Below are 134,112 nucleotides of genomic sequence, written 5' to 3' on the forward strand. Positions count from 1 at the left end.
ATTTGAATGTGGCTTTGCCACATACTAACTATGTAGCCTTATAAGTTATTCAACCTTTCTGAGCTCGTGTTCTCATGTGTATGTGGGTAAAAAATATCCCTCTCTCCCAAGGCAGTTACAAAGACTAGAAGGGACATGACATGTAAAGCATTTAATGCATTTGAGGCATGCAATAAACAGCAGTAATAGGGCATCAGTGATGATGAGCGATGCTATTGTTACTAGGCCTTGGACAGAGGCATGTGATGGTTGAATAGGCGGCTGTATTTGGAAGGCACTGAAGGCAAGTCAGGTTTCTTGGGAATGGACCCTTTAAAAGAAAAATACATAGACTTTGCCTATAAATATTTGGAGGTGCCGTGTAGTTCTACTGGAAGCTTGCCTCTTTGGTACCTGATTTGATAATCAAAAAGGTACATGTTGATCATATTAAAAGATGCTTGAAACTCATGACATAGGGAGTTTCCAAATTAACACATAGCTTGACCTCTCTGGCACAACCCCATCTCTCCCCAAATCTAACCTAAGCCCCAACCGGGGACATGGGTACTGCATAGCCCATGAGCCCAGGACTAGAATGTGTGAACCCTTGGTCAGACGTGGTGGCCCATGCTCCAGCTGATGGTCCCTCTGTGTCAAAATCTTCTCCAGACAGTGATATGCTAAGAGGACATGAGCCATTCCTGGTCCTGGAGTGTTCCCTCAAACTCAGTCCTGGGCTTTGCCTCTACCCCTGACTGTGCTTATAAATCTTTACTTCACTCTTTCTGAACGTCAACATCCTCACCTGTAAGATAGAAACAAAAATAATGCCTACTTCTTATTGACTACAAATATTGAATAAACTAATTAGTGTGCTCAGCATAGTTCCAGGACACCGTAAAAGGCCCTACACATATTTATGTCTGACCACCTTTCAGACACTCATGCAAATTAAATGAAGCCATGCTTGGCGGCTTGCCCACCACGTCCCAATAAGCTCACACACCCCCTTCCGCGCCTTCCCACTTCTGCCGTAATTTGGTCCTTCTTCCTCTGATAACCTCAGCGAGGACTTTGCTGGGGAGTGCAGGGTGCCTGAACTGAGCTTTCTAATGGTTTCCTCCATCAGCACAGGGGAGCCAGACCCTGTACTCTCTCCTTGCTGGGAACAGAAGAGGCACGGCAGACGGAGACTCCCCATGGCCCCAGCCTGCATGTATGCGGGCACTGAGCACCAAGAAGTCACTTTGTGAGGGAGGTCTCAGTATTGGGAGCCCCTCTTCACTGATGGGAGATCCGACCCCACTCGGACACGAGGCAGGATGAAAAGAACATATTGTTTTAACAGCAGGGTCAACTTAGGCAGCAGGAACCACAGGACTGGCACCCAGGGCCAGGATACTTTTTAGGGACCCATGAACAAGTTTTATTTCTCTTCAGATCAGATTTTTTTTTTAATTAATAGAACCCAGCTGGAATTATATTTTTCTTATACCAATGCGGTCATAAATAAAACCTTTTATATATTTATATTTATATTTATATTTATATTTATATTTATATTTATATTTATGTTTATGTTTATTTATGGAGGAAGTGGCCCAGGAAGATAAAGTGCACGGGGCCCACCAAAGTCATGATGTGACCCTGCCCAACAGCTATGCGGTGTGTGGGTCTTTGGAAGGGAACTGCTGTTGGGGCAAACAGGAAGATGCTCTTCGGGGAAGAACATGGGACCCTGAGGTCAGGTGCCTGAGGAACAAAATGGGAGGTAAGCTTTCCTTCAAGAGCAGCTGAATTAGTCTCTTTGGGCTCTGTGGGGGAGGGGCAGGGGATGCCGAGGAACAGAAGGCAGAGAGAGAGACAGGGAGAGGAGTGTGCGTAGGGAGAGTAGTCAGTGGGTGGCATGGGGCTGCCCCAAGTGAAAGGCAAACGTGAGGAGTCTCTGAGAATGGTGGCTGTGGTGAGAGCAGGGAAGGTTGTTCATTTTGGAGCTGTGTGTATCTTCCCTCCCTTATCTCCCCCAACTCAGCTTCTCAGTCAAGTCGCTTCTACTAGTAAATTTTGTGCAAATGGAGCTTAAGCAGCAACAAAAGTCAAAGAGGAGGCAAGTTCTATGTCGATGCAAACGGTATGCAATCTGCACGCCCAGAAGCAGGAGCCTCGTCACAGGGGTGGCAACCTGGGGACCCTGAACCCATCAGTGATTTCCCTTTTTGTGGGAAAGGCTTTGAATCGGGGGGATTCAATGACAATCTTGCATAGACCACAGGGGGTGGCAATGTCCCAGTCATCGGGGGAGCCCACAGGTCACAGCCACTCCGTCGCCTTCCACCTCTTGGAAGGTGTCACTTCTGTTTTAAACCTGGGGCAGCCAGGGCCCCGATGCCGGCTGCAGAGTCTGGTGGGCACAGAGCACGGGGAGTGACGGCTAGTGAGTTTCTTTTCGGGACGGCGAACACTTTCTGGAATTGGTGGCAATGGTTATGCAACCTTGCAATGATCTTTGAAAACAAAAGTGAAGTAAAAAACAAAAACAAGAGTGAGAAGAATCCAGCACAGGCCTTGGGGGTGGCTGGATGCAGGGCCTCACAGATCATCTGGCCCATCTCTCTCCACCTGCAGTTCTGCCTGGCTTTGGGTGGCCCCAGCCTCCAGTCGCCTCCTGCGGCTCTCCGCTTACCTCCTCCCGGCTTTGGGGAGCGCAGAGGGAAGTTCTCCTTTCTTAACATTGCATGGAAGTTTCCAGTTTGACTGTCCGTGGTCATCCCTGAACCGGACATGTGGTCAGGGGAGTGGAATGTGCTGATTGGCCTAGGCCCGAGTCCCTTGGTGGGGGGATGGGGCACAGGGAGTTAGCAAACCTCGAGCAAATCGTGGGCTCGAGAGTGGGGGGATGGGGAGGTGGCTCCCCAAGGATAAATGGAGTCCTGTGGCCAGAAGCAGGTGTGGGTATTGACTGGGCAAAAATAACAGAGGTTGAGTAACTGACTCTGTTTCTTTCTTTAAGTCTCTGTGCCTTAGTTTCCTCATCTGTAAAAATGAGAATGATGGTAATACCTGTCTACCCAGGTGGTTGATTAAATGATTAAATGAGTTAATCATTTCTATCATTTCAACTTCTATTTCATCTAATCATTTCAACTTCTACCATCAGGTTGTGTACTTCCTCAATAGACTGGGTCTTTCTTTAGTTATCAGCGATCTTTGAATGTGCTTTAGCAACACTCAGTCTGTTCTTCTTTTTCTGCATAAAATAACTATAAACAGTTGGCAAATTTCTACCGAAGATTGCAGTAATAATAATAACAGCCCCAGGAATCGCAGTAAGATTAGTAGGGGAGAGCTCTAATCCTGGCCAGCCTTTCTCCTAAATCTCCACTCCAGACATTCTTCGTTTTCAAGCGGCCCTACAATCAGAATCCAGAACCACACCGAAAAGAATGTTCTAGATCAGGAATCTAAGTGTCTCGACAAAGAGAATGCACAGCCTGGCCATTCCTGCAGTTCCCTGGAGAGTCACGCAGTCTGTCTGAGAAAAGTGGCCCTTCGTGATTCTCAGTGATACCAGAGCCTCTCTCCCCCACTGGGTGCTCATGCCAGAGGGACGAGGCAGAGCTCCAGGGCTGTACGTGTCACATCGCATTAGTGCTTATTTCTGGAGACAAACGGCTCCCTTAAAGACTAGGAAAGCCTTCTTATACTTGGACAACCAGCTGAAAACATAGAAATTGAATGCCACACTCACAGCACACATCCATCTTTATAATACAGTCCCCAAAAGTACTTCAAATGACTTTGTGCGAAGAGTTTCTGAGATATGATTATAAGATATGATTGCTTTGGGGGAGGGGGAAGGAGGGAGGATAATTTCATTAGCTTTGTCAGCTTTGGCACAAGGTGACGTTATGAAGGGAATTAGCAACCCTGGAGACTATTAAGGGAATAAATAAATATTTTAATATAATTTGTAAGCCACTGCAATAAGGCCCAGCATGGACAAGCCACTACTGTCATTGTGGTGTGCTTATGGTTGAAAGTCAAATATCTAAAAAAATAGTAATAGTCCCAGGGCGCCTGGGTGGCTCAGTCGGTTAAGCGTCCGACTTTGGCTCAAGTCATCATCTCGCAGTCTGTAAGTTCGAGCCCCGCGTGGGGCTCTGTGCTGCCAGCTCAGAGCCTGGAGCCTGCTTCAGATTCTATGTCTCCCTCTCTGTCTCTGCCCCTCCCCCGGCCATGCTCTGTCTCTGTCTCTCTCTGTGTGTCTCTCTCTGTCTCTCTCTCTGAAAAAAAAATGTCCTGGTTATTATCAAAGACAAAAAAAATACATATAACTTTCCAAACTGTGGTTTGTGTAGGTGCTGCTGACCTCAAGGCCCAGGCAATGTGGTGGGCTTGGTTAGAGTCGTCTCAGGCCGATTCCGTGGTCTAGGGCTGATGGTAGCTTCCAGATTCCTGGGCAAGGGATGAGGAAATCTGAGTATTTATCTCCTGGACAAGCCTGCTGTCTTTCCTGGTGGGGCAGGTAGGAAAGACAGGGGGCAATTACTCCTAATCTGTAAATGTCCTCCAGAGATAAAGTAGGGATCTCTCCCAGGGGTGGCAGAAAGGAGTCTGTTTTCGCCACATCGGGGCCGAGAAGATTCTCAGTCAGCTCCATCCATTCCCACACTTTACACACAGCGGGGTCCACAGAGAGGGTCTCTAACCTGGTGTCTGCCAGCGAGCACTATCCCTTCCCCACTGGGAGACCTTAGGCAAGTTACCTTGTTTTACTGATCCTCACTTCCCTCATCTGTAAAATGGGGGGGCCTAGGCATGGTGTGTGTGCTCTGAAGATCCAATGACACGAGGCACCTGAAGCACGGAGAACAGTGCATGCCTCCTGACAGTTGTCCCCCGGCCCTCTCCTGCCTTCTAACATAGACGAAGGAGGGAATTCTCAATTCCTTTTTAAACAGCACCAACAATCTACCGCACGCTGTTGCGGGTTTATGAGAAGCTGAGAAGTATGATTCTTTTGAAGAGAACCACACTCAATGCTTCTTGCCTCTGATTTTCTCTGTGACTTTCGAGAAGGCTCCTGGTTGGTCTGACCCCTGGTTACCCGGACGACTTCGTCCTCACAGCGACTTCCAGCTCTGTTGTTGGAAGATTCCGATCCTCTTAGGTGGCTGGGTCCCTGTAGAGTGGTGGACCTTTCAGGGATTTTTGATGGAATGCCTTCTATTTCCAGAAATGCATCCCAGGGGTGCCTGGGTGGCTCAGTAGGTTGAGTGTCCAACTCTCGGTTCCGGCTCAAGTCATGATCTCGTGGTCGTGGGATCGAGCCCCGTGTTGGGCTTGGCACTGAGCATGGAGCCCGCTTGATTCTCGCTCTCCCTCGCCCTCTCCCTCTGCCCTTTCCCTGCTTGCTCTCTTTATTTCAAAATAAATAAACTTTTTTTAAAAAAAATGTGCCCTCCTCTACACAGCTATACAGCATTTTTTGTTATTACGCGGCCTAGCTTCCCTGGGCCCGAAGTAGCTCTAACAGGCACCTGACCAAAGTGGGTGAATCAGTGTTCTTCTCCATGAGTTGTTCTGGAATTGGGGAAGAGCAATGAGAAGCAATGAAATACAGCTCAAAATCTGTTGACAGCCATCTCGTCAGCCATTTGGCGGAAAACAGGCCACAATGAGAGAAAAAAGCCAACACACAGAGAGTACAGAGACCCAGGGAGAGCCCAGTCTAGTCAGTACCTGACTTTCTTATTCCAATGTCATAGATGCCCCCTGCACCCCTCTCCTTCCTACCATTTGGATATTTCCTTCCTTGGATTCTTTCAGCCAAAGAATTCTCTTGTTGTCACTTACAACTAAAAACCCTCACTTGGAGCATTTGTTTTATTTGATCCAAATACTCTTCATGCTTATTTGGGATGGCATGGTCATCTTTATTTTGCTTGATTTAATTATTGTAAGAACATCTAACATGAGATCTACCTTGTTAGAAAATCTTCACGCATGCAGTACAGTATTGTTAACTACGGGCACAGTGTTGTACAGAAGAACTTTTGAACTGTTCATCTTGTACAACTAAAATGTATGCCCATTGACCGGTAGCTCCCCATTTCCCCATACTGAGGCCCCAGCAACCACCATTTTATTCTTTGACTACCTTGGTTTGACTACTTTAGATACTTCGTATAAGTGGACTCATGAAGGATTTGTCCTCCTGTGGATTTTATAGTTGCTGGATACAAAAGCAACACATAAAAATTACTTCTGTTTCTCTATAGTAATAATGAACCACCTGAAAAGGAAATTAGGAAAATATTTCTGTTTAAAATAGCACCAAAAAGAATACAATACTCAGGAATAAATTTAACTGAAGACATGAAAGGTGTGTATACTGCAGACTACAAAACATTTGCTGAAAGAAATTAAAGGCACAAACAAAGGGAAAGGCATCCTCTGTTCGTGGATGGGGAGAATTAATATCGTTGAAATGTCCATACCACTCAAAGTGATTTATAGACTCAGTGCAATCCATTTTAAAATCCCTATGGCTTTTTTTTTTCAGAAATAGAAATTCTAAAATCCATATGAAACCACAAAAGACCCCGAAAAGCCAAATCTGTCTCGAGAAAGAAGAACAAAGTTGGAGGTATCACCTTTCCTGATTTCAAAGTATATTACAAATCTACAGTAAGTAAAAACAGTATGATGCTGGCATAAAGGCAGACACATCTGCCAGTGGAACAGAACAAAGAGCCCAGAAATCAATCCATGCATAAATGACCAACCGATCTTTGACGAGGGTGCTAAGCATACACAACGGGGAAAAGAGTCTCTTCAATAAATAGTTTCGGGGAAACTGGATATTCTCTTGCAAAGAATGAAGCTGGACACTTATCCTACTCCATACATAAAACTCAATTCAAAATTGGTTAAAGACTTGAGACAACAGGAAGGGGCTAAGATGGCAGAACAGCATGGAAGTTTTTTTGCGTCTCTCGTCCCCAAAATGCAGCCAGATCAACACCAAACCATCTTGCACACCAAAATTCATTAAAGACTTAAACATAAGGCCTGAAACCATAAAATTCCTAGAAGAAAACAGGGTATCATCTTCATGACACTGGTCTTGTCAACGATCTCATGGATATGACACCAAAGCAAAAATAGTCTCACTTGGGACTACATTGAACTACAAAGCTTCTGCACAGCAAAGGAAACAACCAACAGAGTGGAAAGTCTACCAACAGGATGGTAGGAAATATTTGTAAACCAACTATCTGGTAAGTGTTTAGTTCCCAAAATATGAAGAACTCCTACAACTCAGTAACAACAACAACAAAAAACCCTAATAACTCAATTTTTAAAATGGGCTAAGGACTTGAACAGACATGTCTCCAAACAGGACTTAGAAATGGCCAGCAAGTACATGAAAAGATGCTCAATGTCACTAATCATCAGGGAATTTCAAATCAAAACCACAATGAGTTATCATTCTCCCACTTGTTACGACGGCTATTCTCAAAAGAAAAAAAAAGACAGCAAATATTGGTGAAAATGTAGAGAATTAGAATCCTTGTACACTGTTGGATGGCATGGTTTTTAGCATTTTATTAAACCTACTGTTATGTTACCCTTGGGATTCACTTTTGTTGCAATATTTTCGGTTACCCTCAGAAAAAACTGGGAGTCCCTCAGGGGTACATAATCCTAACATCTCTGGGTGAAAAGGCACCCTCTCTGTGCGGGTCTGAAAGAGAAGAATATTAGAGAGAAAGTCACCAACAGCCCAGCAGGCGGAGAGTCCCAACTGTCTGGAATTTCTCAGAATTTGCTGCTTTCAGTTATTGTCTGTAAGTGCAGAATTTATTACAAAGTGGACCTAACTTTGTAAGAAAAGAGTATGAATTTCTCCTTCAGCTAGTTTGAAAACATTTGGGCAGAGTTCAAAGTCAACAATGACTCTTGGCTCTGGAGTTCTGCATTCTAGCATGGGTGGGCAGGGTTTCCCTGGTTGCTCAGCTCTTAGATTAGATTAAGTTGAGTGTTTTGTGAAGCATCAAAGACCCAACGTTTCTCAAAAAATGCCAAGAAGACTCTTGTTTCCCAGGCAACAGCTATTGCTGTCCTTTAGCTGGCTCCCCACAAATTAATCATGAATATAAATGAAAGTGTTTCTCAAGGTAAGTGACTGCCACCCAGCTCTGCCTGTTGAGATAGCACTGGAAAAAGAAAAAAATAGAACAAGGTCTTAAAAAATATCAATGGTGCAACTCAAAGCTAAGTGTCCACGGTATAGCCGAGTGGCTATAACACTGGTCAGAAGAGGGTCTGCCAAACCCAAATACTATAGAAGCACGCACTGCCTTCACAGGAGCCGGATGCTTCCAGGTAGGAGGCAGTGTGCTTTCTGCATTTCATGCCATTCTAGCAGAGAGTGTGGACTGCTCATTGGCTCTTTTCAAAGAATGCTTTCAGAAGTTGCTTGTACCAGTATTTTATGCTATAGTTTAACTTTTGAAGTGTGTCTTCTTTCCAAGGTCAAAACATGTCAATTTGAGTGCATTAGGCTGCAGTAACAGAAAATCAACTCAAACTGGATTAAACTAGAGATCTATTGTTTACGTGAGAGGAAATCCAAAGACGGGTGGGCTTTGGGTGGGTTGACGTAATCAGGCTCATAATATAATTGAGACCCAGGCTCTCTCTGTGATTCTGCTCTGTTGTTTATAGTCAACTGCGTGCTAAAGCTGGCTTTCCTCCTCATGATAAGGTGGCTTCTAGCAACAACCAGGCTATGTTCTCCCTGTTCATATCCACAGGACAAAGAGAGAGCAGCTTCTGGAAGCCTTTCAGAGGAGCTCCTTTCAGAGGAGCAAAGAAGAATGTTACCAGAAATTTCCAGCAAAAAAATTATCATATTTCATTAACCAGAAGCATATCACATGCTCCTTCGTAACTACCTCCTGGTGAGGAGGAAGGAACCCACTTGGACCAATCAGGCACATGCCTAGACCCAAAGGTGGTAAAGGCAGTTTATCCTGACTTATTAGGATTATTTGGGAAGGGGTAGATAGCTGAATCAAGTCTGAGTGCTATTAGAAAAGAACACAGGAAAAATACATAGCTAGGCAGTCATATATTTAGCTGATGATAACCAGCCAGAAGTTCGAATAACTCATTTTCCTTTCTAGGTTGGCATTTCAGTACAAATATCTTTCTCTTTCAATTCTTCAAGTCCCACCTCTCTGTCTGTTGTGGATGGAATGTTTGTGCTTCTCCAAAATTCTTATATTGAAATCTTAACCTTCAGTGTGATGGTATTAGGGGGTGGAACCTTTGGGAGGTGCTTAGGTCATGAGGGTGGAATGCTCTAGAAGACACATGGGAGAGTTTGCCCTTTCCCTCTCATATTACTTCTAAAGATTTTTTTTTCATACAGGCATCAGAAAGTATGCAGGATAATACAACAAGCACTCACATACCACCATTTAGAATTTTCTAAGTACTAGTTCAGATCTTTTCCTTTGATCAGAAAAATAAATGGTGATGATGGATAACATTGAGGCTTCCTTTCCCATTCCTTCTTCCCAGACTGAGTACAACTGTGAATTTGGTGAGTATAATTCCAGGCCATTGCTTGGGATCCATATACAGAGTTGGGTTTTGTTTTTTTTTTAATCATTTTTTGAAGCCCACTTAAGTTTGTGTCTTGTTTCCTCAGCCAGGCTTTAAGGCCTTTGAGCAGTGGGAAAACAACATTTATTGAAAGCTTACAACATGCCCAACACCATCATAAATACTTCACATACATCATCCCCTTTAATCTTCATGGTAGCCCTATTCTTTGGGCACTATCATTATTTCATTTCTATAGATGAGGAATCAGAGGCGCAGATGGGCCCAAGGTCACGTACCTAATCAGTGACTGAGGAAGCCCATGCGCATGCTCACTGTGTGGACTGCCTCCCCTCCCTTTTACTTCCTGCCTGTTGACACAGCTGTAACAAAATACCAGAGACCAGGTGGCTTATAAACAACAGGATTTATTCCTCCAGTTCTGGGTGGGAACTCTGAGGTCAGGGTGCCAGCTTGGTGAGGTGAGTTGAAGGCCTTCTTCTGAGTTGTAGATTTCTTGCTGTGTGTTCAACATGGCAGAGGGGGGGAGCTAGCTCTCTGAGGTCTTTTTCATAAGGTACAATCCCACTGATGAAGCGTCCACCCTCATGACCAGATCACCTCCCAAGGGACCCACCTACTACTAATACCATCACATTGGGGGTTAAGTTTCCAACATATGAATGAGGGGGGCACATACGCAAACAGACCATAGCACTGCCCCTCACCTTGAGCCCTTGCACCAGTATCCTGTCATGCTAACCTCAGGCTGTAATGTTATCCCGGCTCATCCTCTCGGCCTCAGAGGTCTTGACACACTAGGTTGATTCTTTTTTCCTCAGACGGAGTGAACTAGAAAAGAAAATCTGAAGGGGATGCTTGTTACTTAGAGCGTCCTTTGTGGAATCTTCCTCATCAACAAGGACCACACAGTGGGGATCCCATGCTAGGCTTTGAGGGTGAGGGGTCCTAGAGGCGCTATAGGTCCTCCTGACTCCTGGCTCCACACCAGGCTGGCCGTCATTGGGTGCTTCTATCTACGTGTCAAAATGCGCAAGGCAGAAAATGGATTAATTTTAGGTATATCCCATGAGAGTAACATCAATTAACATGTCATTTTGATAATGTTGAAACCGTATTATAATTAATATATACAGTATGTATAATAAGTAGAACATCTAACACTTTTATGGAGCTTTCCATATGCCACATGTTCTAAGCAGGTATGAACCCATTCAGTCTTCACAACAATCTTAAGAGGAAGCTGATCCCTATTTACAGATAAGAGAACTGAAGTGCAGGGCAATTAAGAAATATATGTTTATAAAGGTACTCACGTAATGAGTTCAACAAATCATGGGTGCCCACTGGAGGCTGAAGATCGAAAGATGCATAAGGCTGGTTTCTGTCCTTACAATTTTATTCATTCATCCACCCGCAAAGAGTTATGCATTATGTCTGTCACTGATCTAGTCCTTGAATAAATTAAGAGATAGATTCCCTTACAACTGGGTGGGAAGGCACTCGATAAAGATAGGAACAATAAAAACGATGAATATGCGCTATGGTGTCAGTAGTGATGGGAGCTCTGGAGGGAACATGGCAGGTAGAGGAGTCAAACATGAAGGGCTCATCTTCTCGGTGCTGGGAGGGGCCTCTGAGGAGCAGAACTTTCTAGGTAGCTAGAGCAGACTGTCAAACCTAGGTCTTCCAGGCTCTAAAACCCACATCCTTAACCGCTCCACCATATTCCTGTTTACAGCAAAGTATAAAACATATTGCATTAAATCTTCCACATCTCATATTCTCTCCCGCCACCCCCCCCCTCCTACACTACTGTGGAAGTGTTTAGTTATGCCCTATGCCCAGGCTTTGTTGGTCAGCATTATGAGGGGCCATAGTGATTTACTAGGCACAGCCTTTACGTAAAAGATGCTCAGAAGTTATCTCTGAGGGACTGAGAGTTGGTGTCAGTGCAGGTAGAGGGGGGTTGAATTATGTCGAATTTTCTGAAAGCTGACTTGAATTTTGTGGGCTGTGCTTACCATATGCTGCAAATGAGCACCATGAGGTCGGCAGTGTCCTCCAACCAGGCTGGTAGAAACAATTCTATTTTAGACTCAGAGTGTCTTAGATCATGCCGGGAAGACCTGGACCAAGAGCAAACTTGACAGGTGCCCTCCGCCTTATATTCCTAGTTGTTCTGAACTGTGCAAATATTAGTCAAGAAATAACTGAGTGGTACACATTTGAACAACTTTGTGTGTCTGCCACTTGCTGGTTTGGGTTGAGGTTTTAGGGTAGAGATTATACACATCTCTTTGGGAAGGAAGGCTCTTTTCAAGAACTAGGGATCGTGTTCATAAAACCCTAGTATAAGGGCCCCTGCCTGTGACTGCAGCTCAGCAGAAACCCCGTGTGCTTTCTCTTCTTCCTGAGCCCCAGGCTTTGCAACTTGCTACTCTGTTTTGCCCTGTGGAATCTCCAAAACCTGGGGACAGCCCACATCTCCTCCCTCTGGGAAAAAACTCTTTTCTTGGAGTCAGGCTACTTCTTAAACGTCTGTTCAGCCCTGGAAGGGATCTGAGATGTTGGGCAACCTATGGGCCTCGGACTAGGTCACTGTTGGGTCTCCAGCACAGCTCAACATCGGCCTCATCCTGCTTCTGCTCACCCCTTTACACAGGTGTTGATCTCTGATAAATATCTCATTGGCCAAACTCTGTCACGGCGTCTGCTTTAGGAAGACCCGATGTGCAACAGACATCAATGAAGGCTTCCAAGAGAAGTGTCTCTTCTGGTTAAGTGCGGAAGGACTGATAGAACTAGGCAGAAGAATGAGGGAAGGAGGCAACAGCATGTGAGAGTTCATACAAGTTCAGTTCTGGTATCATCTAGGCCTCCTCTTGCTCTGTGTTGAAGGCTGTATTGCTAGCATATGGGAGAAAATGCAGTTGATTCAATCAGTTAATGAATATTGAGATGGCGTCACAGGAGTATTGGGGAGAGATATATGGATAGACATCTACAACTGGGCCCGGAATATGAGAATATTTGTGCCTCATCAAAAGTTACCCTCTGTGACAGAGGCTCTTGGAGGTAGAGGAAGCTAATGGGGAAAGGGCCCTAAGGATGTCAGCTGACTTCCTTCCTCAGCCAGCCCAGAGCCTGCTCGTGAAGCAGAGGCTCTGTTTGGGCTCAATAATGTGAACTTCCTCTCTCTGGTGTTGACCGTGACACCGCTGGTGCCGCCGGCACAGTCTGATATCAGCAGTAACCAAACCTAAAAAGCCACTAGGGGATAACAAGCCGGCAGTAGGTTAACTACACCAGGTTCGCTCCATCATGGAAGAGCAGAGCTTTTCCCTCCCTGGAACAGGCCTCTTGCTGAACTTGGAGTTGCTCTCCTGGCCCAGCAGGCTTCTGCCAGGGCCAAACTCCATGTCTTACCAGATGCATTTTGCCAGCCCACGCGGCATAACTTGTGTTCAAGGAGCTTCCTTCTTGGTGAGAGAAGTGCCCTTGGGAGATACCAGTCTTAGGGGCCATTGTCCCATCTGCAACCCAGGGTTCTGCTAGTTTGGAGAAACGGGAGCTGAGTATAATGTCAGTGTGAACCACAAGAAAATGATCAGATGCGACCATTTGTTGATCAAGAAGAATGGCACTTTCATATGATTCAGTCCAGAAACTGGTGGGATTTGGATGAACCCTCCCTGTGGGTGGGCACTGTTCTCCTTGGAGTTATGACAGGGAGTGGACCTACTTGCCAGGAGCCATTATTTGTAAGCATAAGTAGAGGAGGAAGTGTGCATGGGCACCCAGCATAACCGAGCAGGGTGCGTCAGTCAGAGAATGTTCTTCGTGGTGGTTGCTGTGGACCAGAGTCCACCGTGCGGAGAGAGTCTTGTGGCAGAGAGAGAGATGTCTAGAGCTGGTGGCACCAGCAGTGGCGTGGGACCAGCTGGGGAGCAGTGCAGTCCTGGGCAGATTGCTGGCATGCCTTGGGGTAAGCTGCTCCTCCTTCACATTCCTAGTCAAACCTGGTTTTCCTGTTTCCTAGCGAGTGTACTAGTTTTCCGATACTCTTGGAACAGTCTTTTTTCTGCTAAGCCACGCGGTCGGTTTTGTTCCTTGCAAGTCAACATGTTAACAAATCTACGTCTTGGGCCATATGTTTTACAAATGGCTTCTAGATAATGGATTTTATCAATGTCTTGACAGTATAAGAACTCACCTGTCAAGTAGCCCAGGTCAGCAGTGGGCTCTAAAGAAGAGGCCTCACTTCTTTGATTCATTTCTTCTTATTTATCTTTTCTGATCTAGAAAAGAAATTTACTATGGTATCAATGTGTGTTTTTCAGAACTATCCATTTAATTTAGCCTTTCAAGTTATATATACATATATATATGGTACTTAAAATTTTTTTTAATATTTCCATACCTACAATTCAGTCCTGTTCTTCTATTATTTGTGTTTTTTCTTCACTGTTTTGTCTTCAAGATTTGCTAAAGAGTAATCCATATACTTTTTTTTCAAAAGAATATTGCTTTGATTTATTAATTATACTCTTTTTCTACTCTATTTCTCTTTTGTCTTTATTATATCCTTCTGTTTGGTGGAAAGAGTTTATGTTTCTTTCCTAATGCCCCAAATAGAATGCTTAATTTGCTCATTTCTCTCTCTCTCTCTCTCTCTCTCTCTCTCTCTCTTTGTAGCAATAAGAGGTGAATGAATCTGGATCCACTCAATAAGCATGTATTGAGAGCTGCTATGTGACGGGCAGAGAGCTAGGTAGAAAAAGGCATAATATGAATAAGACATGAATATGTGTCCCCAAGAGGTCAGGGGAAGGGAACAGGCATATTAAAAGAAACTTTTAAAATGATATGAATATTATCATTAGATGCGATTAATAGAAACTTTTGTCTCTTGTATACGTGTTTGTATTTACCAATATTTCAATGATACATTTTAAAAATTTACCAATATTTCACTCATGAACACATGCTACTTATATAATGAGAAGAACATAGGAAATACCCTTTTTTAAAAGAAAAAATACGGCAGCGTGAAAATGGTGAATCTGAAGATTCCAGAAAGACCTCCCCGAGAGGAAGATACCAGATCTGATTTCTCAAGAGAGGAGGAAGAGCCAGTCAAAGAAAGACGACTCGGTGTCTCAGACAGAAGGAACAGGGTAAGCAAAGACCCAGCAGTGGGAGACAAGAGACATGACCTTGGTTGACAGTGAGGTCCACGAAGCACCTCAATGCTGTAGCCCCAGCAATGATGGACAAGTAAAATGGCCACCAGCTGGCCCCGTAGCACCAGCCCTGGCAAATGCTTTGCGAACACGTGTGACATTGAATGAGGATGGATGAGGGAGGAAAGGGGGAGAAGGGCAGTGGTCAAGGGAGAGCATTGCCCTGGAGGATAGACTTGATGGAGGTGAGCATCGGGATACAGTTTTCAGAGCGTAAGGGAAATGTTTTACACTACCTGAAACACTGTTTTAGAAGAAAAGGTACTGTTCAGGGATGGAGAATTTCCCCTACAGTTTAAAATCTGATGTTGTGTTATTATCACTTCCTTGAATCATTAAATTTCATAGTAAAGCACCTACTACCTCCTGTTGTAGATTAATGAGCCCTAATGCAAATTCTGCAATGGCACTATAACCCCGACACGAACATATTACCATGTAAAGACTGTTCTTATGGGCTAACTAAAGCAGGGAAGCGATGGATTCCTCAATCATAGACACCATAAACGTCTTCGATAATGGTTGCTCTATTCACCCTCTCTGTTCGGGCTCTCAGCAGTAACTCACATCCCCCACTTCCAGAGCCCCCAGAGAGCGCTCAGCTAGGAAAGGCAAGACTTAAAATGAGAACATTTTAATATCACTGCCATTTACCACATGGCAAGTTATGGTCGGAGCGAAAACATTTTATATATATATTTTATATTTGTGATTTTATACATACACATATATATATATATAACATATCTAATCAGAAGCACGAATTTCCATTTACCAAACTGCTTCTCAATAAACCGCATTATTTAGCTCATCAAGCTTTATAGAATGCTCCTTTCTACAATTATCCAAGGATCCTAGTGGTTCTCCCTTTTTAAAATGTTTTAAGTGAAGTTTCAGCCTGATCCTGCAGAGAATTGACTTTTATAACTGCTACATTCTGCCATGAGAAGATTAATGACCGTCTTCCTTCTCTACTGTCTGTTGAAACCCTTCATGCAAATGAGACAGATGTGACACATAGCGAAGTCAGATGTGACTTTCCTTGGCTGGAAACCCCTGAGCATTAACTTGGCCCTCAAGAGAGCATCCTTCAGAGGAAGGGGCCAAGTTGTCATTAATTGGCTTGTTTGGCAAGCACCCAGCTAGGTGCGTCTTGAGGCAGATGCGTGGGTCTGGTGGCCATCCCTGGCTACCTGAACCAGTCTCCCAGCTGTGGGGCTGAATGACTGACATCTAGGTGAGGCTGTGAAGCCCAGGCTCCCTGCAGGGTCCGTGTAGACAGTGAGTGCAGACTCTGGGATTCAGCTCCTACTATACCAAAGCCCTCTTGGGAACTTGAGCAGACCACTGAGAGAAGCAGGGTGAGAGGGGAGGAGGGCTGGCACCTCCCAGGGCTGGCACCTGGCTCATCACCTGAGGACTTCAAAAATGGCTCCTTTTCATTAGCTTCTGTGACTGACATCAGGCCTAGACGCAGCGATGCCGAGACCGATCTAGAACACCGCGTTGTCAAATGGAAATGGGGCAGTCAAGCAATGAAAGACATGCTTTTATCTTATGAGAAGGGCATACAGTGGGCAGTGCGTTCTATTCCGTTAAAAACTGTTAAATTTCTGTATTACAAAAAAAATCACAAAATAAAGGGCAGATTAAATTAGGAAAATATTTGCAAATGATCGTATCTGGTTACTGAGGGGAAAATATTTACAAATGATTGTATCTGGTTATTGAGTGGGAAAGAGAAGAGTAAAAATATCACCTATAGTATGATCTCAATTTTCTGAAAAATAAAACGTATGCATTTTAAAAGGAAGACATAGTCACTTACAAGAAGCTAATCCTACCAGTGACCATATACTTAATTTTTTTTGTCTTTATGCTTTTCTGAAACTTCCATGCTTTCTACAATAAGCATTTATTTGTTTTATGATTTAGAAATGTTTAGTAAAACAAAGATAGTTATACTCACTCCTGCGAATGATAGAATTAAAACCAACTATTAGCATAAAGATATTTACTGTAGTTTTTTATCTTCATTATTTAAAAAGTTGGAAATAGGGGGCTCAGTCAGTGGAGCATCCGACTTCGGCTCAGGTCATGATCTCGCAGTTCATGAGTTCGAGCCCCGCGTTGGGCTCTGTGCTGTCGGTGCAGAGCCTGCTTCAGATTCTCTGTCCCCCTCTCTCTCTGCCCCTCCCTCCTCTCAAAAATAAACATTTAACAAAATGGAAATAACTTATGTATCAGGCAAGGAAGGGTAGACTAGCTAAATAAATCCACTTTACCAAATATTGTGAAATCATTCAAATGATAATGATGACTACATAAATATTATAAATATAATTTTGATAGAATGTTCAAAGGAAAAGATTGACAAGATGTATGTGTATTACACAACTATGTAAAATATATCTTCATTTGAACAACTGGGAGAAAATGTGTAAATAAAAATAAAAACATTAGCAAATGAAAGTTACAGATACATTTCTAAAAATTATATTGTTCTTCATATTTCAAAAGAGTAAAGCAAGATAGTTCTGAACAAACACTTTTGGTACAGGTCTGAGTTCTGTGAGCCCCCTTGGTTTTCTGCTGTCATCTCAGCCTCTTGATTCAGCCTGTCCACACTCAAGCTTCACTACAGGGTAGATTTGAATTGTAAGTCGTTCATCTGCCCTGGGCAGAAACACAAGTATAACACTCAGAGATTCAAAGTTCACAGAAGAAAACTGGCATTTATTTTTAATTGCAACAATTAGTAGATTCTGTGAAAGACCAGACGACATCAAAAAGTCCTTAAACCTGTCAGAGCATCTCACACTCCACTTCCGCCAAAGTTCAAGCTCGTTAAGAGAAGAAATCAATAGAATCATTTCTCCCCCCAGAAATCATGGTCATATACCAGATACAATCTTGTTAGGTTAATCTAGTTTATGAAATGCTGTTCTATGACCACGTTGTTAAAGGCACTGTTTACTTGGACTAATAAAATTGATGAAGAAATCAAATAAGAAAGCCCTCTCGAGTTTATTCTTCCTTTCAAAAAACAGCCAATAACTGGATGAACACACACTGACAGAACCCAAGCGGCCTCAGAATGAGATATGCTGGCAGGTCAATTATGGAGACCAGCTGGAAAGAGATAAAGGGCCAGAATGGGCCACTGAGAGGCAAAGGGCGACATGGGTCCTCATCCTTAATAGCCAGGACAGCCATTATTACATTGGAGAATCTTACATGCAGTATTTTTATGCCCTAAAATCACCCACAGTCACAGGGCTCAGGGTGGCAGGGCCAGACCAGAGCTCTCGCCTGCCTGACTGTCTAACTGTAAAGCACTCCTGATCTGAGCATCCAACCACCCCTCCTGTGCTGACCGTGTAAGAGAAGCACATCCCTCACATGACCTACCTGGAAGAAATCCATTTCATCAGGACTGCGCTTCTCAGAAACATCCTTTAGTCAGGTAAACCTCAAATAAACTGTCAGCGTGGAGCCCGGCGTGGGGCTTGAACTCAGGAACCGTGAGATCATGACCTGAGCTGAAACCAAGAGTCAGAAGCTTAACCAACTGAGCCACCCAAGCTCCCCGTACCTGTAGTATGTATACATGAAAGGAGATCAGTAAGGACAGTAGCCAAATAATCAGATTGATGATCCTTCTCAACAAAGTAAGGGGTGGGCAGAAGGTGTTTAAGGAAAAATCCGAGGAAAGTTGAGTAGATACCAAGTCTAGGCTATCAGCCCGGAATTCCCTCCCATTTGGCCAGTCACCCACTCCCCTTCTGACTTTGCCCACATCACTGGGTGCCTTTCTTTTCAAATGTTTTGACTGTGCTAAGTGTGCACTCCCAGGCCTCATTCCATCCCTTGGAGAATTTCACAACCACCCCTACATTTGATGTGGAGCAGCTCTGTATCCTGGAAGATGCCGGGGTTTGGAGTGAGAAGACCTGGTGGAGGTTCCCCTATGCCACTGGCCGGAAGTGTGATCTTGGGTAAGTCACTGATCCTGTTTGAGGCCAAGTTCCTTCATCTAGAACATGGGGTTGGTGATACCCACCACTAACAAAACAGGTTTAGTTTGGAATTCAAGTGCTTTTGTTTAAATAATAAAGAAATGATCAAGTTAGAATATCAATGTTCTAGGGGCACCTGGGTGGCTCTGTTGGTTAAGCATCCAACTTTGGCTCAGGTAATGATCTCATGGTCCATGAGTTTGAGCCCCACATCGAGCTTTGTGTTGACAGTGTGGAACCTGCTTGGAATTCTCTCTCTCTCTCTCTCTCGCTCTCTCTCGCTCTCTCTCGCTCTCTCACTCTCGCTTTCTCTCTCGCTCTTGCTCTCTGCCCCTCCCCCAACTCTCTGTCTCTCAAAATAAATACACTTTAAAATACCAATGTTATAAGGAAAATAACAAGTGCAGTAAAAGTCTTGGCACATATTGGTGCCATAGTTGGTGGGGGCTGAGCAACCAATGTCCAGAGAAGGTTTTGAGTGAGGACACAGCCTGAGAACGGCACTCAAGGGATCTAGGCCTGGAAGAGACACTAGGTAACATCATTCTGAAAGGCATTCAAGCTGTTGACCCCCCTCATTTAGAAGCCAATCCCTGGTGGGGCGGGGGGCTGGGTGGTTCAGTGGGCTAAGTGTCTGACTCTTGATTTTGGCTCAGGTCATGATCTCACAGTTCATGGATCCAAGTCCTGCATCAGGCTCTGCACTGACAGCTCAGAGCCTGCTTGGGATTCTGTCTCCCTCTCTCTCTGCCCCTCCCCTGCTCTCTCTCTCTCTCTCTCTCTCAAAATAAGTAAATAGGTGTTAAGAAAAAATAAATAATAAAGCCAATACCTGTGACCCCCAGAGGTGAGACCCAAGCAGCATTTGGTGCAGTAGGCAGGATGTGGTTTACAGGACTGCTGTCCCTACCTATGGCTCCTGGTGGGGAGCACAGGTCAGGGCTTGCCTGACAGCTCAAACAGCCTATGTCTTTGGCTGTGTCAGGACACCCTCACCTTTTAGAAAGTGTTGATTTGGCCCCTGTAGCCAACTTCAGCATGGTCTGTCCAGAGCTGTGATTTCCAAACACTGTCTGATGTATTCACTGTGGGGACCCGGTAAGGCTTTGTTTAAAGCTGGCCACTGTGGTTTTGGTGTCCTGATGACTGACAGCAAATTCAACTCCACTTTCATCCAAATTCTTATTGCTACTTCTCTTAACTTAAAGAGGGAAGAGCTTTATTCAAATGCAAGGTGTTACAGCTTCGATGGGCCAGTGCCGTCAATGAAAACAGGAGGCCTAGATTTCTTCCCCAAACTCTGTGACATGCTTAGGAATCTAAGTGTTATGTTGGGCTTTTAAAATATGTTGTCTAAGGTAATGCTTTTAATCATCTAAGAACAGTTACTCCTCTCCCTGTAAATAATAGAAGAAAAAAAAAGGAAGTTTAACGAGGTCAAGTAATCTGTCCAGGGTCACAACAAAGGCCCTTCTATCACTGATGATAACTGTCCATGACTCTCCCAGGAGAGGAGGGCCAGGAGAAGAAAATCCAGCATGAGAATTAAAGACTGGAAAAGGCTTAGCTAACATGGAAAGTCCTTAGCTCACTGTCTAACACGTGGTTCAAACCTCAACAAATGGGACCCGGTATTAGTAATAGAAAGGCATTAAAAAAGATCTGCAAAGGATTACATACAGGGCATGGTTTCCACAGACTTGTGCACACAGAAGTGCTAGAAGACATTTGGTCAAGTGTGAAGGTCAGGAATTGAGCAGGACTGCCAACAGTGTTCCTGAAGTTGTCCATTATCCTGCCATTTTGAGTGGAATAAGTAAAAACAAAAACACAAGTTAAAGCTGCACAAATGGTGAAATATAAAAGGGAAAAAAAGGAAATAAAAAACGATCCACAAATTTTCCCTTCAGTTAATTTCATTATTCCTGGAAGTGTATCGTGTTCTTATACACTTTGTTTTAGCACCGAAATTATGTTCCTTTCCCTTTCCACAATTACGCCAGAACCAGGCCACCACTATCTTTCTTAGTTTTGGAAGTAAGATCTTGGCGACAGTCCTTAAACTTATTGGCAATATTTGCTCAACCAAGTGGCTCAGAGTCTATGTTGTCACCTACAGAACAGGAGAATTTTTTTCAAGTCTAATAAGAGACTGTGTCTAGTGTATATAAGAACTTTTATAACTCAGTAGTAAAAAGACAAATAACCAAATTTAAAACTGAGCAAAGGATGGGAATAGGCATTTCTCCAAAGACCATGCATAAACAGCCAATAAGCACATAAAAAGATGCTCAACAGCATTAACCATTAGGGAAATACAAATCAAAACCACTTCACATCTACTAGAATGACTATAATAATTAAAAAAAAAAGACAGAGATAACTAATGTTGGTAAAGATGATGAGAAATTGGAATTTTTATACTGCTGATGAGAATGTTTCCTCTTTGGGAAACAGTCATTCAGTTCCTCAAGAAGTTAAACGTAGAGTTACGACATGAGTCAGCAACTCCACTCCTCAGTATACACACGAGAGAAATGAAGACACGTTCACACAAAAAAGCGTACAGGAATGTTCATAGCAGCTGGAAAGTGGAAACAACACAACTGGTCACAACAGATGAATGGATAAATAAAAAGTGGTACATTGGAACTACGAAATGTTTTTCAACATGCAAAGGAATAAAGTACTGACACGTGCTTCAACCTAAACAAATCCTGGAAACATGATGCCAAGAGGAAGAAGTCAGGTACAAATGGCCACGTGGTATATGATCCCATTTATATGAAATGTCCAGAAGAGACATGTTTATGGAGACATGTGGTGGCCTAGGGATGGGAAGGGGGGCAGGCAGGTTGGGGAAATATGGGGAGTGACTGTTAGTGGGTACAAGTTTCCTTTATGAGGCGATGAAAACATCCTGAAACTAATTGTGGTGATGGTTGCAAAGCTCTGGGAACGTCGGCAAATTGTGCAAGTTAAAGAAATGAATTGTAGGGTATATGCATTCTATCTGTATAAATCTGTGTTGTTGTTGCTTAATCCGGTGCTTCCCCGGCAGCTAGAATTCATTGCACCTGGGCTGTGGAGTGGGTTGTGGCATGGGGGTGGAGGGGGGGGCAGCATGGTACCACCAGTAGTCAGAAGCATGAGTTTTGGAATCAGACTCACCTGGGTTCCAATGCTGGCTCTGCTTTCTGTTGGCCGTGTAACTTCAAATAACTCTATGAGTCTTAATTTTGTCATCCATAGGACGCTGGTGATCATAATCTTGTGACTTTGAGATGATTAAGTGAGATGATACAGGTAAAAGGTAGATCATCGTATCTGACACGTTATGAGTGTCAGCAGTAAGGTATTGGCTTCAACTTCATCGTCAACATCTCCATCCGTGCTCAGATCTATTTACCCAGTGCTCTTTCTTTTTCTTTTTTCAAAAAAGTTACTTTAAAAGTTTATTTATTTATTTTGAAAGGGGGGCAGAGGGAGGAGAGAGAGAGAGAATCCCAAGCAGGCCCCTCACTGTTAGCGCGGAGCCCGATGCGGGGCTTGAACTCGCGAACCGTGAGATCATGGCCTGAGCCGAAGTCACAAGTTGGATGCTTACCTGACTGAGGCACCCAGGTGCCACTGCAGTGCTCTTTCTGATGTGACTTTGGAAAGTTTATGAGGTAAGTGTTCAGTTATCTATGATTTCCATCTTCATCACTTTTCTCTGCTTCCCCCGACCTGAGCGGAATAGCTATCAGAGATATCAGCAATATACACTTGACCCTTGAACGATGAGGGGCTTGGGGGCCAACCCCCTATGCAGTTGAAAAGCTGCATATAAGTTTTGTATCCCCCAAACTTCACTGCTAATTGCCCACTGTTGACCAGAAGCCTTACCAATAACATAACAGTTAATTAATATAAATGTGTGTATTTGTATGAATTCTATACTGTATTCTTACAATAAAGTAAGCCAGAGAAAAGAAAATAATTAAAAAATAATAGTTTATTATTATTATTATTATTATTGTTATTATTTTGAGAGCAAGAGAGCAAGAGAGCATAAGCAGGGGAGAGCGGCAGAGGGAGAGAGAGACAATCTTTTTTTAAATTTTTTTTTGACATTTCATGTATTTTTGAGAGAGAGAGAGAGACACAGAGCACAAGTGGGGGAGGGGCAGAAAAAGAGGGAGACACAGAATCCGAAGCAGGCTCCAGGCTCTGAGCAGTCAGCACAGAGCCCGATGCAGGGCTCGAATCCACGAACCATGAGATCATGACCTGAGCCAAAGTCAGTTGTTAACCGACTGAGCCACTTAGGTGCCCTGAGAGAGACAATCTTAAGCAGGCTCCATGCTCAGCCTGGAGCCTGACATGGGGCTCGATCCCAGGACCTGAGCTGAAATCAAGAGTAGGACACTCAACCGACTGAACCACTCAGGTGCCCCAAGAAAAGAAAATATTAAGAAAATCATGAGGAAGAGAAAATACATTTATAGTACTATATCTGCTGGAAAAAAAAATCTGCATCAAACTTGTGTTGTTCAAGGGTCATCTGTACTCTTATCTGCACCAGCTTTAAAAGAAAGAGAGAAAAATTGTTCTAGTTCAGGGCTGCAAATGATATAGCAGTGGAAGGATGCTCTGGGCCCTATTACCACGCTTTGGAGCTGATGTCTTCTGGCCTGGGCATGGGGTGAAATAAGTAGTTTTTCAGGCATGGGAGAGGAGCACAGGTTCTGTCCTATTGAAGAGATCAATAGTCCAGTGTGTCCAATATTCTGTCGCCACACTGGCCAAGACAGATGCTTCAGAGAAGGCCATAGAAACCCATTAACATATTTAATTCACACTTTGTACCATGGGAGATGTATTGCTATCCCAGCCCCGGCCGGTCATCCATCCTTGCCCTGAATATTCAACATTCATGTCCTCAAGGTAGCTTACAGATTTAAACTAGTGAATCCCTCTTCCTCCAAGAGGGTCACTTGCTGCACCTCTCTGTCTGTGAGTGCCATCACTGACTCCTCATTGTCACCTGAAACCTGATTGGCCTTATGCTTATGGCCATTTAAAGCTCCTGCTCCCTTAGTCATTTATTGAGGACCAACTGCATGTCTGAGAAGTGTTTGGCATTGGAGAGAAAGAAGGATTGGAATTTGGTCCCTTTCTCAAAGGAGTTGTAAGTCTACGAGGACGAATTTATTCCCCTGTATTACAGTTGCCTAAAAACGTGTTACTTTCCCTGCTAGACAGAAGTGTACAGGGATAAAAATCACGTGGAGTATATATATTGAAATAACACAGAAGAGTGGTTTCTCAGAGGTCACTACACAATACGTCGACTTACATCACATTGGCCAGAATTTAGCCTCATGGCTGGATCTAGTTGTCAGGGAAGCTGGGATATATATTCATTGAATGGAGTGAAAATGTGCTCAGATGCAAATTGTGGTTCTGTTTCTATGAAAGAACAGGAGAATGAATTTTGGGAGCCAAGTAGCAATCTCTGTCATAGGAAACATCAAAGATGTGCAATAAGGGGGTGATAAATGTAGACCTATGGGTATTGGCACCTCTGGATGCCCCCAAAAGCATCAGTAGGGAAGGATGTGGGGCGGGAAGGGAAGCAGCAACACTTGCCAGAAAGCAACTAGAAGGAAAAAGGAGTTCATTGGCTTTAACAGCTGAGATGGTATTGGAGGTGATCTTTGAGAACATTGTTTTCTAAGAGCGATAAGATGGACGCAAAAATTACCAATGGTTTTGTACCTTGTGTTGAATGCATTGGGGAAAAAAGAGACATCTACAAAAATTATTCCTGGAAAGAAATCATGTCGAATCTTACAGTAAAGGGCACGGCAAAGACTCAAAATAAAGTCAGGGCTGTTAAGAGAGTCGCTCTGAACAGAGTGGAAAAGGTTATGGAATGGAAGTGGGAAGACCTGGGCACCTCTTCTGTTTGAATCCTCAGAATACCAGGAACTTTTGACTTTTGTCAGTCGCAACTTCACCACCTCCGGGAATACATCCTTCTATTTTGAGCCAAAATAAAAAGAATGCAACACTTGTTAGCTACATAGCCGATCGTGTATCAGATGATCAGCGTAAACTCTGCCAGCACCAAGTTTAATTCTTTCAAAACAAGCTATGGAACCTTGCTGTTTTCCCCTTTATAAGAGTGCACTCCGGCTCCCTGGCAATTTAGAGCATATTTTTGATTTGAGTGGATCCTATGTCCCATGGATTACAATCCCTAAAACCCCAAGTAAATGCTTTAGTTGCTTTACAAACCTCTTCTTGCTGATCAACAGTGCAGATGATGTGCTGAGCACAGAGGAGAGAGAGAGAGAGAGAAAGAGATGGAGTTTGATTTAAAGGAGAGCCGCAGAGGAAAAACTGCACAATGAAAGCCACCCCAACAAGCCCGCAAATTGACAGGTGGCCTCAGGGGTAATGTATTGTTTCAAATATTTTCAAGACCAGACACGCAGTGTTCTCCATATTTAGAAATTGTGTATATTAGAGCCATTCATCTCATCCATGCTTTTTTTATTTTTATTAAAAAAAATTTTTTTTAACGTTTATTCATTTTTGAGAGACAGAAGGAGACAGAGCATGACTAGGGAAGGGGCAGAGAGAGAAGGAGACACAGAAACTGAAGCAGGCTCCAGGCTCTGTCAGCACAGAGCCGGACGCGGGGCTCGAACTCACAAACCGCGAGATCATGACCTGAGCCGACTGAGCCACCTAGGCGCCCCTCATCTCACCCATTCTATCCATTTTATATTCCTATATCCCAGTCCTATTCCTATGTTTGTCCTATAAACTTCTTGAGAGCGGGGACGGTTTCTTCTTGGCTACACTGCAGATGCCTAGGACAGGGCTTGGCATTTGGTAGCTGTCCTAAACAGATCAAAGTCAGAAAGGCTAAGTGGGGCTTTCAGCCCTTGCTTTTCACGATTTCCAGCAGGGCACAGAGGCCAATGCTGCCCCCACGGCAAAGCAAACAGACGTCATGGAAAGCAGCCCCGCCCCCACAGGGATAGGCAGCCCGGACCTGGGCGGCCGGACCCTGAAGGAGGCTGAACCGCGGAATCCAAGGTGGTGGGACCTTGCATCCGACGGAACCAAACGGCGGCGCTCAAGGAGCCACCCGGACTCTGCTTGGAACGGAAGCGCAGCGGCCGCCGCTTCCGGGTTGCCGGTGGGCGCCGAGGGCCGGGGTTTCGCCGAGGCGATGTTGCCCTTCACGGTGAACTTCAAGGTGTCTGCGCGCACCCTCACCGGGGCCCTCAATGCTCACAACAAGGCGGCGGTGGACTGGTGAGGGCGCCGCGCTCCGAGGCGGCCGGGCTCGGCCAGGAGTGTGTAGGGGAAGGGGAAAGAACGAGAGATTTCACCCCCCTGGTTAATTTTGGCCTCGCCAAGCCGGGGGGGCTGCCTTCACGCTAGAGACTTTCTTTTCATGCTGGGTTTTTGTTGTTCCTATAAAAGGAGTAACTTCCCCACGGGCGAACCCTCCCTGTGCAAACAGAGTTGCCCCGTTTCTCCCAAATTCTTGCTTTTTGCTCTTTCGCCCCGCACCTTCGCCCCCATCCCCTTCTCGTTTCTTTGCCTCGCCTCTGACCTCCAGCTTGTCTCCCTCCGCCATCAATTCCCCTGCCCACTTTCTCTTCCCCAATTTGTGCCTTCCTTCTGTGTCTTATACCTGTTTCTTACCTGTAACTATTCAACAGCTTTGCCAGACGAGGCGCCTGTTTCCTGACCTGTCATCTCACCTTTACCTTTTCACTGTAAACCAGCACCGCAACTCCGACCGTGAACCCTGAGGCACAAAGCAAAATTCTGTACGGCACGTTAGCCAGAGGACTGAAACCTCCTGTCTGTCCAGTGTTGCCTTATACATGCTTACGGCTGTATACGCATGTCTCTTAGAAACTTTTTTTTTATCCAAGTGAAAAACAAATGTCAACATTTTCAAGTTAGCTAGACGTTTTATTTAAATGAGATAAGGTAAAATACTGACCTTTATGCTTAAATAATAATTTTGTTAATGGTAGTATATATTAGATTTGCGATTTATCTTAGCATGTCTTGGCAAGAGAGAACTTAAGTCTTTGTTTTGTACTTAAGTTTTCATGTCACTGTTTTGTTAGGGGCTGGCAAGGTTTAATTGCTTATGGATGTCACTCGCTTGTAGTAGTGATCGATTCCAATACTGCGCAAACTCTTCAAGTTTTAGAAAAACATAAAGCTGATGTGGTCAAGGTAAGTCAAATTCCGCTTTCACCCTATAACGTATTGTCTATTCAGAAGTTTTAAATACCACTAGATTCTCATCAAGTCATATGTGTAAATGTTGAATAGCTTTTAGATATGATAATTTATCGGGGTATCCTGGTGTAGGCTAGGGTATGTATGATTTAATGGCAATCCAAGATGAGCTTTTAGATACTAGCTCTTAGGTGATTTTGAAGCTAATAGTCAACACCAATTCTACCATTTACCAGAATACTTAGTATATGCCAAGATTTGAGCACTTAGCATATGCTAAGCATTTACAGATGAAAGCCCTCAAGCAATTCATTGTCTAATGAGGAACAATGAAAACACAAATACAGTTTGATAAGTGAACTCTGGAAAGACAAAGGAGCTACCTATCACCTAGTTTTGGGATCTGGGGAGAGTCACAGAAGTCTTTCCAGCTTAGGGACTGGTCAGCCGTGGTTAGCAAGTGAGGAATTGGGGAAGAGCACCCCAGGAAAAAGGAAGGATAGGCATAAAGGTAAGTAGGGTGTAAAGATGGCTAAAAGTGGGGATATGCTTAAAGGGGTGATCGAAGAGGAGGCAGCCAGAGAAATTCATCCTTCCTGCAAGTGTTTCAAGGTTCTCAAGGAATTAGGATTTTTAAGTAGGCAGTTGATAAGGTCCTGTTGGCATCTTGGGAAAACTTACTCTGGCAGCAGTGCAGGATTTCTTGGAGAAAAGGCAAGATGGGGCAGGGAGATCGTTTAGGAGAGTTTTGCCATAATTTTAGCAGGAAATTCGAAGGGCCTAAAATTAAGCCAAGGCACGAAGGAGTCCTATTCAGGAGCTGCTTAAGAAGTAAACTTGATAGGGGTGCCTGGGTGGCTCAGTCGGTTTAAGTGTCTGACTCTTGATTTCAGCTCAGGTTATGATCTCGGGGTCATGGGATTGAGCCCCGCATGGGACTCTGCATGAACGTGGAGCCTGCTTGGGATTTTCTTCCCCCCCCCCCCCCAAAAAAAAACAACTTGATAGCCTTTTTAGTAGTCAGTTTAAGGAGAGTCGAAGCTATAGAATGATTCCAAGTTCTCTTTGAATAAGTGAATGATGTTGCTATGACAAGGTGAGTAGGTATGAAATCAGTGAATTAAATTTTCAACATGCAAAGTCTCAGATGCCTGGTGCACTTGACTTTTGAATTCTAGTGACCTGAAATTTTGGGGGAGAGGATTAGAGCTAGAGGTTTGGGGTTTTGGTTTGTTTGTTTTTGGTAATAGCTTTATTGAGATACTCCTACCATAAAATTCACCCACTTATGGTGTACAATATCCATGGTCTTTAATATGTTCATAGAATTGTGTAGCCATCGCTGCAGTTTCATCACTGAATAGAAACCCAGTACCTATTAGTAGCTGCCTCTAATCTTTCGTTTCCTCATCCCTAGGCATCCAGTAAAATAGTTTCTGTAGATTTGCCTATTCTAGACATTTCATATAAATGAAGTAATAACAATATGTGGACTTTTGTGCCTAGCTTCTTTCACCTCGTACTCAAGGTTCATCCATGTTTTAGCACGTTTCAGTACTCCGTTCCTTTTTATTGCTAAAGAATATTCCACTCTGAGTATACCACATGTACTGATGGACATAGGGGTATTTCCCACTTTTTAGGTATTAGGAATAATGCTGCTATGAACATGTATGTACAAGTTTTCATGCAAACATGTGTTTTCATTTCTCTTGGGTGCATACTGGGGAGTGGAATTGCTGACTCGTATGGTAGCTCTGTGTTTCACTTGTTTAGGAACTTCCAGACTATTTCCAAAGAGGCTGCACCATTTTACATTCCTATTAGCAGTATATGAGGATTCCAGTTTCTCTACATCCTCAGCGATGTTGGTTTTTCTCTGTCCTTTTGATTGTAGCCATCCTCCTGGGTATGAAGTGGTTCTCATTGTGGTTTTGGCGTGCATTTCCCTAGTGACTAATGATGTTGGACAACTTTTCATCTTTTCGTGTGTTAATTGGCCATTTGTATATCTTCTTTGAGAAGTGTCTATTTTAGTCCTTTGCCCATTTTAAAATTGTATTATCTTCTTATGGAGTTATTAGAATTCTTTATATATTCTACAGGTGTGTTCATCAACTGATGTCTCTTAGGAGACATATGGTTAGTAAATATTTTCTCTCGTTCTGTAAGTTGTCTTTCACTCTCTTGATGGTGTCCCATAAAACATAAAAGTTTTTTTTTATTATTATTATTTTAACGTTTATTCATTTTTGAGAGACAGAGAATGAGCAGGAAAGGGGCAGAGAGAGGGAGACACAGAATCTGAAGCAGGCTCCAGGCTCTAAGCTGTCAGCACAGAGCCCAGTGCAGGGCTTGAACTCACAAACAAACTGGATCACGACCTGAACCGAAGTTGGACACTCAACCGATTGAGCCACCCAGGCGCCCCAAACATGAAAGTTTTTAATTTTGATGTCCAATATGTCCATTTTTTCTTGTTTTTTCTGTTGTTAAAATTTACACCTTTGTTTTCCTCTAAGAAATTCTAAAGTTTTAGCTCTTAGATTTAGATTCATAATCCATTTTGAATTAATTTTTATATATAATGTGAAGTAGGGAAAATTCAGATGCCTTGTATCCTGCGATCTTGTTATTAAACTCATTAGACCTAGTAGCTCTGGGGACACTTTTTACATAGTCATGTTATCTGCAGATAACAGTTTAGTTTTTTCATTGATAATCTATTATGTCTTCTATTTTTTTTCTTGTCATATTCATATTGCATTGGCTAGGACCTCTACTATAATGAATAGGAATGGTGAGAAAATACTCTTGTTCCTGAGTCCAGGGAGAGGGCATTCAGTCTTTCACTGTTAAGTCTGAGGTTAGGTACAGGGTTTTATTTTGAGAAAAATAGGTTCTCTCTCTCTCACCTACTCCCCAATCTTTTTGGCATTTCTGGAGTTTTCACTTCTTTGTGTGGATCCGTGTTTCAGTCTGGTATTATACTCCCTTTGCTTGAAGAAATTCCTTCAAGTTCTTGAGGTATATGTCTAATATAGGATGATTCTCTTGGCTTTTATTTGTCTATAAAGGTATTTCATCAGTTTTTTTCTCTTATAATGCTTTAAAGATATTCCACTGTATGTGCAAATTCAAACACACAGCATTACGTAACTTCTGAGAGAAATTCTTATCTTTATTTCACTACATGCAATGTATGTTTTCTCATTTGGCTGCCTTCAAGATTTTCTCCTTATCCTTAGTTTTAGCAGTTAGATTAGGATATATCTAGGTGATTTTAAACACACACACACACACACACACACACACACACACACTGCTTGGCATTTACATAAATGGAATTCAAGCACTTAAATACATGCATACGGTCAATTCTTTGATAGTTTTATTCTGTAAAGTTGATGCAAACGCTGAAATTGGTGAATACTGAAATGTTGATTACTTCTAGAGGAAATACAGGTTAGGTTCCTGTGAGCCTCCTGTCATAACATTTTCATCAACTGATCAGTATTGTTTCATATGTGTTTTTGTTGATTCATTAACATTGAGCTCACAGCCAGCAGCACTAAAGCTCATGCCTGAACAGAGCTTATCTCGTGTTTTTTCCAGAAGGCACATCACAGCTTCTTGGGCTTGGGACCACTAGATAGCACTTGGGCACTGTGCTTGGGGACCATTTTGAATTTGAACAATGAAATCCTCAAGGAAAAGCACAAAACGTAAAAGACTCTTACCTATAGAGAACAAACAGAGGGTTGAAGGAGGGGTGGTGGGAGGGGGGATGGGCTAAATGGGTAAGGGGCATTAGGGAAGACACTTGTTGGGATGAGCACTGGGTGTTATACAGAGGGGATGAATCCCTGGAATCTACTCCTGAAATCATTATATCACATATGCTAACTAACTTGGATGTAAATTAAAAAGTAAATAAATTTAAAAAAAAAACCGCTTGTTTGCGTTATGAGAGCTGAAACAAGCACATTTTGTTTTATGTGGGAATTTTCACCCCTGTGCATGTGTCTGTGAATGACAGTGAAAGCCCTGCAAATACTGATTTTTTTAAATAAAAGCATCAATTTCAGTGAGGAGGCAAACTCACACAGCATCTGCAAATAATGAGTCCTGACTGTATACACACAAAAATATACACATAAATGCACATTCGAACATGTATGCTCGTACACATTTATACAGATATGTTTTATTAAAAAAAATTCTGGCCTGAGGAAAAGATGTATTACAATAGAATTTTAAGCCTTTTCAACACTAAAGTTCAGGAAATGTTTTGTTACTATCTTTTTCGTGAATGCTGTAGGAATTGGTTTCATACTTCCCTGCCTTAGCATTAGGCATAAACGTGTGTTTACGTATATATACGCACAAGTATCTATATGCATATGTTTATGTATGTATATATTGGAAGATTCTGTGGCATTTGGGTTCATTTATTAAACACATACTTGCTGAGCACTAGCTTTGGCACTGTGTTAAGGTCTGGGGATAGCAATATGACTGAGCCCTGTGTGATCCTGCCCCGTGGAGCTTACAATTCATGGGTTGGTGATATAGGTCAGAACAGGGTAAATAAAGCAATTACCAATTGTTGTTTGGAAAATCCTTTGAAGAAAACAAGCTGGATGCTGAGCTAGGACAGTGGAGAGATCGTGGCCTTGGAAGGCCATGGCTTTGGGCAAAATGAAGACCATATGTTTTATTCCTATCTCTAACCATCGGTATTTAATGCTCAGGATTAACCTGATTTGTGCCAGAATTCTTGTGGTTTTTATTTTAAAAATTCCTCTCTTAAGATGTTGCTTGAGGTATGAAGCATTTCTTTTTTTTTTTTTTTTTAAAGAGGAAAAATTAACATTTTTTTCCCCAATTTTAGGAAAAGGACAGTTAGAGGTTTTTTGCTTGCTTTTATTTTTTCCTACTTTTTTCTCTGCAAGGCTTTGGTCTTTCTAAGTTTTCTCCTTTTAATTAGGAGAGGAGAATATGGAAAACCATTCTGCTTAGCAGTTTAGGATTTTAGATGTCTTGTCATGATTAGATCTTATGATTGCAATGCAACTTAAAAAACATCACAAATAATAAGTCTGATTTTTGAGACAGAAACCAGTTTCCTGTTTATTCTTTCTAAATATTTTTGTAACATAGTGCAGACTGTAGTTGGGGTTCTGGTTGATGTTCTATGAAAATTGTGTTTAGTTTCATCCAGTACAAGTATTTACTTGATTTGATTTCTTCTTGATACTAGGTTAAATGGGCCAGGGAAAACTATCACCATAACATTGGCTCACCATATTCCTTGCGCTTAGCTTCTGCTGATGTCAATGGAAAGATCATCGTTTGGGATGTAGCAGCGGGAGTAGCTCAGTGTGAGATCCAAGAGCATGCCAAACCTATTCAGGGTGAGGAAAGTCTGTGCTCCCCTGTGTTTGTGTTAATATACTTACTCTTAGAATGGTTTTTCCCCCTTTAATTTCATCACTTCCCAGTTAACGCTTGATTGTGTTTAGCCTCTTCTATTGACCTGAATCTAGCTTTCTTTTCCTTATCAGTGTATTTCTGTACGTTTCCTCAAATCTCAGCTGATCTGTGCTTCTGTAAATTGTGCTGATTTTAACATTGACTTCAGTCAAGCATGATGAGAAAAATGAAGCTGCTATAAACAATATTGTAATCTAAGCTTGGCTGAACTGCTATTTTGAATTAGCCCTCAGTGCTTACTTTCTATTAATAGAGATGATCCACATTTTATTTTCATTTGCCTATAGATCATTTGTTTATTTATGTTACTGACTTAAAACCAATATCGTATTCTTTAGATTCCAGGCTTTGACTGAGTGGCTTTCCTGACTGAATGAATTTTTTAAAAATTCATTTAAAAATGTTTTGTCGAGTGTTTTGTACTAGGTGCCGAACTAGATGTTTATTTATTATTGTGAGAATAAACCTGAAACTCTGCAAAGTTCTATTAAGTAATTCCACAAAAATGTTAGGAGAATATGACCTTGATCATGGCCAGCACAGTCTAAGACACAAAGTTTTAAGCAATGACTAGTGAAAACTGTCTTGTATTTTCTTTGAAGTAATTTGAAAATGTTGACCTTGAGGTTCTACTGTCCAGACAGCTCATTTTTATATAAAATTGCACTTTTTCTGTTCATTCTTCGCATAAATACCCATATATGCAACATAGAAGGGAAGTTGGGATTTTAAGGATTATGAAAAACAAAACAAAACAAAGTAAATGTCAAGAATACATTAGCCAAGAGTTCTGAAGTGATTTCTGAATTTTGCCTTTATCCGGTCTTTACAGATGTTCAGTGGTTGTGGAATCAAGATGCTTCCCGAGATTTACTACTTGCTATCCATCCACCAAATTATATTGTGCTTTGGAACGCAGATACCGGCACCAAACTGTGGAAGAAGAGCTATGCAGATAACATTCTTTCTTTTTCTTTTGACCCTTTTGATCCCTCACATTTAACTTGTGAGTAGTAGTCTCTGGTGGAAAATGAGTTCTTCATAATATAGTTAATACTATATACATAAAATATGCACAACCCGCATCGTACATCTATAAAGTGAAAACAACTGAGCAAAGTGGAGAAGTCCATATATCTGCAGCTCCTAATACAGACACTAAATCATAATCCCGTATCATTTGCAAGTATTTTGATGGTTAGAAATTTAAATCAGCAAGCTGTACCTTCACTGTGTTGAATTCGTAAATAGAATTAGATTAGCCAGGGAGAGGGAGTTGCTGGGCTATGCTAATTCAGGCTTAATTAAATTTGTTTTTCTAGGAACATTTAAAGAACCTGAGTCAAGAGTTTCATTTAGTATGTGGCCAAATTCAGTTCCTCTTTTAAAAAAACCGTTTAAATTCATGCCATGTGTCTTGAGTGCCGTAAACAGACGCATGTGAGGAACAGAATAAGCCCAAGGGGATTTTTTCTTGCAGGGGTTGTTTTTGCCAGTGCGCTTTTGATAATTCACTGAGCTGCTGATCTAAAAACTAGAGTTGTTGTCAGACATGTATTTTTGTAACTAAATGATTTAGGAGAGATTCCTTATTCAGTATCTGACAGGTATTTCTTGAGCTATCACTACATGCCAGGCATAAAGGAAATGAAGGGGAAGGGGGGGTGGGATGGGCAGGTTGTCAGATTAGACAAAGTGGTCAGAATAGACTTCATTTTGATATTTGATCAAAAACTGGAGAGGTAAGGGAATTAGCTGCGGTAAAGAATGTTTTCCCTGAATTTGAATGACTCGGAGTTCTGACTTTTATCTACCGGCGTGTGTTCTTACTGAGTATATATTTGTGTGTTGGAGAAGGAAGAGAAGGGTATACAAACAGAAACTAAAATGGGCAGTGTGGCCATGGAGCTCCAGTAGTGTGTGGTTAGGCTTTGCATGTTTCTATCTGTGTATACGATCATGTGCCTACACGAACTCTCTGCCTAGTTTGTGTGGTGCTGTGGGGACGAAGGGGAGGGCTGCGTTAGCTGATCGACTCAGGGAGGGAGGGCATCATAAAAATGGGGAATGAATGAGACCTTGGAAAGTGAGTTCTGTCATCTGAAAAGGAGATAAGGCCTCAGGCTAACTTACTGCATCTCTGTAATTTGGTTGATAAAAGCACTGTATATTTCAAAGCTTCAGTTCACCCAACATCTTTGATTTACTCCTATTGAATGTGCTAAGGCTGTCATAACTCTTGAATACTTCTTTGCTCTCTGTGCTTAAGGCAGCCTCACTGTCTGCAGGAAGCCAGGGTAGACAAGATTTCTCTGTTCAGATATCCTTGTAACAGCCCCAGTTTTGGAGGGAGATTATTTTTCAGCATAAAAAGGCATAATTTGTGTTGGTAAATGTGGTGCTGCCTTCTTGAATACTTCTGTTTCCCGTACATTCATTTAGTAAGCCATTGTTGGCACTCTATTTTTACTCTAGATATAAGGAGAAAAAGAATACTCTTTCATATTTCCTGAGGTTCAGTCCGATGCTCCAGAAGAAAAAGGAAATATATTTAGATTGAGTAGCTCATGATAATCATAAAAAATTAATAACACATCAAATATTTGAACTTAGCTACGTGTGATATGTAGAGTCTCTTATATATGGGATTTTTTTTTTCGTCTGTGAATTTTATATTCTGAAAAGTCTTTGGATTTTGAAGTTAACGGATATAATGAAGAAAGGTTTTTAATGAAAGTCCGTGCACTGAATTTATTTGGAAGAACAAACATTTGTTCTTTCTGCCGGCAACCGTCTGGTATCGTTTTAATATAAAACATTAATTTAAAACACTGAGCTTGGAGGCCTCCGATGAATTGTAATGGACCACCTGTTTGACTTCAACTTGGAGAACATTCCAGTTATGTTATGACTACATTACACTGCCAGTTCTATATTACTAAAATTATCATTACCTTGCTTTCAGGCTTGTATTGGAATAAAACTCTGCGCTAAACTTGATTAAACTTTAATCAGAGTTTTGCTTCTCTCAATATAGTACTCACCAGCGAGGGTATTGTATTCATCTCAGACTTCTCTCCAGCCAAGCCTCCCTCGGGCCCTGGGAAAAAAGTTTACATATCCAGCCCACACTCCAGTCCAGCTCATAACAAGCTGGCTGCAGCCACAGGGGCCAAGAAGGCTCTTAATAAAGTAAAAATCTTAATTACTCAAGAGAAACCTAGGTAAGTTACAAGTGTAAAACTAATAACCTTCATCTGTTCACCGTTTATCTGCCATGCATTCATGCAGCATCATTTTTGAAGATGTACTTATACTGGTTTTCTTCTTTACCTCCCCCTTTCTTATTTCTGGTTTTGAATTTACAGGAGGAGAATGTTCTGTCTCTTCCCCAAAGAGGAGATTCTGCATTAAACACGGTTCCTTCATTTCTATTCATTGTGCTAACCTCTCCCCCACTAATTTTTACAGATCACAGTTTTTGACTTCAGTTTTTTTTTTTATCTCTGAAAGTATAAGATGAAGATTTTAAAGTTGGCTGTTAAGTACATTAAAAATTTGGGGGAAAAAGCTGGATTTTCATTTTAAATATATTTTCCTGACTTAAATGCCATGCAGTCTCATTAGCTGCTAAAATACGTGTGTTTCTCTTACACATGTGAAGATGTTTCCTATACTGGTAAAGGGCCAGGATTCTAGGGAACAGTATAGCTGTGTGACTCAGAAAATTCTTTAATGTTGCTCAGATTTCAGTCTCCCAATCTCTAAAACAGTGTTCTAAAGGATTTTGGATGGTCGTTGTAAGGATTAATAGATACAGTAACTTAAGTACTTAATGTAGTGGCTGATACTTAGCAAGCATTTATTTGGTAAATGCTACCTGTTGTTTATCTCAGAAATTGGAACGGAATAAAATTTTATTTTAAGTAGCTAATTTTATGCATTAGAAATAGATTTTAGTCCTTTTTTTCCCTAGAGAGCTATGATTGTTCTTATATTTTTATTGCTTTGGCAGTTTTTTGGCATTCATTTTAAAAAGGCTCTTATTTTTAATGTGCTAAAATTATTCTCTCTAGATTTTATGGTTAATTACCTGAAAAATATATGCTAAAATACAAATAGCTCTACAAATATATTCTGAATTTATATATAAGTATCCTTTTTATGTATTCAGCCATAGGCTGATTACATTCACTAATTTATCCCCCACCCTGTGCCGAAATAATTTAAGATTGTTCCTTAAATGCCTTAAGAGAATTTTCTATTTTTTTTTTTTGTTTGATTCTGTGTTATAAATACATGTTTTGAAGTCTGAATTATTTTATGTTATGATTTGGGGAAATGAATTCCTAGTGCCTTCGAATAGAACCACTCCAGGTGCATTCACATCCATCATTACATATCCAACTACAGTTCTGGGCAGCATTACGGTGCCTATTTTATAAGTGAGGAAATTGAGTTCCACATTGTTTGAAATATGTTCCTCAAGCTTGCCCAACTAGGAAATGGCAGAGCCAGGATTTTAATGCAAGCTGTGTCCCTCTTCTAGTCCTCTAGTCTAACTTTGTTTTAATTTGAAATGTTTTAATCATTATAGAAAAGGAAAACAGCACATAATTTTATGTTTATTCCTATTTAAATATGTTTAATATGAAAAGTTGTGATTAAATATATGCAAGTCACAAACGACTAAAATGATTCTTGAGTCTCTTGAACAGTCTCCTGCAATCATTATATATACACAGAAGAAAATGCTGTGATAAGTGAATATGATGCCCTACTTTGTTTCAAAAAAGATTTAAGACCACTTAAAAGTGAATGAAGGCAGAGGGGAAGTGACTTGCCCAAGGCCATACAGATAGTTCATTGACTCCTGATCCAGGGGCCCTAATTGGCAGAATTATTTTTGTTTTGATGCTGAGTCTTGATTTCAGCAGTCTGTCTGGTACCTTTTTTTTTTTTTTTTTTTTTTTTTCAATATTTGAGAGAGAACACACGAGCTGGGGAGAGAGGAGAAAATCCCAAGCGGGCTTCACTCAGCGCGGGGCCCGATGTGGGGCCCTAGCCCACGGACCGTGAGATCATGACCTGAGCCGAAGTCAAGAGTCGGATGCTTAACTGACTGAGCCACCCAGGTGCCCCTGTTTGGTGCTTCTAATTGCAAAATAAAAATAAAACTACTGGGGCGGCTGGGTGGCTCAGTCGGTTGAGCATCTGACTCGGTTTCAGCTCAGGTTGTGATCCCAGAGTCGTGGGATCGAGCCCTGCGTTGTGCTCCACACTGAGCATGGAGCCTGCTTGGGATTCTCTTCCCCTTCTCTGCCCCTCTCCCCTCACGCTCTCTTTCTCTCTAAAGTAAACAAAATTTAAAACTTTTAAATAAGTGAATAAAACTCTCTTATGAATGCCAGTACAGTTTTGTCACCTACCGTCTTACAGACTTCGTACTTTAAATTTCTCAGAAATTTAGAATGTCTCTAATCTATGCAATATTGTTGTCATAAATTTGGACTTTGGCATGTAGTAGAGAAATAATTTTAGATGCTAGTCCCTGTTGGTCATTTCAGGAAACAATTGTACATTCACATTGACAGTTCTGTGGCAAGGACAAAAATCAGTATTTTATTAGCTTTTTCTGATATGAATAAAGTCTTTGACTCATTTCTTGATGCCTAAAATACATTTACTTTTTTCAGTGCTGAATTTATAACTCTCAATGACTGCCTTCAGTTGGCATATCTGCCTTCCAAAAGAAATCACATGTTGTTACTCTATCCTCGAGAGATTTTAATCCTTGACCTTGAGGTGAATCAAACAGTGGGTGTGATTGCAATAGAACGAACGGGAGTTCCATTTCTGCAGGTATCTGTGATTTATAAATTACATCCCCAAAAGTTGATTATGAATGTTATAGAAAGAAAAAACGTAATCGTAGAAATGTCCTTAGTTCCACCTTCTCTTTTCTGTTTATTTAGAAATTAACAATGTTGTCGTATATTCCGATTTTTCTACACTTTCAATTGGTTTGATTTACCCTAGAAATTCTTCTGACTGGTCTGGAGATAAGTATTGAACTATTTAAGTTACCTAGACAAAGACAAATTTTTTATGTATATAAGTGGAGTTTTTGAATGTTCATTTAGTTTAAAGCTTGGAGATTATGTGTGTATTTTTGTTTTCCTTTTATTTTTCTTTTGCCCATATTCTCTAAATATGAGTTCTGAGCTTCCCACTATATACTCTTTAATCTATTGTGTTTTTTAAAATGATTATATTATCTTTTTAAAGGTAATACCCTGCTTTCAACGAGATGGTTTATTTTGCCTACATGAAAATGGTTGCATAACTTTACGTGTTCGAAGATCTTATAACAGCATTTTTACCACTTCAAATGAGGAGCCAGGTGAGTTTATATCTCAGAATAATATTAATGTATTTTTCTTTAGAATTTCATAAACCTTCATGTGGCAGATACCAGCCAAAGCATAGAGTTAATGGTAATCCTGGCCTTGAGAAGGTAGTATATGGTTGTGCCCTGGATCGGGCTCCACACTGACAACACAGAACCTGCTTGGGATTCTCTGTCTCTGTCTCTGTCTCTCTCTCTGTCTCTCTGTCTCTCTCCCCCTCTCCCATTCATGCTGTCTCTGTCTCGAAATAAATAAACTTAAAAAAAAAAAAAGTAGAATATGGTCATAATATGGGGCATAAAAAAGCACGAGCCCAAGATTCATCTCTTGGTGTTACAATAGTGTTCGTCCTACACAGCAAAGAAAGTAATGATTTGTAATTCCTTCTCAGTTGTATCCATGAGCCAAGTAGGTATTATCTTTGTGAATTTTTCTTCAGCACAAGTAGACCCAGTAAAATACCTTTGTTATTACACTCCCTGACTTCACCTCTGCTTTAGGCATTTCCATTGTAAAATGACATGGGTTAAAAAGTCACCAGGGTACTCAGTTGTCATTTTCAGTCTTCTCCTGGAGAATGAAAGTGGTGTTTTGTAAAGTGATGTACTACTTAAAGGCAAAGGTGACTTTCACATCTTTTGTAGAGAGCCATTATTTTCGGGCTCATTATATAGACCACTGTAAATTATGATGCTCTATAGTGTACTGTACATTACTTAATCATATCACTGTTGATCCTTTTTCAAAGTTATTTTCTTCTTTAAAAATATTAAAAAACAAGCCATATTGATTATAGTTTTTATTTTGGAAATTAAACTTGGCGTAGACCGTCGTTAAATGAATTATATTTGTATTCTGAAATTAGTAGTAATTGTAAAGAGAGAAGGCATGTGTGACAGACTCTGCACTAGTGAAGGAATGATGTTCTTTTTAGTTGAGGTTTGATTTGAACTAAATAGTAGTGATACTGCTGTGGTTGTTTTCTGCCATTTAAAAGAAAACAATACTGTGTTAAGATCCAGATCCTGTCCAGGAACTTACCTATGATTTACGAAGCCAATGCGATGCCATCAGGGTGACAAAAACCGTGCGTCCCTTCAGTATGGTGTGTTGTCCTATCAATGAGAATGCAGCTGCCCTCGTTGTGAGTGACGGCAGGGTCATGATATGGGAGCTGAAGTCTGCTGTTTGTAACCGAAGCTCACGGAACAGGTAAATGAATCAACAGGATCATTTTCTGGTTTGTTTCCTCTTTTTAAAAGATTACTAGAATCATATGAAAATAGCAGGGACTTTTATTCCTACAGAAAATATTTTTAAAGTGAGAATTCAGACTTCAGATTATCAGGGAATTGTGTAAATCTGCCAGGGAAATTTGCCTATGGGTAAGATTAATAAGTACTGTAAAAGTGGGTAGAATGCCATGATCCGAAAATGGTAATTTGAGTTACTGAAATGTGACGTCGGTTTTAAATATGTGAAATCATGTAATTGTTATGTCTTTGCAGTAGTTCTGGTGTGTCACCTTTATATTCACCAGTGTCTTTCTGTGGAATTCCTGTAGGAGTGCTACAGAATAAACTCCCAGACCTCTCCTTAGACAACATGATTGGTAAGCTATTTTCTTTCCTCTAACGTTTAGGTTAGGTATTCTTCTTGAAGGGCAAAATTAATAGTCTCTGGTTTGCAATTATTATAAAGTCAAAGTTAATACTTGAGAAAACTAAAATGTGGAATCATTCTTCCCTCAATAAATCCGAGAGTATGAAATATTTAAGCATAAAAGCCTAGATGAGCATTACAGTTATTAGAATTAGAAAATGTTCATTCATGAGAGATTCTGATTTAAATGAAGGGGATGACATTAGGCCTCCGAATGCCAGATGTAGTCTGTGCTGAGTCCTGCCCTACCTCCCCATGGCCTTCATGCTGGCTGGTCCCTTCACTCTGAACACATACTTTCTTTCTCTCCCTTTCTGCTACTCCTAATTCAAGATTCAGCTCGAGTGTTGCTTTCTTTAGTCTCCCTAGCCTGACCTAAATGGTCTTCATTTGTGGTCCCTAACAGTGGTCGGTTGATTGTAGTGATTTTGTTTCCTCCAGTAAATTATAAACCCTGTAAGTTTGGGTCAGTGTTTGATTCCACTTTGTATCCTGAGCACTCAGCAAAGAGCCTTGTACATTCAAGATGTGCAGTGTACATTTGTTGAAGGAACAAAGTGAGCAGTTTTAGAAAAAGGTTATTTTAAACATTTTGATGTACATTTTAAAATTTTCATGTTGGGGATTCTTTCAATAAATATTTAATTACAGATAACATATTGTTTCAGAGTTATTTAAGTATTATAGGGTCAGTATATACTAGAGGAAGAATGAGGATTTATGATTTCAAATATTGTACAACTAGAAATTATAAATATGCCAAGGAGTTTTGATGTCTAATTCTTTGAAAATTGTGGCTCTGGCTTATAAAGGATTTTCTGTACCGTTATTTGTAAAATTCATATTATTTAGTAGGTTTTTTTTTTAATGCTGATGATGATTATACTAGAAAGAACATTACCATATTAATCTTTAAAAAAATTTTTTTTAACATTTATTTATTTTTGAGAGAGAGAGAGAGAGGGACAGAGCGCGAGCAGGGGAACCCACGGACCATCAGATCATGACCTGAGCTGGGTGTCAGATGCTTAACCAACTGAGCTACCCAGGCACTCCTCCTTTATTAATCTTTTTAATCAGAGATGACATTTGGGGCACCTGAGTGGCTCAGTTGGTTAAGCATCTGACACCCAGCTCAGGTCATGATCTCACGGTCTGTGGGTTCGAGCCCCACGTTGGGCTCTGTGCTGACAGCTGGGAGCCTGGAGCCTGCTTCGGATTTTGTGTCTCACTCTCTCTCTGCCCCTCCCCCACTTGTGCTCTGTCTCTCAAAAATGAATAAAAGTTTAAAAAAATTTTTTTTTTTAAATCAGAGATGACATTTATTGGTGCTGTGCTAAATGCCCTGCATGTTACCTTAATAACCCTGCAAGGTGGGTAATACTATTATTATTTCTATTTTATGTAAGTGGGAACTGAGACCCAGAGAGATTTAAAAAACTTGTCCCAAACCACACAGCCAGTAAGTGGAAGAGCCCCCATGTGAGCCCAGTCACCTGGTTTGGAATCTGCTCCTTGGCCATGACCTCCAGTTCTGGCTGCTCTACTGTGATCTTAGGCAAGACCTGACTTCTCCAGGCCTTGCTTTTCTCACGATTCTTCCCACTTGCAAAATCCTTTTGCTCAATGACACTAACTTGTATATTTAAAATTCTTTCTCCTCATCTTCCAAACATAATCCATATGAAGAAGTTTAGACACATACTTGTTTTGCAGAATTCATTTTGTCAGTAACACAGTTTGCTGAGTTAATTGACCTTGTCTTCACTTAATATAAAATATTAAAGTGAAAAGAATTATAAACACTCATGCATAGAACTAATCAGTAATATGAAGCCCACAGGAGGCTGAAATTTCATGCTGTTTAGGTATCTAAGTGATATAAATTACATTTTTTAAGAGACAAAAGGATACGGATTGTATACAATTCCTGACAATGTAGTTGATTTAAAAGCATTAAATAAATAAAGCTTTGTTACTTGAAAACATTTTAATTAAAACTTTTAATTAAACTTTTAATTTGAAATTCACTATGTCCTTAGTGATAATTGAAAGCAATTCATTTAAATACAGAGGCCTGATTTATATTCATTGGGTAAAGCCTGCTGCTTTTTAAGACCTAATCTGCCCTACCTTGTGAATTGCCTCTATGGGAGAAGTTTGAAGAAAAATATGGCCATTCTCAGAAGTCAACTCCAAGCTACAGAGGGTTGGTAAACATGGTACCTATGTGTTGAACTTCACATTCCTTTAGACTCTGTTTTTTGTTACCAAAGGCTGATATCAATTGTATCACTGATCTTAAGGGATCATTTTATTTGGATTAAATTGATGGCCATTTTTCCTGTACGTCTTAGAATTTTAAAGTGTCACTTTATTAAAACGACTTTATAACTTCAGAAAGTTATAGTCAATATTCAGAGTCCCATCATCCACTTACAGTAATTATTTACATTTTCCCCTTTCACAGTGTATGTGTGGTGTGTGCATACATATGTATATGTATGTGTCTACACACACCCACACTCATGTATCCTTTATTATGTGTTCTTGACGACTATGTCCCGGTATTCAGTAGTGGTTTATAGGAAGAAAATTTGTATATTATACTCTTTTTAGTGAGTGGTCTTGATTTTGTTGTACTCTTCATATTCACGTTTTGTTAAAATGGTTCTACCAAATCTTTTTAGTTTGAGACTTAATAACCTAAGTATAAATGCTATATCTGAAAACAATGCCCATCTAACTGTCAACTGTGACAGTTTATACTTATTTATACCATATATTAACATATATTCTCATGTTTGTATGTAACATATATCTTATTTATATATGTTATTTTATATGTTTATATATGAAGTATTTAATTATAAGGCTTAAATTTTATAATTACATTGACACACTAAGATTTCCCATTAGAAATCTAGATGGGTTCTTTGAACCTGCAGTTGGCGATTACTATTTTATGTATACTTGAGCAAGTGCATCAGTTTGAAAAGCAACCCTTTAAAAAGGCAGGAGGTAAGGTGGGAATGTACTGCAATATCCCACTCCGTAGAAGCTGCTCTCTAACCCAGGTCCCCTCATTGGCTTTGTTTGGTGTCCTCGTACCCGGCACTCAGGCTGAAATCATGCTTCTTAGATGACAGGTCCCTGAGGTCCGGACAGCAGTACTCCGGAGTGGTCTGTCCTCTGAGATGGTAGACGGTGCGGTTTAAGTCCCATAGCCAAGTACAGAGCCACTGTTCAGCTGTAGCCCCTCGGGTGCTGCGTGATACCCTGTAGGTCTGAAGAGTATTTCCACTGAAAAGTTTCTTTACCTTTCAGCATACGTTGTAATGAATATGTTTGTATTTTTGATTACTGATCAGGACAAAGTGCCATTGCTGGGGAGGAGCATCCTAAAAGCCCCGTTCTGCAGGAAGTGCACCTCAGGTTCCTGCTGACGGGACTGCTTTCAGGGCTGCCCTCACCTCAGTTCGCCATCCGCATGTGCCCGCCGCTGACCACAAAAAACATCAAGGTGTATCAGCCACTGCTTGCTGTTGGTGCGTATTGGACCTGTCCTTTTTTTAGTCCTTCATGCCTCCTTTCGTTTATAAGACATTTAAGTTTGCTGGTTACTGGAAAATCCTTTCTTTGAGGATAAGGACGAAGAGGCCCAGTGAAATCACATATATACACATCTTAAAGTATTTTGCTTCTTGGGGCGCCTGGGTGGCTCGGTCACTTAAGAGTCCAACTCTTGACTTCGACTCAGGTCATGATCTCTCACTGTGTGAGTCTGAGCCCCGCATCAGGCTCTGCTGACAGCGTGGGGTCTGCTTGGGATTCTGTCTCCCTCTCTCTGTGCCCCTTCCCTGCTTGCTCTCTATCTCTTCTCAAAATAAAAATAAACTTAACATTTTTTTTTCTTTTTTCTGTCCTTTTAAGCCACCCTTTTTAGTCATTTAATTTAATTTAAAAATTTTTTAAGTGTATTTATTTTGAGAGAGAGAGTGTGAGCACAGGGTAGGGGCAGAGAGAGAGAATCCCGAGAAGGCCCTGCGCTGTTAGTGTGGAGCCCAATGTAGGGCTAGAACTCATGAATTGTGAGATCGTGACCTGAGCCCAAACCAAGAACCTACCAAGCCATCCAGGCGCCCCTATTCATTCATTTTGATCGCAGTGTTCACTCCTCCACCTGACCCTGGGTGATAGAGCCCCTGACACAATGGGTATCTTTCTGAAATGTTAAGAGGATAATCTGTGTGATGCTGAATCCAGATTCCTTGTCTTCTTTTGGACTACCCAAGGCTTATTCTGTGCATGTCATTTTGTTTTGGGTTTTTGTTAATGAATAACATAATCACAGCTAGTATTTTAATGATAGCAGTGCTCTTCATCTGGTATGAATTGTGTATGAAATGTTGTTTAAAGTGACTGTGGTCTCTCTAAAATAAGATTTGCCTTTTGGGTTGAAATTGCAAAGTTTTGTAGTATAGATAGAAAATTGGTCTGGGTTTCAACTTGCTGTCACGTTAACTTATAGTAATGTGAGTAACCTAACTTCCTTTATAGAGGAAAGCAAATTTTAATTTGCTATTAAGTATATAAGGTTAAAGTCCATTTCTCTATAATTTCAAAAAGTATATTCATTTGAAATTGTCAACATTTTTTCTTAAGAGGCTGTTGGTTGGCTTCTGGCTTTCACTCTGGGCCTGTAACACGATTTGTGATTTTTTTTTTTTTTTTTTATCCTAAAATGAAAACCTGACCCACAGTTATTTTGTTGCTAGGATGTCTCAGCGTCTCAGCTAACAGTTGACTTGTGAGTACTGAAGGCTCACTGGAGTAATTCTATTTGTCAGTGTTCTGATTTTCCCATTTTTCCTATCACTGTCTTCCAAAAGTGGTTTGCGTTTTAAGGTTTGGTAGTCTGTGTGTACATGTGTCCACATTTATGTAAATCAAATATTTAGTTTTTGCTTCAGAAACTATTAAGCCTCTTATAGAAATTTTAATTGGAATTTGTCAGTGTACATTATATGGACGTGCATGTACAGTGTCAGTATACCTAATTTGTGAAATAGGATTTGGTCAATTTCTTGGAGAAAATTACTTCTTGGCACAGCTAAATAATAAGAGCTGAGTCGGGATCTGAGATTTCTCTCTTTTTTAAAAATTTTTTTTACAACTTCTTTTAAGTTTATTTTTATTTATTTTGGGAGAGTGAGTGAGCAAGGGGGTGGGGGGGAGAGGGCGAGGGCAGAGAGAGAGGGAGACAGAATCTCAAGCAGACGCTACACTGTCACCACAGAGCCTGATGTGGGGCTCGAACTCACAAACCCGTGAGATCATGACCTGGGCTGAGATCAAGATTTGGATGCTTAACCGACTGAGACACCCAGGCGCCCCAGGATCTGAGATTTCTGTTGTAGAAGAAGCTCTATTGTACTGGTGTGTCGTGACAGTCAAGTCATTTATTGAGTTTAATACACACAAAGTAAAAGGAAAAAACATAAATAAGTGCCTAAGCTTTTGTAGAGTCACTAGGGGAAAAGAGGCAGAGTTCCACTGTGGAATTCTTCCTCCTATAGTACCCCTAGAAGATTAGATCATAGGTTCAGCGTCATCAAAACTTGCAGAATATAGAAATCATTTGATTATTATGAAGATCTGTTAATTGAAAGATTTTAGTAATTTTTTAGATATTGTCTCAGCGCTAGAAGTGACTAATTATTGTGGAATAGATGATAAATGCACCCAAGTATGATAGTGTATTTTCCTAAAATAGTTTTATAAAATATTTAATGAAGCTTTATTCAGCAGGTGAGCTAAAATTGGAGCTTACCTAGCATTTTTACTTCTTTTATTATTATTATTCTGTTATTTCTACATTCGATTACTTTGCGTGAATCCATTCATTTTTTTAAGTCATGTGCTGTGAGAAAGTGATTGGCCAACAAGTTATACTGTTGACTTTTCTGGCTTCATTTATAAAAACATTTTAAGGACTGAAACTTTACTTTTTTAAGTATGGCCATATCCCTTCAAATTAAGTTTTAGACACACACACTACCTGAGACCATGAAAAGCATTAGGCATAATAATAACTATAAACCAAAATTACACTGATAACAGAAATAGTACTTAGTTTGTGCTAGGTACTATACTAAGTGTTTAAAATATGTCTTCTAATTTACTCTCCAACACATAGATTTTCTATGGGAATAAGAACACAGATTAGTATAGGTAGGTGATTTGTAAGACTGTAAGACAGAGCCAGAGCTTGACCTCAGGCTTGTAATCCACAGCGAACCGCCATACTTGACCATCTCTATGATTTATGTAATGTAAAAGACAAAACAAAACAAATCTTTGTAAAGAAGAATGCAAAAGTCCTGCTTAATGAGTTCTGCTAGGTTGCCTTTTTGAGGACCAGCTATATAGTAAACCAAATCTCAGAAAGTATGAGTTCTCATGTATAAAAAAGCTCAGCAAAATGCTTCTTCAAATCCTGTGTGTATTGAGTTAGAGTTTTGAAGTCTTTCTGTAAAAACCTATCCCTGGATTTAGGTAAGATTCAGACCACGTAAGATTTTTTGAGAAGAGAGAAGACAGAGAAATTAACTCTTTCTTCACTCATCGCTTGGGTTCCTTTTAGAAAAGGTAAATTTACAAAATGATGAAAATCTTGAGAAAAGACTTGTTGGAAAGATCTGGAACTCCCATTAGATTAATACCCTTCTTTTACATCATTTCGATAGGTACAGGTAATGGTTCTGTCCTGGTGTACCATCTCACCAGTGGGCTGCTGCACAAAGAGTTAAGCGTCCACTCATGTGAAGTCAAGTGAGTATGTCGTTGTGACATTGACATCACAAATATAAGAATACTGGAAAAAAGTTCTGGTAGAATTTTCTACTTTGAATCCTCTGCAGAGGTGGTTATTTGCCTGGAAACTTTGAACAGTGATTATTCAGGTTTAGAGTAATGGTTATGTTAATCAAGGCTGAGCACTAATTGTTTGCTTTGTGAAAGGGTATTATGCAGTGGGAAGTTTTCTTTCTACCTTTTATGGCTGCATCTTATTTCTACAGTCTAGGGTATCTTCTCACTAGATATCACTGCGTTTCCTTGTTCATATTTCTATTATTTGTTTTTCATGTCTATAGAGATCCATCAGTAAGACTATTCCTGAAAAATTTGAATCAAGTTGTTTTAACTATTAACAAATCTGATTTGTTTTTTGTTTCAACACCATGAGGAAAGGACCAAACTGTATGGCATTTCTTCTTTCATTTTGAGAGGTGATGTGCTTTATGAGTTCTGTGCATTCAGAGATGTCTGAGGGAAGAAGGTTGCTTCCTGTTTTAATGTGCGCGCATTATCTGCTCCGTAGCTTTTTTTTTTTTATTTTTTTGGAAATGTTTATTTCTGAGACAGAGACAGACAGAGACAGACAGAGTGGGGGAGGGGCAGAGAGAGAGGAAGACACAGAATCTGAAGCAGGCTTCAGGCTCTGAGCTGTCAGCACAGACCCCGATGCAGGGCTCGAACTCACGAACCGTGAGATTGTCACTCAACCGACTGAGCCACCCAGGCGCCCAGATAGCTTCTTTTGTTGATGGCATGACTGCTTTTCTTTGCCCCAGCAAAGATGGATTGTGAAGTTATGCATGTATAATATAAATTTATCACATTTCTACCATTTTTGATCTTTTAACATAAGAAAGGCTATTTTCTGTCCTTTGTACTTTATATAATTATAGGTCTCACGCGTATGTTAAAATTCGTATGATCCCTTAGTGAACACGTTATTCTGACTAATTGTGTTTTCCAAATGGGGAAGGGTTAACCCTTTAAGTATCACAACTTCTGATTATGATGGAAGTTCCAGAAAAGCTTACATTGCCTTCAAGTGTTGTTTGTGGTGCAGCCCAAATGACTGTTGGTTGCCACCTTATGCTGTGCCCTCCAGCAGCCCCTTAAATACCTAATGTATTTAGAAATCACTTTCCTAATTTCCGTGGAGTCCTAATGTCTTTAGAAATCACTAGGGTGTCGGATGCAGTGACACAGGTCTGAGTTTGGCCCATTTCAGGCTCTTGTTCGTCTTTTCTTCTGGTAGACCTTTCTGCCTCTGCTAATACCTGCTCTCTCCCTTTCTTGTCTGCATTTCTTCTCTTGACATTCCCTTTCACCCTTGCCTTTGTGTAGTGTTTCCTTCTGTGGGTGACACCAGCCAGCCAGTCAGACTCTCCATTTAATCACAGTGTGTTCTGAGGATTGTGTTAAGTGCTAATATTTTGCATGACCATTTCATTGTATCCCCACTACAACTTTATATGGTAGGCACTATTTTTATTCCCATTTTACAGAAAAAACAGTATTGTAATGTGTGAAACAGTAGATGGAATTTAACCTGGGCGTTTCAGGCTTCAGAACTGACCTTTATTTATAGTACATGGGCTACATCTCCAGCTAAAAAAATGCATGTAGCACACATTTTGGCAACAAGATAAAAATGTTGACTGATCTGGGATTCATATACCTGCTTCTGGAAAATCAGGTCATTTTCATTTTTTTCTGAACACTGAAATCTTTAATAAAGACTCAATAGCTAGTTTATCAGCAAGCTATTAGTTTTTTTTTTTTTTATAAAGCCATGGCAAACTAATTTTCTCTCATTTTATTTATTTATTTATTTATTTATTTATTTATTTATTTATTTATTTATTTTAATGTTTATTTTCTTTTTTTTAATATGAAATTTATTGTCAAATTGGTTTCCATACAACACCCAGTGCTCATCCCAACAGGTGCCCTCCTCAATACCCATCACCCACCCTCCCCTCCCTCCCACCCCCCATCAACCCTCAGTTCATTCTCAGTTTTTTTTTTTTTTTAAATTTTTTTTTTTCAACTTTTATTTATTTTTGGGACAGAGAGAGACAGAGCATGAACGGGGGAGGGGCAGAGAGAGAGGGAGACACAGAATCGGAAACAGGCTCCAGGCTCTGAGCCATCAGCCCAGAGCCTGACACGGGGCTCGAACCCACGGACCGCGAGATCATGACCTGGCTGAAGTCGGACGCTTAACCGACTGCGCCACCCAGGCGCCCCCATTCTCAGTTTTTAAGAGTCTCTTATGGTTTGGCTCCCTCCCTCTCTAACATTATTTTCCCTTCCCCGCCCCCATGGTCTTCTGTTAAGTTTCTCAGGATCCACATAAGAGTGAAAGCATATGGTATCTGTCTTTCTCTGTATGACTTATTTCACTGAGCATAACACTCTCCAGTTCCATCCGTGTTGCTACAAAAGGCCATATTTCATTCTTTCTCACTGCCACGTAGTATTCCATTGTGTATATAAACCACAATTTCTTTATCCATTCATCAGTTGATGGACATTTAGGTTCTTTCCATAATTTGACTATTGTTGAGAGTGCTGCTATAAATATTGGGGTACAAGTGCCCCTATGCATCAGCACTCCTGTATCTCTTGGGTAAATTCCTAGCAGTGCTACTGCTGGGTCATAGAGCAGGTCTATTTTTAATTTTTTGAGGAACCCCACACTGTTTTCCAGAGTGGCTACACCAGTTTGCATTCCCACCAACAGTGCAAGAGGGTTCCCGTTTCTCCACATCCTTCCAGCATCTATAGTCTCCTGATTTGTTCATTTTAGCCACTCTGACTGGCGTGAGGTGGTATTGCAGTGTGGTTTTGATTTGTATTTCCCTGATGAGGAGCGATGTTGAGCATCTTTTCATGTGCCTGTTGGCCATCCAGATGTCTTCTTTAGAGAAGTGTCTATTCATGTTTTCTGCCCATTTCTTCACTGGATTATTTGTTTTTCAGGTGTGGAGTTTGGTGGGCTCTTTGTAGATTTTGGATACTAGCCCTTTGTCCAATAACTCATTTGCAAATATCTTTTCCCATTCCACTGGCTGCCTTTTAGTTTTGTTGATTGTTTCCTTTGCTGTGCAGAAGCTTTTTATCTTCATGAGGTCCCAATAGTTCATTTTTGCTTTTAATTCCCTTGCTTTTGGGGATGTGTCAAGTAAGAAATTGCTGTGGCTGAGGTCAGAGAGGTTTTTTGCTGCTTTCTCCTCTAGGGTTTTGATGGTTTCCTGTCTCACATTCAGGTCCTTTATCCATTTTGAGTTTGTTTTGTGAATGGTGTAAGAAAGTGGTCTCGTTTCATCCTTCTGCATGTTGCTGTCCATTTCTCCCAGCACGATTTGTTAAAGAGACTATCTTTTTTCCATTGGATATTCTTTCCTGCTTTGTCAAAGATTAGTTGGCCATACTTTTGTGGGTCTAGTTCTGGGGTTTCTATTCTGTTCCATTGGTCTATGTGTCTGTTTTTTGTGCTAATACCATGCTGTCTTGATGATTACAGCTTTGTAGTAGAGGCTAAAGTCTGGGATTGTGATGCCTCCTGCTTTGGTCTTCTTCAAAATTACTTTGGCTATTTGGGGCCTTTTGTGGTTCCATACAAATTTTAGGATTGCTTGTTCTAGCTTGGAGAAAAATGCTGGTGCAAGTTTGATTGGGATTGCATTGAATGTGTAGATAGCTTTGGGTAGTATTGACATTTTAGCGATATTTATTCTTCCAATCCATGAGCATGGAATGTTTTTCCATTTCTTTATATCTTCTTCAATTTCCTTCATGAGCTTTCTGTAGTTTTCAGCATACAGATCTTTTACATCTTTGGTTAGGTTTATTCCTAGGTATTTTATGCTTCTTGGTGCAATTGTGAATGGGATCAGTTTCTTTATTTGTCTTTCTGTTGCTTCATTATTAGTGTATGAGAATGCAACTGATTTCTGTACATTGATTTTGTATCCTGCGACTTTGCTGAATTCATGTATCAGTTCTAGCAGACTTTTGGTGGAGTCTATCGGATTTTCCATGTATAATATCATGTCTTCTGCAAAAAGTGACAGCTTAACTTCATCTTTGCCAATTTTGATGCCTTTGATTTCCTTTTGTTGTCTGATTGCTGATGTTAGAACTTCCAACACTATGTTAAACAACAGCAGTGAGAGTGGACATCCCTGTCGTGTTCCTGATCTCAGGGAGAAAGCTCTCAGTTTTTCCCTATTGAGGATGATATTAGCTGTGGGCTTTTCTTAAATGACTTTTATGATGTGTTAAGTATGTTCCTTCTACCCTGACTTTCTTGAGGGTTTTTATTAAGAAAGGATGCTGAATTTTGTCAAATGCTTTTTCTGCATCGATTGACAGGATCATATGGTTCTTATCTTTTCTTTTATTAACGTGATGTAGTGCACTGATTGATTTGCGAATGTTGAACCAGCCCTGCAGTGCAGGAATGAATCCCACTTGATCATGGTGAATAATTCTTTCTATATGCTGTTGAATTCGATTTGCTAGTATCTTGAGAATTTTTGCATCCGTATTCATCAGGGATATTGGCCTGTAGTTCTCTTTTTTTGCTGGGTCTCTGTCTGGTTTAGGAATTAGAGTAATACTGGCTTCATAGAATGAGTCTGGAAGTTTTCCTTCCCTTTCTATTTTTTGGAACAGCTTGAGAAGGATAGGTATTATCTCTGCTTTAAATGTCTGGTAGAATTCCCCTGGGAAGCCATCTGGTCCTGGACTCTTACTTGTTGGGAGATATTTGATAACTGATTCAATTTCTTCGCTGGTTATGGGTCTGTTTAAGCTTTCTATTTCTTCCTGTGTGAGTTTTGGAAGTGTGTGGGTGTTTAGGAATTTGTCCATTTCTTCCAGGTTGTCTAGTTTGTTGGCATATAGTTTTTCATAGTATTCCCAGATAATTGCTTGTATTTCTGAGGGATTGGTTGTAATAATTCCATTTTCATTCATGATTTTATCTTTTTGGGTCATCTCCCTTTTCTTTTTGAGAAGCCTGGCTAGAGGTTTATCAATTTTATTTATTTTTTCAAAAAACCAACTCTTGGTTTCATTGATCTGTTCTACAGTTTTTTTAGATTCTATATTGTTTATTTCTGCTCTGATCTTTATTATTTCTCTTCTTCTGCTGGGTTTGGGGTGTCTCTGCTGTTCTGCTTCTATTTCCTTTAGGTGTGCTGTTAGATTTTGTATTTGGGATTTTTCTTGTTTCTTGAGATAGGCCTGGATTGCAATGTATTTTCCTCTCAGGACTGCCTTTGCTGCCTCCCAAAGCGTTTGGATTGTTGTATCTTCATTTTCATTTGTTTCCATATATTTTTTAATTTCTTCTCTAATTGCCTGGTTGACCCATTCATTCTTTAGTAGGGTGTTCTTTAACCTCCATGCTTTTGGAGGTTTTCCAGACTTTTTCCTGTGGTTGATTTCAAGCTTCATAGCATTGTGGTCTGAAAGTATGCATGGTATGATCTCAATTCTTGTATACTTATGAAGGGCTGTTTCGTGACCCAGTATGTGATGTATCTTGGAGAATGTTCCATGTGCACTCGAGAATAAAGTATATTCTGTTGCTTTGGGATGCAGAGTTCTAAATAATCTGTCAAGTCCATCTGATCCAATGTCTCATTAAGGGCCCTTGTTTCTTTATTGATCCTGTGTCTAGATGATCTATTCATTGTTGTAAGTGGAGTATTAAAGTCTCCTGCAATTACCACATTCTTATCAATAAGGTTGCTTATGTTTGTGATTAACTGTTTTATGTATTTGGGGGCTCCCGTATTCGGCGCATAGACATTTGTAATTGTTAGCTCTTCCTGATGGATAGACCCTGTAATTATTATATAATGCCCTTCTTCATCTCTTGTTACAGCCTTTAATTGAAACTCTAGTTTGTCTGATATAAGTATCTGATATAAGCTACTCCAGCTTTCTTTTGACTTCCAGTAGGATGATACATAGTTCTCCATCCCCTCACTTTCAATCTTAAGGTGCCCTCAGGTCTAAAATGAGTCTCTTGTAGACAGCAAATAGATGGGTCTTGTTTTTTTTATCCATTCTGATACCCTATGTCTTTTGGTTGGAGCATTTAGTCTGTTTACATTCAGTGTCATTATAGAAAGATACGGATTTAGAGTCATTGTGATGTCTGTAGGTTTCATGCTTGTAGTGATGTCTCTGGTACTTTGTCTCACAGGATCCCCCTTAGGATCTCTTATAGGGCTGGTTTAGTGGTGATGAATTCCTTCAGTTTTTGTTTGTTTGGGAAGACCTTTATCTCTCCTTCTATTCTAAATGACAGACTTGCTGGGTAAAGGATTCTTGGCTGCATATTTTTTCTGTTCATCACATTGAAGATTTCTTGCCATTCCTTTCTGGCATGCCAAGTTTCAGTAGATAGATCCATCACTAGTCTCATTGGTCTCCCTTTATATGTTAGAGCCTGTTTATCCCTAGCTGCTTTCAGAATTTTCTCTTTATCCTTGTATTTTGCCATTTTCACTATGATATGTCGTGCAGAAGATCTATTCAAGTCACGTCTGAAGGGAGTTCTCTGTGCCTCTTGAATTTCAGTGCCTTTTTTCTTCCCAGATTAGGGAAGTTCTCAGCTATGATTTCTTCAAGTACACCTTCAGCACCTTTCTCTCTCTCTTCCTCCTCTGGAATCCCAATTATGCGTATATTATTGCATTTTATCACATCATTTAGTTCTCTAATTCTCCCCTCATACTCCTGGATTTTTTTATCTCTCTTTTTCTCACCTTCCTCTTTTTCCATAATTTTATCTTCTAATTCACCTGTTCTCTCCTCTGTCTCTTCAATCCGAGCTGTGGTCGCCTCCATTTTATTTTGCAGCTCATTTATAGCATTTTTAGCTCCTCCTTTCTGTTTCTTAGTCCCTTGATCTCTGTAGCAATAGATTCTCTGCTGTCCTCTATACTTTTTTCAAGCCCAGCGATTAATTTTATGACTATTATTTTAAATTCATTTTCTGTTACATTGCTTAAATCGTTTTTGATCAGTTCGTTAGCTGTTGCTACTTCCTGGAGTTTCTTTTGAGGAGAATTCTTCTGTTTCGTCATTTTGGATAGTCCCTGGAGTGGCACGGAACTGCAGGACTGACTCTTCCTCTATGTTGTCTGGAGTTACTTGTGTTGGTGGGCGGGGCCGCAATCAGACCTGATGTCTGTCCCCAGCCCACTGCTGGGGCCACAGTCCGACTGGTGTGTACCTTAGCTTCCCCTCTCCCAGAGACAGGACTCACTGTGGAGTGGTGTGGCCCCTGTCTGGGCTACTTGCACACTGCCAGGCTTGTGGTGCTGCTTGGATGGGATCTGGCGTATTAGCCGGGGTGGATCTGCAAGGTGCACAGGGGCGGGAGGGGCAGGCTCAGCTCGCTTTGCCTTTGGTGGTCCGCTGCGGGAGGGGCCCTGCGGCACCAGGAGGGAGGCAGACCCGTCGGAGGGATCAAGCTATTAGTTTTAAACGAGATTTGTTATCCTGGATTAGTCATGTGGTATATGTCACTAAGTACATGACTTACACATGCTGTGATAATGTTTGTTATTGAGTGATGCTGAATTATAAAGTGTTACTTGGAATACCAAATAATGGATGTGCTACTCAGGCTGATTTGTGAATGATCACACAAATGTGCTCCATTTTTTTTAAGTTTATTTATTTTGAGAGAGAGAGCTCGAGCCTGGGAGGGGCAGAGAGAGAGGGAGAGAGAAAATCCCGAGTAGGCTCCATGCTGTCAGTGCAGAGCCCCCATGTGGGGCTCAGTCCCACAAACCGTAACATCATAATCTCAGCCGAAATCAAGAGTCGGTCGCTTAACTGACTGAGCCACCCAGACACCCCTCCATTTTTTAATATGAATTTTCCTTTTTAATTGCCATTTTGAAAATAACTCACATTTTATATCCGGAGATCACGTGCAGGAGGATGCTAAAATCCTTCCATCTTTGTGTTTCTGTTAATGCAATTACAGTATTACAGTTAAAAACCATTATGAAAATTTCACACATGTGTTATAAAAATTGCTGAACTTATTAGCAATAAACCTAATAATTCTAGATATTCATATGCACATTTGGGCCAACTTTTAGAAAGTTGTTTTTACTTTGTACTAAATGTGTTTTAAAAACCACTTGCTCTTACAAAACTTGAATCTTATGCACACACACGGGCAGGGAGGGACTGCCTAACTGCAGGTAGTTGTTTGTGTGCTGTTTTAAAGCCATGATGTTTGGGGCGCCTGGGTGGCTCCATCGGTTAAGCATCCGACTTCAGCTCAGGTCATGATCTCACGGTTCGTGAGTTCAAACCCCGCATCAGGCTCTGTGTTGACAGCTTGAAGCCTGGAGCCTGCTTCAGATTCTGTGTCCCCCTCTCTCTCTCTGCCCCACCCCTGCTTGTGTTCTCTCTCTGTCTTTCAAAAATGAATAAACATAAAAAAAAATTAAAGCCATGATGTTTTAGCCAGTTATGCTTTACTGATAGGTACTGAGCATCGTCTGTATTCCTGTAAACAAAACCTTGATGCTTATGTCCAGGGGAGGAAACCTAGGAGTAAATAAGTATCTACATGCAGGTTTTTTTAGATTACTGGTTTGTGCCTTTGTCCAGTAGGCTACATTTATAATAATAAAGCACAATACCATTTACTGCTTATTACAACAGCAGTTTATATGACTTTCAGAACGTTGACTGACTATTACTTTGAGCAAATTGAGTGATTTTTGGAAAGTAAAATAATAATCTCTGTTTTGTCTGTAATTTTGCACAAGTTAGTTTCTTGGCATTGTAGAAGTTCAAGGCCTTCCCGAGGTGGGTGTCCCCCACCCCCATGACTGCCAGTCACCTAAATGTCAAGAAGTAGCCTCTGCAGCAGGCCCGGGAGAACCCCAGATACCTAGTGACAGAGTCTACAGTTACAGTTGTTCGCTGGTTAATCCCAGCAGAACCATCCTAGATTGAGTCAGAAAGTGAACTGCTCTTCTTAGGAGTTTTTAATGGAGCTCAGTGTGTAATTAAACCCAGACAGCAGCTTTCTAATCCTGAGAGCAGTGTGGTGCTCGCTATTGTTTGACAAGAGTTTTCATTCTTTTCTGTTGAGAAATAATCCCGCCCTTATCTAGTTTTCTTTGAAGTCCAACTTGATTTTTATTTTCTTCAGTTGATCAGTAGGAATCAGGTAGAAAAGCTGCTGCTGGACTCTGCTCAAAGGCAACAAGCTCACAGTGCTTGATTACGAGTAAGCAGCCACTCCGTGTTCTCTTCTACGCTCAGCACTGGGATGTCTTGTAAACAGTGGGGAGAACAGGCCGAATGCGTGTGGTACAGTCATAAGGAGGAACGCTGGCTTTCCTCGGATATCCTTCATTTAATCCGACAGAACGGACTGAGTGCCTGTCACATGGAGAGGCATGGTGTGGTGCCTCCCTTCAAAGAGTACAACCCAGGGCAGTGTCTCTCAGCCAGTGGCACTATTTCCTCAAGTTGTTTAGACTTTCAGGCAGCACCCTGTTTGCGCTCTGGGTCTCTGCAGGCCCCAGAGACCAGATTCTGTGTGATTCTTACAAGCTTCTGTGGAACTCCGTCCCACTGTCTTTTGTAATAAGGAATCGAGAACACACTTATGTAATGTCTTTTTTCCCGCTAGATCATAAGCTCCAGAAGGCCCGACTCATGTCACAGCGGTACTCTCAGCACCTAGCACAGTCACGGGTACACACTGGGTACTTCACAGGTACCTCTGTAAAAATAATGAATGAAGAAGGGGGACCGGGATTCTTGGTATCCAGAGGTCGTGGCATCACTGCTGGAGCATAGGTGTTCAGATAGCCAGCAACGAGCCTTGGAGAGTGTGTCTTAGGTTTGTCGGTGAACAGATCTGCTCAAAGCTGCCAGACTTACAAAGCACCGTAAGTCCAAGATGATTTCTCACTTCTTTTGTTCGCTCTAAGTAGAAACTTAATGAGTACTGTGACATGTTAGAGAAGGGAAAGAGAAGCATGAGACAATGAGGCTTTTCAGTGAATGGTTAACCAAATTTATATTGTATTCAGTATAGGTGTGGTTTGAGTTTAGTAAATGAGGAGGATTCACGAAGAAAATAGGGCTTGACTTAGATCTGGAAATAAGAATAGTAATGATAATAATGGTAATTGCTAATACATGCAGTGCTTACTGTGTGCCAGGCATTCTTTATGTACACAGTGTTATTATTCCTGCAGTAATAACAGGTAAGGTGTAGAGAGAGCACAGAGCTGGAAGTGCTGAAGCCAGGATTTGAACTCAAGTAGTATTTGAAGAGGGAAGGAGAGAGGTCTTTTCAGGCCAAGCATGAACATTTTTTTAATTTTAATTTTAATTTTTTTTTAACATTTACTTATTTTTGAGAGACAGAAATAAGAGAGAGACAGAGCATGAATGGGGGAGGGTCAGAGAGAGGAAGACACAGAATCCAAAGCAGGCTCCAGTCTCCGAGCTGTCAGCACAGAGCCCGATGTAGGGCTCGAATTCATGAACTGTGACATCATGACCTGAGCCAAAATCTGACGCTTAACCGACTGAGCCACCCAGGTGCCCCATTTTTTTTTTTTTAATGTTTATTTTTGAGAGAGAGGGAAAAGCGTGTGCATGAGAGGGGGAGGAGCAGAGAGAGTAGGGGACAGAGGATCCAAAGCAGACTTTGTGCTGACAGCCTGACTGGGGCTCGAACTCAGAAATTGAAATCATGACCTGAGCCGAAGTTGGACTTTTAACCGACTGAGCCACCCAGGCGCCCTCAAGGCACGGAAGTTCTTAAGGGCACTCAGTTTTAAGCGCCTGATTTGAGTGTTTCAGCACAATTGTACACTTAAAGAGTTACAATCTTTGATAACTATGGCAGTTCCTTGGTTTAACAAATACTATTTTCAGCTCCTTTGGGACCATCTTTGCCCCTCTGAGGAGGGCAAATCGGTGGATACACAGGGGTCAGTGAGGAAAGTTACTGTAGTTAAAGTAGCAGACAAGATTCAGAGGATTGAGAGATAAATTTGGTAGGATGAGCAAATGGCTGGATGGCCTCGGAAGTTACATAGGAGTTTGGATATGATGCAGGAAGCCATCATATCTTCATGCGCAAATGAGAGACCTGTTCAAGACAGCATGTAATGCTAAATCTAACAATAGCTTTTGAATTGGAGTAGATATGGATAAACTTGATCGGGGTTAGCATGCATTTTTTCTGAAGGACCAGATAGTAAATATTTTAGGCTTTGCAGGCCATAAAATTTCTATCACAGCTAGTCAATTCTGTCGTATCAGGAAAGCAGTCATAGATGATACGTTGTTAAACAACAATTGTCCCATAAATGCTGATGAGCAGTTGCATATAGGACAAAGGTTAGACGTCCCTCCCAGCCAGCCTCTATGACCTTGTAACCAAGGTAGGGCAGTAGTGCAAAATTTCTCCTTCTCCTTCTTATGATTCTGACCGTGCACTTGTCCTGTGGCTCCCCACCTGCCCCCACCTCCATTCTCTATAAGCCATGGTGGTAGCACTCTGCAGATGATGTCAGTAGGAGAAACTGTGGATACACCTCCTGTCAGTCCCCATAAAGGAGACTTCCAGGCCTCTGGTTGACAGGTTGCTGTCTTCTCGTTTCTTTGAGATTTTTCTTTTGTGCTTTTCTCTAATTAATAAACCATTTGGAACTGCAAGCCGCTTCCAAATCGAACAGCTAAGTTCAAATTGTTTGCTTCAGGAATTTCTGCCTCCTAGCCAGCTAGGAAATTTGATGAAATTCTTCAGTGTACCCAACTTTAAAAGCAGTCTGGCTCAGAATATTTGTTTTTTTTACAATTTTTTACAATTTTTTAAAATTTAAATCCAAGTTAGTTGACATATAGTGTAGTAATGATTTTAGGAATAGAATTTAGTGATTCATCACTTACATATAACACCCAGTGCTTGTCCCAACAAGTGTCCTCCTTAATGCCGCCTGCCCATTTAGCCCATCCCCCCACCCATCACCCCGCCAGCAACCTTCAGTTTGTTCTCTGTATTTAAGAGTCTCTTATGGTTTGTCTCCCTCTCTGTTTTTATATTATTTTTGCTTCCCTTTCCTTATGTTCATCTGTTTTGTATCTTAAACTCCACATATGAGTGAAATCGTAACGATCTTTTTATTTATTTTATTTTATTTTATTTTATTTTATTTTATTTTATTTTATTTTATTGTCTTATTTTATTTAGCATAATACACGCTGTTCCATCCACATAGTTGCAAATGGCAAGGTTTCATTCTCTTTGATCGCCGAGTAATATTCCATTGTGTATATATACCACATCTTCTTTATCCATTCATCAGTTGACGGATATTTGGGCTCTTTCCATACTTTGGCTATTGTCGATAGTGCTGCTATAAACATGGGGGTGCATGTGCCCCTGTGAATCAGCACACCTGTATCCTTTGGATAAATACCTAGTAGTGCAATTGCTGGGTCGTAGGGTAGTTCTATTTTTAATTTTTTGAGGAACCTCCATACTGTTTTCCAGAGTGGCTGCACCAGTTTGCATTCCCACCAGTAGTGCAAAAGGGTTCCTTTTTCTCTGCATCCTTGCCAACACCTGTTTTTTTCCTGAATTGTTAATTTTAGCCATTCTGACGGGTGTGAGGTGGTATCTCATTGTGGTTTTGATTTGTATTTCCCTGATGGTGAGTGATGTTGAGCATTTTTTCATGTGTCTGTTAGCCATCTGGATGTCTTCTTTGGAAAACTGTCTATTCATGTGTTTTGCCCATTTCTTCACTAGATTATTTGTTTTTTAGGTATTGAGTTTGATAAGTTCTTTATAGATTTTTAGATACTAACCCATTTGCAAATATATTCTCCCCTTCTGTCAATTGCGTCTTAGCTTTGCTGATTGTTTCCTTTGCTGTGCAGAAGCTTTTTATCTTGGGGTCCCAGTAGTTCATTTTTGCTTTTATTTCTCTTACCTCTGGAGACATGCCAAGTAAGAAATTGCTGCAGCCGAGGTCAGAGAGGTTGTTGCCTGTTTTCTCCTCTAGGATGTTGATGGCTTCCTGTCTTATGTTTAGGTCTTTCATCCATTTTGAGTTTATTTTTGTGTATGGTGTAAAAAAGTGGTCCAGTTTCATTCTTCTGCATGTCGCCGTCCAGTTTTCGCAACACCATTTACGGAAGACGCTGTCCTTTTTTCCATTGGATATTCTTCCCTGCTTTGTCAGAGATTAGTTGGCCATATGTTTGTGGATCCATTTCTGGGTTCTCTGTTCTGTTCCATTGATCTATGTGTCTGTTTTTGTACCAGTACCATGCTGTCTTGATTACAGTGTTGTAATACAGCTTGAAGTCCGAAGTTGTGATGCCTTAGGTTTTGGTTTTCTTTTTCAGGATTTCTTTGGCTATTTGGGGTCTTTCTGATTCCATACAAATCTTAGGATTGTTTGTTCTAGCCCTGTGAAAGAATGTTGGTGTTAACTTTGATAGAGATTGCTCAGAATATTTCCGTACCACTCTTTCTTAAGCAGTGGAATTCTTGCAAATTACTGTGATAAGTGACTCTCTCCTTTGCCACATTAATAGTCATTTTAATGCTGCTATGAATCCTAGTAACTGAACTATCTTATCATTTCATTTGGAGATAAAGTTTTAATTGGAAATAATTTCACATATATTGGAAATGTATGGTAATTAGGCTCAAATGAAAGGTCATGTTAATATTATTCCTTTTTATTTTTTAACGTTTATTTATTTTTGAGAGAGAGAGCGAAAGCAGGGCGGGGGGCTGGGGGAACAGGCAGAGAGAGAGGGAGACACAAAATCCGAAGCAGGCTCCAGGCTCTGAGCTGTTAGCACAGACAGAGCCTGACCTGGGGCTCAGGCTCACGAACCGTGAGGTGAACCAACTGACCTGAGATGAACCAAGTGACCCACCCAGGCGCCCCTAATATTATTATTTTTTAATTAACTTGAAAATTTAGGTCTTAGGAACAAAAAAGGTTATTTCACTAAACTTTATTTAATTTCTCACTTTAGGGGTATCGAATGGACAAGTTTGACTGGTTTTCTTTCCTTTGCTACGTCAACACCGAACAATATGGGATTAGTGAGAAATGAACTTCAGCTGGTTGATCTTCCAACAGGTTTGTGTATTTAGTCTATTAAAAGATTGAAAATGGTTTTTCATACTGATCAAAGATGTTGCTATTTATAAAACATGTTCCAAAAAGTTCCTTTCAACTTGGAGTTTTTTTCTTGTATTCTGTATTTGTATATTCATTTTGTTATTGTTTTGTCTGTAGTAATTGCCCTAGAAAGACTTGTTTGTATGCAAATTATGTTAACATAAATGCATGGTAAATGGCATACCATTAGCCTGAACAAATTCATAATTAAATACGGTATCAGTTATACTTTTAAGTACATTGTTATAGATAACCAGAAATACAGTTTTATTTTTTTTTTAATTTTTTTAATGTTTTATTTATTTTTGAAGGAGAGAGAGACAGAGTATGAGTGGGGGAGGGGCAGAGAGAGAGACAGAGAGACAGAGACAGAGATAGACAGACAGACAGAATCTGAAGCAGGCTCCAGGCTCTGAGCTGTCAGCACAGAGCCCAACGTGGGGCTTGAACTCACAGACTGCAAGATCGTGACCTGAGCCAAAGTCGGACGCTCAACCGACTGAGCCACCCACGTGCCCCCAGAAGTACAGTTTTAAAATAAATCTTTGTATTAGGCTTTATTAGATTCTCTTTTATAACTTTTGGCCTTTGTAGGAAAACCTTTATAAATTTGTAGGTAAGGATTGTTGTTAAGTGCTCATATTTAAAACTTTTGGTAGTCTCTGGCTGACTGAATAGGGAAATTTGGGAGTTTAAAGACTACAATAGGAAACATTCCAGTAAAGTAACTTGTTCAGAATTGTTTAAAAACCTACAACCCAGTGAATCTCAAAATGAAGAACTTGAAGAAAGAATAAGGTGAGAGTTTCAAATTATGTTATGGCACATGCATGATTTCAAATAGAATTCTTAACAAAATAGTCCTGAGTTTCTTTAAAATGGTGTGGCAATGAGAATATATACGTAGATGGTTTAACCCTAAGATACGTATGTGTGTACATATGTGTGCGGTAAATCAAGTATATGGTTGTTTCCTTGTATTCTCCGTATGTATCTCCAGGGTATGGTTGTTCTTACTTATCAGAGTATGTTACTAAACCTCAGGGAATTAGCCCCACTGGAATCAGTTCAGTGTTCTGGTCTCATTGGAAGTGGCCTGCCTAGTAAACCCTGCCCCCAGATTGGGGTTTCTCTAATTACATGGTAGCCTGGGGGTGAAATGCTGTTTTCTAGTGTCATTCATTTTTTCCCATTTTTCCCCCAGTCAGCTCAAGTTCAAGACTGTTAGTTAACTTAAAATCTTTCTTTCACGTATTTATTTTTCACGAACAAATTTCTAAGTCATAGTTACTGACTTGCTTAAGTGGGATATTTGACTTCATAGATGATTGACTTTTTTAGTCTTGTCTTCTAAAGGAGGGCAGCAGACCAGCAGAGCCAGGAAAGGATGTGGGGTGTTTGGCAAATAAGAAGAGGGAGATCTCATTTGATGGCACTGGGGAGGAGGGAGGCATGCAGGCGTTCACTTGTCTTTGATTACTTTCTCTGTTTTGTTTAATGTAAATACAAATGTGAGAAAGTTATTAAAATATATTTGTTCCAACATGAAGTAGAATTTGCATTTTTTAATTACAGAAAACCACTTAGCTTCTTTGGCAGTTAACTAATTCTTATCATTCTCCAATTTCAGTGCGTAGAGAGCTTTTGACAGGAACATGTCAAAGTCTTTCAGTTGAGCTTTGTTCATGGGACAAGGAATCTTAAGTACCAATTTAGAGAGTGTTTTCCCCACTAGTTAGTTTTGTGAGCATGAAAATATTTATATTACTTTAAATATACCAGTAGTTTTTATAGTAGACAATTCCTTTACCATAAATGCGTTGAAACTTTAGAAATTGATTTCTTAATTTCCAAAATATAACTGTAAGAAACCACCAAAGGTATTCAAAAAACTCTACAACAAAGGAAAATATATTTGTATAAAATAGATATTTGAATACAAGTAATATATTAATTTGTCTTTAACTTGTAATACTTCTAAGAATATGTTTTAAATTTAGAGTAATTGAAACAACTTAGAAGCAAATGGAAGAATGAATGGGAGAGTAGAGGCAGCCCAGATCAGATTCCATTGGTGTGGATAAGTTCTTGTGTCTTACATGTTTTATCTGGTTTTTTACATTTTCTTTAATATTTGCAATAAAGGTAGGAGCATTGCTTTTCGCGGTGAACGAGGCAATGATGAGTCACCCATCGAAATGATTAAAGTATCTCATTTGAAGTAAGTATGAACCAAAAAAAATCTAGTGTTATCACAATGGAATCTTAAAAATTTCTTTTAATCTTGAAGAAAGTGTACGTATAGAATTTCTTAATGATAATAAATGGTGCTGTGCAGCTCTATCCAAGAAAATATTTTGATCACAAAATTAAGTTGCTATTTCTTTTAATTTCTTTTTTTTTTTTAATGTTTACTTATTTATTTTGAGAGACTGATAGAGAATCCTAAGCAGGCTCTGTGCTGTCAATGTAGAGCCCGACGCGTGTCTCTATCCCATGAACTGTGAGATCATGACCTGTGCTGAAATCAAGAGTTGGACACTCAACCAACTGAGCCACTCAGGCACCCCTATTGCTTTTAATTTCTACTTAAAAAGATGAGATAACATTTCATTAGATTGGTAAAACCAATAATCTGTTTTTTCTGCTATAGCTCTATTGTAAATACCTATCACCCACTAAGAAAATGTTATTTGTTACCTAATGAAATTCTTATGCATTTCTATCTCAGCATGGGTTTGTTGAGTGAAAGAACTGATTTTCTTTCCTTATAATTTTAATTTTAGTAAGTTTTGAGTTTTTCATTCCAAGAGAAAATACATGTTAAGCAAGATTATTAAACATAGAGACTGAATGAAAACCAATCAGAAGAACAAAAAAAGAAAGAGTAAGCTGTCCACAATAGTTTTCAAAATTGCTTTAGCTTGGGGCGCCTGGGTGGCTCGGTTGGTTGGGCATCCGACTTCAGCTCAGGTCACGATCTCGCGGTCCGTGAGTTCGAGCCCTGCGTCGGGCTCTGGGCTGATGGCTCAGAGCCTGGAGCCTGCTTCTGATTCTGTCTCTCCCTCTCTCTCTGCCCCTCCCCCGTTCATGCTGTCTCTCTCTGTCTCAAAAATAAATAAACGTTAAAAAAAATTTAAAAACAAAACAAAAAACAAATTGCTTTAGCTTTATGAGGATCTTTGCATTTCCATATAAATTTTAGAATTAGCTTATCAATTTTACCCAAAAAAGCTTCCTGGGATTTTGATTGGGATTGCATTGAATCCATAGATCAATGTGGGGAAGAATCGACATCTTAACAGGTTTTGGGATTCATGAACATGGTGTCTCTCTCCACTTATTTACAGCTTTAATATCTTTCAGTAATATTTCTAGTAGCATTTTTGTTGATTCCGTACTATTTTCTATATAGACATACTTCACTGTCGTTTGCCAGTAAGGACACTTCTGTATCTCTATTTTCTGGAGTATGGGCCTTTTTCCCCCACTTGCTTTGCTGTACTGAGTAGGACCTCCAGTACAATGTTGAATAGAAATGATGAGAACTGACATCTTTGTTCTGTTTCTGGATTTTACAGAGAAAGTGTTCAGTCTTTCAACATTAAGTAAAATGTTAGTTGTAGATGTTTTGTAGGTGCCCTTTATTAGATTGAGGAAGTTTTCTATTCCCAGTCTGCTGAAACTTTGTATTGAGTAGGTGATGGATTTTGTCAGATGCTTTTTCTGCATTTATGGACATCACCATGATGGTGGTTTTTGTTTTAGGTCAGCTAATATGGTGAATTACATGGACCTCTATTTCATGTTAAACCAACTTTACATCCCTAGGATAAATTTTTCTTGGTCATGATATATTATTGCATTTGATTTGCTAATATTCTGGTATATTCCTGGGTTTGATTTGCTAATGTTTTATTAAGGATTTTTTGCATCTGTGCTCATGAAAGATACTGACCTAGTTTTCATGTAATATCCTTGTCTGGTTTTAGAATCAGGGTGATGTTGACCTTGTAAAACAAGTTGTGAAATATTTCTTCCTCTTCTTTTTTTCTGGATGAATTTGTGTAGAATTGGTATTATTCCTTACTTAAGTAGGAAGATTTCACCAGGGAACCCACCTGGGCCTAGAACTTTCTTTGTGGAAAAGCTTTTAAATACATATTCAGTTCTTTCATCAATATATAGCTATTTAGGGTTTGTTTTTTTGTTTTTCCCCAATGAACTCTGGTAGTGGCTTTCAAGAAATCTGTCCATTTCAATGAAATTGTTGAATTTATTGATTAAAACTTGTTCATGATATTCTTTTAATGTCTGTTTCACCTGAATGATGGCTCTTTCATTTCTGATATTAGTGAATTACAGTGATCAGTTTTGTTGATATTTTCAAAAAAACTCGTTTAGTTTCTTTAATTTTTCTCTATGGTTTTCTAGTTTTTGTTTCATCGAATGCCATAGGTATCTTTTTTTTGCCTGCTTACTTTGGGCTTAATATGGTCTCTCTAGTTTCTTAGGAGAGAACTGTATACTCTGGTTTCTCTTCAGATCGTGTAAATCTTTCGCCCTTTTAAGATAGAACTGTAGATGATTGAATTAAGGTTTTTCTTTCAAATTTAATATAAGCACTTGATGTTACATAAGCACTACTTTTTCTGTTTTCTGTACCTTACACTTTTTGATGTGATGAGTTTTCTTTTAATTCACTGTATAATAATTTTTTTAATGTCTATTTTTGAGAGACAGATTGAGCGGGGGGAGGGGCAGAGAGAGAAGGAGACACAGAATCTAAAGCAGGCCCTGAGCTGTCATGTCAGCACAGAGCCCGATGCAGGGCTGCAACTCACAAACTGCGAGATCATGACCTGAGCTGAAGTTGGACGCTTAACCGACTGAGCCACCCAGACGCCCTTACACTTTAACATTCTGTGGGTATTTAGAGATACATTGTTTAATTTCAAAATATTTAGGGGTTTGCCAGATATCTTTCTGTTAATTTCTGATTTTGATTAGAGTCAGAGAGCATATTTTATATTATTTTAGTCCTTATAAATTTAATGTGATTATTATGTGGCCCAGAATGTGGTCTGTCTTAGTGAATGTTCCATATGCACTTGAAAAGATTGGTTTGTAGTTATTCAAGTCTCACATTCATACAGATTTTCTGCCAGCTTTTCTCTCTGTTACTGAGAGATGAGTGTTGAAATGAACTTTGTTCTGGATGTATTCTTCTTTTGAAGAACTTGAGTTCATGCTTTAGATATTTTAAAGCTCTGCTCTTGGGTACATGCATATTTGGTATTGCTATTATGTCCTATTGATTAATTGACTTCTTTATCATTATGAAATATCCTCTTTATTTTGGTCCTATTCTTTATTCAGAATCGGATTTGTCTGATTAGTATAGCCACTCCTGCTTCCTTTTGACTAAAGTTTGCATGGTGTATCTTTTTCTTCCTTTTACTTGTGTGTTACCTATGTCTTTACATTTAAAGTTGATTTCTTCTAGAAAGCATGTAGTCCGGGCTTGTTTTTCTATTTGGTAATTTGTGTTTCAAATGACAGTGTTTAAATTATTCCTATTTAATGTAATCATCAATGTGACTTATGTTGAAATCTACCACCTTGCTATTTTCTATTTTTTTACTTTAAAATGAGTTAATAAGGATAGTTTTTAATTTCTTAGATTTCATTTCTAATATGCAAAATGTCAATTGTTATAAACCACATAAAAGTTCTTTGTGGGAGGTCCTCAATAACTTTTAAAAGTGTAAAGGAGTCCTGAGACTGAAAGTTTTCAGAATTGTTCAGTTAAACTATTTAGACTCCAGCCTCTCCTGTTTCCAGCCAGTCTTGACTCTATATACACCTGCTAAGTTAATACACCTAAAACAACTGATCACTTTATCCCTCCTATCCTAAAGCCTTCAGTGATCAACTATTCTCTGCAAGATAAATCTCTTTATAACCTAGTCTGACATATTCAAGTGTTTTAAGTCTTTTGTAATGTGATCCAAAATTCACACTTTAGTCTTTCTCACCATGATTGCTGTCGCACATTCTGCATCTCAGGTAGCATGTTCCCCTGCTCTGTGTCCTTTCTTGTCTTGGCCATTTGTCACATTTGTAGCTCTGCCTGGAATGCCATTTCCTGATTGTCAAAGTAAATCTCTTCTTTCGTAGTGAATCTTTGTAGCATTCACCAGATTTTGTCTTATATTAGTTATTTACATACAAGCCATTAGATGCCTTTATGTTAGACATAGTAAAAAGTGTAACATATTTCATTTGTATAGTCCATCATGGTTTATAAAATTCATGTGCGCTCTCCCCTCCCCTCCCCCTTTTTATTCTTAGAGCATTCAGTGAGGGAGGTAAGACAGGTGTTATTAACACCATTACAAAGATAAGTAGACTAAAACTCCAAAAGATTACATGGTTTGTCTGAGGCCACATAATTATCAAGTGGCAAACTTTGTCCTGAGCAAGAGAACATAAGTGTTTGGATGCACTGAATGTAGGGATCTTTCTACTCTCACATTTCCTCAGTGTCAGCATGATAGAAACTTTATGAAAACCTTTACTTTTTCATTTAATTTTTACCATAATCCTCATACCAATTCATTGGGTTAGGTAGGGGTATTCTCATGTCATGTGCCAGAAAATTAAATCTTGGGAGGGTTACCATATTACCATAAACTGTTTCACCAGGATATGAACTTGTGCTTTTTTTTATTCTGTCTTCTGAGCTGGGCTCCTTACGTAAGTTTGGCTGTATGGCTCTCAAAGGTCATCTTAGGGTTTTACCTTCTTATGACTATTAACCATGAGAACTAAATGTTAATTTATATTGTCTGTATTTAGAATGTGTCATGTGAGTTTTCTGATTTACTCAACTTTTTATATGTATTATGGTGAAAATCTTGCAATAAGGGGCTTATTTAGTAATTTTGTTTATTTTAGGCAGTATTTGGCAGTTGTATTCAAAGATAAACCCCTGGAGTTATGGGATGTTAGGACTTGTACCATTCTGAGAGAGATGTCCAAAAACTTCCCTGCAGTGACTGCTTTGGTAAGTTCCAGCTGAAGAACTAAATGTTCTTCATGCGTGAAGGACATAGGCGTGTGTGTGTGTGGTGGGTATTTTTCTTTAGTTCGAATTGAAGTCATCACTGCCATGTATTTTCTTGTTAAAAATGTGTGTTCAAGAGAAGATGATCTAAATACCTGGAGATAACTCTTATTTTCTTGGTTCGGTTAAGATAATATTACGTTGGTGGAATTCCAATTACAATTTTACTTAGATGTTTTGAGGAACATGATAAACATACTCCAAAAGATTTATGAAAGGATAAAAATCATAACAGCTAACTCAGCCTTGAAAAAAGTGGAGGACAGTATTGGGAAAGTGCTCTCACTTTATGGAGAAAAATACCAGTATTCTCTACCTAATACTCTATTCAGAAGTGGGCTCTCCAGGATTAAAGACCTAAATGTAAAAATGTAAAGCTGTAAGATTAATATAGTCAAACAAAGAAGAATATTTTTGTGTCCTGGAAGCAGGAAAGGACAAGAGAAGCTCAAACCAAAAGGCAAAAAAAGAAAAATTCATGCATTTAATTATGTCAAGGTTGATGCTTTCTATTCAATGAAGGACACTAATGTCAAAGTTAAATGTAGAAGACCAGTTGGAAAAAGAAATTTACCGGTGTCTGCAACCAACAAAGGACCAACTAATCCCTGTAGGGGGTTGGGATTGTGGGAAGTCCTGCACTTATACAGTGACAGGACAGGAACCCCCGTGGAAAGATGGCCGCAGGACAGGAGCGGTTGGTGGAGAAACCTAAAAGGCCAAGAAGCATATGAAGAAAGATTCAAACTCATCTGTTTTTAAAGATGGGCAAAATAAAATAACCATGGTATAACTCTTAGACTAACAAAAACTGGGAAACCAGATGCGGGTGTGGTATGGGACACAGGAATCCTTATGCAACTATTGGTGGGAAAGCAGATCAGTGAGGCGCTCTGCAGAGCAGACCGACTGCGCCTGGGCAGACAGACATCCCCTGTGTGCCAGCTCTTCAGCCCCTGATCACAAAGGAGCTTCTGTGAGGGTACTGACTGCAGTGTTATTTGTCGTGAGAGTTTGGAGGCGGTCTGGGTATCCTTTGCTGAGAGAACAGAGAGACTAAAAGTCGGCGGATGCACTCGTGGAGTATTGGATAGCATGCAGAAGACACAGAGGTGGGACTTAGATTGTGCTAAATGAGAAGAGTTAGGAACAGGGCAGGATAGGACGCGGTCCTATTTATCTAAGGTACAAATACATGCATGGAAAATGACTACCATGAAGAATCTGTGCACATGAGAGGATATTAGATTGAATGCATTAGAATAGGTGGGAATGCAAAAGAATAAGTAAATAAAATCAGAGATTTGAGGTAGATCTGTGGATGACAGTGGGCCACGATTGGAGGAACACGAATCTCGCCCTGTGCACCTGCAGGGGAGAGGTAGAAGTAGGGAAGAGGAAATCCCATAATTATATTTATTATTTTCATTTTGTAAGAAAAAGAAAGCACCAAAAAGTTAGACCTTTCGGAAGTTTGCCATTAAGCTCTTCAACCTTAAGCTCTCATTAAAGATTAGAGGTAGAAGGAGGTAAGAGGTGGACTATTAAAATCTGCCTTAAGCACTAATTAAAATGCATTCATTCAACCTTTGTGTAAACAGATAAAACCTCAGAACAAATTGTGAATTCATGTGCAGTAATAAGAAGTGATGCCAGGCAGTGGCGAGCATGCCCAGCTGTTCTGGAAGGATTCTTTGACTGAAGTAAACTGAACATTTCTACGTGTGCCTGTCTTTGCTTCCCAGGAGTGGTCACCATCTCACAACTTGAAGAGCCTGAGAAAGAAACAGTTGGCCACCCGAGAGGCCATGGCCCGCCAGACTGTGGTCTCAGACACAGAGCTGAGTGTCGTCGAATCATCCGTGATCAGGTGCGGTGTGCTCTTTCCTGCCTTGGTCATTTGGGATACCAGTGTCATGCTCGGGAACTTGACAAGTGTCACCCAAAGGCATCTCTAGCAGCAAGGTGCAGTCCGCTTTTGAACATACTTTGTTGTGCTTCAGTGCATACCTGGAAGACTGAGTGAATTCTATTATTTCATTTCTTAGTGCGGTCAATAACATAGCCAGTAATATCCACGTGTCAGCATCCATTAGCGAATGTGTTCCATAAACTTCAGCTGCTGAAATTGAAATGAGTGTAGCATGAACATCTAGATACATCATATTTTCATTTTATGTACACCAAAGAAAATACAGAGAGAATTCTAGATTTATGGACTGTCCCCATCCCCATTCCCATCAATTTTACAAATAAAAAACTTCAGAAAGAATGATGGGTCGAGGTAAGGCCTCTCTTCTGCTGAGTGTTCTGCAGCAGAAATGGTGAAGAAGTTCCTTGTGTGAGGTCTGGATGACCGCATGCCTCTGGTGGGGGGAGGGGGGGGGGTAAGTGTTCTCTCATAGTGTGACCAGTTGGGAGTCATTTGTGTTTTGTTGTTGTTCTGGGTTTCTTTTTTTTTTTTTTTTCTTTTTTTTTAAAGAGAGAGTAAGCCTGTGAGTGTGGGGGAGGGGCAGAGGGAGAGGGAGAGAGAGAATCTTAGGCAGAGATCCCAAAGCAGGGCTCAGTCCCACAACCCTGGGATCATGACCTGAGCTGAAATCAGGAGCTACCCAGGCGCCCCTAATTTGTGTTTTCTATATTATTAGCTGGGCAAAGATCCGTTTCAGCCTTTTGTTTTGTTTTTTTGTTTCTTGTGGTTTGTTGGTTTGTTTGTTTCTTTGAAATCATTTTGGACCTCTTGTTAATGCATCTATATTTTGGGCAAGTTAATTAACTGTCACTCTAGGGAAAAGAAATAGCTTTATCTTACTTCTCTCTATTCCAAAGCTTGTTGCAGGAGGCAGAAAGTAAATCTGAACTCAGCCAGAACATCTCTGCCCGAGAACATTTTGTGTTTACTGATAATGACGGCCAAGTTTATCATCTCACGGTTGAAGGAAACTCCGTGAAAGATAGTGCTCGGATTCCACCGGATGTGAGTCCAACTCCTGGTTAAATCTTCATTGAGAGTTCTGATCAAAGATTCTGTTGATTCCATATCCAGGGAAGCCATAGTTAACTTGTGAAACTATTTCAGAAAAGTTTAATGTAAATAATAAACTTCACTATTTAAGGAGATAGTATCATTGATAATAAACTTGTCCCATACTGCTAGAGAATAACATTGTAACTACTTAGCATAAATACTTACTACGTGTTACTTACTTTTTATCCCTTTAACAATCCATGAGGAATTATTTCCATTTTATCTGTGACAAAACTGAGGGAGAATAAGTAACTTTCCCAACATTACCCAGCTTAGCGACATGGCAGTTCTAAACTCAGGTCTGTCGTCTGACTCCAGTATCTCTCCTCTTTCCATTTCAGGCATTACCCTGAAGGATTTGACTTACAGTCTAGCATTATTTTGGGGTAATAGTAATCAGGTTGTAAGTGCAATAGTATTATTAATATTTACTAATTTATGTATATCCTTCTATGACCTTGTGAGACCCTCAGAGCTTCTGTAGTTCACAGTTTATGTCCGCATGCATCTCATAGGTTGTTCTTAATGAATAGATTAAGAAAATGTTTTTGTTAACTAATACTATTATAATGGTTAAGTGGAGGGATGAGATGATGGCATAAAATACATCTATTCATTTAAAGTTGTTGTCTAAAAATGTAATGTTTTAGTTGAATGCCAACCCTCATATTTTGCAGGTGACTCAGAGTCTCATGGGTTGTAGTCAGGATGGCGGCCAGGGTGGAAGGTCCATTTCCAGATGGCTAACTCACAGGGCCATTGCAAAATAATGCAGGCTGTTGACGAGTGGCCTCTGTTCTTCCTCACGTGGACCTCTCCGTAGGGTTGAGTGCCTTCCTCCAGAGCGAGTGATCCAAGAGAGAACACAGAGAAAGCTGCAGTGTTTAGGACCTTGGGCGATCACACTCCATCATTTCCTCAGTGTGCTGTTGGTTCACGGGTCTGTCCTGTTCATCATGGGAGGTGACTGCCAAGGGACATGAGTCCTCAAGGCAGGGTTAGTGGGACCTCTTAGAGGCTGCTGCCACATCTTCCTTGTAAACAGCAGAAGAGTTGAAGCCAAACAACCTTCTCTCCTAGAAATGGAAACTAACATGTGAAAGTACTTTTCAAACCAGTTTTATTTTTACTGTTATATAGAACAGGTCATACCTGAGACTTAGTAATGCCTATTTTGAACTTTTTCCAATTGTCACTAGTTTGAAAGGATGGAAGTGGTAATGAGAGTGTGAAAGATCGATATTTGGTAGTCATAACAGAAAGGTAACTTACTTTAAGCGTATAGAATGAAAGACCACTAAGGAGTGCAGATGGAAGACTTGCAGTGTCATGTAGCTGTCCTGTGGAATCTGTTTGCTGTCTTAGAAAATAGGAGGTTCCTCCTCCAGAAGCTCAGAGAAGGCCCCATCTCAGCGCTTCTATTGCCACTCGGGCAGTTCCATCTGCTGCTAATCTGCTCCACGCTTGCGATGAGGATATAGAAACGATCCAGTAATTGAGATGCCAGTTCCTCCTTACCCCAGAAAAAGTTTAAAACTTTTGGACATTAGACCCAAGTTTCCCTCTTAAAAGTATTCCTTTCAGGATGATAATTGTGCCTCAGGACTTGTAAGATTCTGTCTCCTTTTGTGGAGGTCTAAAGTAAGGGTATAGCAAGTCTCCATCTGCCTGCCAGAGCCTTCTATTCCATGGCTAGAAGCCACTTTCTCATGGAATGACCAGCCTCCGGTGAAATGAGTATGTAGTTTAGAGCAGTTTAGAGCAGTTAGGGAAAGGGATTTGAGCATCTTCTCAATAATACACGAGGAATTGGCTCATCATTTTTATTCTCTGGAATTTAAATATTTTCTAGGGACTAATATAGAATTTAGGCAGGGTTTTGTTTGCTTGTCTTAATCCAATATTTATTACCTTCCTTCTAAATGTGAAGTATTAAACATTTGCTTTGAGTTGGCCCCAGAACTATAGTGTATATACAGACGGTAAAAAGAAAAGGAAAGTTTGGCGTATTTTAAATTCTGGAGTGTCTGTAGTTGATTGCCTTTATTCACAAAACTGGAACAGTGGGAGAGAATGAGTGTCCCTGCTTTGTGGCCAGCCTTGCTTCTGATCTTTGGAACATCGTATTTTATATTCAGGAACGTAACAGTGTCAGCTAATAATAGTCTATTGAGTTTTAATCTTACATTTAGTTCTCTCAGGATTATTTGGAGCCACAAAGCAGCTTTATGCCACATCCTCTGAAAGCACCTTGGTATTCCATATGGCTCGTATCCCACCAACAAACTCTTAGGTAGAAAGATCTGGATTGTTTAATTATATGGTTGTATTAATATCTTCACTTAAATTCTAATTTGATTCCTGAGCTTAAATTTTAAACTTTTACGTTTTAATTTTTAGAGTTTAGGAAGTAAAGTTATAAAATGTGAAAGTTTTTAAAACTAAATAGTAAAGGCAAATTCTTTTTTTTTTTTTTAAGTTATTTATTTTTGAGAGACAGCATGGGGAAGAGGCAGAGAGAGAGAGAGAGAGAGAGAGAGAGAATCCCAAGCAGGCTCTACACTGCTAGCGTGGAGCCCGATGTGGTGTTCAAATTCATGAACCGTGAGATCACGACCTCAGCTGAAATCAGGAGTTAGACACTTCATCAACTAAGACACCCAGGTGCCCCTAAAGGCAAATTCTTAATTAAAAATTGTTTAATAAGACCTTGCAGTGTTGCTTCATACTATATAGAATTCTGTTTATTTAACATAACTTTCTAAGTTTTTTATTATTGAATTCTTTGAAATACTTTTTTTTTTTTTTTAAAGTACGCTCCATGCCCAGTATGGAGCCTAATGCAGGGCTTGAACTCACGACCCTGAGATCAAGACCTGAGCTGAGATCAAGAGCTGGATGCCTAACCGACTGATTCACCCAGGCGCCCCTAAAATAATTCATTTTTAATCCAGTCTTTTTCTTTTATTTCTTGACTACCACTAGGATTTATGCAGTATTTGACGTGTGGGCCAGTCTATTAATAGTCAATTTGGCAAACCTTGAGCTTTCTACTTCCTACTATGGATAGCATGAGAACTAAGCATGTGGATTTTTATTTTTATTTTGTTTTATAGCTGTAAAAGCAGATTTAATAAGTGGAGAAATAAATAAGCAATAATATGGTTTAATAGTAGCATGTATTGACTGCTATGTAGCAGGCATTGTTTTGAGCCCTTTCCTGTAGAAATTCATTAATAGTAACAGGAACTCCTCAAGTTTCATGAGCTTAACCTACTTGATCCATAATAAATTCAAGAGGCAGGAAGATTAAGTGAATGCGCCCCAAAGCACACAACAGATTTGAGTGATAAAGCTCAGATCCAAGCCCAGGCAGCTGACTCGAGCCCGGACTCCTAGGGTCTCTGTCACACTGCCTCTTTGCGTCTGTTAGAGCAGTAGGCTCCTTTCTCCTCCGCCTGGGAGTTACTACAATAGTGTTACCTTCTTATATTTGAGTTTCCACGTGTACCTTCTTTGCAAAGCTTTCTGTGAATTCAGATTGTGCAGACGCCTTTAATCTACAGTGTCTTTTTACCTTCATTATTCCTGAAGGTATCCGTGAAGCTCTGGGTCCCCTTTTCAGTAGAAAAACTGCACAATCCGTTATGAAACAGCTTTGAGTAGTTTCCTCTGGAATAGATTGGTTTATCCTTTTGCAGTGAATGATAAGTTGGAGACAGGAGCTCTCTGGAAAAGGTTTTCTTCTTTCTCTTTATTTCTTTTAATTTGCTTTCTATGAGGAATTTCTTCCTTAAAAGATATCTTTTCTCTATAAATTTAGTTCGGATAACTTAATGTCTGTCAAATTGAAATCTCCTGTTTCTTCGTAGTTGAAATTGATGAACTAGGTGGGTGGCACTTTTAGTGTCCGAAGTCTGTTAGCATTTGATGGCATTCATACTAAAGCAAAACCGTTTATAGTGAAGTTTTAATTCAAATACCTGTATTATTTTATCACATTAGGTAAAAACATTTCTCTGTTTTGATGGCTCTTAAGTAGTGAAAACCATGTGTATTTGTTGCTGTTGTTTTCTAGGGAAGTATGGGTAGTATTACCTGCATCGCTTGGAAAGGTGACACATTAGTTCTTGGAGATATGGATGGAAATTTAAATTTTTGGGACTTGAAAGGCAGAGTGTCCAGGTATGATTCAAGAATGCATTATTTGATTAAAAAAAAAAGTAGCTTCTTGTTACGTTTCCTTTGGAGGCTTGTGACATAGTTAAGTAGGATCATTAAACATGACCCAGTGTCGCTTGCACCCTTGGGTCTCTTGTCACTGAACTTGGGAGGAAGGGCCTTGAGCCAAGCTCTGGGTCATTCATTGGAGACATTTAGTATGCAGGCAGAAGTGTTTGCTGAGACATTATTCGAGTTGTTGTGAAAAGGCAGACCCTTTCCGTCGGATGGGACCCCTGTCCCAGAAAGCAAAGTGGCTCTCGTGTCACCAGACCTTGTCAAAAACAGACCTAGAAAGAGTCATTGGACATAGTTTCTGGTGACGAGATCTTACCCTGCTTCATACTGGCATTTTGTTTTTGTGTGTCCTCAGAGGAATACCTACACACCGCAGCTGGGTGAGGAAGATTCGTTTTGCCCCTGGTAAAGGAAACCAAAAACTAATAGCAATGTACAGCGACGGTGCGGAAGTGTGGGACACGAAAGAGGTGGGCTCAGCCCCGGGAGGGGCCCCCCAACCAAGCTGCTGGCCACAGGAGCTGTATTCTTCTCCCTCCTTCTGATGTAGAAATGAAGCCTGTGTAATGGGTTTAGCAAGCTTCTCAAAACCATTGTCTCGCTTTTAACGGTATCACTGTCTTTGGAATCTTTAAAACGCAACCTGCATGTGGAAAGGAGGTTGCCAAAGACTGTTCGGTTTTAACTCGCGCTGGTCTTTGCCACAGGCACCGTCTGTGATAAACATCTTCCTTTTCTTTCTGAAAATGACAACCAAATTCACTCTTGTAGGTTCAGATGGTGAGCAGTTTAAGAAGCGGAAGAAACGTGACCTTTCGGATATTGGATGTGGACTGGTGTACTTCAGATAAAGTGATCTTGGCATCAGATGATGGGTGTATCCGAGTCCTGGAGATGTCTATGAAGTCCACGTGTTTCAGAATGGATGAACAAGAGCTAACCGGTATGGAACGCCTTTATTTCGCCCAGGCTGCTCTCTTCCAAAGACAGAGCTGCCTGTGTTTCTTTTCGGTCTTGCTTTCTAACCATCTGAGTTTAAGGAAATATATTAACTTCAAGCTTGAGTGCGCTGGACTCTGTAACTGCAGATGCCAGTCATTCTCCGCCTCTGGTTTGACAAGTGCCCCTTCTTTGACCCTTTGCAGAGTGCTTTGTCAAAAGATCAAAGATGTTTACATAAAAATGATACACTTAGAATTCAGGAGAACTCATCAGAGGAAGTGAATCTAGTGGTAAGGTGCTGCTGGCTTTTTCCTAATGAGCTTGATATCTTTTGCAAGCCTATATCACTGGGGGCACCTGGCTGGCTCAGTAGGTAGAACATGTGACTCTTAATCTCACAAGTTGGAGCCCATGTTGGGCAGAGAGAGACAGAGAGAGGGAGGGAGGGAGGGAGAGAGAGAGAGAGAGAGAGAGAGAGAGAGAAAGAAAGAAAAAGAAAAAGAGAGAGAGAGAGGGAGGGAGGGAGGGAGGGAGGAAGGAAGGAAGGAAGGAAGGAAGGAAGGAAGGAAGGAAGGAAGGAAGGAAGGAAGGAAGGAAGGAAGGAAGGAAGAAAACCATGTTAGAAAAGAAAGGGGCGAGCATGTATCATAGAAAAGGTACTTTGGTAAGGACAGACAGTGTTCTGTCATGAATTTTGATACCTATCTTAAGATAGGTTAAATGGCCAGTCAAAATAAAATTAGATGATTGCTCTATCATACCTATTTTTAGATTGTTTTTATCAGAATGAAGAATATTTTAGTAACTATAACCTCTGTGACTTTGAAAAAAGAATGGGATTGTCGTTTTGAAAGGCAGCTTGAGTCCAATGAAATACAGCGTTCATCCTTGGAATGTGCTTTTGGAGGGAGACAGACCTTCTGATCCTAATTGGAGTGAAGCAGGAAACTTCCTGCATTAAGTATTCTCCAGGCATCCCTGCGGTGTGCACTCCAGGCTGCTGATCTGTAGAGCATTTCCTAAGAGACTTGTTTGGTCACTTGCTGAGTTTCAGCCTAGAACTGGCAGCTCTGGGAACTGTCTGTACCTCTGGAAGGTCGGTCTTTGGCACATTCAGAGACAGTGTTTTGAAACCTGCCCTTGGACCTTGTGTTCCTGCTTGAGGTGCTCCCAGCGTGCTGCGGATGCTGGCCGGGCTCCCTCGAAGTTCTGTTAGGTGTACTTTGTTTTTGTCACTTCCCCACCCCTGCCGGTGGATTCGGTACCGCCGCTTCCTCCTGTGTGACTGTGATGGCCACCTGCTGAAGCCAGGGGTTGAGGACTGCATGCCTGCATCTGTCCTTGAGACGTTTGCCAGCTCCGAAGAGGGGCGGCCATCCCCTCCTTCCTTCCGTAACACACCTCAAGTTCTTGCAGAAATCGAGGGAACTTCGAGATGGTTTTCTTTCTAATTTAGTTACTAGTTGTAGGTTAAAGAGGTGCGCCAGTATAATCCAAATGTTTGAAAACTTTTCAGTCACAATTAATTGAAAATTCGAGTCTACCAAAGCCAAGGTAGCTCTTTCTTAAATTAAAGTGACTACAGAATCGGAGCCCATCGTTAAATCATTCCTATCCAATCTCTAGTGATGTACCCTCAGCCAGAAAGGGAAAGTCTTTAAAACAGTAATGGGGAAAGGTCAATATTGACCTTTAAACAACATTCGATACACATTAAAGAATCAAAACTGGTTGCAGTGTAAATACGGAGTTAGCAAGAAGAGGTCTCTGTGTTTACCTCCAGATACATGCTGGTATGGTCTGGGAAAATTATGTTTAATATATTCTTATTCTGGGGAATTAGAAAGACAGTTTGGGCTTCTTAATATGGGATGAAAAATCATTTTAGGTCATATGCAGTGATATACTTAATAAATTTTCTTTAATTCTCCTTAATAACAAGTAGAGAATATCCTACTGGTTCAGGTTTGTCGGTTTTCTTAGAACAGCTTAGAAAGTCCTCTCCCCCTGTCCCCCCGTTTACATTTGTCTCAGCCCTCCCCACCTCAATAAGCGAGAAGGTCTGACAAACATAGAAGACGGGGGGCCCTGTTTTTGAGTTGGAGAACCTTTGCTGCCTTATTTATCAGGGTCATAAAATGGCATTAAAAAAAAAATCGTAAGACATTTTTTTAGCGGCGTCGAGAAGGAATCCAAGAGTGTGGGACTTGTTTAATGACATTCCAGCTGGATGCAGTTTCCACACACCCTGAAAGGCATCGGTGTGGTGTTAGAGACCGCAGTCCGGTTCCTCCCGGCTGCTCGGGCCACTGCTGGACGACACGCTTTTCTGCGAGGGAGCACACATAGAAGGAGGCTTTCTGCAGTCAGATTTGTGCCCAAACCCTGCCTCTTCGTCTGCCTCTGCTTTCCAGTCATTTCCAGTGGTTTTCTTTTGGGGTATTTGGAAATGTGTCACGACTTGCGGGGGCAGGGAGGAGGTCTGGGGTTACCGAACAGCATGCAGTGCCTGGAACAGTCTGGACGATGAAGAATGGTCCCGCCCAAAATGTCAGTAGTGTTTCTTGTGTCCCTTCTTCCCCCCCTCATTGCGTCGTAGTGAAAAAGTCACCAGGGCAGGGTCCTCTCCGTCCCAGACCGCCTGCGCGCCTTGCCATTTGCCACCTCCGCTTGGCGGGGAGCGATCTTCCTCCTGCTTTTCTCCTCAGCTCTTCAGTGTTTTCTGCACCGCTGTCACACAGGCAGCCAAGAGTCTGGGCGTGCTTCTGTTTGACACCCCGATAGCTGTAGCCCAGACCAAGCGGGACGTGTGAGGGAGAGTATCCGTGCCGCGAGCCGCCTTTTCATTCTACGCTGTCATTTCTAGACGTGAACGAGCTCTTGTAGCTGACTTTCTCCAGCTGCGAGATGGTCACCTGTTGTGTTCTCATGGCTGATCTTTGCCCTTGAGAAGAAAGGTAGGAGGGAGTGGAGTTCACTTGCAATTTGTTCACCCCCATTGGGATGCCATCAGCAATGTTTCGTTTCGGAGAAATGACGCATTTGTTTTTAAAAATCAGACGTTTCCCTCCGTTTGCCCTGGCTTGGTAAAGGTTGTCTTGCTCGCGTTACGTAAAAACTGTGGAGTGCTGCTTTTTAAGAATATTCTCTTGTGTCTTTTCATTGTCCATTGATTAAGAAACTACCACTTAACCTGGAAACTTCCTCTGTTTCCAAGCTTAATTTGTACCGTTAAGTCTTTGTGTCCTCACATGGACTATTTCCAAACATTTTGTAACCTAATGCCAGCAGCCACTACCGTCTGAAAGTGACGGGGGCCGACTTGAGAGCTGGAGGATTACGTGGTTGTCTAGTAAGGATGAGTAGAGACAGAGTGTGCTAATAAGTAAACCCACGCTCGTCTCTTCCGGTGCTGGTTTTAATGGTTCTGTAGGTATGTAGGTGAGTCTCACTCTTACCAGGTACATTCCTCCCTTAAAAACCTGGGTGTACAAGATAAATTTTACCGAATGGAAAAATTTTAAAAACTTCATAGCAACAGAAACCATCAGCAAAGCAAAATACAAATGATAACCTGGGAGAAGGTATTTCTAGAAGTTATTTCCAAGTCCTTAATAGACTATCCACAGAGAAGAAAAAATATGTATACCAATGGCCCTTTAATATATGAAAATATGCTCAACTTTATTCCTAATAAGAAACATACAAATTAAAATTACACTAAGAATCTGCTTCCCAACTGTCAGATCAATAAAAATTGAGAGCTTGAAAACATGCTCTTGCAGATCTGAGGAAACCAGGAACTCGTGCAGTACTCACGGAGCACTCCCTGGAGGAGGGGATTGGGCAGTAGTTCACAAAAGTGCACGTATATTTACCTTTTTACTCAGCAGTTCCACTACTAACGATTTACCTGGACGTGTCCATCCATACCTGTGACCATAGCAAAATTCTGGAGAGAATAAATTTGGGAATATGTGCACAGTGGGATAGTCTAGCAGTAAACTAGAATGAGGGCTGTCTCTGTGAACGGATGTGGAGTGATAGGGGATGGGTAGGTGAACAATGCCAGGGTAAAGGTGTGTGCGGTCTGCTTCTGCACTTATTTTACAGAAACAACAGCAACGCAGAATAATCCAAGATCTAAAGAACATGATTAGTAAAAGGAGTAATAGGAGGTAGATGGAAAGATGGAGAGAATCGGGATGGGTGAGACCTCAGTGAATATACTAATATTATATAGTTTCAAGTTCGGAATCACGTAAATGTTGTGCGTACTCAGAAAATACAAGTGACCCTTGAACAGCATGGGGCTTAGGGCTGTCGGCCCCTCATGCAGTTGAAAATCCAAGTATAATTTTTCACTCCCCAGAAACTTTCCTGATAGCCTGCTGTTGCCAGAATCCTCACCAATGACCTAAACAGTTGATTAACACATACTTTGTATGTTATATGTATTATATGTGTATTCTTATAATAAAGTAAGCTAGAGAAAGGAAAATGTTATTAAGAAAATCATAGGAGATTTTCATGAAATCATAATTTTGTCAACTCATGAGAGAAAATACATTTGCAGTATGGTGCTGTATTTATTGAAAAAAATTCACCTGTAAGTGGACCCGTGTGGTTCAAACCCATGCTGTTCAAAGGTCAACCATAAAATGAAAACAAGGGTGAAAGAAAAAGCAAACTCTAGAATTGAACACAAATCATTCAACCAAACCATATGACAAATTGGTAAGAATAGTTCAAATAACTGAAAGCCAGAACTCTCCCGGTGCACCTTAGTGGTTCATACTGGGGACAAAGAGCCGCAAAGGAATTTGCCCTGGGTGGTGGCACCAGTCCACTTGTTGACAGTGGCACTAGTCATTCTGAAACTGTTTTGTGCATATTATCAGCTGGAACAGGCCAGTAAATGCAATTTAGGGGAGCCAGGGTTCCTATTGAGGGAAAAGGGAGATACAGACATGGAATGGGGGGTGAGGAGGAAGAACCCTCCAGGAGTGGATCTGCATTGGAGATACCAGTATAAATTTGTGACTTTTTTATTTTTTTAATGTGATTTCCTTAATTTTAATGTTATTTCCTTATTTCCTCGTATCCTGGTTCTGTATACTGATCTCACACCTAGAAGCAATGACATTTAGATGGCAGTGAGTGTTCCTGGCACCCAGATTTGGTTTATAAATTCCATTTCCCAACTAAAAAGAACCAGGGCTCCTTGGACAGTTTATTCCAGGACAGAGGCAAGAAAGTTACAAGATAAGTCTGGAACATTGTGTGTTGCCAGAAACTAAGGAAGGAATTGAAAGACTAATGAGAACCTGTCATAAAGATATAAAAACTAGCATTTAGGGGCTTCCACTACCAAATCTGGGGCTGTTATTGCAAAGAATAACAGTTGTATTGGTTTTTTTTTTAATCCGTTATTTCCTAGTAATATTCAAAGAGAAAGAGGAACGGGTGTGGGCAAGAAGAGAAGGCTTCTATTTGTAGAAGAATGCTGGTTGATAAATGTAAACAGAATGATGGAACTAGAAAGTCACCAATTCCCCTTCCTAATGTATAGTTGGTTCAAGCCAGGGTCATCAGTGGGTGTCAGACCACCGGGTGGAAGGGAATGGGAAATTCGGTCTCACAGTATCTCCCCATGCTGCACCCCACCTGCCATGTTACCTACTAATTGTAAAGAAGAAACTGTGCCTTGACTATGACAGAGCCCATGAGTTCCCCTTAACTAGATGATCAGATTCATTGTTAACAGGAGGCCAGCCGACATGCTCCCTCCAATGGAATGTGGTGGGAAGTATACAACATCCCTTGTATCCCGTTCTTGCTGAAAATGTTTGACCAGAGTTTGAGGCTCAGAAAACACACAAATCACAATGGAGACCAGTTCCTAAGACAATGAATGGGCCAGGACTTTTCCAAAATGAAAACATTGTGTAAGACCAAAAACAAAAAGGTGAGAAGACTGTTCTAGATTAGGGGAGACTCAGGAGACATGAGAAGCCAGTGCAGGCAGGAGCCTTGGATGGATGCTGGGCTTCCGACAAGGAATATACCTGTCAGGATAAGGAAGTAACAGAGGTCCTCTGAATATGGACTGCAGTTTAAGTGATTTTAATGAGTCAATATTAAAACTCTTGGGTTTGAAAAAAAGTAGTATTACAAATATTTCTGACCAGAGGCTCCTGGGTGGCTCAGTTGGTTAAGTGTCCGACTCATGACTTCGGCTCAAGTCATGATCTCACAGTTGTGAATCTGAGCCCCGCGTGGGGCTCTACGCTAACAGCATGGAGCCTGCTTGGGATCCTGTCTCCCTCTCCCGTTTGCTCTTTATCTCTCTCTCAAAATAAATAAAAATAAACTTAAAAAAATTTTTATAAAGAAATATTTCTGACCATGTTCTGACTTTGAAAAGTCCACACAAGGCATTTTATCTTTAATTCTTAGCTAACAACATAGAATGAAGTTTTCTAAAGCAGTACTAGTAGAAATGTAATGTGAGCCACATATGTTAGTTTACATTTTCTGGTACCCACTTTAACGAAAGTAAAAAGAAACAGATAAAATTAATTTTAATAAAAATTTTATTTAACCTAGCATATCCAAAATTTTTTCAGCATATAGTCAGTATTAAAAATTACTGATGAGGGGCGCCTGGGTGGCTCGGTCGGTTAAGCGTCCGACTTCGGCTCAGGTCATGATCTCGCAGTCCGTGAGTTCTAGCCCCGCGTCGGGCTCTGTGCTGACCGCTCAGAGCCTGGAGCCTGTTTCAGATTCTGTGTCTCCCTCTCTCTCTGCCCCTCCCCTGTTCATGCTCTGTCTCTCTCTGTCTCAAAAATAAATAAATGTTAAAAAAAAAAAATTAAAAAAAAAATTACTGATGAGATATTTCACATTTTTGAGTGCTCAGTTTTCAAAATCCTGTATGTATTTTACATTAGAACTTATCTTAATTCAGAGGACAAATTTTCAGCAGAAATACTTAAGCTGTTTTTAGATTCTATAAAATTTACAACTGAAAAAGTGGCCACGAAGCTATTCATCTTCTTCCTAATAGATTTAAAAGTTATCTGATGACCGAATCAAGTATTAGTTTTTAAGTTTAAGTTAGTTGAAATTAATTAAGGTTAATTCATTAAAGTTGAAATGAAGTCCCGAAGAACTGTATTCGCTCGAGTGTCCGACCCAGCAGGCTGTGTAAGTTAGCTGCCGCACAGCTGCGTAGACACCGGGCCCTGGGGCTTCTGCTTCTTTAGGCTAGAACGTGCTGAACAACAGGCAAATCTCTGTTGTGTCCGAAGTAAGCCAGCTGTTGCCCGTAGGGGATGCTAGGGCCCGTGGTCTAGGAAGGTGATCCTTCTGTTCAAGGGCTGCTCTTACAAGTGAGACCTGAAAATGCCTTTGATCAGAGGTGGCTTTTAGTGACAGGCTCAAGGTTGATGGGCCATGTTGTCTAATAGTCTCAGAAGAGCAAAGATGGCAAATGGTATCAGATGACACAGGTAAGTACTGTTTTTAGTATTTCAAAATAATGAGCTTTCTTAATGTCGGTTGAGTTTTGTTATATTGAATCTTTTATTCACTTAAGATCAGTGTTTGTTACATTTTAAAAAGGGGAAAAAGAGATATTAATCATTTGAATGAAGAGAATCTCCCCACTCCTAGCCTGCTTGTCTTTAAGCAGTGATTACACTGAATACCCTCTCTCAGCTGCCACCACATTTCTACTTTGTTCTCTGTTGACTTCTCTGTAAACTGCTGTAGCTGAAGTTTCGTAGCAGAACTACAAAATTTTATTGAAAGAAATTTTATTATTTTATTATTATTTAATTTTAATTTTTTTTTTTTTTTTTTTTTTTTTTTTTTTTTTTGTCTAGAGCCTGTGTGGTGCCCCTATCTCCTTATTCCAAGGGCCTCTCTTGCCTTGAAAGCTTTCTTATTACACCAGCCGTGGAACGGACAGTATTCTCTGGACATTTCTCATGTGTAAGCTTTTACCACTTGCTGTTTTCCTTTCTTAATTTCCTTGGGGTTGAAGGGCACCCTGAAAATCAGTACAGTGGGAGCCTGTAAAGACAAGCTGAGGCAGACACATTGGAACAATCCCTGATGTGCCTCTCGTCCCCACCCTCCGGGAGCGTGGGGGGGTGGGGGGGGGGCTAGGTACACGAGCAGCTCTCTGGTTGTGGTCCAAATGTGGAGTGTGGGATGTATGATGAGTGTGAAGATGGCCAATTAGGCCAAGAGGAATTTGAAGCCAGGCTTCAAATCCACTTTAAAAGCAGCAAGAATGGGCTTACTGCAGAGGTATTGTATGTTTGTTTTATGAATGTCCCCGCCTGCCTCACTCCAAAAACATACGGTAACTAGTAGTATGGTTATTAGTTAAATCTGCGAGTGTTATTGGACTTCTGTCATGTCGAGTGCACAGGTAGGCAGGGGTTAGGGGAATAAAAAAAAATAATAATAATGTGATGGGTATCTATTCTCCAAGAAGTATCTCCTCGGAGAAATGAATGTCCATTTTGCAGAGCAGAAAGAACAAATTCCTTTAGTCATTGCTAGGTTCCTTATTAACATGAATCTAAAATGATTGTTTTTAGAGCCAACTGATAAATTTTCTGGTTTCTTGAAAGCCAATGAGACTTTCTTTACTCATTTTTTTTTGTTTGTTTGTTTGTTCTGTTTTAACTAAAACTAAAAGCAGTCACGAAAGGTGGCTGATAGGTTCTTGAGTAGTTGCGGTTTGGTCTGAAACCAGCTTTTTAAACCAGCTACTGCAAAGGGTATTTATTGGCACAACTTTTTTTCTGGTGAAGAAATACATGGTTGTATTACATGTGTAACAGCATGAGCTGACTCACAATCTTTTCTGTACAGTGATTATCCAGAAAATGAAGAAATAAAGAATCTCCTTCAAGAACAGCTGAATTCATTGTCAAAGTAAGCACTCCGGCTACGTTTTATGAAAAGATAAGACTAGGAGAAGGAAAATATTATAATTTAGGCTTTTTGAAGTTAAAGTAAGTTGTGTTTAGAAAATAGTAGCCCCAAGGCAAGACCGTTCTGTTCACAGAGGTTTACTCCCTTGAGGATCTTTGTTTTGCAGAACCATAGTTAGTCAATAGTTACAGGGATAACATCTACCTTCGCCAAGTCTATAAGCATCAGGTTGCTGTGGTCTCAGGTCAGGGCAGGGTGGAGGCTGCGGCTTGAGCACCTCTGTGGCTCCGCCCACCTCCACCTGCAGTGCCCTGCGAAGCCTCGTGCTAGAGGCCACGCACAGGGTGGTTCTTGTGTGGCAGCTGCCTTTTCTAAAATAAGTTCTCTGTGTCCAGTGCTGCGCGTGTACAATTCTGAGAAACTAATGTGCTCCCTGGAGGGAGGGCATTTAGAAGTACCCTCTAATTGGCATTGGGAATAACATTGCAAAGGAAGTGCAAAAGTATGGGTCCACCAGGAGTTCTTGGTAAAACATGATACATTTTTGCAATCTTAGAATCTATCACATGTAATAAATTTACCATGTTTTATTGACGCCAGATTCAAAGTAATTACTGTTTTCTGCATCCAAAAGTTAACATTTGTGTTTCAGTGGAAAAGAAAAGATTTAAAGAACCTCTTTTCCTCCCCTGATTTATGAATATTCTATATATGGCTATTTTAGAAAAACCAACTTACAAAAACCTGGCTTTTTTTCCTTATGTATTTTTTGGGAACAGTTTCTGAATGTATCTTTCCTAAAGTGTATACTGTTTCTGATGATTAGCAAACCATTTTATCAACAGTGACCTCGTTCCTATTGTTAGACATCTGTTCTTGTTTTCAAAACCATGAGTTGACCTGTTGCCAGGGTGTAAGCCAGAGTCAGAGATCACGCCCTTGTGGTTGACAGGTTCTAGTTCTCTAAGCCCGGACACACTCTGTGCCTTCTAAAGCATCTGTAACTTCAGTGTCCTGGCAAAGCAACTTCCTTCTAGGCATACAACCTAGTTCAAAAAGAACAAAAAATTTAAGGAATAACAAAACTTTAAGTAGATTAACAGTACTGAGTGTATTTCCCCTTTCAAGAGTATAGTGATTTATCTCCTTTATTGTTTGATTCAAAAATTTTACCTTGCCTTTGTCTGGATTTTTGTTTGCAGTGACATAAAGAAACTCTTGCTCGATCCGGAATTCACTCTATTGCAGAGATGCCTGCTTGTTTCAAGGTAACACTGAAACGCTCTGTGTAAGAGACAAGAGTATTTCAGATTAACTCATTTCTCTTATTAAGGGTTTTTATTTCAGACCAAACCTTTTCAGACTATAAAACGGCATATCAGTTCATCCTTTAGATTTGATTTACAATTAACTTTGAAACAAGTAATACAAATAGGAAAAACAATTACATTTTTAACATGAGATCTAGGCCTTCTCTACTGAAAAGATTGCCTCCTATGGACAGCTTTTTAAAATACATGTTTTAGGGGCGCCTGGGTGGCTCGCTCGGTTAAGCGTCCGGCTTTGGCTCAGGTCATGATCTTGTGGTTCACGAGTTCGAGCCCCGTGTCCGGCTCTGTGCTGACAGCTCAGAGCCTGGAGCCTGCTTTCAGATTCTGTGTCTCCCTCTCTCTCTGCCCCTCCCCTGCTCACGTGCTGTCTCTCTTTCTCAAAAATAAATAAAAAACATGAAAAAATTTTTAAAAAATACATGTTTTAAAGTATCAGGCACAAAGGGTATGTCCTCAAATACGCTGATAAATTGTATTTAGAAGCAGTAACCTGTAACTTCCTTACTGTACCAGAGTTGTCACTTGCACAAAAATACCCTTCCGTCCATTCCCCAGAGAATAAATTGCAACTATTTCCATACCTTATTTAGCCAGTTTTCCCAGAGGAATTTCTTTAATTTCTTTAATGTGAAGCTCTGGTCCAGATTAAAACGTGTGCTAATGGCAAACTGGGTGAACCATTGCCCAGGCTTCGGAACCATGGCGCCGATCTTCCCGCGGCACAGCGGGAGGTTGGGGCACGGAGGGGCCGTGTGCGCAGGCACCTGCGTTGTGGGAGGCCCAGTGACGGGGCTGGACACGGCGCCGCTCCCTCTTTCTCCCCGCCCGGCCCAGGCCGGTGTCCCAGATGGTTTTCCACGTGACGGCGCCAGGCTCCTGGCTCCTCAGGCTACTGGGGGAGCCCCTGGCCACACCCACGTCTGCCGTGTGGGCTCAGCGTGGCTTCGGTGTCCCCCTTCTCAGGCTGTACGGCGACGAGTCGGAGCTGCACTTCTGGACCGTCGCCGCACACTACCTGCACAGCTCGTCCCCGCGCAGCCCAGCCGTTGGAGAGGCCTCCCCTCGGGACAAAGTGAACAACCCGCTGGATATATGTTATGACATACTCTGTGAAAATGCCTATTTCCAGGTATTCTGTTTCGTATGGTAAACTCTCTGACGCTCTCATCTTGTTCACTTATGTCTTTGCGAGTATCTTGAACTCGAGAAACGTGCCAGCTAAGTTGAAATCGTGTAACAGAAATGCGTCCGTTGGCACCCCTGCCTAAAAAAGGCCTGACTCCGGCCTGGAAAAACTCATAAATGCTTACTGAGTCTTTAAATACACATTAGAATTTTATTATTAAGCCTTTGTTTTCTTAAAATTGTTCACTTAGAAGACTCTTTTTAATTTCTCTCATTTTATTTTCTATAAATAACAAATATTTCTTTCGCTTGACTTGAATTTGCCGTGTTGTGTATAAAAAGGTGGTTTCATGATGTTTTCACTGCAGTAGAGTACTTTGGTACTCAGTACTTCAGTACTCAGTACTTCAGAGGGCTTTCACCCAGCTCCACCCGACGCCCGGTTTCTGTAAATGGGCAAACTTGCACACAAATGAGAATTCATGTCAACAATTTTCCTAATCAAATTCTTATTAAATGGTTGGATTTCTATGAAGTTGATTATCTAATAACGTCAGAAGTCAAAATAGGGTGTATAAAATGATTTTTTTAAGTATGGTAAAATTTAATTCAAGTCTTATAATCCAGGCTCAATTTTCTTTCTTTTTTTTTTTCTACTCTAGAAATTTCAGCTGGAAAGGGTTAATCTCCAGGAAGTAAAGCGGTCAACTTATGATCATACAAGGAAATGTACAGACCAGCTACTTCTCTTGGGTCAGGTACGTCAACTTTTATAACTCGTTCGTGTTTCAAGGAGCTGCTCTTTGATTAGTATTTCAGAGTATTACGTTAGATCACACGCACACACACAAATGGGTAGATAGATTAGAGTATTTCTCTGAAAGTATACATGTAAATTTAGGCTGTCTTTCAAAATAAGACCAACAAAACCTGTGAGAAAGCAAAAATCTGTAGTTGACCAGCTTGGAATGTTGACTTCTATAAATGTCCGATGAGACCTAACTGTTTGGGTGTGGTCTGGTTTTGTGTCTCAGAATTGACAGATGCAAAGCTAAAGTAAGCAGTTTCTTGAGCGTTTGCATAAGCCAGACTGTGGTTTTGCCTTTATTTCAAAGAAGCAGTGGGAGACTTTGTTGTTTTTGTGCATAAACACAGCATTGACCAGCCAGTTTTGAAAATAAAAGTCTTCTTTAAGCTGTAAACTTTAGTGTTCCGGATTATAAATTCGGTAAGATGATGTTGGAAGAAAACAGTCTCATAGTTACAAGAACGATTTCTCTCATTAGACAGACAGAGCTGTGCAGTTGCTATTGGAGACAAGTGCGGATAACCAGCACTATTACTGTGACTCACTGAAAGCCTGTTTGGTCACAACTGTCACCTCGTCAGGCCCCTCCCAGAGCACCATTAAGCTGGTGGCGACCAACATGATTGCCAACGGCAAGTTGGCAGGTAAGGCACACCGTGGGGGTGTGGTGGTCAGTTCCCGAAAATCCAGCCTGTTCCCAGCAGAGCATTGGATTCTGAAGGCAGTTCTTGCTTTTTGATATATGCTGGAGAAAAATAGGCAGTGATTGCTAGCTCTTTATACGATGACCGTGTCTCACAATCATCTGAACCGGAACACGTCTTAGGTGGGAAAGGGGCACCGCTAACGCTTCCCGGGACAGCGGTCAGGCCGCCACAGGGGAGGCGAGGGCGGGAGCCCCGCGCTCTCCCCATTTGCTTCCTGCACTGTGTTGGCACTGGCCGCCCCCCCATCCTCGCGTGGTAACGTTGTAAAACTCTCCGTTAGCATTTTGCATTGAAATGTGAGTGAAGAACGTCTGCAGTGGTATAAAATGCGTGAGACCAGATGAGGTCCAGTGGTGGCTTGTCGGGGACGGGCCGCCGGCTCACCGGGGCGGCTGCCGTTCTGTCTTCCAGAGGGCGTGCAGCTGCTCTGCCTGATCGACAAGGCCGCGGACGCCTGCCGCTACCTGCAGACATACGGCGAGTGGAACCGGGCCGCCTGGCTTGCAAAAGTAGGTCACCCCAGGAGGTGCATTGAGCGTTTGGGATAGAAAGTTCGGCCTTGTCATTTAGAAGCGGTTTTTGGCTGCAGAGCTGCTGTGCGAATGTTTTCTTGCAACTCCCATGCTCCTATTTAGGAGTATGAATTCCGTGACTTCTTAATGAAAAATGGATCGCTGTGGTGGCAGTTAAGCGAAAGCAGCTGGCCCCTTTCCCCGCCGCGGTGCGAGCCCAGCCCCCAGCCCCCAGCCCCCAGCCCCGGGGCCTTGCCGGGCCCTCCGCTCCTCAGGCCGGGCTTCCCACCGCTGTCGATGGCGAGCGGCAGCGTCAGGGCAGCGTGCTGGCAGAGCCGGGCCTCGAGTTTGCTTCCTAGGAACAGATCCCCTTTTGATCACGTGACGGTTTTCTCTACGTAGCGCAGGACGTCTTTGTTTTTCACGTGGGCCTCTTTCTCAGGTCCGTTTAAATTCCGAAGAGTGTGCCGATGTTTTAAAGAGGTGGGTGGACCACCTTTGCTCTCCACAAGTCAACCAGAAGTCAAAGGCCCTCCTGGTCCTCCTCTCCTTGGGCTGCTTCTACAGCGTGGCCGAGACCCTTCACAGGTACACCCAGAGTGTTTGTGGCAAGTCGGGGTGACTGATTGCTTCGTGCTCTTTTGAGGCTCTGCGGCGTGGGTGGAGCACTCGCCGTGCAGGGTGAAAGGGAAGCTTACAGGTTAGGTTTATGAAGCCCTGCAGGAATGGAACAGTCCATGCTTGCCCGTCTTCACTGGGCCTGGGAGCTCTGGGCTCCCACCAGTATAGTAGCCAGACCTAACAGGTACCATGTATTTAAAAACAATATAAAAGGGGCGCCTGGGTGGCTCAGTCCGTTAAGCGTCCAACTCCTGATTTCAGCTCAGGTCATGATCTCACGATTCGTGGGTTCGAGTCCCAAGTCGGGCTTTGTGCTGACAGAGCGGAGCCTGCTTGGGATTCAGTCTCTCCTTTCTCTCTGCCGCCACCCACTCATGCATGCGCTTTCTCTCTCAAAATAAATAAATAAACCGGAAAAAAAAAAAAGTAAAACAATATAAAAGAAGTCTTCAGAGAATTCAGCTTTGAATAGTGTAACTAAAATGAAGGCCAGAGAGCAGCAGGAAGGGTGTCAGCGTTGTGGGTGGGAGATGTCCCAAAATAATATCCGAAAATAATATGTGTCCCTTCCAGGACATTTAAAATTAAGGGAGGCTGAGGCAAATATGGCCAAAAATTCCTTGTCAAATCTAGTCAGTGGATATGTGGATGCTTGTCTTATCTCTGTAGATTCGTGTGTATTTCAACTATTTCACAGTTTTTGTAAATGTTAATTAAAAAGAGCCTGGGGGTGGGGACACGAGTATTGTCCCCTGCTTTCCTCTATGAGCCAGAGATTGGAAGGTGCTGGTATAACCTACTGGCACTTAGGTTTCCAGGGAGAACGGGCACAAGTCTTTGTACGGAAATACACCCTTGGGTAGGTCTGCCCCCAACTGCCGTAAATCCCAAAGCTTGAACTCACTTTGTTCTCTTGAGCAGCATGAGATACTTCGATAGAGCTGCCCTGTTTGTGGAAGCCTGTCTCAAGTATGGTGTGATCCAAGTCACCGAGGACACGGATATCCTTCACTGGGTGGATTATGCTGAGGGGAGGCAAGTGGCTGAGTGGGCTTCTCGAAGGTCTGTACTCAGATCCACCGAAGTCAGGAAGGAGGGAGGATGGGAGGGAAGGGTCAGGAAGAAGGTGGTTGCGTCGCTGGCATCAGCTGTCAGATGGACGGGGAGGCAGGAAGGACTGGAAAGGGACAGGACTCCACATTCTGTGAAGGCTTGTTTGAACTTAAAGGAAATACTTGAGGACAGGTCCAGGAGCCGTGGTGCTACTTTAAAGTAGTGCTGTTGAAAAGAGTGCACTCCGTGGAATAAAACGTGTATATTTACCTGGGAATATATATTCTGGAATAGGTAAAAAAGATATTGTTACCCAAAGCGACAGTCTAATGGGAAACCATGATGGCACTTCAGAGATGTGCGTCATGCAGGCAAGTCACGGTGGCCCACGTATTAGCAGGAACTTTTACTTCTGACCTCACATGAGTCACCTGTTTTTCTTTGAAGAGATTGGGCTTGAGCTCGTGTTGGCTGAGCCCTGCTTGCTCTCATCACACCTCCTCTTGAGTTGCTACATTGTGGCCTCATTTCTGCCAGATACTTGGTCTTCTGTGTATATATATGTATATGTTTTTTTTTTTTACAGACAATGAAACTGAACTTGAACTTATTCACTATCCTATCTCCAGCCACTGGTGAACTGGGCTCTAGTTGGAAGGGGCCATTTGGAATGTCAGAGCGCAATGAAACAGGGCTGTCTGAACGCCCCCCCCTCCTCCCGCCCACCCCCCGCCCCAGGTAGCCAGAGCTCCTGCCTCAGGGCGGGCTTTATCATCAGAACCTCTCTCCTAAGCTGGATCTGCCCCCAAACCACCCACCTCTGGGCCTTTCGGATGCCACAGGGTGTACACTTACATCTTACCTTTCTTCTTCTAGTCTTTGGCTGCGTTAGGCTTTGAGGGAGTCTAGGAGGATTTAGTTGGATCTTCCTTAGGAGGAATAGCTTTGTACTCAGACTTCGCCTCCCCCAGGCAGGTGTCTGCACTTGCGCCCTCCTGAGGGCACCCTCGTCCCTTCTGAGCAGCCCCCCACGGAGCTGGTCTTTCTTTCCTGCCCATGGGAGCTTGGTGGAATATAATCACAGCCTTTTCTGCCCTTCTTTTCCTTAACTGTGGTTTACAGAAACTCATCTCTGCTATATATGCAGATTATGCCCGAAGTTTGAAGAACCTCGGTTTCAAACAGGGAGCGGTTCTTTTTGCTTCAAAAGCTGGAGCAGCTGGCAGCGATTTACTGAAGGAGCTGGAATCCCCCAAGCTAGAACGGACTGAAGAGTGACAAGTCCATCTGTGCTGGGGAACCTGACCTCGTAAGCAGGGCGGGGCAGGAGGTTGGTCTGGCCGTGCTCACGGTCACGATCCAGACTGCGGAGGACCCCGTCCCTGCCAGGGTCCCCGGGAGCTGCTCACGTGCACAGCACCAAATGAGCATGTGTGTTGTTAGGGGCCACTTCCACGTCCCGTGTTGATCTCAGAAAAAGATGCGAACGCTTCAGATTTTGAAAGGGTATATAACATTTTATACTTTTGGAGACAGCCTTAAGAGTCCCTGGAAATACTTTTAATTTTTTTAAACTTAAAATTCAAGTGACTGAATTGCTTTTCTCATTGACTAAATGTAAAGATGTTTGGAAAATCTAATAGTGAGAGAAGTTTGTGAGACGTAATTCTCAAATATGTGCTGTGCCTGTGTTTATACACAGTCATTCAAGGGACAGAGCGGAAATATTTAAACAGTAAAGATGACTTTACCAAAGCATTCCTTGTTTCTTACCTTGAGAACATAGAACGGTTGATTCTCTGCTTTAGGCAGTTGCTAAATTTTGTAATTTTAGGCTAATAGGCTCACAGGGAAATTTTAAGCTTTATGTTTTATTCTAGGATGTGGAATCTTGGGTATTTTGAATTTTAACTCCTTCTCTGATGCATGACACTAACCTCCTTTTTGAAGTATCTGTGCTTGAATTTTCTGTCTTTGTGTTTGTCCAATAGCTGACATATGTGAGATGTGACAATTATAAATTATTGCTGTCTGTGACTTACAGAAATGGTAAATAAAAAAGAGATTGCAGCCAGGCATTTGTGTTCCCCGAGCTGCGGTGCACGAGGCCAGGGGCTGTGCTGGGTTCTCAGGAGTCAGTCCAGGTGCTTACCCTGCAGAGTCCAGGCTGCGGGCCGAGTCCAGAGAAACTGGAGTAGGAAATCTGGGAGTGTGGTGCAGGGTTGGACCAAGCCCTTGCCCCCTGGGCAGATCTGCTCTGATTTCCAGAGGGAGCAGGGCTCGGCGTGCAGCTCTCGGTGAGGTGAGGAGAGGGGGTGGCATTCCTGTCATCCCTCCTGGATGTCCACATATGGTTTTTAGATAGAATCATGGCCTCTGCCCTTAGAGGTCAATCTGAGCCCCTCGGACAAGGAACTGGAATCCATGCGGAGGACGGGCCTGTCAAAGGGAATGCTTGTTCCGAGACTGGCAGTTTGGCTGAAGGTTCAAGAGGAAATACAGGATCCATCCATTTGTCCTGTAGGCAGGTTACATCTGAATACCTAAAGGCCATGGGCAAACACCACTCTCTGTATATTATTAGTTAAATGATTGCCCCCATATATTGTGTTTATTCGGCCATCAGCTAGCTAAAGGGAAAAAGAATGCTGGCCTTACTAAGCCAAGAGGAAAAATAAGAAATCGTACTCCAGAGTGGGGCATTTTGAAAATTAAATATGCTTTGGATTCGAGGCCAGTGACTAAGTAATGGGGCGCTGCCGGCCTGTGGGGATGGAGGAGAGGACGGCCAGACACAGCAGCGCGGGGATAACCCGTTAATCAGGGACGGCCAAGGGCCCGAGGTCTGTCACAGTCCAGCTGGGTAGAATGGCGGTCGTTACTCCTCACAAGACGGAGACCAGGTCTGTCAAGATCCACCTGAAAGTCCCATTCCAGACAGAACCTGGGCTCCCCTTTCCCTGGTGACCCCGTGGGCTGGAAGCTGGCCCTTAGCTACACTCACCCCTGCTGTGCGTTCAGGGTCAAGAGCTGATGAGGAGGAATCACCTTCATCGTCAGCCTGCACTTCCGCTTATCTTTTCACGAAGGATCTTCAGGAGCATGGTGTTACCGGGGCCTTACGAGGGAGGCTTCCCAGGATGAAACCCGCAGCCGGAATTGGGACGAGAGCGACAGTGGCTTCGGGGCTGCAGGCGCCTCCCTTTCCCGTGCCCACAGGAGCACTGTCTGGGCCTTGGCCCTCCCCTCGGCCGCCAGGCCGGCGGAGGCGGGAGGAAGGCCCCTGGGTGACCCCTGCCTCCCGGCTGGCCCCTGCAGGGCCCTCGCCCGCCGCTCACCCTTCCCTTCTTCCTGCTCCGTGGCTGATGTTCTGCCGACCGTGGCATGCTGTAGGCCTCCCCGCAGCCTGGCTGCAGGTACGTCCATTGCTTTGCAAGTGGTAGCAGGACATTTCGCTCTTCTGAAATCGACACCAGAGTGGCATCTGTACGAGCCTCCCGTCCCTCACTGCCGTTCCTGCTCAGAAATCCACAGAATAGACGCTGGTATGAAACCAGTTCCCCTCCCGGCTGGTTACTGCCCGGAAACGCCACCTCTCGTGAGGACAGTGTCCTGTTTCGGGGACTCCTGGGCTCTGTGGTCATCCATGATAGCTCGTTCTTCTCAGTGGCGGTACGTGACCCACGTCAGGCTGAGGCGTGAACTTGTCACCGTGCAGCAGAAGGGGTCCTGCAGGGCAGAGGCACGGCCAGGAGAGGTCTCCAGCCAGCAGGGCTCTGGGTCACATTCTTGTAACTGATTTGATGGACTCCAGACGGTTTGTGAGTGAAAGAACTCTCCAGTAAAATGAAACGGCACTTGAGATTGAGGACCCTTGAAGGTGTTACTGTTTGTTTGTTTTAATGTTTACTTTTGAGAGAGAGACAGAGACAGAACGTGAGCGGAGGAGAGGCAGAGAGAGAGAGGGGGAGACACAGAATCCGAACAAAGCAGGCTCCAGGCTCTGACCTGTCAACACAGAGCCTGACGCGGGGCTCGAACTCACGAGCCGTGAGATCATGACCTGAGCTGAAGTCGGCCACTTAACCGACTGAGCCACCCAGACGCCCCGAGGTGTTGCTGTTTTAAAAGAAGGGGAGCGAAGAAGCTGAGTCTTGGGAAGGCGCTTCTGAGAGCTGCTGGCAGCTAAGTAGCCAGGCAGGTCTGGAGGACACGTTGGGGAGCAGATTGTCCGCTGTCTTTCCTGTCCTTAGAGGGTCCTTCGGTTTGTTTGCTTTTCAGCCATGCAGGACCCACTGAAAATCACCCCATGAAAGCCTCACTTTTGTCTCACTCAGGATTTCCAGTGGTTCTGAAGCTCTCACAGGAGTCCCTTCTGGCACTTTGAAGCATTTACCTTCAGCATTTGGCTCTCTCGCCTGAAAAGGCCAAATAAACACCATCGCAGCCCCCTTCTTTTTTTTAAGGGATATTGAGAAATAAAGACCTAGTCAGACAGGTAAGATAACGGTTCTAAATGTCAGGGAAGGAAAGACATTCTGCATTTTTCAGGTAATTTGGGTTGATTTTTAGCTTTCCCAGCTTCCATATGTATATTTAGCACAGCCAAGTGCAGTTAGGGAAGAGGGCTCTTCAAAACCCTGTGATGTACTGCTTCAGAAAGACGGGCTTCAACTGATAGTGGAGAATTAAGATCGGACAAAAAGACCTTCCTCAGTCACTACCTTCAAAATGTAGCTCAGGTCAGTTTTCTCTTTGCAGTTAACGGTATTCTTGACACTGCAGGAAAGTGGGCTGATGGTGGAGGCTGGGGGAGGAGGCAGGGTCATCCGGAAGGGGCCTCTCCCTGGAACTGTTCCTCTAGGTTAGGGGTCTGCAGACCAGCCTGCTCACTGCCTGCTTTGTAAATAAAGTTTTATCGGAACACAGTCCTGCCCATCTGTTGTCTGTGGCTGTTTTCATTCAGTGGAGTTGAGTAGATGCTACAGAGACCATATGGCCTGAAAAGCCTAAAATATTTAAATATCTGGCACTTCATGGGCAAAAGTTTGCCCATGCCTACTCAAGGACCCAAGTGCTTCCTTGTGATGAAATTTCAGGTGTCCCACTGCCTTGTTGGGCACGGATCAGTATGAAGCCCTTTGCGATTTTTCTGTGACCGGGTGCACGAGAACCAACCTCTTTACAGAAAGCTGTTTGGGCTCCCTCCCATCTGGCTCCTCTACGGGCCCAGATCTCCATGGTGGTGGATCTGGGAAACTACATACGACATGTACCACCTGGGGTGACCTTAGTTTTACTCCTGACAATTCTGAGACTAAAGGAATCTGTAGATATAAAAGTTTAAATCCAAGAGCCATTTCCTATCAGCATTTTATTTATTTTTTTTTATTTTTAAAATTTTTTTTAATGTCTATTTATTTTTGAGACAGAGCATGAATAGGGGAGGGTCAGAGAGAAGGAGACACAGAATCTGAAACAGGCTCCAGGCTCCGAGCTATCAGCACAGAGCCCAATGCAGGGCTCGAACTCACGGACGGCGAGATCATGACCTGAGCCGAAGTTGGCCGCTTAACTGACTGAGCCACCCAGGCGCCCTGACCTATCAGCATTTCAAAGCAAATCGCAGTTTTACTCCAGATACCTCCCAACGTGTCCTTCCCTAGGAAGACCCTCACTTCACTCTAGTCTTTTGACATTCACCATCATCTTTTAGCCAGAATACTTGAGGCAGGGTAGAAGATGAAAAATACTTCTGTCCTAAGCCAGTGGTAGGTACTGCTGTTGCTGATGTGAATTCATAGGGTGCACACATTTATGAAGATCGTCCTGGGGAGAGAGTCCTGGGTCAGGGGAGTCGCGGTGACTGATGGCTAGGGCCTGCCATCCACGTGGATGAACCGGGAAGTGGGACGGTAACCAGAAGTGGAAAATGGACGAGTCTGCAATATAATCAAGTGGAAAGCTCAGGAGGGAATCGGCAAATCGGAATTTGCACAGACACGTTATGGAAGGGAGGGAGGCCCAAGAAATGAGATTTCTCAGGCTGATTTGTGGGGAATGACGGAGAGTTTTCTTGGTAACTACCTGTCCAACAACAACATTCAGTTCTACAGACCGTTTGCTTCCTAGCGGTCTTCCAGCGCGCATGTCAGTGGGGAGTTTAATCGAACAACAGGCCCTTTCTCGTCTTAAGTGGCCGGTCTTTGCCAAGAGCAGGCCAAGGACAATGGACTGTGTCCTGTCAAGCAGCTAGGAAGCCGTCCCAGAGGGTAATGTTCTAGCAAGACTCCAAAGTAGGTTAGTTCAGGTGATGGTAAGAATCTAAGTGTGTGCTTTGAGAAATGCCGACACGTTTCAGAGGGCCTGCTGGAGCCACACTCTGGCCGGCAGGGGAACTCTGCCGAACCTCTTTACCTCTGAATCCACTCGGTGATCGTGCCCAGCACCTGAATGTGGGGGCAAAGGGGGCAGTGGAGCTTGGGACAGCGTGCTCTGCCGTGTAGCTGCCTGACCTCGCTGAGGATGGATGGCGTGGCTCGCTTTCCCTCACCGTCCGGAGACCCGCTGCCTGGGCGGGAGCTGGGATTCAGACGGAAAGAAGGAAGGCTGGATTCCTGACTTAGCTCTGCCTTTACCCACTCTGGCGTTGTGGAAAACTCGTGGAAAGAACTTCGTGTGGCGCCCGCTGGGTTGCCTTCTGTCTCTTGAGGCATCTTTAGAAACCTCTGCCAGCTTCTAGCAGTTGTGAAAATCCACACGCAACAGGTCTGCCTGAGATTCCAAAGCCTCTTCCTACGTCCCCATCCTCTGTTGCTGCCCCTGCCCTGTCTCTCCCCGTGGGAACCGCCACCCTCTGAGTACTGGCACAGCCACCACTGGATACTTCTGGAAAACTAGGTAGGCTGGGCTGGAGGGGGCAGAGAGGTGAAGGGCAGCACTGGGCAGCAGGGCAAGTTCACCCTCACCAGGGAGGGGCTGGACAGAATCCACGGGGAGTGACCATGAAGGGGCACGATGCCGCAACGGAAGACAGAGCAGGGGCGGTGCGCTGCGGGTGCAGAGGGCCCAGGGATGACGGGGAGCAGGCCGACTCCCTGGAAGCTCCCATGAGGTGGTATCAGCACGGCCCTGAACGGTGGGCAGAATTAGGACCAGCAAGCACGAGCCGGGAGTGCCCAGGCACATAGAACAGCACAGGAAAAGGTGTGGTCGTGAAAATGGCCCTGGAACCAGCACAAGCGGCTGGTTCCATTTCTCAGGAGTGCTGGAACGGGTCCCCCAGGCTGGGTGGGCGGAGTCGGGGCCCAGGGAGCGCTGCGAGCATCGCTAGCCAGGGACAGAGGGAAAGACGGGCCAGGAGGAAGGGGCAGGACCTCCTGAACCTGCTGGGGTCCTCAGACCACGGTAGTGGGACCCAGCCAACTGCACGTGAGAAGGAAGTTCAGGTGTGGAGGCAGGAGGCTCAGCAGCCTTGCCGGCTCCCTGCTTCACCAGTAGCCCCGCTTTCTGTTCACAAAGCAGCTAGTGACCCTCTGGACACATATTCTCAGCATATGCGGCCCTGGCCACATCTCTCCAGGGGCTTCTGCTACCCTTGGGGTGAAATCCAAAGTCCTCACCAGGGCCTGACTCTAAAAGGCGCTGCCTGATCTAGCCCCTGGCTTCCTACCTCTCTGTCCACATCTCTGACCTTGACCGTGCCAATCGGGAATCATGGCCCCGCCTCATCACTTTTGTGCCTTTGTGGTTGCTGTGCCCTTGGCCCAGAGCTGTCTTTCCCAGGCATTTGCATGGCTCTCTTTCTCCTTCCTCTCTCTACTCAAATCACCTCATTATGAGAAAGGCCGACCCTGAGCCAGGTCCTGTAACTAGCACCCCATCTCTCTCTCTTCCCTGACCTGCTTCATTTATCTCCAGAAACCCCAGCGTTGTGTGCGTTTGACCCGGCTTGCTCACTGGATTGCAGGCTCAATGAGGGCAAGGCTGGGTTACTCTTGTTCTTTCCTGAGTCCTCAGATCCCAGAAGAGGGTCTAGCACACAGAGAACCATCGATAAATAAATGTTGAATGAATGGATGCATAGTACAGGGAGCCTGGCAGGGAGGTAGAGGAAAAGGAGGTGCTCCTTCGTCCTAGCAGGAGCTGACAGCGCGTGTCTTCTCCTCCCTGTCTAAGGTGCTCTTTGGGTGCCTGCCCTGTGTCCCCTACTCAGGATCCTGTGCTTAGTGGCACCGCATGCCGGGGTCGTAGGGCCTCAGACCAGGAGGGGGCCATGTGAGGTCCGCGATCTGCCTCTGCCCATCTGAGTGGGAGCCCTGCCCCCCTTCCTGGGCACGAGGCACTCAGGACCGGGACTGGCCTGCCCTGTCCTGCTCCAGACGAAACCAGGCAGAGGAGCAGGGCCCAGGAGTGGGGGACTGCCACCCCTTGTCGGGATTCTGCCCCTTCTCCGAGCGCTCACTCCGACACTCTTTCTCAGGTGAGTGAGCCTTTAATGAGCATGACAGTATGCTGGGGCCCCACGTCCGTCATCCCAGAGAGGACAGATGCAGAGGCTTCCTGGCCCAAGTGCCCAGCGAGCCCGCAAGGGGGACAGGGAGTTCCGAACGCCTGAGGGGATGAGCCCAGGAGCTGCCCTTCCATCACGGCAGCAGCAGGAAGTTGGTCTGGAGGGCTCATTTCCAGCAGTCCCTGCCTCGGGGCAGGGCCAAGCAGTGGGCTGCTGACAGTTGTCACTCCATATCACTCTCACGTGCTGCTGGGCACCACAGGCCCACGTCACCCTGCCTGTGACGTCACCCAGCTGCCCTGGGAGAAGACACATGAAACAGAGATTTTTCTCAGAAATGCCACAGCATGTGCAATCGGCCCTGACCCCATGACCTCACGAATCTAAAATTAGGAAATCCACTGTATGCTCCATGTGACTGGCTTTTTGGGAAAAGCCAGAGAAGGGACTGCATTGAAGTCCAAGCTGGTGCCAGGCGGAGACAGCCCATGTGATGGGGGGACAGACACACACTTAGGTCCCCAAGGAAGGGTCTCGCCCAGGGAGGACGCAGCCCTACCCGGCTGTGGAGCCGTGGGCCCCAGGAGGGCTCAGGGCAGCCTTCCAGAGCCTCCCCACCTGACCGTGTCCTCGGGCAGCCCCCTAGACTCTGCAGAGTGTTCTAGAAGGGTTACCGGCAGGTGTGGAGTAATCACATTCCGGAACTTTCCATGTTTCCCGGCACATGCAGCAGGGCTCCTTTTTCTCGTCACATTTCATGTCCTTTAGCAAATGCACATGGTGTTTTAATTAAATGCAATTCCCTGAAAACTAACTGGAGTGTTTAGTCTGACGACATCCTCTGGTCAATGAATACAAAACAGAAGCGCTTTCGAGAAAGGAAAATGATGTGTCATTGTTTTGTATTTTCTGAAATCTGTAGGTACCAAGAGGCCACCTCTGTCCTGAAAAGCCAATATTTCAGTTTCTACGGGAATGGGGGGACAGCCTGAACTCTGTCACCCGCCACCTGGGTCTGCCCTGCCCCCTCTCGGCAGCACCCGTCCCACTCACCCCAAGCCCACCCCAGCTCTGAATCCCAGCTCTGCCATCAGCCAGTCGTGTGACCCCTAAACACGTTAATCTAGCCTTCCCATGCCTCAGTTTCGTCATCAGCGCAGTGAGCACCGTGACAGCACTTCCCTTGTTGGCACAGAGCTCGGCACGGCGAATGTTGGGTCTCGTTACTGGGTCACGTGGGTCGGGGATGGTAAATGTCTGGGCAGCCCTGGTGGGTCTGCTTTGGAGAATGAGTGCCTTCCCGGGAGCCCCTGCCTCTCAGCTTCCGGAAGCCAAGTTCCCACCTGCACGCGCGAGCCAAGCCGTGCTCCGATTCTACAGCTTCACGGTAGACAGTCTCGTCCCATTTCACAGAAGGGCAAACTACGAATCAGAGATGTTGAGGACAACTGGGGTGGCCCTCTGTCTTGGACTGTTCCCCAGTGGGGAATTTTCTGAGACACTGGATTTTGGATGCTAAAGCCAGCATGGTGCAGAATGGGACAGTTTGGTGACCCGACTAGTGAGCGACAGAGCTGGGATGTAAGACACAGGCCTGTCTGCTGCCTCAGGCTGCACTGCGTGCACTGGGCCAGCCGAGTGAATGAGGGGATCTTAGAGGGTTCCATCCGCAGCTGAGCTGGAATCCTGTACGCTCTCCTCATCCGGGGTCAGGCTGGGTTCAGTTAGCAAACCCGGCAGAGACAGTGCGAGCCAGGGAGGGGCAGAGAGAGAGAGGGAGGGAGAGAGAATCCCAAGCAGTCCCCACACCGTTAGCACAGAGCCCCACACGGGACTCGATCACACGATCTGTAAGATACGACCTGAGCTGAAACCAAGAGTCAGACACTTAACCGACTGAGCCCCCCAGGCGCCCCTGTGCTAACTCGATTGTAATAGAGTGGTTGGGATGGAGGGAAATGGAGGGGCCACATTTGGGAGGTGAGCGGCCCGTGGCTCTTTGCAAAGTAGTTGCCATGCCTGGAGCATGGGCAGCCGGCCCCTGGACTCCCGGACCTTCAGACTGTGATTGAACCCAATGGATCCCAGCAGAGAGAGAGCCTGCGGCCATACTCCCGCGCCCGAGCCACACACACAGCCTGCTGGTGGGACCGCCAGCCCTCCTGCAGAGGCTCAATGGTGTCTCCCAAAATTCATGCCTACCTGGAACCTCAGAATGTATCCTTTTTTGGGAACAGGGTCTTTGTAGTCCTTGGTGATTAGATCATCACTCCATGACTGGTGTCTCTGGGAGGGGAGGGGAGGAGAGGGGAGGACACAGAAACACAGAGACAGAGACGATGGCCCTGGGAAGAGACTGGACAGACGCAGCTGCCAGTGGAGGGACACCAGGAGTCCTGGAAGCCACCAGAAGCCAGGGAGCCTCCAGAACTGTGAGAAAACACAATTCTGCTTTCAGCCACCAAGCGTGTGGTGACTTGTTACGGTGGCCCTAGGACATGACTACCCTGCCTTCGACCAAGACTGAGGACCCAGAATTCCTCAGGGACTTCACGTCACAGGGCCGGCACACCCTCCTCCCTAGAAAAGTAGGAATTCTGACTCGAGTCTCCTGGCGGAGGGCCTGGAGCTTGCGTGTTTCTCTCGGCGTCTGCTTTCTAAAAAGAAAAGCAATGGCTTTCAGTTGCACCTCTGGACCTAGAAATTTGGTTTTCAGCCAGATCTGCATAGCCAGGCTCTCTGCCTTCTGCGTCCGCCCCCTTGTTTGCAGCAGCTCCCGCCACATGTTGCTGGCTTTTTCTGCTGCCCGCTGCTGATCACAAGGATATGGGCACCAGCGATTCCAAAACCCACAGCCCAGGAAAGTCTGCTTGGCAGTCAAAACCATCCAGACCCGCGATTATGGCTTGGGGAAGATTCCAGAGGTAGGAATCTCTGTGGTTTTAGCTTTCCAGGCTTCTGGAGTCAAGATTTTTTTTTTTTTTTTTTTTTTTTTTTTTTTTTTTTTTTTTTTTTTTTTTTTTTTGTCAATGTATCCCAGTCTGTGGTTTTTTGGAACTGTAATGTCCTGCAAAATATTAATAAACATTTTTAAAAGCATCAGAATGAAGTAAGTTTGGGAAATGCCAAAATGAATATGGTTAAATAAGTTCTTTTTATTGCAGACCTTCTCAGGATCTTCAATATGCCAGCTACAAGTTGTGCTCGTCTAGGCGAAGGATCTGGACTTTGGGATTCCGAATCCTATTTGATCACAGGTTCTTTCCGTGTTGTGCCTGCTGCTCGCTGATTGTGCTCTCCTGCATTTCAGCAGTGAGGACGTCCCTCCCTTCCTTCTTTCCTGCCAGGGCTTTCTCTTCCAAGTTTAAAAAAAAAAAACACTCTGCCCCTCTCATCTTCCCCGTAAATCAGTGTTCTATGCTGATTTCCAGCCCAGAGCCCTTCACCAGGTCTCTCTCCACAGACTGGTCACTTTCAGATGACATGAAAGGTCCTCCCTAACCCAGGGCCAGGCCACCTCTCCTCTCCAGGGCAGGGCCACTCGGCACCTGCCACCTGCACCCGATGACACATTCAACCAGCCTGACGTACTGGTGGCTTCTGACCGTGCGACGCCATCATGGCGTCACTCTTGCTGTCTCACGCGCCTCTCCTGCCTCGCCCGTCTACCTGTCCTGACAGCCGAGGGCCCCCTGCCCCATCTCACACCTCTGAGCTCACCACAAGACCTGCCACTCTCCCCCGTAACACCCCATTCCTCAGTCTGTCTCCTCCACTGGGCCGTAGGCCCTGGGAAGGCGGGACGGGTCTCCCCCACTCCAGCATCTCCGGCATTTTCTTCAGCGCCAGGCATGTCCAGGTTTCCGTACGCCTGCTTCTTCATGATGAGTCAGGGTCTGGGACAGGCACAAATCACGTTTCACTAGAGGGTGAGGTTACCGCCATGACAGGCTGTCGGGTGCATAGCCACTGGGTCTTTGCTCACCGCTTCTTGCCTCACGGTCCTCAGGGCTCGCTATTGGCACAACCACGTTGTTTTTCCTTCCCTGGGCCTGTACTGTTTGATGTTTAGCCTTCTGTGCCTCTACATACACCGGGCATCCCTTCTAAGTACCATGGGGTTGGGTTTTGTTTTCTTTTTTTAAATGTTTATTTATTCTTGAGAGAGAGAATGAGAGAGAGAGAGAGAGAGAGAGAGCGTGCGTGTGCACATGAGCAGAGGAGGGGCAGAGAGAGAGGGAGACACAGAATCCGAAGCAGGCTCCAGGCTCTGAGCTGTCAGCACAGAGCCCGACGCGGGGCTCGAACTCACCAACTGCGAGATCATGACCTGAGCCGAAGTCAATGCTTAACTAATGGAGCCACCCAGGCGCCCTGGGCTTTGGTTTTTATTTACTCCTTCAGTTGGAGTGGTAGACCACTTACATATCACCTGTTCCTTAATGCAATGCAGTTTAAATCTGTTATCTTGACTCTTTGTTTTCTCCTTTCCCCTACTTGTTTTATATCCTTTCCCCCTCCTCCCTGCTCTTTCGGATTAGTATTTTTTTAATATTCCATTTCCCCACTTGTTACTTATATATTCTCTTCTTCTCATTTCATTATTATCCGGGGGATTACAGCATTCATCGTGACTCATTATTAAAGTCTAACATAAATGAATGCTTTTACCACCTTCCGGACAGTGAAAAGGACCTTAGAACATTCTAATTCCGTTTATCCCTCTTCCGGCTCGTGAGCTATTGTTATCATGTAGTTTAATTCTATGTATATTTCAAACCTCCTCACGACATAATTATTATTTTATGTGGTCAATATCCATTCAGACTTGCCCACATCGTTATTGCTCCTTCTGAATTGCCAGCTGCCATCTGGGATCCTTTTCGCTCTGCCTGAAGAACACTTTCCACTCTTTTCTTTAGTATGTGTCTAATGGTAAGGCCGTCTCTCAGCTTGTGTTTATCTTCATTGTCTTTCATTTTGCTTCCATTTCTTTTCTGGAGAATGTCAAGCCTCCAGAAGTAGAGAAAACAATGAAATAAACCTCTGTGTACCCATAACCCAGCTTAAACAATCACTGCTCAGCTCCATCATTTTAAGGATATTTTTGCCGCAGAGTCTAGCCTGGCGATGATTTTCTGTCAACACTTTGAACATACTCCATCGTCTTCCGGCATCCACTATTTCTACAGGGGAACCAGTCGTCAGTCTTACCGATGCTCCTTTGAATATGCCTGATCATTTTTGGATAGTTTTTTCTTAAAGTTTATTTACTTATTTTGAGAGAGAGAGAGAGAGAGAGAGAGAGCAGGGGAGGGTCAGAGAGACAGAGAGAGAGAGAGAGAGAGAGAGAGAATCCCAACCAGGCTCTGCAGTGACAGCGCAGAGCCTGACGCGGGGCTCAAACTCACGAACCGTGAGATCATGACGTGAGCCAAAATCAAGAGTTGGACGCTTAACCCACTGAGCCATCCAGGCGCCCCTGCCTGATAATTTTTGATTTTCGGACATTGTATATAAAAAAAAACTTTGGTATAACTTGGAGCTGTGGATGGGGCTGTCTTCCTCCGGGGGTTGGTTACTTTTTGCTTTTTTGCAGGCAGTCAGGTGAGACGCGCCAACCAGATTACCTGAACTTAATCCAGTTGGGAAATGAGGTGACCCCAAACTGGGCTTTGAACCTTGGGAGGGCAAGTCTACTTCTGGTTGACTCTTATTTTTAGAGTGTAGTGAGCCTTTCAGGACCCCCAGCCTGTCCACTGAAACCTCCACTTGGGTTCACAGTGTCTCTGTCGCCTCTTTTAAACACAGAAAAAAAAACATTTTGGCCACTTCTTGGAAAAGACAGTAAGACTCCAGTGGCCCTGGTGCCTCCATGGACTGGGCTGCAGGCCACCACGAGCTTGGGCGTAACTGCCAGATAAGGCACCTTCCTCCTCATTCAGCAAAGAAGCCACGTCCTGGTCAGTTCTCCCCTCCGTTCCGTCAATGCTCACCTTCCGCTCCTGAGCAAAGGGACAGGTACGGTGTCTAATGGGGCGCTCGGAAATGACCAATAGTGTTGCAGTCCACAACTTTTGCCCTAGAGTTGCTTGTGGTTATCGTATTTGCAAGATGAAAACGTATAGCGTCGCTGACTCAGGGGCTAGAATCAGATGCACAAAGAGCCCCTGAACAACTTGATTTATGTTGCTTGATTTTAATACGGAGGAAGTCCAGAGGCACCAAAACATTTTTATTTTACGGGTGACGGGGACCCACAGGCTCTAGAACAAGTCAGAAAGTCAAACGCTGCCCAGGCGGGGCGGTCATGAGTGCGAGGGAGACAGACGGGGTGCAGCGCTCGAGCCCACCCTGTGTGAGGGGGGTACCGGGGCCGCAGGCTCCGGAAAGAAAATCAGTAGCAGCCACTGACGCCAGCTGACTGTTGGTGCAGAAGAACCCCAGCCCTGAGCGTCAGATCTGATCTTTCAGAAGAAGCTGAAAGGCCAAACACTTCATAGAATATCCAGATTTTTAAGTGTTGGCTTGATTAAAAAAAAAAAAAAAATCCAAGCCAGACAAAATACGACCCCGGGCCAAAATCAACTCTTGTGCCGACAGTTTTTGACTTTTGTAATCATAAAACCGAGAAAGAACCAGCGCCGTGCTTTATTTTGTAGCTTCGCTATGTTCGTAAGCAAAGACGCTCAACTCTTAGGACCACCTTGGTCTCACTGCACGACCTGTGGCCCCACCTGGGCACACGTGGGCCGCCGGCATGCGCCCCAGGTGTTTCTGCCTCATTCCTGGTCGCCTGAAGTGTACGAGCAAATTGAAAACTAGGCACGAACGCACAGCGTCGTGCAGCTGGAGGACCGAGGGGGCGCCTGAGCACGTGAGCTGTGCCCAGAGCCCCCAGCCATTTCCCTGCGCGGTCGGGATCGAGCTTACTTTCCTTATCCGTCTCCTATCCCTCCGTTGGAGTGACGGTGGCTGAGAGCCGATGCGCCTGTGACGGCCCCTCCGTACCCCAGCGGCGCTGATGGCCGAGAACGGGCCATCTTGCCACCGTAGGGGTGCATCCGTCCCTCCACGGCCTTCTCGGCCCGTTCTCCAGACCCATCCCAGGGACAGGGCAAGAGCATGAGATGTGGCATCAGGCGCCCCGAGCGGTGTCCTTCTTGCCCCGCCTTGCCCGGATCCTGCAATTTGCCCCGAGATCTGCATCTCCCCGCGTTCACCAGGCCGGGGAGGCTGCTGCTGGCGACATGTGAATTTCCACAAGCAGCTGGTAGGCCGCGGAGTGAGGTGCACACCCCCAGGGCGGGCTTTCTGAGTTTCCTCCTGCCCCCAGGCCTTTCTGTGTGTCCTCGCTCTGGCTCCCCAGCAAATGCTCCCGCGCGGCTTCCGACAGGCCCTTCCTCGCTCCTGCCCTGCTGTCACCAGAGCCTTGGGGGGAGGCCGTGTCTGGGCCAGGGCGCAGGGCTGGCACGTGGCTTCACCGATGACGGGCACAGCCTGCAGAAAGGAAGTTTTGGTCCTTATTACCAATGACGCCTTAAATGCCCCTCCCGGAGGCGACTGGGCCTTGAACGCCGAAACCACCTCTCGGCTCCCCTCCCAGGCTCCAGGCAGCTCTGGTTCTCCCAGTGTGACCCCGTCTCCCTGTCCCTCCTCGCCTGGTCTCTGCCCTCCTAGGTCCCAAGTCTGCGCTCTCCTGGCCCTCGGGGCATCGTTATCTCTGAAAGTTACCTCTGAAAGTTAAGGATCACGTTCACACAAAAGCCCCAGAACAGGGCCACCTTCTTCTTAAAGTGACTTTTCAGTAAGAAAAGCCCCTTCAGTTCAGGGTATGCTTGGGAGCCCTGGGAGGACGACCTGACAGGTGTCACAGTGAAAAGAGCCTTGGAGGCACCTTGCCTGGCCACGTGCTACAGCGTGGTAGTCACAGGTGGACGGAGGGCAGAAAGGAAGAACACCAGGCCACACTGGCCATTTGAAAAGCGAATTACTGGGGCGCCTGGGTGGCTCAGCTGGTTACGCGTCCGACTTCGGCCCAGGTCATGATCTCACGGTTCGTGGGGTTCGAGCCCCAAGTTGGGCTCTGAGCTAACAGTGCGGAGCCTGCTTGGGGTTTTCTCTCTCTCCTTCTCTCTCTCTGCCCCTCCCCCCTCACACTTTCCTCCTCCTTCAAAAAATTAAAAAAAAAAAAAGTGAAGTACCAAACAATATATAGCATGATGGCTAGTATAATTAATATAATGCAGTGTAATGTCACATATGTACATAAAGTCAAGCTGGGGCACATGGGTGGCTCAGTGGGTTAAGCATCCGACTCCATCTTGGCTCAGGTCACGATTCCAGTTTGTGGGATCGAGCTCCACAATGGGCTCTGCACTGACAGTGTGGAGCCTGCTTAGGATTCTTTCGTCTTTCTGGCCCTCCTCCACTGGCTCTCTCTCTCTCACTCTCTCTCTCTCAAAAGAAATAAATAAACTTAAAAAAAAAAGCCTCTACAACAAACTCTTATCAGTGGTTATGTCTGCGTGGTGGGATCATTGGTGGTTTAAAATGTTCACCTTCTCAGGGTGCCTGGGTGGCTCAGTCCGTTGAGCGACCGACTTTGGCTCAGGTCATGATCTCACAGTTTGCGAGTTTGAGCCCCACGTCGGGCTCTGTGCTGACAGCTCGGAGCCTGGAGCCTGCTTCAGATTCTGTGTCTCCCCCTCTCTGACCCTCCCCCGTTCGTGCTCTGTCTCTCTCTGTCTCAAAAATAAACATTGAAAAAAATAAATAAAATGTTCACCTTCTCTGTATGATCCACATTTTCTAAAGTTTTTAAACAATACAAATTGTCCCATAATGACTAATAATTAATTCTGATGGGGTAGAAAGATTCAGGCCACCAACCCCCAGCCTCTGCGACGTCTTTTCTCGGGGCACCCCCTGCAGCCCACAGAGGGAAAGGCGGAGGCTGAGGTGTCCTACGTTCCCTCACAGCGCTGGGGCCACCTCCCTCTGAAAATCCCCCTGCCTTATAATTCTCCCTGTCACTAGGCGGCGCCCTCGGACTGTCTCCATCACAGTGCTGCGTATAGCTGTGACCAGTTAATTTCAGCGACTTCATTCTTCTGTGCTAGTTCTGGTCTTCCCCATGGGACTACGTCAACAAGGGCAGGAATCAATGCCACACGGCTGGCTCGGTCTTTAGAATCCATGGTTAGTGCTCAATAAACAGTCACTAAACGAGGGAATGAATGCATTCAAATCAAGACTATCTCTGAAAGTCCATATCCCTGTCGCTGATGATGTCGGCCATCAGATGGGTCTTGCTGAGACCCAGAAATCCTGCTGGACAGCAGAGGCTCTCTGTCACTCACTGCAGTGGCACATGCATCACCCAGATTAGAGAAAACTTCCTACATGCTTGTCCCCCAGGAGTCTCATTCTCTGCAAAAGCTCAGACTGAGCCCGCCTGTGTGATAGGATCCTAATGTTCTCACAGCACTGACCTACCCAAATACGAAATAAAAACAAACTAGTCAGACTACATTTTCATGTCTCATTTTAATTTTGAAGATGCACGATATGAGTACAAAATACATGTAAATATAAATAAATTCATATATACATATACACCCATTTCTCCTTTGGGCTTCTGTTTCCAAAGAGAAGCGAAGCTTCTCCTTTAGCGTGTGCATCAGAATCACCTGGAGGAATTTACCAGAATGCTGAGTGCTGAGTCCCGTCCACAGTTTCTGATACACAGGGTCTCGGGGGACACCTGAAAAGCATTTCTAGCCAGTTCCCAGGTGGTGCTGCAGCCACCGCTGGTCCCGGCACCACCTGCGAAGCCTCCGTGAGCCAGAGGACTCTGCCCGGCTGATGGGGAGGCAGCAGCCCTGGAGGACACCGCTGTCCCTTCCAAGAACCCCTTGGAATGTGGCTCCGGGCTGCCTTGTCAGCATGTCCTAGCCAGCACTGGACAGCAGAGGGCGGCAGAGATCCGGAAATGGCGTTATTTGGGCGGCTCAACCCCTCCACGGAACTCTGAAGTGCCTTCTGTTTGATCAGATCTGTCTGGCCCCTCAGCCCTCCAAAAGCCATTGGCCAAAGAAACCAAAAATGTCCCAATCCATGTGTGCTCTCTTTCGTGACTAGGACCGGTAAATTGATGCCTTACATGGCACTTTATTCAAGTCAGATGATATCAAACTGCCTTTATAGTCCTGCACGCAGGGAAACTGAGGCCTGGAGAGGGAGACAGGGCCACACATTGTGTCAGACTCAGGATAACGCACAGGCCTATCACTCCATCCCATTGTGAGTTTTACATTCCCTCCTAGAAAAGAACCAGGCCAGGTGGCCTGAGGGCCAGCTTCCTGTCACGGGTCTCTGGGGGGTCCCCAAACATCTATTCGAGACAGCAGATGATCCCAGTCTGGGATCAGACCCCTCCGGCTGGTGTTCAGAGAGCCCCCTGCTCCTTTTCCAAGTGTGCATCTGCCGGTGTGGGCCCATGAGGGGCGGTGGCTCTCCCATCCCCAGAGACTTTGAGTCACCAGACCCCATTCATTCATCAGGTCTGGGCGTGGGGGGGGGGGCGGGGGGCAGGTGGCCCTGGAATCTGCATGTTAAACAGGCCCCCACGAGACTCAGGCTGGTCTTCCCCAGCCACACCGGGAGACTCGCTGCGGTGAAACCAGGGTGCAGAGAAGAAAAGAGGCCTGACCAACACTGGCAGTTTCCTGTCTCTGTTCTCAGAATCGCCCAGCCTCCATGAGGAGCATTCCTTGGTTCTGGCAACTTCTTCCAGCTGTCTCTGAGCTCCCTGACGTTTGAGATGCCCAGGACAAGAGCAAAAGTGGAGGCCCCGTGCCCCGTGCCGATTCCTGACAGGTTATTTAAAATAAGCTGTCAGGTAAGACATGTGTTATTCTTCTACCTTGATAAATGAATCTTCCTCCTCATCTGGAAGGCCAGGTTTGACTTTAGGAATCTAAGGGCCCCCAGGTGGCTCAGTCGGTTAAGCTTCCAACTTCGGCTCAGGTCATGGTCTCGTGGTTCGTGAGTTCAAGCCCCACGTCGGGCTCTGTGCTGACAGCTCGGAGCCTGGAGCCTGCTTCGGATTCTCCCTCTCTCTGCCCCTCCCCCACTCATGCTCTGTGTCTCTCTGTCAAAAATAAATAAATGTGAAAAAAAATTTTAAAAAAAGAATAAACATTAAAAAAATTAAAAAAAAAAATAGAAATCTCAAGAGTTGCCTATCAGAACATGCAGGGCAGAGAGCTGGGCTTCAGCCCAGCCCCAGCTCTTTGTCTCGTGTGTGAGATGCACGTCCCACATGTCCAAGCCCTGTCTGTGCCCACATCCCCACCACCCACACATCCTGGCTCTGTTACCCACGGGAGAATGAACCCAGGGAGAGAGGGCCACACAGACCCAGGGTTGGCTCAGGGTGCCAGGTACCCAAGATGAACTCTGGAAGGTCAGGACGAAGGTCCCATCTTGGCCCCGGGGCTCCTTGTCCAGTAGACAGGGGCCTGGCTCCAGAGCAGGTCCCAGCCGCACCCCCCCCCCCCCCCCACCCTGGGGCCTCAGGCCAAGACAGCCTCAGGGGTGGCAATGCGGGCTCCTCCTCCCTGGACGACCCAGTGCTGGGCGCTGATCACCACGCCCCACTCCTCAAAGGCCCGGCCTCTCTCCTGCACTCCCAGGGGCCCCTCAGTGTGGCCGTGTCCTCATCAGGCCCTGGGCTCCCGTCTGCTACCGAAGCTCATTCCCACAGGTGGGATCCTCAGCTCTGAGAAAAAAATGGATGTGGGGCCCAGGAGGCTCTGGGGACCCTCTGGGGGCTTTAGGGTGTCTCTAGGAGGGGTGACAGTTGGGCAGGACAATTGAGTGGTGATCCAGCTCTGCCCCCCACCCTAGGAGGCTTTCAGAGGCCCCTTAAAGAGGCCAGATCTGCTATGAGCCTTGGGTGTGCTCAGGGGTCTTGGCCTCGCTAACAGTGGGACACGGGCCTCACCCCGGGCCGGGCCTGGGTGCTGTGGGCAGGGTGGGAGGTGAAAGCCCTGGGTTATCAAAAGCTCCCGGGACAGGCCTGCTGAAGCTACACTGGTTGGTTTGGGGCACCCACAGCCGTGCAAGGGCTTTCTCGAATCTCAGGGAGCCTGACGGGACAGAGATGGCAGCAATCCAGGGCTGAGCAGGGGAGGGGGCCGAGGAGGGACTGCAGCTCAGGCCGAAGGCGTGGGCTGTGCCATGGCCACCGGCTGGGCGGGGAGCAGAGCCTCTGGGCAGGCCGGGACCTGCGGCAGCCCACATCCATGTCCCCGGCCGGGGTGCACAGGAGGGGAGGGCCGTTGAGGTGCAGCTTCCTGGGCCCCACACCACCGTTTCTGAATCGGTGGGGCTGGACATCTGAATTTTAACAAGTGTTCCAGAAGATTCAAATGTACGCTAACAGTGTGAGAAGCAAAACTTGGAAATATTTTTTCATTCATCCAACCGTCAGGTATTGATTGACAAAGCGTAAATAGGAGACTCTTGTCTCCTGTGGCTGAAAAACAGCCAGCTCTCCCCAGGCAGATTCCCTCCCTCCTGGAGCCTCCACTGCAATTTCACCTCCTCATGGGCGCCCTTCCCAAAATGGCTGCCACCTCCAAGCCCTCTCCACCGCATCCCGTCATTTAGCTCCTTCTTGGCCTTTACCACAGGCAGCAACTAGCTCACTTGTGTATTTTGCTCATTGCTGTATCTCCCTCTCAGGAATATAAGGCCCCCACCCCCAAGGCGAGGAGGGCCTGCTGTATCAAGATCACCCCTCTCTCCCCAGCGATGCTGGCATTTAACGGGTCCGATGAATATTTGTGGAATGATGGATGAGGCCACCACGACTCGGTGATTCATTGTCGCTTCCCGTAATGAGACAATGGGACGGGTGCCCGCTGGAGAAAGACGGCATTTGAAACGAGGAGGGGTGGAGACGGCAGGAGCCTCGCGTCCTCAAGACCCAGCGTGGCCGGCTGCCAGAGCCGCTCTCTGGGGACACGCGGTCATGAAAGGCAGAGAGGAAGAGAGACGGAGAGAGCTCACAAACAGGGCGTCCCCCCTCGTGAGGAAGGATTCAGGGCTCAACACGCTTCCTGGGGTCGGGTCTGTACAGGTAGGAGGAAGAGGCCCCAGTCGGCTCCCGGGCTGGGCCAGCCCAAGGCCTGGCAGGAACCTTCCCTTCAGAGCCTGCCTGTATGTACTTGCTCCTGTGGCACGCCTTGAATTATTTTTTGGCTGCCTTGTTAGAAGATTAAGCTCTCTTTTAAAAAGACGGAAAACAAGAGAGAGAGAGAGAGAGAAGAAAAAACCTCCAGCAAAGGCTTGACTAGAGCTGACCCCTGAGGAGGGGGCGGCAGTAACTGATGGGCGCTACATTTGTCTAATTAATCTTCTTGTCAACAAAGTTGTTCTTTGCTGGTGCCAGCCCCTGACATCACCCCGCAAGCCTGCCACACTGGTTCGTAACCAACTACAAAGGCCGCCTCTGACCCGGCCCCAAGCTCACCAACCACTCCCCAAGACACCGTCTGGCCTGGACCCCGAGGATGAGAACAGAGGTTCCGTACCCGCGAGCTGAGGGGGTTTAGGAATCACAAACCCGGAGGGCTCGGGGGACCTCCAGGCCTTAAGAAGCCTGGTTCCCAAATACAACTCAGATCCTGAGCTTTTACTTCAAGGTTCAGTTCTGAGAGGTTCAATTCCACAGGGCAGATCACTGTTGTCTCACGGCTGGGTTGCCCCGGGGGGGCAAAGTTGCAAAATCAAGTGCCTTCAGGGCCCAGGCAGGGGTGCGAGTATGACCAGGCTTTAGGAACTGGGGGGCGGGGGTGCAGTGCACTGTGGGCAAAGGTTGGAGACCAGTCCTGCAGGGAAGAGTCAAGTTTGCGGAATGCGCGGGTTATGGGTTAAAGTGCGCCCCCTGGTGGCCATCTCCTGCCTCTATAAGAGCCTCTTCACGGATGTCTTCTCCCGGCCTTCGGGGACCATTGCATGTGACATGCACCCACTCCCCCCACCTCAGTTTTGTCGCCAGAATCCCCCTCTTGATTTCCTGCAAAGCATTCAGCACCATCCACACTCACCCTGTTTATTTGCCTATTATCTGCTCACCCGCCAGCTTCTTAACCAAGCCGCACATGGGTAAAATCCAGGGGCTCCGGGAACTCGGATGAGGAAGCACTTACATCTTTGTTTTCAACTTAACATTTCTTCAATTATGAATACAGGCAATATGTCCCAGCGTATTAGCAGTGCTCGTGACTTTGTCACTAACGGGAATCACAGCTATTTTCCCATCACGTTACAGTTGGTGCAATTGACTTGAAATGTCACTTGTGCTCCTCACTATATGAAATGACGGCCGTTAGCACTCTGGTCTGTAGACCTTGTTACATCATATATTAACAAAGAACACGACTATTTCACAATTTAAAAAAATGCTTTGGTGACTGTGTTTTAGGATAATTGGTTGCTTTGTGATTCTGTGTATCTTTCCTTATGTGTTCTCAAATGGTTTGAGAAGGAGCCCAGGGGCCTCCGCTGACCGGTAAAGGGCCCGCCACATTCTAAGCCAACCCTGGGGTTCTCTTTTGTACCCTCGGCATGCATCTTGGGTCCTGGCACATGGGAAGTGCTCACTACATTTTTGCTGGCTGACTTAATGAACCGTAAAACGAATGAATGAATAGTGGTGTGGGCCTTAATACGACCTTGCCCGTTTCAAAGAGCCACATATCCTTGAAAGAGCAGAAGGTTCTCGGGAGCCGTGGCTATCCATGTTCCTTTTTTCAGGAGGAAGAAATCCATTGCCCCACTAGGAGAGGTGGGGGTGACTTGCTCTCCCCACTGAAGGCTTTGGGACCGACCACAGCATCTCCGCTGAGCAAGACCGCACGGGGCCGTTCCCCCTGCTGTTACAGCCACACAAGCCGCCAGAGCCCACAGCTGCAGACTAGGGGAGGTTCCTAAAAGGATGAAGTGGTCCTTCCCCATCCTGAATCGCCGACTAACTCATCCTGGTCCTGGAGGTTTGAGCGGGAGGTTCTAGCTGCGCTACCCACTCTGGCCACGCGATGGCGCTGTGCGCCCGGCCGCGGAACATCCGTGTTTCAAGGTCCCAGAGCGTGCTTGCTGCGGACTCCGGACCAAGGATTCCAGGGTAGGGCTTCACGGTTAGGTGTCCGCCTCCGAGCAGCCAAGCCCGTAGACCTCCGGGTCTGGAAAGGGTGCTCCCTAAACCCCTGCTGAGGTTAATCAGCATCCGGTCAGTTATGCATCAGTTACCCATCAGTTGCTCATCAGATCAGTTACCATCAGTTCCGTGGGGCTGGAGGTCATCCCCAGGGTAGGAGGCGTGGGAACTCAGGGCAGCACGCACTGGCCTGGCAGGAGGGGCGAGAGGGGCCTGGTTCTCACTGCCCTTGGGGGTGAAGCCCCAGGAGCTGGGCTTAGAGAGCCTCTAAGTTGCTGTGCACACCCCGGGTCCTCAGAGAGGACTGTCTCGTAGAGGCCTTGGCCCGGTCGTGAGAGCCTGGTGGACTTGAGTTCCAGTTCAGTCCCCCCTCCCCTTTGTCTCCCCTTTCTCTTTTGCAAAGTGAGGGTAATAAGGTCCCCACCAGTTGGTAGGATGTGGGAGGCAATGCTAGGAAAGGCTTACTGGGCAGAGTGCCCTGTGCTCGAGTACAAGGGGGACTGATACCATCATCCCTTTGTGGCCTCGGTGTCATCATTCCAAAGAGGTAGAGCCTCCCTGAGTTGTCGAACTGAATGAAATGCGTGCGGAGAGCTCGCACAGTGGTAATAGGACAGTTAACCCTTATGTTGTTCAAGGAAGAGTACCGTGCGCGGATACGGGGACGTCAAGGAGGCCAAGATGTCCCCTCTGATGAGACAGTCCCCAGGGGCCTAGAAGTCTATGCCAGGGGGATGGGTCCCAGACTGCACCAGGCTCTCCGACTTCTAGCGAGTGCTAGGGCAGTGAGAAAGGAAAACTCAAGAGGGTGGTGACTGTTCATTCCCCAGATCTTTATCAACAGGGAGATTTGTTCTTGGAAAACTGGTTTCTAACGAGAGGCTCAGCGCAAACCTGGCCGAGGTGTTTCAGGAAAGTAGTGAGACAGCCTTGCCCCTGCGGCCGGGACCGGTCCTGAGGCCCGTTTCCCTGGGCCGTGTCCCCGGCACACAAGTCCTCTGGGTCTGTCCCTGTGTGTGTAGTCACTGGGGCGTGCAGGCTTGAGCCCGGCCCTCTCTGAGTCAGCCGGGGCCCAGGGTGTCCATAATTAAGAGACACACGTCAAGAATGTAAATTCCTGTGGTTCCCAGCCTCAAAAGGGTTCATTTGGTGCCTCAGGACAATTACAGGCTGAGAGGGTCTGAAAGAGCCAGTGTTACTGTTTAAAGTGTTATCAGTTTAATGAACTGCTTATGAAGTGTTAATGCATGCAAGCGTAAACACAGCATCTGGGCTTGTATTTTATTTGTAGACTTCAAACCTGGTGCTTGGTGTTTTGAAAATGCCAATTAATGGTGTAGAATCGGAATTTCTAACAGGCAGGAAGGAGATTCTTTTGTGGTATCTCCCGAAACGATCTCAAAATCTATGTCACACACAACACACACTCAGCCACTCACACCCCAGCAGTACGGACCCAAAGAACAAAAAGGTTCCTTTTTTTGTGTTAACTAAAGAAGCGGGCATTTGCCACTCTGTCGCACGTTGTCGCAGGATTTGGTGTAGTCTTGCTGGAGGAAAGAGTGAAGCATTTTAAAATCAGAAGTACCAGCGGGGCGCCTGGGTGGCTTAGGCAGTGAAGCGTCGACTTCGGCTCAGGTCACGATCTCACGGTCTGCGAGTTCGAGCCCTGCGTTAGGCTCTGTGCCGACAGCTCGGAGCCTGTTTCGGGTTCTGTGTCTCCCTCCCTCTCTGGCCCTCCCCCGTTCGCGTCTGTCTCTCTCTTGTCTCAAAAAAATAAATAACCGTTAAAAAAAGTTTTTTAAATCAGAAGTACCATCAACACAAATTTCCCAGAAGTTGTTCTAGGAAATCTGTCATTTCTACCCCTTTCTTCCGGGCCAGAAAATAGGACAGTCTGCAGTAATATTTACTGCACTTTCATGAGAAGAATTTCCAAACTACCCCTTGAAGCAATGAAGCTGGATCCGGAGCAAATGGAAACATTTTGAAATTGCTTATTTTCTTCCAAAATTTGTATTTTGCTTCCTTAGTTCCTGTGAAATCAGTGCCACTCATTAGCCACCATATTTTTACATTCTGCACCGAGCAGAATTTTCTCTCCATGACTGTATTCCAAATTAAACTTGTACGTTTCCAGGAAAAGTGTAACAAATGTTTGAGTCGGTCAGAAGTTACCCTAAGGAGAGCGAGAGGGAGCAAACATGCGCGCAACTTTCCTCTTCTCCGGCATAGCTGTTGCTTTTTACCTGCTTCCTGCTTTGGGGGCGCTTTTACTCCTTGGGTCTTGAAAGGGCCTGTTCACAGAGTCAGAAGGCTCAGGAACAATGTGAAGATGTCCGAACTCAGAGCTTGCGGAACGTTCTGACGGATGCGGGCTTCAGGGAAACAAAGGCGGCGAGGTTTGGATGCAGTCGCCTCCAACCGGTTGCAGCGCGTTAGAGCTGGAAGGGAGTCCAGTTTGGAACCCTCGTGTTACAGATGGTGTGGCCGAATTCCAGAGCGTGGCAGCGGCGTGCCCAAGATAATTTAGTGACAAAGACGCAGGTGGAACCCGTGCTTCAAAGTATTATATTGTTGAGGGGAAAGAAGAGAACCAAAGATATTCTAAAGCTTCAATGGCCAAATCAAACCATCGGCAGATGGATGGGGATAACAGAGCGTCTCACACGCAGACCCGAATAGAGACACGTGCACATAGAAAATCAGCACATGGTTAAGATCCGTGGGGAAAGGGAGGTTCGCCACAAATGATGTTCGGACCAACCATGTGGAAAAAATGAGAGATGGTCCCTAGCTCTCCCCATATTTCATTAAAGTAATCTTTTCATGTTTGTTTTTGAGAGAGAGAGAGACAGCATGAGCAGGGGAGGGGCAGAGAGAGAGGGAGACACAGAATGCGAAGCAGGCTCCGGGCTCCCAGTTTTCATCGGAGCCCGATGTGGGGCTCGAACCCATGAACCGTGAGATCATGACCTGAGCCGAAGTCGGACGCCCAACCGACTGAGCCACTCAGGCGCCCCTCTCCCTATATTTCAAAATAAAGTCCACATGCCTTCAAGAGTTATATGCAAGGACAGCGTAAGCCTGGAAGACGTAGGTACACTTTGGATCTTGAGGGAGGGACTTTGGAGATACAAAAGCTGAGATGGAAGTTAAAAAGTAGGAGACGATTGTGTTTGACCACAGAAACACGAACTCATGTGGCTCTCAGTAACCCAGTGCAGAGGTGTGTGCTAAATATCACACCGGATTGTACTTTTACGTGAAAGGCTATTGCAAAACATGACCCAAGCGTTAAGAAGAAAAAGAACACCCGTAAACGGCAAAAATACACACGGTCGACAATCATGCCAAGTGTCTCCAAGCGGTCATCAAAAATGGAAATGAAGCCAATAATGCAAATTCATGCAAACAATGCCACGTGTTCAGCGGGGAGAGTGGGGGACCGGACACCATGTTAATGTTCTTTCGTGTGTTTTTTTCCCCAAAATACAAGAGATTAATTTAAGATTGAAAACAAGTTGTTGAAAATAGCAAGACCTTCCCTGACCCCCTCACGTAGACTCTGGTGTTGGCCAGGGTGGGGGGTATTTTCCCAGGTAGGGGTGGGGGGCCGTGTTCTCACAAAGCAGGCCCAGCCCCCTCACAGCTTGTTCCTCGCTAGCCACATCCTTCAGGGTGGATTTTCCCAGCCCCCTTAGGGGGGCAGGGCCTTCAAAACCCCAAACAGTGGGTGGCCTAACCCCCCACAGCCATCTGCATATCTACCCTGGGATCTGATGTCACCACATTCTTCTGTCTCAGGGGAAAGATACTGTCACATTAGGGGTCCATTTGGGCTGCTCAGAGGTTTCCGTTCTGTTTGTCCACCGTGAACCCAGAGGCTCTCATTCTCTATCTTGGCCAGACGCAAGTGCAGACAAAGCTCCACAAATGTCAGTCTTCCTGGTTCTGGCTCCCATCCTATAAACGGGAAGGAACTTTAAACACCTTTGGGGGTCTGCGTGGCTCAGTCCGTTAAGCATCTGACTCTTGATTTCCGCTCAGGTCGTGATCTCACGGTGTGTGGGTTCGAGCCCCGTGTCCGGCTCTGCACTGAAAACATGGAGCCTGCTTGGGATTCTCTCTCTCTCTCTCTCTCTCTCTCTCTCTCTCTTCCTTTCTCTCTGCCCCTCTCTCACTCGCACTCTCTCTCAAAATAAATACACTCTGAAAAAATTTTAAAAATCAATAAAAATGAAACCCTTTCAGCAGCACCTGTTGGCCCTGCAGAGCTGACCTGATTCAGGGTCTGCTCCAGCTCTATGGCCACACGCCCACGGTGGGCATCTCTTTTCAACTCTGTATTCACCACTTTGGTAGCTTAAGGTTGGCCATTCTGGGACTATTGACACCATAGAAATGGTCGAGCGCTTACATGGCGATTCCGGGCTCCCGCGAGGGTGTTCGACTCAACATGGCAGAGCCGAAAGAATTGCCTTCTATGGCCTCACGCTGACGTCAGAGGGTATCACGTGTCTGCATTCTGTTGGTTGCAAGTGAGTCAAAAACTCATCTGGTTTTTAGGGGGACACAGAGTAGACTCCACCTCCTGGTGGGTGAGTAAATCTCTTGAAAGGTATGCAGAATGAGAAATGGGATGAGAGATATTGCTTTTGGGAAAATGTAACTCACCATAGAGTTTTAAAACATTAACTTTTTAATGTTTATTTATTTTTGAGAGAGAGGGAGAGAGAGAGCGCACAAGCATGAGCAGGGGAGGGGCAGAGAGAGAGGGAGACACAGAATCCAAAGCAGGCTCCGGGCTCTGAGCCGTCAGCACAGAGCCCGACGTGGGACTCGAACTCATGAACTGTGAGATCGTGACCTGAGCCGAAGTCAGATGCTTAACTGACTGAGCCACCCAGGCGCCCCTGCCGTGGAGTTTTAAAATGTGACTAGGGATTTGCCTGCAGAGGCTACAGCACATTTTTCTAGATACTCTATTGGCATGGTTACCCTTCCTCTGTTGAGCCACGTATTTGATTTCTGAGGATACACAAAAGGTATTGAAAGCCGACTCTAGTAAACTACCTAGTAGATAACTCTGCTGGATAACAATAGTACCAGAAAAGGAGACGTTACAGTGGTAATGGGGTCAGCTTTCCTATGCGTCCTTCCCCGGGGCCTGAAGACAGTTCCAAAAGAGGACACCACGACCTGCTCTCAGTCGTAGGCGTGCAAACTTCTAAAAGGACTCGTGTGAAGGGCGAGTTCTTCTGGGCTATTTGTACACATTACAAAAGTGGCATGTTTTACTACAAAACCCATCTTATTGCCTTGTAGCACACCCTACTTTCCTTTGCAACCGTCAAAATATTAGTAGGCATTGTACCAGACCCATGGTAGGGTCAGAGTAAATGTCTGCTTGATTTGTGATCCGGAGCCAAAGCAAGCCCGCCCCTGGTTCAGCTAGGGCCTCAGGTACCAGCTGTAGTGAGCCAACAGTAAAAAAAAGAAGCTGACCATTCCTCTTCAGACCTCTAAATATCATTTAATGTGTTTGGGGCGCCTAGGTGGCTCAGTCAGTGAAGCATCTGACTTTGGCTCATGTCATGACCTCCTGATTCATGGGTTCGAGCCCCGCGTCGGGTTCTGTGCTGAAAGCTCAGAGCCTGGAACCTGCTTTGGATTCTGTGTCTCCCTCTCTGCCCCTCCCCTGCTTGTGCTCTGTCTCTCTCTCTCTCTCTCTCTCTCAAAAATAAATAAAACTTAAAAAAAAATCTAATGTGTTTAGTCCTGGAGAACTCGGGGTATAAATAATAACGCACGTTTCTCTTGCTCCATATTCTTGATTTATCTCTTTCCGAAGGCCATAAATCTGTGTCTGTATTTCTTCCCATCCTTACTGGAGGACCTTAGTGGGTAGAAGAGTGGGTGAGCACCACAGGTGGTGCTCCAGGTTTACTCATGGCCTGTAAGGCAGAGCCAGATGGACCAATTGACTTATCTCTCCTCGGGCCACGAAGGATCCTGTTTTAATTCTCAGGCGTCACTTGTCAATTGCTCTTTAACCATCAGATATTAAAATCCTAACGTATTCTGTCGCTAGGGCAGAGAAGCCCATGGGAGTCCTTACGCATCTGCGCTTTCTCATTATTTGGAGCTTAGCATGTTTCACCTGTGCCCACCAAAGACTAAGGAAAGAACTCAGAATATGTTTTTAGTAGGACTCAGGATTGTAGACATGTTGATGCTTACATGGGATGGCAGAGACCTTTCCAGCGCCTCATGTATCTATCGTGTTCCCTCCTCCAGCCCCGTTGTACAGAGGTCAGGTCACGTGACTAGTTCTGCCCAATGGGTTGTGAGAGGAAGTGGCCTGTTACTTCTGGGTTGGAGCATGAAACCGAGGGGGCCGGATATCCAAGTGGTCTCTTCCCCTTCCATGGTAATCGTGGAGGTCAGATGTTCCAGAGAGTATAGCTGTAGGATACAGGGGGCCACCATTAGCCTGGGTCTTTACATGACTATGTGGAGTACTACCACCCTTGAATATTTCCTGGTCTCTCGCCACCCCACACTGGGAACAGACTAAACCTTTGTTACGTTAAGGCGCTCAACTTTTAGGGTTAATTAATTGTCGTAGTATAGCCTAACCTAACGAATAGGACTGGGAGCTAGCCACGTTCTCATGAAAGGTTAGCTGAGTGGTCCTTTCTAAGCAGAGGACCACATGGCGTGGGGACAGGGGTACAAGACTGCTCTGCTGGTGGGAAGAATGCCACCTAACTTTTGATTTAGGGAAAATCAGCATGGGACTGCCAGTGGCCTCTAAAGGATGTTTCCTTTGGACACAACAGAAGTACAGCAAATATAGTTTATACTCAACCAGGATATGTTTCTGGGCTCAGGATCATGCTAAGTGTGTAGAGAGTCTAAAAGCCAATGTCTGATGAGCTAGGTGGACACCTGGCTTTTTGCCCTGCAATGGGTATGTATCCTCAGTAGTGCTTGCATGTGCATGCGTGTGTGTGTGTGTGTGTGTGTGTGCATGTGTGCCTATACACCTGTAAGTTCACAGGAGAGTTGAGAATATAATCGTTAGAGGTATCATTTCTTCATGTTGTAGCTGGCAACCCAGCGGCTCTACTCCAGAAGCTAGTATCAAACAGTAACAGATATTTGTAAACAGTAAATGAGGGAAGTCGGAAAACCAACCCCAAAAGGAAGAAGGCCAGTCATTGATTGAACTCTTGGGGAGCCAAGTAGAGTTGCTAAAGCACCAGATTTGAACTCTGACTGCCTGGGCTCGGATTTTCATTTCCTCCCTCATCCAGCATATGGCCTGGGGTTAGTTATACAATCTCTATCTGCCTCAATTGGAAAATGGTGATGTTGTACTGTTGTCATAAGGATTACAAGTAATGGCTCTTAGATGTCTGTATTAGGATTGTGTTGAACTGTAACAGAAAATGGTGGCTTAAAACAAAAGAAAGATCGTTATTTCCTTCCATAGGGGCTGGCGCAGGGGGCGGCACCGGCGCCCTGGGAAGCGAGGCAGACCAGGCTGGCATATCGCCCAGTGTCAGGGACACAGGTCCTTCTAACTTGTCGCTCTACCTTCTTCAAAAAGTGGCTTCCACTCCACAACCCGAGATGGTCCACTGGTGCTTCAGAGCCTCACTGCAGCTAGCAGGAAGGAGGAAAGAGAGGCAAAGGGCACACTCTGTGCATCTCATGAACCAAAACTTAGTCCTGTGGCCACCCCCGGATGCAAGGGAGGCTTGCAGATGTTGTCTCTAAACTGGGAAACCTTGTGCCTCACTTAAAACCATGGCTTCTAGAATTAAAGGAAAGGGGAAGAGCAGTGTCAAGGTGTACAGCCTGCGGTCTCGAGTGTCTCCAGGGCTCCAACCAGTTCCATGGTGCTTCGTGAGCGGACGGGAAATGCAGACTAATACTCTTACCAGAGTGCCGCCATATTGGAAGAAGCTGGTCATGCTTCAAGCACGTGATAGATCGCACCTTCGTGCTCGGAACCCTTTTGCGCTCAGGTTCAGTATAGGGACTATTCTGTTTTCACAGAGGAGTGACAACAGTTTAAAAGGGAGAAAAGCAAAAGCAAGCACGGGAAAAGACCGAATCTCGCGTTCCTCGTGAGAGGAAATAGCTGCACCCAAAGGGTGTCGAAGGCGCTGGCACAGTGGGTGGCGTGGGTGCCCTGGGAAGTGATTTGAGGTGCAGGCTCCAGGGAAGTGATTCCTCCAGCTAACAGAAGGGTCTCAGACAGACACGTCTGTGGGCAATGCAAATGAGGACTGCCCCGGTCCTTCCCAATGCCACCCAGGGTGACACTGCACCTCACTTCTCTTCCCGCAGCTCCTGGAGAGGGTAGAGGAAGGAGAGGGAATGGGAAGGAAGACGGAGGAGGCTCGTGGAAGGCGGGGGCCAGGGGAGGAGGAACTGCCATCTCTGAAGCCACCGCTCCTTCTCCCATGGCTTTGGCTGCTGGACTGCAAGTAAGCAGCTGGCCGTCTCCCAGCTTTGCAGGATGGAAAGAGGATGGGTTGTCCTAACCTTTTCCGTGTCTGAGACTCTGGTTATCTTTCTGGAAGCGGGGGCAAAGGGGTCCTCTTTGCTCCAGGTCAGTCAGTCCTCTCCTGGAGGCTTCACCCTGCGACCATTATCATATACGTGCCCTTGTGTTTCTCAACCAGCAGTTCTCAAAGTGTGGCCTGGGAACCCCTGGGGTTCCCCAAGAAACATTCCGAGGATCCACTGTGTCAAAACTATTTTCATAGTAATGCTAAGATGTTATTTGTCCTTGGGGCGCCTGGGTGGCGCAGTCGGTTGAGCGTCCGACTTCAGCCAGGTCACGGTCTCGCGGTCCGGGAGTTCGAGCCCCACGTCGGGCTCTGGGCTGATGGCTCAGAGCCTGGAGCCTGTTTCCGATTCTGTGTCTCCCTCTCTCTCTGCCCCTCCCCTGTTCATGCTCTGTCTCTCTCTGTCCCAAAAATAAATAAATGTTGAAAAAAAAATTAAAAAAAAAAAAGATGTTATTTGTCCTTTTCACCCTCATGGTGGAGTTTTCCAGAGGCTATGTGTAATATTGCAGTGGAGTGAACACAAAAGTAATGACGAGACTCTACCTGTCTTCTCTTAACCCAGATTGTAAAGAGATTTGCCAACACGTAAAAACTCTGCCACTCTTCTCAGCAGACATTGTTGTTCTGAAAAACATAGTTGTTTGCTCGTAAAAATGTTAGGCATGTTAATATGTAACGGGGTTATGGTATTATCGTAAGTGAGTTAATGAATTTTTTTAATGTTTCATAGGTTTACTTTCAAATATGGCAAATATTAACACATACAACCCACATTCATCCAAACTTCTTTTAGGTCCTCAGTGATTTTTCAAGATTAAAAAGGGTTCTGAGGCCAAGTAATTGGAGAGCAAATCAACCAAAGAGTTTTTGCGCCACTGGTGACTGGGTGCACACACATATAGACTTCAAAGTACGTTGTGACCAAATATCTTTCCTACCTGCAGGCCAGAAGTTGGGAAACTTTCCTGTAAGGGCCAGAGAGCAAATATTTTAGGCTTTGTGAGCTGCCCCTTCTCTGTAGCAACTACTCCACTCCGCCGTAATGTACCAGAATCTGCCATAGATGATGGGTAACAAATGGGCGTGGCTACGTTCCAATGAAATTATTTATGGACACTGAAATTTGAACTCTGTATAATCTTCACGTGTCACAAAATATTATTCTTCTGCAAATGTTTTTCTTCTTCCACACAAACAGATTTATAAATCAGAAAACATCCTCGTTTCCCACTCTTTCGTTGGGAAAATATGATTATCCGTGCTACATCACCACTTTTTTCAAGGCCATTGGTGGCCTTCAAATTTAATGAGTGGTGAAAGATCAGGGGTGAGATCTGGAGTTTGCTTTTCTGTGAGGGATGCTTGTGCCTCAGAGAAGTGCCTGTTAAGAACCAGCTAAAGGCAGGACAGGGAGAGATACTGGTTAAAAAAAGAAGAAATAGAAAATACAGTGTCCTGGGGCACCTGGGTGACTCAGTCAGTTAAGCGTCCAACTTTGGCTTCGGTCATGATCTCACAGTTTGTGAGTTCGAGCCCTACGTCAAGCTCTGTGCTGACAGCTCAGAGCCTAGAGCCTGCTTCAGACTCTGTGTCTCCCTCTCTCTGCCCCTACCCTACTCACACTCTGTCCCTCTATCTCTCAAAAATAAATACATGTTAAAAGAGAAGAAAGAATAAAGAAAGAAAGAAAAGAAAGAAAAGAAAGAAGAAAGAAAGAAAGAGAAAGAAAATACAGTATCCTGACCTGGGGTCCAAATTGTATAACAGCCTCTGACTTTTTTCCCACTCATTCAACACGCACTGTCTTTAGAGAGTGCTTGCAATGTACGAGGGGTATTGCAAGTTAAAAGATAAAAAACAATTGAATTGTACTTTCTGTAGAGACTTTCTGGAACAATTCTTGTGAAGTCGCAAACATGGAATCCATGAATAGTAAGGATGGACGCGTGTCGATGTATTGGTGACGCCTGAAAAGATGTTAGGAAGGAAACTGGTGTCTCATTCTGGAGGGGAGGCCCACGTGTCCCTAAAATCTTTAACTCTGAGAGTTCATCTTCTGGGAATTATCTAGAGAAAATCATCAGGCAGGTGGGGGAAGGATGCAAGGATGCTTATCGGAGAGCTGTTATGGTGTAACAGAATACCCTGCAGATGTGAAGCATAATGAATTAGGCGACTACTGTTACTATGAAAAGAAGTTCGTGAAATGCCGTAAAGTGAAAACACAGTCAAACAACACATAGGCCACGGCCCCACTTGTGTGAATAGATATATCCCATTTATGATGTGTGAGATCGACATAACCAGTTTATATTATAGACATACTGAGTTTATGGGTAGAAAAAATTCTGGAAGGATATAGATATATATCCACCAGGTGCCATGTCTGAGAGTTTGGGTTACAGATGCATTTAATTATGTTCTTTGTTCTTCTCGGCGTTTTACAAATTTGTTTATTTGCTAATTCAGAGCTACCCTTATAACCAGAAAGGTATTATTTTGATAATGACTATTTTGGGGGTGCTCACTCTATGCCAGGCACCGGGCTGAGTTCCTCAACTCTTAAATTTTTATTAAAATTTTATGAAGAAAGCGGTTGTTTGTATTTTATGATTTGTAATAAAAGTAGAAAAAAAGTCTCAAGATTCCCTAGCTTCGTTCCACACGTTTGGAAGGCTCTGGAGGCCCGGCTCTCGCTGATATGCCTTGCTGCCACTCTGGGAACCAGAATCACGGGAGGAGACTCTGGGCCAAGTCCCCACCGCTCGGAAAAGTGCCGAGGCCTGAGTCTTGCCGGCCAGGGCAGAATTCCTGGGGCTTGGCCGCAGGGGCAGGGTGAACGGATTCAAGCAGGCATTTTGCCTGTCTCCCTCTTTGTTTTTAAAAGAAATGGCCACGGCCTAAACTGGGTTGAGCCCAGTATTACCTGGTTTTCTTCAAAGGCTGAGCACGGACGAGCTGCTGCTAGTTAGTTATGTGGGACTGTCTGGGGAACGGGGTTTCTGGGAGAGGGTGTGCTCAGCCCAGACCCAAGTCCATTGTCAGCCGGGCCCATCGACCCACGGGGATATGCTTAACAGATGCAAGCTCGTGGGCGTGAGCGTTTCTGCTTGTAATTTATCCTTTGGAGCGAGGCTACGTCCCCAACCTGGATTTTTCTAACAGTCAACAAATCAAGAAATGACCAAAGGTGATAATGCGAACCGAGTTCGGGCTCCGGTTTTGTGCGTGGCACCCCTGCTCAGTACCGGCCTCTGGAATAGGACGCTTGACGAGTCCTCAGCTTTTTTTTTCTTTTTCCTCCATTTCTTATGAACTGCAGCGTCTGTTAGATCCGAAGCCAGACGTGGATGCAAGTCCTACTCTGCCACATGCTGCCTCTGTGACCTACAGTGAAGTCCCCGGTTCTTTCTGGCCCTCAGTTTGCCCACTTGAAAAATTAGATCTAAATATTAGGTCATGTTTTGGTCTGTTGACTGTTTTAAAAAAGTATAGGTTGGGGATATAGCGATGAGGTCCCGTCTTCCCTTCCTACTGAGGTACGGCCTCCAATAAGGCAAGCACAATGTTTGGATTTTTTTTTTTTTTTTTTTTTTTTTTTTTTTTTTTTGGCCATGTTGAAAGCACCAGAATTAAAGAGCTATGCGATTTTCAGCACCAGTGCATTTAGCTGGGGTATTTCCGCAGGCAGGAGCAAGGGAGGGGGGCTTCCGAAATCATATGACACAGGGGTCCCCCGACCTACATAAAACAAGTCAGTACCCCCTGGGGCCAGCCGATTGGAGCTCCTCAGATCACGTGGCAGAATTAGGCACGGTTTATGGTTCTTTTCAGGGAGCAGATTCTCCGAGAACGGTGTAAATGTCAGTTTCGTGAAAATCCATTCTAAAAGCCCCGATGAACTTCTCAATCATCTGCTCTCCGTCCCCCCGCCCCCCCCCCCCAGCTCTCCCAGAGCGCCCGAGGCGCTTCTGAGATCAGAGAGCATAATTACAAATGCACTGGGGCTCTGGGGATGGTTTACAGCTTAATTAGCTCCCGTCCCTGCACCGTCTCTGATTCTCGGCCTCACGCTTGGTGCAGGAGTCCCGACTGCCAAAGAATTCAGAGCAGGAGCCTCCTGGCTGGTTAACACGCTCTCCCCGGTCCCTCCTGACGCTCACATCCAGGTTGCAATTAGGCCCAGCCTAGAGGAGAGGGAGAGGCCTCTGTCTGGGCATCCGGAGCTGAGGGTGGGGGGAGCGGCTTGTCTGAGCCAGCCCGGAGGTGAGGCACCGTGGAATGTGGAGCGGCGCAGGCTGCAGGAACATGCACCTGCCCGGCCCAGCCCAGGTCAGGAGGCTGCAGGCTGCAGGTGTGTTTCCTGGGGCGCCTGGCAGGGGCCGGGCATTGAAGACACCTGGGGTTAGAGGGGCTCCTACCCTTGGGGCGAGGTGGGGGAGGGGCGGCCCCTGAGCGTGAGCACCCTGGACAGCACAGGCCTCTGGAAAGGGCTTTGGGCTTTGCGACACCAAGAAGCCTCTGTACCATCACCTCCGGAGAGCCCCTCTCAAAGCAAAGCGCACACCGTAAGTTGAATTTCTTGGTCCTCATGGCTTCCCGGTGGCCGTCACCGAATTCCTGGCTTCAACTACATTACCTTAAAGAGACCTTCTCTTCCCTCCCGGAGAGGAGGGAGCTTGGAGGAAGAATCCAGCTTGGAGACAGAAAAGACATTAGCTGGGCCCTGATGCCTGTCCAAGACGACAGAAGAAAATAGTGTTGCCTCCCTGCCCACCACCCCCCTCCCCCCGGGCCCCTCAGCCGGGCGTGTCTGCAGAGGCTCTCTTGGCATGGGGCTTACTTAGGACCCAGACCCTCTGAAAGGGTTTAAGCCACACCCCTCCTTCAAAGAGAGGGAGTGAAATACAAAACTGAAATGAATACATCTTGAATTTAATGCCTACGAAGCATCCTGTCACGTCTAGAATTCACCATCCCTCTACTTCGATATTTATGTACATACATGTTCGAGTATAGGCAGAGATGTGTTTAACCTGTTTGATATTACAGGTGAGGGTCTGACCTCGCCTCTGGGGATACACCTCATGGTCAAGGGATCCTCTGAGCTCACAGGTGTCCGCACACCTGCCAGGTATGCCGGGCCTGTGCCGCAGACTTGGGACTTTCTCTTTGAGGAAAAGGGGACTTAGGGAGAATGTTGGGGTGACCGGAAGAGCTCTATACCCATTTCCTCTCCTCTCAGGGCAGTGAATTCTCCGCCCTGCTTGCTCCCCTGGACTGAGAATGCCCTTTGTGTGTCCTCCAGCGCTGAGCAGGGCTGCACTTCCCTATCTGGTGAGGGAAAGAGGTCTCCGCACAGCCGGAAGCCAGAGTGACTAGATGCTCGCACTATTTATAAACAGGCATTGACTGCCTGCCGGCCATATGCCTGGCGGGTGCTACTTCTGAGGTGCTCAGAGGCTGGCAGGGGAGACAGCTGCAGCACCCCAAGGAAAGCTCCAGAGCGGGCGGGCGTACGAAGTGTCCCAGAGCCTGGAGAACGTGAGAATGATTCCGGCCGAAAGTGGGGAGACCACACAGGGGAGGTGACTGCCGCTGGGGCTCAAGGATGACGGCGTGTCCCTGGGCTCGGGCCTGAGTGAGAGTGGACTGTGGGCCAGGGGCTGAGGCCGGAGAGGTGGACTGTGACCTCAGGGCGGGTGGGGGGGGGGGCCCTGCATGTCGCTCCAGCAACTGGGAGGGGATCGTCTGTGCACAGGAGCTACAGACGGAGCCAACAAGGGAACAGTGTTTGGTGACCAGGCTGCAGAGTGGAGGCTGGAAGGGAGGGGAGGGTGAAGGGAGGGTCACCTCCACTGACCACTTGGCAGCAACATCATGGCGACCTGTCGGCCACAGCTATGAGTGGTCACACCGCTGTGCATCCTTCCACCGAGCCCTTGGGCTCCCTTTCTTTGTACCTTTCTGCCTGTAAAATAGAGATCTTCCCACAGAAGCTCTAGCTGGGTTTGGACCTAGACCCAGAGCCAGCTGGAACCCAGCCCCCCCAGAACTTGCTACCCAAGGCGTGGTCCAGGAGTCAGCAGTATCAGTATCCCCAGAGAGCTTGTTAGAAACGTAGAACCTCGGGCCTGCCCCACACCCACCGCATCGGATTTCTCTGGCTCACCGGAGCCATGTGACTTCCCGAGGGGTTTCTGGGCCAACAGTGGCCACTGCCTGGGGGCAATGTGACCTCGAGGACGGACCCTCCCACTCCCAAGCTCAGGCCACGCAGGGCAGGGCAGGGGCCAAACCCCGCATTCTCTCCAGGTGCTAAGCAAGGCTGCAGCTTAGGTTTTCCAATACTCCAGGCAGGAGGCCAGCCGGAAAAAGGGGGCTCGGTCACTCCCAGGCACACGGCGTCAGGCGCCCAGTCAAGACACACAACACCCTGGGAATGCAGGTGAGCTCATGCCGCCATAGAGCAGCAGGACTTCGTGCTGTAACAAGTTATGTGCGTTTCACCGGGGAGGCGGCCTGTACAGGTGGAGTCATGCGCCCGTACCTGTCAGCGCTCACATTATCCACGATTATCTGGATTTTCTTTCCATTTGGCCCCAGAGGAGGAGCCGCCACACAACGAGTTTAGCAGAGTGAAGTCACTGACTTCGCACTGGATAGAACAGTATCCGCGGATGCAAAGAATAAGCAGTCGAGTGTGTGTGTGCACGGGGGCTTGTGCGTGTGTGCAAGGGGGCGGGGCTGCCGACACAGGACGCACCTTGTTGCAGAGGAACACTGCTTTTCTGCAGGTCACAGCACGAGAGAAGCTTCTCACCACTTTTAGGGCCTTGGGCACTTGAAAATAAGAAAAAGGAAAAGTTTTGAATTACAATTTATGGTTGAGCCTGCCCGTCTGGGAGGAGCAGGCTGCAGAGGCTGGGAGAAATTGGAGCCCAGCGTCCCTGTGAATGAGAGAGACGACTCTCCCGCAGACCGTGAGGTGGCCCCTCTTGGCCAGCCGCTCCCAGCTCTAGCTGCGGATTGGACGCTCCTGGGGGAGTGTTTCAAAAATGCTGATGGCCGGGCCACACCACAGACCAAGCTCTGAGTTACAGCTTCGCCGGGCGATTTTCATGTGGCGACAGGATTGAGAACCACTGGCTGAGGCCAAGGTCCCCAGAGCGGGAGGAGAGGGGACAGGCTCCTTGTTTTTGACCCGTGACCTTCCCCTCTGCCAGGGGCGATGGCACATGCCTCCGTGGGAACAGGAGGGGAGATTTTGAACACCTAGGTCTTTGAGAGTTTTATCCACCCATAGAGGGACCCAAATAGGTCGGGTGGGTGGGTCTGACAGATTCCCCTGCAGGGATGTGATATCAAGTCGGCCGCCGTCCACACCCCTCCTGACCTCTGAGCACTTCCGATTTCCATCTAGAGAGCATTTCCCAAAGGACTCGGACATCCATGATCTTTTAACCCGTGTATTAGTTTTCTATTCATGATGCAGCAAATCACCACAAATGTCGTGGTCTGACCCAACACCAACCCATCTTACAGTTCTGTGGGTGAGAAGTCCAACACGGCCATCTCGGGCTAAACTCAAGGTGTTGCAGGGTGGCGCTCCTTCTGGAAGCTCCAGGGGAGAAGGCTTGGAGGCCTCAGTTCTTCCTTCCGCCCGCCACACCCCTGAAAAGGAGAGGGCTGTTTTGTTATGAATGGAGCCCTCACCCAGGGCTCAGAAAATTCTACCTTCCCGTCACTTCCCAGGAGAACGTAGGTCCCTCCCTCCGTCTTCATCCGTAGGTCCGAAGATGCCCAATTCAATCGTTAGGCTATCCTAGCAAAACGAAAACAAGCAATTACTCTCTTTCCTGCTTTTGCTCGTGTATTTTTGGATTTTAAGATCAAATAATAGCGTGCCAAGCCAAATCTTTGGATGTGTGTTGGAATGGTCTGAGCCCTGTTGGCTGCTACTACGGGCCAACTGGAGCCAACGGACAGGAAGAAGCCCACACATGGAGGGGTTCCGGCTCTTCCGGAGGCCGTCACCGCCATCACTGGTGTTGGGGGGAGGTTTTCTGGCTGGTCTCTGTTTACCTCTGAGGCGGTGGGTAGGGGTAGGATCGCCATCATCTGCAGAGAGTTTGAAATACAAGAACAAGACTTGCTTCTTTCCTCAGAACCTTGGAAGTTTATTTACAAAGCCCTCCAGTTCCTGGGTCAAAGGCACTCACCGCAAGACCTAAGGTGTCCTCAAAACGATCCAGGCTCCAGTCAACATTTATAACCCGGGGCTTTGGCGCAAGTGGCTTCACGAGTCTGCCTGAGCTCCACTTAACTTCTGGACGTTGATCATCGGTGGGAGACCTTTTGCCCGCTGGCCCCTCTCTCTTTATTATACTGCGCAATGGGGAATACACTTGACTTTCAAAGGCTCAACTTGTGCCATTCAAAGGAAAAATGCCCACCTCATTTTTAAGCCCTATCTTGCTCCTCGTCAGTCTGAATAAACATTACTCAACAGCCCAAGTTACTTAAGCATCAATCATTTCCACTTCAAGGAGAAGGTAAAGGGAACAAAGATGTGACAGCACAAAAAAGATTGAAATTTAACCACCGCTGGGTGCTTTCCAAGCTTGTTCGGATTAGTTCTTCAAAAAGAAGGCCCAGAGAACGGGCTACCTCGAGTTCACTGAAATTCTCTTTCAAGGTTTACGCGTGGGTTCACATCCCGGAAGCCCCAGGCAGGTGGCACACTCGACCAGGGTGTATTTGTGCTCTCTCTCCTCCGGAGAAATTGCCACACGCCTTTGACATCCCTTTGTCCTTTGCCGTGCCCTCCCTTGGATGCATCTCTGACGTGCCTTCCACGGCCTCTCCCTCCAACACGTGACCCAGTCCATGAGTTTCTATGTCTCTTTCTCCTTCCCCTCTACCCATCCACTCGCTCAGACGTCGTTGACTAATGCCCACGTTTAGCTCTGGGACGCAGAAGTCCGACCAGTAGTGCCCAATGGTACGGGATTGCTGACGTCACAACCTTTACACAATCCAGGAAGTGGGCCCGGGGATCCATATGCTTTAACAAGCTCTCCATGTGATCCTTCCACCCGATGAAGCTGGGGATCCTCTTTGACTGAGGGGGAGTGTGGCTGTGAAGTCAGAAAAACCCTGGCTGGCTTCTGTGCTCTGCCCTTGACCGGTGGCATGATTTCTTTTTTAACAGCTTTCTTGAGATATAATATGCATATCATGTAATTAATTTGCCCGTATACTTTGTACCTACAATTCATTGGATTTCAGTATATTCACAGAGTTGTGCAGTCACCATAACAATCAATCTGAGAACATTTTTCTTACCCCAAGTACAAAAAAACAAACCTGTGTCCATTAGCAGTCATTCTCCATTTCCTGACCCTTAACCCCCAACCCCTAACAGCCGCTAATCTGCCTTCTGTCTCTATGGATTTGTCTGTGCTAGGTATTTCCTATCGGAGGGCCATTCGTGTCTGGGTTCTTTCACTT

General features: G+C 44.3%; 1 protein-coding gene and 1 long non-coding RNA gene across 3 annotated transcripts; one reads left to right on the forward strand and one right to left on the reverse strand.

Annotated features, from left to right (window-relative positions):
* Nucleotides 1–26,045: 26,045 nt before the first annotated feature.
* WDR11 (WD repeat domain 11) lies at nt 26,046–94,337 on the forward strand. 2 transcript variants are annotated; one of them, XM_011287593.3, is made up of 29 exons: nt 26,046–26,203; nt 27,037–27,148; nt 32,418–32,571; nt 33,483–33,656; nt 35,688–35,874; nt 38,347–38,512; nt 38,939–39,053; nt 40,077–40,272; nt 40,569–40,672; nt 44,094–44,270; nt 47,472–47,556; nt 61,669–61,775; nt 63,963–64,038; nt 68,778–68,886; nt 70,692–70,816; nt 71,776–71,923; nt 76,053–76,159; nt 76,569–76,683; nt 76,985–77,156; nt 85,045–85,153; nt 86,048–86,110; nt 87,313–87,378; nt 88,405–88,570; nt 89,229–89,324; nt 89,853–90,018; nt 90,493–90,590; nt 91,036–91,181; nt 92,136–92,215; nt 93,388–94,337. In XM_011287593.3, the coding sequence occupies exons 1-29, from the start codon at nt 26,118–26,120 to the stop codon at nt 93,543–93,545; spliced, it is 3,663 nt and encodes a 1,220-aa protein (XP_011285895.2). In that variant the 5' UTR covers nt 26,046–26,117; the 3' UTR covers nt 93,546–94,337. The 2 variants fall into 2 exon arrangements, 1 of the variants encoding a protein (XP_011285895.2); XR_002146701.2 differs by lacking the exons at nt 91,036–91,181; nt 92,136–92,215; nt 93,388–94,337 and having other exon boundaries at nt 89,857–90,018.
* Nucleotides 94,338–100,741: 6,404 nt separating this feature from the next.
* On the reverse strand, nt 100,742–101,422 carry LOC123380936. Its single transcript, XR_006587373.1, has 2 exons — nt 101,339–101,422; nt 100,742–101,078 (listed from the first exon to the last, which is right to left on the reverse strand). It is a non-coding gene; the product is annotated as an uncharacterized LOC123380936 (long non-coding RNA).
* Between the last annotated feature and the right edge of the window lie 32,690 nt (nt 101,423–134,112).

This window comes from Felis catus, chromosome D2, assembly GCF_018350175.1.
Source record: "Felis catus isolate Fca126 chromosome D2, F.catus_Fca126_mat1.0, whole genome shotgun sequence".
Lineage (NCBI taxonomy): Eukaryota > Metazoa > Chordata > Mammalia > Carnivora > Felidae > Felis > Felis catus.

Excerpts from the sequence above, each read along its gene's own strand:
- WDR11 (XM_011287593.3), top strand. The coding sequence starts at position 26,118 with ATGTTGCCCTTCACGGTGAACTTCAAGGTGTCTGCGCGCACCCTCACC. Across the intron at positions 90,019-90,492 it reads TGCCAACGGCAAGTTGGCAG|AGGGCGTGCAGCTGCTCTGC; the intron begins GTAAGGCACACC and ends TCTGTCTTCCAG. Across the intron at positions 92,216-93,387 it reads CCAAGTCACCGAGGACACGG|AGAAACTCATCTCTGCTATA; the intron begins ATATCCTTCACT and ends ACTGTGGTTTAC.